The sequence below is a fragment of the Elgaria multicarinata genome, chromosome 1, assembly GCF_023053635.1.
Source record: "Elgaria multicarinata webbii isolate HBS135686 ecotype San Diego chromosome 1, rElgMul1.1.pri, whole genome shotgun sequence".
Lineage (NCBI taxonomy): Eukaryota > Metazoa > Chordata > Lepidosauria > Squamata > Anguidae > Elgaria > Elgaria multicarinata.
Genome location: NC_086171.1, coordinates 132,813,756 through 132,957,934, shown reverse-complemented (window position 1 = coordinate 132,957,934; position 144,179 = coordinate 132,813,756).

The following is a 144,179-nucleotide window of genomic DNA, read 5'->3' as shown; positions in this document are numbered from 1 at the left end:
AATCGGCCTTTACGAAACAGGCCAAGACCCCAGTCGTGCAAGGGGCGTGGACTGCCACGCTTGCCCAACTAGGCACACAGTGAGTCCAGCAAGTGTTTTCATCCGGGGGTTGAACTGGCAGGAGTGCGCTGAATTTGAGCTCCCAAACAGATTCTCACGACATCCGTATTCCTCATGTTTTCGCTCTGTTCAGGGACAGAACACCTGAATAGGGCTTAAGACCTGAATGAGGCCTCATATGAGGCAGGGAGAATTCCAACAGCCCAGTTCCTACTCAGTTTCTACATATCCTCTAAATCAGATGTGGACAACTTGTGGCCCTCTAGCAATTGTTGAAGTGCAACTCCTGTCAGCCATAACCAGAAGAGCTAACTGAGAGGGATGTTGCATTCTATCAACCTCTGGAGGAGTTCAGGTTTCCAACCCCTCTTCTAACTCTTACACATAAAAGGACACTTTGGCATTAGGGTTGCCATTCCTTTTGATGAGCAGAAGTTCTGCACTTTTAATGGTGGCAAGAACAGACAAATGCGAAGCTCTTTCATCACTAAACCAACTTCCTCCGTTGATTTTGGCATAGTATGCCACTTGAAAGGCACCAAAAGGGAAGGCGTGAAATGTGGAAATATGCCGCATTCTTTATGCTCTATGGGACTGAATGTGGTGGAACAGATAAAATAAAGGGCACCTGCTAGTGCTTTCCTTCCCTGCCCGTCTCTTCTAATCAGCAGGAATGGGGCAGGAAAGAAGAGGTTTGATATCCATTGCATTTTTCGTGGCAAATTTGTGTGAGATATGAGAAGGGATAGAAGGAATATGAGCACATTTTTTCTTATAGCACCACACTGTTCTCAAGGATTCCTGTCCTGGGTGTCCTCTTCATAATAGTGATTCAGTAAAAGGATAAAGGGTTGCAACTTGCAACAACTTAGAGGCTGGGTCCTGTATGTTTAAATGCTCCTGGCTGACTGGAAACACTGCACAGCTGAGATTGCATTTGTCCCTTCGTTTAACTGCAACCAGGCCTCTAATTCCATCTCAGGGAAAGCAGAATAAGCGAATGGACGAAAGTAGCTGTGTCATCTTCCACTGCCTCAGAGAATTTAAATCTACCAACACAGCTTCTGGATGAAGATCTGGCAATCTTAGTGGAAAGTGTGTTTCCTCTGCTGTCATTTCATAAATCACAGAATCTTAATTCTTTCCCTAGTTGTTTCTTTGTCACTTAGCCAAAGAAGTAGCTTGGCACCTATTTGTGGAGTCCTAAGGTGGCCACGTGTCCTCTTTTACAGGGGACAATCCTCTATTTGAAGAGCTGTCAGAGAAGTGTACTCTTTTTGAAGGTGCCTGTCCTATTTTGGAAGGTGTCCTCTGTTTGAAGAACCACAGGAACTGTTGCCCATCAACGCCTGAACTGCAGACTGAACAGATAGGCAGACTGATCATCTGGTCACAGCCTTTCATGGAAAGATAGACTGACCCTGTACAGATTGACATGTCATGGTGGTTAAGCATTTTGAACTAAATGTTATGGCTTAGTGTGTTGTGTGAACCATTCATAACCATGGTGGCTACATAGCCATGGTTTGGACATGCTCACTAACCATTTACTGCTAAAGGGTTAGTGGCCTCCTCCTCCTCCTCCTCCTCTATTTATTTCTTACCCGCCTCTCCCTTTGGATTGAGGTTGGGAACAACATTAGTACAACAATACAATATAAATCAAATACATAAAATTAATTAAAAGACCATATAACCATGGCTTAGTGTGTTGTCTGAACAGACCCATTGTAATTCTATTTAAATTATACCAACAGTTTCAAATGTGCATCTATATGCCCTTCCCCCATGTCAGGCTTACCTGGCTTTAGGAGGCTACTGTGTACAGGGTGCGGGGGGGGGAGGAAGAGACATGTCCGATTGCTATTGGAGTGGTCAGGTCACCCCACTGGCCAGCGATGGGGTGGCTGAGGTTATACAAGCCATCTGCACCCCAGCTCATCAGCCTCTTTTTGTCGTGGCTTCCTCCTTGTTTGCAGTGTGGGTTTCTCTGTTCATCCTATTGGGGGCCAAGTATGAATTTTTAGTTCATAGCTGGATTGGCTGGGGCTATGTGTCTTTTTGCCTACTTCACAATGTAAATGGGGAGAGAGTGTCTTTAATATTTTGATTCAGGTTAATTTGGTCACATTTGGCTCAGCCTGGTAGGGGCGGGCATGCTTAGAGGAAAGGGGTGGTGATCATTCTGTGGCACTGTGGCATTCTGTGGATCATTCTGTGAACCGCCCAGAGAGCTTCGGCTATTGGGCGGTATAAAAATGTAATAAATAAATAAATAAATAAACTGTTGTTTGGTGACAAGTGATTCCTGAGGCCTTCCACTGAGGGTTTTGCAGCCCCACTGGGGGGGATAAGGGTCACCTGTGAGGCTGACTCACCTCACCCAACATTTTGTGGTCTGAGTGAGTAACAAAGGAAGGTCTCCCCTCCTCAGAAGGGCTAGGCCTGGGGGTGGCAAACTTACAGACGCCACTCAGCAGGCATAGAAAGTTTTGACCAAAATAACACCTAACTCATTGCTGGCATAGTTTAGGGCCTTTCCCTTTGCAGATCTTCAATAAATGTGGCCCGAATTTGATGCCATACAAACTTGTCTCATCTCATTATTCCCCCCCTCCTTTCACCCACAACTATCTATCATCAGCACATCCGTATTTTATGCAAATTACTGTCCTCTTTAACCCTTTTTTGTGATGCATTTTGTAATACATGCCTTGGCGTGTATTACCTACTTGTAATGCATGCCTTGGCTTATGTCAGGTGCCATGTTAACAGAGCATAGAAAAATGTGCATGAATACTGCCATAATAAAAGGAATATTTACACACAGAGAAGATGTGGGGGCCCATAATACATTTTACCATAGGATGCCATTAAGCAGCAATGAATATATGACTGCTGCTAAGATTTTGCTTAGACTGCTTAGAGGGATGGCTCGTCAGTGGGACAAATTAAAGCCACTGTATAACTGATCAGCTCGATAGGTTCCAGACATGTAACGAACAGCCTCATTTGCTGAAATGGCTGCTGGGGCATGGGTGGAGGCTTAAAAAGTGTTCAGAAGCACAGACAAATGGGGAAAGTAATGATTAACCATGGATAACTGATGCTTGGCTCATGGGAACCATTCTTTCCAAATGCGTATTAACTAGGCTGTTGCAAATGAACTTTTAACACTTCCCAAAAGACACCAGCCCACAACAAGAATGACATTTAATACCTCCCCGCTGCTGAGTCATCCAGTTATAAGGGAGGGGAGAGAAAGCCTTTGCAAACTTAAACTATTATTATTATTTATATAGTGTTGTAACTGCACATTGCAGTGAGATATGCTAAGCATAAACCCAAATCTTTCTCCAGAAGAGCACATGACATAAATTACAAAGGCAGTAGCTGGAAAACCCTACCTTTCTCTCTCTTTCTCCTTCCAGGTTTAGACATTTTTCAACAACAGCAAAAGTTCCTTATATCAACTTTCCCCAGCCATTCACCTTTGGGGAAAGAAACAAGCCTGAGAAATTTTATCTCAAAATGAGATTGCTTCAGAAGGTTACAGAATGTTGTAATCAAACCGTCTTCTGAAAGCCTGACCTAGATGCTTGTTTTTGTTGCTATGGTACAAGTGCTGTTTTGAGCCTTTACAACTAAAATGGTGACATGGTATCCCTCCCTGTTCTTAGCACAAGGCCAGTCCTACCATTAGATAGAGTGAGGAGATCACCTCGGTGGCAGAAGCTAGGGGACAGTGGTAGCAACCTTGTCTCTGCTCCTCCTGAACTTCCTGGCGGTTCTCTTCTGTTAGAAGACAGAGGTGTATATGCCACACATCCTGTCCTGGGGGCCCTAACTAGCTTGCTGCCTCAGCTGTAGAGGATGCTAACCCATCACCAGTGTTGAAGTAAGCTTCAACTGCAAGTCTAGCTGCACATGGAATGGGAAGAAGGCATCATCTTGGCCTTCACATCAGGCAATAAAATGAACCAGTCCTAGCTAGGGATGCATGAGAATTTGCCCTGTTCAAAGTCTTAAATGCAATCGTCAGTGCGCACACGTGTCCACTGAAAATGTTTGCAAATTGCCAGCCGAGTGATCACATTTCATAGAATCATAGAACAGCAGAGTTGGAAGGGGCCTACAAGGCCATCGAGTCCAACCCCCTGCTGAATGCAGGAATCCACCCTAAATAGAATCATAGATTCATGGAAGCTTCCCAGTTAGATTTCGTGCAAATTTCCCTTTGCAGATTGAAAGTTCCCTTTATTCCATGGAGGAAAGTGGCACAAATTAGGAAATGTGTGTAAATTCACACAAATTTGCTGTTCGAATGCTGCTTGATTTACACATTTTTCTCATTCATGCAGAACGGGCAGCGATCCCAAACCAAACAGGAATGGGAACAAGGTGAGCGGTGAGACGATGTTCGCCAAATCACTCATTTGCCCATCCCTACTCCTAGCTTGGCACATGGGACTAAGTTACCTAACGAAACATAGGGCACTTGCTGATATTGAAGTGAGCAAGTTGGTTTCTACTTGCACAGCATACTGGTGTGCTGCAAACTGGAGCCATAACATTCTAGGAGTGTAAATATCCCTTTAAGCTGTGAGTTGGACAACTCTGTCCCTCAGAGAGGACATGAACAGCTAAATGTGACAAAAGAACATAAGATGCAGCCTTCTAGTGAATCAGTTCATTGGTCTGTGTAGCCCAGAATTGGCTCCTCCATCAGGACATAGGGTGAAACAACACATTACACTAATTCTACAGCTTGTAGCTGAAGATATTTATTTTTTACTCTAGAGCAAGTGTGCATGGCCCCAGTTCAGATCATAACTACTATACACCAGGTGGGGAGGATTAAACCTCACCTCCCCAATTTCTCCCCCAATATCCCCCTCCCTGAATGCAGGGAGAATATTTTTTTAACTGCCAGAATAACCCCTCTGGGACAGAGGGGTTAATCTTTCCCTCCCAGTGTGCAGGGATCTCCCAGTCAGAATTAGGGTTGTACGCACTTACTGTACGGGGGAAAAACATATTGGGCATGTTCAGACAACACTTTAGGTTTTGTGGTTAGCGAAACTGTCATTCTCTGGGGTTAGCACTAACCACAAGCCATGGTGTCACACATAACACTTTTAGCCATGGTTCAAGCTGCTAACCCTGCTGCAGACGGTCCAACTGTGGTTAGTATGCATCGCACAAGACACCTAAACCTTGCTGCTTAACCAAAAGCCTTAACCAGCAGGGTTCAAGGTGTCTTCTGAATAGGCCCACAATCCTCAGCTACATAACTATGATATGTAGTTTTTTTAAAAATTAACTCTGTTAGATTAGGTCCTTTTTAACTAGAAATGCTAAGATTAAACTTGGAACTTTATACATGCAAAGTGTTTGTATTACCACGGAAGCTATGGCCCTACCTTGTAAGTGTTTCACACAAGTGACACAATAAGCTCAGGAATGTTTACAACAGCCTGCAATGTAGGTCAAGGGGAGCTGAGCCCCTTGCAAATCTAGTGAATTCAAAAAATATTCAAATCTCATAGCACTTTGAGTGCTGCATACCTACAACCCATGGTGAGGGGGGGATTGGGGTATCCAATTTTAAAAAACTTTTACAATAATGTGAACAACAGGAGAAGAAAAGGGATTTGGAAAAACAAGATTTAGATAATGAAGAGATGACAGTAGTCAGTTTTGCTTTAATTTAGCCTATTCTAAATTATTATAATGCTTTTGCATTATAAGCTCTTGGGCAGGAAAGGGGACAAAAGGTACTGTTGACACATCCTCTTTCCAGGCCTCCAGGTGCTAGTGACATGACAAACAAAATATAACCAGCATTACATGAATACAATCCTTTGCAACTTGCTTCGTACTGAGTCTGTTGATTTGAGCCATTATCTGCAATCTAAGAGACATACAAAACTAAATTCTACTTTATTGTAAATCCCTGATTGTATCTGAAGTTATTTTCAGGAACTTTATGGTGCATGCTCCCAAACCTGTGTGCAGTTTCCCAATTGAAGCGGAGAGTTTGACACCATAATCTCTCCACATTGCAGCTCCAGCTGAAATGAAATTTGATAGAAAACAGTTCTGCGGGGAGGGAATTAAAGAGCTAGCAGAGTATGTGCTGTTACATAAAGTTCACCTGGACTTTGTTGGCTGTAGCACTGAAATATAACAGAGTAGACGTCTTATAAATCCTTCAATGGTATGGCTGGTCATGTCGGCAGAATGTCTCCTGTCGTTACAGAGCCGTTCGCTATGCATTGGGTGTCCCCAATGGCTCACAGGTGGGAAGCAAATTATGTGAATGTGCAATAATAAAGGCGGGTTGTCTTGGTTTTTCTGTTTTAAAGTAGAGGACAACCCAATGTGACATCTGGCATGTCAATTTTATGTTACTTCTCTCAACAGGAGTAAAGAAAAGTGATCAAGGCAACACATTAACACAAAATAGTCAAAACATTGCTTTAGACTTGGCTCTCTCTTAGGCGTGTCATTCACCATCATTCTTTTTTCTTTCTTTCTTTCTTTTTTTGGCATATATGCAACCCAAAAAGCAATGTGAATGACGAAGCGTTAAGGATGTCCCATCATTACTAGATCTCGATGAAAAAGATATGGGTGACGCAGTCCTATGCATGTTTAGATGGGAAAAGTTCTCCAGCTTCCAGCATTCTGCAGCCGGCAGGACTTCAGATTTTGTGTTTGCAAGAAATAAGTTCTCAAAGAAAGACTATTCCATGCGATTTAGAGATCCCCTCTGTGCGCTAGTTAGAGAAACATGAATCAACAAAATGCAAGCTTGTTAAGGTTCTCCAGTTTCCACCTTGAAGCTCATTCCAACGTGTGTCCCTATCAGATTGTGCCCTTTTTTTGTTTCACACCAACATTTGTGGGTATTCCTTTGCACATTTTCCAAAATGTACACATCAGTGGGGCACATTTTTTCGAAAGTGCACATTTTTCTCCCCTTGGCGATAGTGTATTTGTGTGCATTTTTCAAAGGTGATCATTTTATCATGCACCTTTTTCAAGGAGCTGTCTATACATTTTAAGATCTCGGTGGTGGCTGTGTGGTGGTGCTGCATCAGTTATACAAGGCAGCAGCCACCCCGGAGCCAATGTGGGGCTTTTCAGTGCAGCTGCGGATTTACCTTGAGCTTTTACACTGGAGCAAGGTGAACACAGCCCTTCTGCTGTCTGATTTTGCTCTGGCATTGAGGTGAAGGCGTTCCCAGGCAGAACATGATCCCTGATTGTCCCAGTGACGAGCCATCCCTCTAAGCAGTCTAAGTTGGCAGAGCTAATGCTCTCCTCTCACTGTACCAAGTTTTATCTCTTTATCTTTCAAAATGAGGGAGCTGTAAGCATCTCTGTTAATACCAGTTACCCAAATGCTGAACGGTTCTTTGACAGGTAATTCAACGAGGCAGATAGAGGGACCCACCCCAGAAATCGAGGCAGAGAAACTCCTCTATGGAGCTCCAGATCAAATTTAAAGGCAGAGAAGACCCACTTTGCAAACCCCTACTGTAGACACTGATGTCCTACTCAACGTTTGGCTTGCCTGACTGTGGGAAGACCATTGCAGGGGAGAGGGGATTTAGTAGACACTCCTCAAGCCCTAGCATTGGCAGGGCTTTGTGGTGACACTGGTCAGAGGAGGAGCTTACAAGGTGATATTAGCCTTCAGAGCCCTCCTACTGGCCTCTTTGAAGCATGGCTCCAAGCAGAGAGGCTCCCAGCAGAATGATTCCTTTTCACTCCTGCTGCTGGGAGCAATGGCATGATGTCAGGGGCAGCAGCATTGGAGCAGCCGGAGGGCAGCTGGAGGACCATTCCTGCTGCGGCTGGATCCCTGTTCAATGGCCCCCTCAATTTGGCACATATTGCTTGAGTCATTAGGGTGTGCCTGGGCCCACCAAGCACACCCCTTGTGCATGCCTATGGCTGAGGCTCTTTCATGTAATCAGAGATCCCAAATATGTGTGCAGCACCTACAGGCAGGCATTGCAGTATGCATGCAGGCATTGTTCAGAGTATCATATCAACATGCAGATATTGTTGGTGAGGCCATTAGTTGGGATCCTACTTCTGTGTGTTCGTAAGCTACATGAACAGGTTTCTGTCAGAAAGTCCCTGGACACATTGCTGAACTCTGTAAATCTACACTGCATTCCGCCGTCCTCTTCTCAGGCGCTCTGAACAGGAGTGATAAGATGTTGTTGTTATACAGTCCAACAGTGTAACTGTAATGAGACCTCCTGGCTAAAGAGGATGTTGAAGCTTGTTTCCAAAAAGCAATCAATTAATAGCATACTAAGAAAAACATAAAAGTAAAAAGGGTAATAAAAGCCTGCTGTATATATTATAATAAATATAGTCTCAAAATAACACTGTTTAGGAGAATAGTACTGGATGGCTTGGTTATGCTTTTGATGATATAATGCTACACTGGGAAAGCATTTTTGTTTGCTTTTGTAAACCATAAATCATACAGTTGCATCAAACATGGAGCATAAGAGAACTACATAACTCATCTTTTGCAGAAGTGATAACCTAAGTATAACTATGGCTCACTCTTCCCTTCTTTAGTGCACATGGTACCGATAATTAGGGGCAACAAGGAATGGAGGCCCTAATAATACATGGAACTAAGGACTATGTGCTATAGCAGGGAGTCTAGCATCAGTGGGAGATGGTGGATAAGGAGTAAACTGAATCTAGGATTTGGGATGGAGGAGAATTTAATTAAATTCAGATTTTGGCACACTTATCAAATTTGCTACTTTTGAGCCTCGGTGAGCACCTGACAAGTGCCTGACAGCCTTCTGCTCTTGTCTGGAGCCTCTATTCGCCATTCACGCTTTTACTTTTGCATAAATGGGCCCTTTATGGTACCATTTATGCAACAGGGAAAATTAGTAATTTCCGGAACCTCCATTGGTGGTGCATAATGGTAGCTCCAGACAAGGGCAGATGTCTGCTGGTGGCTCGTTGGGCCGTGCAGGTGCTTGAAGCAAAGGCCTGTGAATGCACCATGGGTGCCCAATTTAGTCTAAGGGGCAGACATGGGGGAGTCCATTGGACTCCTGGACCCAGTCAGGTGCTTACACCATCCCTAGTGTAGAATTTTAGTGAGTCTAAAGAGAGGAGAAGCCCAGCACAAAAGCTGTGCATTCACCTAAGGTGCCAGCAACACATAAACGATAACTAAAGGAACTTTCTAACTGTGTTAGTGAAGTCAAAAACTCCTAGTAGACTCATGCATAAATTACAAAATGTTTATTGATATAATTAATTACACTGATATCCCGCCCTTCATGACAACTTTATGAAGGGGTTAACACATTTAAAATATGGATCAAGTTCGGTAACGCAGAATGCATTCATTATGCAATATATGAAAATGAACTAAATTCATATTTTGCTAAGGGGTCTTGGAAAATTATCAGAGGTCTGGAGGTCAGGCAGGTGCCAACTTTGTATTCCTTCTGGTGCCTCCTGAAAACGTCATTATTCCAGGAAGCCCTTCCTTAATGACCAGCCACAGTTCACTGTACGTTTTGCTTCTTTTAAAAAACTATTTTAAAGTGTTTTATTCTGTTTTTATTTTATTTTATCTTGTACACCGCTCCAAAATTTTCAATGAGGAGCAGTATATAAATACTGTAAATAAATAAATAAATTACCGTATTGAATATGCTTGATATATATTATTTAATATCTATCTTATTTTATGCCTTTTTAAAAAAAAAATAAGCAGCTTTTTGGTCAGTTGACCCCAAACCATTTTGCTATCATTTTGTTTTTGTTTCTAGTCAGTTGGCAACCTTAGCAGTAATTCTTCTGATAACCCTACATTATTACCCCCTTCTTACAGATAGGTAGGTCAATGTGGAGTACAGTGATTTGCTTAGGTCTGCTCAGTGAAATGATGACAGAACTGGCATTTTATTTGCAGCCATAATTCACCTTTTTATCACTACATCTGAGTTTTCAAAACCTTCTCCTTGGTGTGGTAAATTCTGTGGAGGGTATTCAGGATGGCAGTGGTGGTGGTGGCGGGTTCTTTATGTGAAACGTTCCACAAAAGATTCCAAGCCACAAGAATTATATGTGGATACCCTACACCGGCAGCACACCAATTTGCATCTCCCAGAACTGATCACAGACCTGAACACAATCTGTGGCCTGAAATCCATACATTTCTGAGCTTGTGACATGATTTGTCCAACAAAAGAAATACATCTGAAAAATGCATACACCTGGAGGCTGCCTTCACGGTGCTGGGTTGCTGCTGCTTTTGACAAAACCCTGTGCTTTCGCTGCTGCAGGGTGGCAGCGGTTAATCCTGACACAGAAGGAGGGGATGGGCTTTCCAGCTGCCATTTGGCTCACTGGGCCACCCGCTGCTCTAGGCCCAGGCTTCTAGGGTTTAGCATTTGGGTAACTGGTATTAACAGAGATGCTTACAGCTCCCTCATTTTGAAAGATAAAGAGATAAAACTTGATACAGTGAGAGGAGAGCATTAGCCCTGCCAAGTTTGAATCAGATCAGTTCGTACTTCGATTTTAAGAAAGTTTTTAAATGAAAATTAACAAAAATGCTTACATCTACATAATTTTTATAGATAAAGGGATGAAATATGGCAAAGTGATAGCTCTTAAGGAGGGTTTTCGCCATGCCAAGTTTGAATTAGATCCATTCATGCCTTGGGGGTTTTTTTAAGGAATTTTATTTAAAAAAAAATCTCCACTCCACCCTACTCCACCCTGATACCCTCCACATCTATTGGACAGGACACATACCCCCTCCACACTGGAAGCCCAGCCACTGAAATAAAGAGCCTGCCTGTGCCTGACTTAGATGTAGAAGCTTTCTCACTTGAGGGGGGAAATATAACAAGCTCTTAAATATTTGTTTTGGTTTCAGTGCAAGTGTAAAAAAAAAAACCCTAAAAAAGAAGGCATGATAGAATTTTATAAAACTGTGAATGGTGTGAAGAAACTAGATAGAGACATCTCCCCCATTCATAATGCTACAATTCATAATATTAATTAGCAGTAAATGCAGGAAAAGTACAAAAGGAAGTGTGTTTTCCACACAATTCATAATTAATGTACCAATGTACTTTCCCTTTTAGATTTTGTAGCAAATTAATCTATAGGATCCATTGCCTTAAGATGTAGTAACATATACATTTTAAAAGGTGGAATAGACAAACTCATGGAGGATAGATCTTCCACTCTCTTGCCCCCAAGACCTGAAATCCATTCCTTTGGGTTTTGTGAGCAAAGAATTGTGTTTTTTGTTTTTAAAGAAATTCAGTTTCAATGATAATTTACCTCTGTATTTATCTCATTCCTTATATGTACTTCAGATGAGTAAATACTGTTCTTCTATAGCACTTATTTGAAGCTGCGTTGAATTTCTATCAGAATAGGAGCTTAGGACACATTAGTTGAATGTCATCAGTCATAGCTAGATATTTCCTTTCTGCAGTTCATATTCATGTGATATTTACTGCTGCCCCCTTTTCTTAAAAAAAAAAAAAATCCTGGGTGGAAAAACTGAATTATACATGCACATATATCTGTAGTAGAGAAAGCTAAAATGTACCATTTGCCTGGAGGGCCTGCAATTAGGCTTTTGCCAAGTCAGCAACTTGCTGTAGGGGAATCAAGGAAATCTCCATTAGAATACCATTAGGACCTGCAGAGATTATCTGCTTTCCTCGTTGTATACACATTCAATTTCAATTGGATTTTTTTAGAAACATTTCTCCACTCTCTTAATATTATCATTGGCCTTTTCAGGTTGGTTTAGATGAGAGTAAATGCCCTTCATATATCCCACTGTATGTGGCCTTAGATAGTCAGGCTTGTAGGCCTCGCAGACTTTCCCTGGCCTGTTGGGCCTCAGCCAATATATCTAATAAGTAGTTTGCACAGAATTGCTGAGGTAACCAACATTCAGCTGAACTTCCGTCTGACCCTAGATAACAAATTCTCAAATATTGGCACTGAATCTTCCTAAGTTGAGAAGGTAACTGTCTGAGGTCCTCCAAGTGCAACTGATCAAGTCTATACTATAAATGTAGATTCTACACCTTCTTTAAATAGTGTAGCCACAGCCAAAAAGGAGGAAATGCATCCCTAAAACAAAGGATGAAAGAAGATACTGGGTTTGCATAATATCTGCATATGCTAGTGTATATGCATAGAAGCACATTTGGGCATAATTACTATAATTTAAATAGAAATACACTAATCTCACCATAGTAGGAAAGACTGTGAGCAGAGCCTCCTGTAGAAAAACGCTGTGACCAGATAAGTACCTTGCTCAGTTGACTCTCCAGCTGATGGGCAACTTCAATGTCTCTGCTGTTCCTTATTGGTCTTTGTCTTTAAACTGGACATGGGCTATACAGAACTTAAAATCAAGGACACTTTCTAGAGGTCTCTTTTCCATAAAGTAAGATCATGGCCACCCTAGCGTTAAGCAGCAGTGGGCAATTTGTGATCTTCCAGATTTTTAGGTTACAACTCCCATCGGCCCCACCTAGCATAACTAACAGTAAGGGATCATGGGAGTTGTAGGCCAAAACATCTGGAGGACCAGTAGCTGCTTATCTTAGCTTTAAAGTGTATAAGCAGAACCTGCAACAGAATGTTTGGACTGATTCTGTTCAGGGCTTTGTGCTTCTTCAAACTCAGGGTTTATACAAGCATCCTGATGCCTCTCTCTTGTATGTGAGTAGTACCATTTTGGCTGCATAATGATTGGCAGTTGGAGAATTATTGCGCTTACAGTGTATGACTGAAGTCTAGCAGAGTAGCTGAATAAGATTTGCAGAGGTGGGCGGGGGTTTCCTTGTCTTGTAATTCTCCATGCCCTCCCTGTAGATGAGCAGGCAGAAGCAGAATAAATTATACAAAAAACATACATCTGATTAAGTAGACTCTAGTCATTGAAAACATATGCCATAATAGATTGTAAGCCTGTGGGCAGAGACTGCCAGGAAATATTTTTGTAAGCTGCCTTGAGAGCCTTTTTTGGCTGAAGGGTGGGATAAAAATGCTTAAATAAATAAAATAAATAAATAATAATAAATCTGTGGGTCATTAAGGTGCCACAATGTTCTTTGTTGTTGTTTTCTGCAACAGACTAATACAGCTGCCCCTTTGCAATGTGTTTTTAATTTGAATAATTTATGCAAGACATAATGCTCCATCCAGGTCATCTCATTCCAGCTTTCCATATTTCAGTATGTGGGTTCCCATCCCATTGTTATTAATGTGGTATAGGAGCATAGCCTTGGCCATCCTCTATGCCATTGCAAAGAATACGAAGGTGTATGTCATAGACTGGGTGCTGTTTCCCTGAATCTTCTAAAACATACCGTGAAGTGCAGCAACCACTTGGGTTGCTTGTCTAGTTAGCTTGGCCCTACTCTCAGGTAGGTTCCCACACGAACAACAATGCTGAGAAAGATCTCCCTTTGGACTAGATAGTTGAATGGTCTGATGGAATAAGACAGCTGTATATTATCATCATCATCATCATCATCATCATCAATTTACTTAATGTCCTCTCATTTCCTCAAATGTTAACAAAAAATTACCCTTTGTTTATGAGTTTTGAGCATCTCTAGGATTTAAATAGCCAAACACCGACAAAACTTTGAAGAATGGTGCAAATTGCATAAGGCATCAAAAGTGCTTTTTATCATGAATGCAGCATCTTTCAGTCGAAACAACTTGTGATAAACTATCGCCCTGGTGTTTGGGGCTGGACTTCACAGCAATTGAGCTGGTTGTCTCCTGAAACCTAAATTTCTTCTCTTGATGTTGTCCTTGTTTAAAAATCAAGTTGTGGCCAATGGTCTTGGTGCACCAGATGCAAAACAGAACATTCAATTAGGACTGAATAATAATTCTCTCTGGGAAAAAAATAGGGCGCATAATAGAAAGCCCGACAGACTCATAACTGTGGAAATGGTACAGGCGCCGCTGTAATGCAGAACATCATCAGCGACATACCTCCCAATTCATGTCTGTTGCTAAGTGTTTAGTTACTGTAAATGCTCTAGATTTTGCATAATTTATGTAAATTATTAAACACCTGTTCTCTTCCCAGGAAACAAGGAGATGGAACTGTCTCCTTGCCTTAATTGATTCTTGGCGTGAGTTAGCATTGTTTTCTCTGCAACTACAGAGAAACTGCAGCTCCCTAACGGTCAGATTTTGTTGAGAAGACACAGATGTTCAGAAACTATCTTTCAAAAAATGGTGTGTGCGTGTGTGTGTTTGAGGAAATGTCCTTAAAGCTCAATTTGTGAATCAGCTTGTATAAGAAAGTCGGGTGAACAGAACAGCTTTTATGTTGGCTGCTGCAAGGATATTGTATGCAAAAATGTGAAGAGGAAGAAATAGCACCTTCTAGGGAGGAGTGGTTGGAGAAAATATGGGATGTTGCTGTTAATGCAAAGCTAACATATTGCATTAAAATTGTAGAAAAAAGACAGATGGATACATTTGCAGACAAAAATTGGACGTTGTTTATTAATTTTGTAAATGTAAAACAATGTATCCAAATATTCAGTTTTGTTTTTCAATAACTTGAATTAGAGAGCAATCCTATGTTCCCATGACAGCATCTAGGGGGACATAGGGTTGTTCAGTTTCCTGGCTCCAAGGTTGTAGAGAGGGTTCCAACCACCCCGTCCCCATCTTCCTCATAGCTGACATGGGAAGAACCGCAGCAGCTACCTCTCCATGCTCTCAAAATGGAGCGCAGAGATGAGGGGAAAGAGACATTCCTGGGGGCAGGGAGGGGAGGAGACTGGGAATATTTTGCTACAAGGCTATCTCAGCTGACCCCAAGCTCCTCTCTCCCCCTCCCCAAACCTCTGCTAGATGAGTGAAATCACCCATCTATCTAAAATGCAAGGCAGTTAGAGAAGATTGCCTCTGCGTTGCAGCCACCCTGCATTGGGTACTTGGCAGCTTTAGTTATTTATGAAATCGACATACCCCCTAGGTGTGCTATAGAGGAATAATCCAGTTACACAAGTAGGAAACTACACTTTCTTTTGCTTTAAGAAAAAATACTCCATTTTTTTCCTGCTCTAAAAACAACAGTGGGAAAGTACTCTTTAAAAATGGAAGTGAAACTGGAGGGACACAATGGCCTTAGCTAGACCTACCTGAAAGTCCAGGGGAGAGGAGGGGAGACCTCGCATTGTGATTAATGCGAGATGTCACCCTCGTTTTCATGTAAGGCACGACGACCTCAGGAAGAGAGGTGTCGCGCCTGCCATTTTTTTTATTTTCTTAAAGGGAGAGGAGTGCACGAACGGTCGTGCGCAAAGGTATTTTTTATTTCTTTTAACTACTTTTCCCTCTCCCCACACCCTAACCCTGATGGACGCAGCTCCTGGCTCCAAACGAGTAATTGCACGGAGCCAGGTAAACCCGCAGAAACGGGCCACACGCTGCACGGTCTTGGGCTCAGCCCAAGAACACGGAAAAAGCGGGCCCAAAGTGTAGGGCTATATCCTGGGGCAAGGGAGGGATGATCCCTCCCTGATCCCGGGATCCCCTGAGTGTCATGTGGACGCACAGGGATGATCCCAGGGTTTGCCCCGGGATATAGCCTGGTCTAGCTAAGGCCAATGTCAGCTGAAGACAATTGTAAGGAATGATGAGCGTACAATAAATGCCTCATATAGAAAAGCTCATAAAGTCCTGTGTGAGCCAGACCTTCCACGTGAATCTCTGATGTAGGGATAGAGGAATCTGTCAGTTTCACTTTCTCCCACATTCGTTTTTTTTTTAATCTATATTGGTGAGGGGTTTTTCTATCTATTTCATTTCATTTATGAACAAATTTGTGCATTTGGGGCAAGTTCTCATCAAAAATGAACCAAAGTTCTCATCTATCTACCATGGCTAAATTCAACAGCTGTTCCCAGAATAGAGAGGACTATGTTATATCTGCCTGCCATGTAGCTGTGAAAGATAAGTAAGTAGCCTTCAAAACAAAAAACAAAAAGAGGTGGGAACCCCAGTTCAGCAACACAAATATGGCTTGAATAAAGAGGGAGCTAAAGCCAGACCTTGGAGAGTTAAGCACTCACACCACTCTGCCTGGATGGAGGCATTCTTTCCTTCCTGTTTATGATGAAATTTGCACATTTTTTCATAAATTCATATTAAAAAAATAAAAAAACCCTCACTATACAATATTTTCACTCATCCCTATATTTTCACTCATGAAGATTCCCACTCTGTTTCTTTATTTCAATTCCTTTTCCATGAGATTTCACGGGACAGCTGCAATTACAGTGGGCCCCCATTCAACCTCAAAACTGAATTCTGGAGGGGAGAACACATGAACCAGGGCAGGAATATTCTGACAGTTCCCATGTTGGCATGAAGATGGCCATACACCACTCTGCATGAGAGGTCCTGGACCATATGAAATAAAATTGTGGAAATGATGATATTGTGAAGAGCCACGATGTAGGATTCTACCCTGTGGTATAAAACTAGTAATGTATATATTTTTAAAATTCCTTTCCACCTCTGTTTCATGCATTGTCAAGTATGTTTAATTCGGTCATCCACTCAATGGCAGAAGCGGGGGTTTCCCTTCAATTTCCCACATTTGCACATAAATTTGCAAATGCAAAAATGTACAAATTGCCCCCAAAGTGTGCAAATCTCCCACTCCCAAATGTGCATTTTTATGCTTTAGCCTATGGGGGAAATGCTTGGTTTTGGCCGGTGTTCTTTATTTATTTTTTCTATGACTGAACTTTAATAAAATTCAGAAAGGATACGTATATATCTAAACCCATTAGATAGAAAGCTGCATTATATTCATATGTATATGTGTGCGCACATCCATACGTGTACATACATATACATGTGTGCACACATGCATGCCTGTGGCTGACAATTGCCAGGCCAAATCTCACAGCCCTCAGGGACAAAAAGTCTATGCACTCCTCCTGCGCCAAAATCCCGGCACCTTGGCTATGGAAAGGATTGGCTGTCAGTGTAAAGTTGTGCAGCTGTATTCTAGGTATGAGGAAGTAAATTATCATTCTGATCTCCTTTGAGGAAGGGTATCAAAGGGATATTTCTAAATTGAGAACACTACAGAATGCAATAAAGAGAAGCTTCAGAGATCCACCATGATAACTTAGTTTCTAATTTCAACTTACTGACCCCCTTGAAGCCTACTACCTGACCTGCTGAAACATGGTGTAGGATCTTTTCTAGTAGCTTCCCTCCTGTTTCTGTAGAATATTGAGCCATCCCCAATCTTCATGGCCATATCTTTTGCCTCTACTATACATATCAGTTCGAAAACTGTTGAAGTAATCCCTAAAAATTCAGTGTTTCTCCTCTGCTTGATTCACAAGTTGGTATAACCTCTTTCCTCAGTTAGTGTGCTTTTCTCCAGATCAGCTAAATCTCTTCAGAATAACCTAGGCCCTTCAGATGTCACATCTATTGACTTCCTGTCGGGAGAATTCCAACCTCTCTATTATGCAAACAAATGCATACCTGTATTCTTGGGACATGCAATGAAGTGGATAGATTGCTGGACTTGAACTGGGGAGCTCTAGATTTAAATCTACAGTCAACTATGACACTGAGTTACTGATGCGCTCTCTCTCTCTCATCCTAACTTACCTCACAATGGCAGAACGGACAGGATCCAATTGCCCTTGCATAAGCAGCCAGGTCCACTGCACCTGGTGCGCATATGGCTGGGCCTGCTGGTGGCTACAATATAGGTTTTTCAGGGGCAAGCCCCAAAATGAACAGAAATGCTCATTTCTGGAAGGGACAGGCTGCACCCATTGGCTACAAGAACTTTGGTGAACATGGGATTTGCACATCACTAGGCAGTGATGAGAGGTACAAAAAAGGGCAGGAGCAACACATGGTCTACAATCTGCATGATGCCCATCCTTGCTTCAGAGATTAGGCAGTAGGGCTGTACACCAGCCCCCCAAACTGCTTCGAGGCCCGATCCAGAACTTTCAGATCAGGCCCAAAGCAGTTCACGCCTCCCCGACCCTCCCCGACCCACTTCGGATCAGATCCCAGAGCGAGATCCGAAGGGTCGGATTGTGATTCACCCACCATTTTGCCCACCCTTCCCCATTTACTTGCCTCCACAGTGGACGGCAGGTAAGTGGGGAGAGGGGACAAAATGGGGGGCAAATAAGTCCCCCTCCCTCCTTACCTGGCTTCACCATCCACCGCTGCATGGACCGTGGCGGCGGCGGGCAGAGGAGCCAGGTAAGGCCCCCCTCCCTACTTACCTGCTTCAATTGCGGTCCAGCACCAGCTTCAACTGAGGGCCAGGCTTCAAAGCAGGAGAGCAGGCCACAGGTGCGGCCTGTTTCCACTTTGAGGCCTGGGCCTCAGTTGAAGCCACCGCCAGACCACGACGGAGGCTGGTAAGCCCCCTCCCCCCCTTCCCCCTAACCTGGCTCTGCCGCCATCGCCGCACAGACTGTGGCGGCGCCCCACACTTACCTTTTTTCAGAGCTCCAGATCAAGGCGAAGAATCTGCTTTGTCTTGATCAGCATCATCTCGATCCACAACTCCCATCTCCACCTTTGGCAGAGGTAAATCAGGCCACTCCGCTATCGCTTCTATGAACCGAAGTGAAGCAGAGCACAGCCCTGTTAGGCAGTCAGTCAGTGGGAAAAGGTCTTTCACAGTTGCGGTGCCCATCTCTGGACAGCTTTTGTAGGGAGGCTCGACAGGTGGCAAACACTGTTTTATTCACCTTGGCTTTAAAATTATCTATCTCTCTGTATTAGTTATTTAAACCCTTATGCCACTTTCATCAAATTCAGATTTCAGGGTTGCCCACAATAAACTAATTACATCAATATCACAATAGCATAGCGAGAGGCAGAAAATAAATCACAGAAACAATTACATACAAATAATATTGCTAGATCCTTTTGTATTCTTTCCCCCTTATTTGCTGTTTTCAGCACACACACAAATCATCATAGATGTGAAATTATTTTAAATCCTAGGTGTAATTCTCAAGGGTGGGCAAGAAAGGTTTTTAATAAATTAATAAATATCAGTGTAGTTTCTGATATTGAGTATGCAGATTTCTTTGTTAAAATTTTTGTGTTTTTAAGCAAATTCCCTTACCTTTAATGGTGTGTGTGTGTGTGTGTTTGTGTGTTTATTGGCTACAAGGGAATCAGAAAATGTTGTTTCGGGACCAGGCTCTAAAGCTACAAGCACAATTGGTGTGCAGAGAATCAACAGCACTTTTGCTCAGATGATTCCATTTGGGTTTTTGTTGCTTGAAAGTTATAAATAGTGTCTGTTTATTGATTTGTAAACAAGGCACCACCAATCTCTGCACATGAGTATGCTCATGTTCCCTAGAAGCCAGGTCCCATTATGAGTGATGATGTGTCAAGAGTTGCGTAGAGAGAGGGGGGAAAAAAGAGAGCGAGAGAGTGTTACAATTCTATATTTGCTGAGAAAATAGTGCATTTGATGGATCTCTGTGCGAAATGTGTTAAATCCTGGCTAGAATGGTATTTCTGTCTCCATTAGCAACAAGCACCCATGAGGATGCACTGGTTGACTCAAAGGAAAAGATTGCTTGTGGTATGAATGACAATTTCTAACAGCGGAGCTAAAATGGAAGTAAAAGGATTCTATGAGAATTAGAAGGATTTCACACACACACACACACACACACACACACACCTATCTCCCAAAGCTCAAAAGTGTTTTAAACAAATGGTAGCAAGGGGTATTGGACAGTCAGTTACACACTTAACTCCTAGAAGTGAGATTTTTCTGTTAATACATTTTGGAACAGGATGGTATCCTTTTATGGGATATCTCTAGAATTTGTTCAGATTTTTCTCACACACTGTGTGTGTGTAAAAGAGAGAGGGGGCATGGCTAGACCAGGGGAGTGGAGAGGGAGGTATCATGATTGAGAGATCCTCCCGCTCCGTCTACATGTGGTGCACAATGTCCAGGGAGGAAGAGGACACCATGGCCACCATTTTGTTTTTTTATCAGAAATGAGTGCAAGAGTACTCCTACTAAAAAGGAGGTTTTTATTTTTTTAAAAAAAGAGGCCCCGCTCCTCCCTCACACCCCCAATGGGCATGGAGCCCTTGAAGAGCTCCATGCCCAGTAGGCATGTGCTTCGCTCCGATTAGAAGCGCAGAAGCAGGAGCGGATTGGCCTGCTTCGCCTTGCCCAGAGGCGGAGTAGAAGCGGACCGCGGACCCCTAGAAGCAAGGCGAAGAGAAGCGCCCATTTTTCGGAGCTCCTCTTTCAGGCGGACCGCTCCGATCGCCATCTTGAAAACATTTCGCCCATAGGATTGCATTGCGGAAAAGAATCGCAGATAACTGAGTTGTTTTTGAAGCTATCGTTCTGAAAATTCTTGTGCTCAGAGAGTCATGGATGGGGGTCATTTTGAGCCTACTCTCAACTTTCTGCATCCTGTGGTTCACGTGCAATATTTTTTTAAAAAATCGGGTACATTTACAATACAAACGGTAGGGTAAACCGGCTGCGGCGCAGCGGGGTTTATTTGAAGCGATGACAGGCACATTCAACTCCTAATCCTGATGAGAATTGATCACCTCATGAAGCATCCTCCAATCCCAGCGTTTGAGGGGGGGACTAAGCCAGAGTCACCCTCACAGTCAGAGCTCTCAGCGTCTTGTGGGTTTTGGCGTTTGTGGGGATAGGAGGTAGTTTTAGCTGCTGCTGTGTTTGGACTTTGGAGATAGGATTTAGCTTGGCGTGTGTTTGCTTCTTTCTGACTTTTTGCTTAGTTTGCTCTGTGTTTTTCCCTTACTTTGATTTAATATAAACTTTATTTTTAAATTTTGGAGTGTGTGTTTGTTTGTTTGGTTGGTTCTCCCCCCTCCCCTCTCTTAAAGCCTGATTGTGTTTGATCTTCCTTGTTCCTTCTATCTATATACAAAAAAACCCAAAAAATACCAAAAAAAAAATATTTTTCTCTATTGCTCTGTGTTACTTGGACTGTGAGTCTGCTGTGCAACACCCACAGATAGAGCATTTAATCAAATCCTGTTTGGGCAAAACATACACACACTTCTTGTCCCATTTCCCTACATATAGTATATTCTTATACATATTATTATTAATATTAATATTATATTCTATACATATTATTATTACTATTAATATATTCTTATACATATTATTATTAGTATTAGTATAATCAAAATGAGAAGACGGAGCAGGCGCATGTCTGTGAAGGGGCATGGTGAAAGCAGTGTTCAAGGCAAGGCTCAGGCTGGCACCAGTAAGCAGGCTGCCTCTCCTGCTGTGAAAATCAAACGGGCAAGTCCTTGGCTGGCTGCTCTGCAACAGAAGCAGGACAAGCAGCAGGCAGAGGCAGTCTCTTCTGCTACTTGTGCCCGGCGTTCTCTTTTTGAGGGTGGGAATGGGAAAAGTGCCCCTTTGCAAGAGGCACGTGGCTGCAGTGCCATTACAGTAGGCGGAGGAGGAGGAGTATCCCCAACTCCTTCATTATCCTTTGAGCCCATGAGCCCGCTGCTGGACCTGTCTCCAGACCTCCTAGACGAGCAGGAAGAGGTGGTGGTCCTCCAGGATGTGGGGGCTGAGGAGGAGCAGCAGCAGGCTGAGGCTCTCTCCCCAGTCTCATCCCACACCTCTTCCGCTGCCACCCCTGTTTCTGTGGCAACACCAGAGAGCTCAGGCGGGCAATTGGTGGTGTCACCATGGAAGCGAAAGACAAGTATAGTGTGGGACCACTTTAAGTTGGGAGCGGATCCCCACTTTGCTGTCTGTCGCCACTGCAAACTCACCCTAAGCAGGGGTTCATCTACAGGGCATTATGGAACCAGCATCATGAAGATGCATCTTCAGAGGCAGCACCAGGCGAACTTGCTGGGGAAAGAGGTGGGCAAGTCGACTGGTTCCAGGGGAAAGCCGAAGGCTGCTGCTGGCACTGCCACTCTAAGCTCTCCATCTCCTATCCCCACAAGGGTTAGGCATGCAACCCTGCAGGACATGGGGTGGGGGAAGTATGGACCCACAAGATGGTGTTTTCCAACACCCACCCAGGGTGCTACTGTGGTGGGGCATCTGCCGGGACTGACTCCTCCCCAATACTAGATCTATGACATGTCACGCTGCCTGCCCCTCTGCTAGCCTGTCCTCCTCGGTGACCGACTCGCTGGGATGGTTTGCGTTTGCAATGCGTGACTAACTGCAGTGCTGGCTTAGAAACCAGCCATCCTTGCCTCACTTCCTTGTGCCCCCAGAAATGCCCGCAGCCTGCCTGCCTGCCTGCCTGCCTGTCTGCCCGCCTCCCCCGGGGTGCTGCTGTGGTGGGGCATCTGCCAGGACTAACTCCTCGCCTGCTCTGCCTGCCTCTCTGCCCACCTGGTGCCTGGGAGATGGGCTTTGCGGTTCGTGCCCAGCACCCTCCGGCACGCTTGCTCCCAGTCGTCCTCCTCTGTGCCCCTCAATGCGTAACTGCTGGCTTAGAAAGAAACAACCAGCCATCTTTGCCTCACTTGCTCCTTGCGCCCGCTTACGGGTTGGTTTGCTATGCGTTAGTGCTCAAGCCATCCTTGCGGCACTACAATGCATGCTGCCTGCCTGCCTGCCTGCCTGCCTTCACTGCCTTCTCCCCTTCCCGCCTCGCAGGGATGGTGTATGTGTCTTGCTTTGACTCAGGGGAGAAGTCCTTCCTGTGCTCACTAAGACTTTATCAAGTTCAAAAATCCATTTTTCAAGTGTGCAAGAAGATTTAGGTTTATCTCATGGCATGTTGGGATTTCCTTTCAACTGGCCCCATTGAGCTGTCTGCATTGCAATTTTAAAATCCCTGACATACTGGAGTGTCCGATTTTCAAAACTTCCCCTAACATCAGGGGATGATGGGATTGGCTTGAAACTTGGCGTCCATGGGGACACATGGGTAAGCTGTCATGGGACCAAAGGATAGGTTTCTGACATGCAAATTGACATAGTTGTAGAATGAGACTTGATTTGGGGTGAGTTAAAAAGTTTAAAGCCGCGCCAAAAATCAGGGGATGATGGGATTGCCTTGAGTCTGGGCATCCATGTGGACACATGGATTAGCTTTCATGGTGCCAAACTTGAGGTTTCTAACGTGCAAATTGACAGAGTTATCGAAAGGGGTGTGAATTAGGGTTATGGGTGGTGCTTTAGAGGTTAGAGCCATGCCAAAAATCAGGGGATGATGGGATTGCCTTGAGTCTGGGCATCCATGTGGACACATGGATTAGCTTTCATGGTGCCGAGTTTGAGATTTCTAACATGCAAATTGACGGAGGTATGGAAAGGGGTGTGAATGGGGTGCCCGATTTTCATAAATTCCCCAAAAATCAGGGGATCATGGGATTGCCTTGAAACTTGGCGTGCGTGTGTATACGTCCATGAGGTGTCATGGTGCCAAACGTGAGGTTTCTAACTTTCACAGAAAAAAAGTTGTTTACTTTTTTAGCTTTCAATGCAACCCTATGGGGGGGGGGAAACGGAGCTCCGATCCGGATCCGGAGCTCAGAGCGGAGTGGACATAGGCGGAGTGGGGGCGGGGCGAAGCGGCCCGATCCGCAAATCACGGATCTGGAAGTGAAGCGGAGCGGGGGGGGCGTGCACACCCCTAATGCCCAGTTCCCAGCTCCTCACAGTTACGAGGAGCTGGGATGAAAATGGGACGCCCAGCCACACATCCCACAGTCTTGGGATGAGCCCGAGACTGCAGGAAAAGTCGGGATTAAAAGGTATGACACTATCCTGGGGAAAGGGAGGGATCATCCCTCCCTGCTCTTGGGATCCCCTGTGCGTCATGTGGATGCACACAGGGATGATCCCAGGGCAATCCCCGGGATATCGGCAGGTCTAGACATGCCCAGAGAGAGAGAGAGAGAGAGAGAAAGGGAGGACCTACTACGCTTTTCTGAGCGCTTCATTTGAGTCATCACAATGTATTTTCTTAGAAAGATCTTGTTTAATAGTTGGGGTTATAAGTAAGTTTAAAAGCCCTGCAAAACTATTGAAATAAAGAATGCTTTTTTCAGGACTATAGACAACTGGGTTTGTTTGATTGTTTATTTTGAAAAATTTCTACTCCACTTTTCCACTATGAAAAGTTCTCAAGGCAACTTATAAGACAATCAACACTAATAAAAAAATAAATATTTAAAATATAAGTGTTCAAAAATAAAACAGCAGTGCCATTTTATGGAGCCCAATACTGCATAATAAAACGATTGACTCCATCAGTAAAACTTTAAAAGGTCATGTGAATAGGCCAAACTTTGCTCGGCATCTAAATAATAATAATGACTATAGGTTGGATTCAATGGTGTTGGTCTACCAGCAGAAGGGAAACCACTGGCAGAACCAATTTCTCCTTCCCCTTCAGCCCCTTGCACATGCCAAAGCTGCTTTGAAGGGAAGTCCCATTGCATGAGCAGAGATCCCATTGTGCAAGTGAACCTCCACTTGCATGAAATTGGATCCCAAAAGTGCACCAGGTGAAAAGCTAGATGATTTCAAACTTGGGTTCCACCACAGAAAATAGTCTCTCTGGTATACCCACCTACCTTAATTCTGAAGGAGGGGTTATCTAAAAAATATGATTATTATCTTATTTCCCAGGTAAGTTCCTGTGAGAGAATATGGTCTTCCAGATCCCAGGGACCGAGATCATTTGTTTATTTAAGCACTTTTATCCTGTCTTTTACCCCTCCCCCCCAAAAAAAAGGTTCTCAAGGTGGCTTAGGACTTAATAGTTTGTGTTTGGAAACAAAATGGAAGCCAATATAGTTATTTTAGTATTGAGGACATGTGATCACTATGGCCAACTGTAGCCTGGAAGCTGTACTGTTGAAACAATTGAATTCTCTTAATACTCTTAATACTTTTTACAGTCAATTGCAGATACAGAACCATCTTCAGATGTAAAGTGTTGGTGTTGATGTGTGTTTTTGTGTGTGTTTTATTGTTTTGCATTTAAGCATTTCCCAACATGAACCTACCCGTACATGCGCTCAACATCTAAGGTGCTCCTCCGAGTGCCTACTCTGAGGGACACTCGGAGGATGGCAACATTTTAGAATGTTTTAAGGATGTTTTAAAGATGTTTTAATCATGTGTGGTATGTTTTTAATCACTTTTTAACGTGTATTTTATATCATGTTTTTATACTGTGTGTTTTATACTTTGAATGGTTTTCGGTTTTGTGAACCACCCAGGGAGCTTCAGCTATTGGGTGGTATAAAAAAATGCAATAAATAATAATAATAATAACAACAACAACAACGGAGAGGGCCTTTTCAGTGGTGGCCCCCCAACTGTGGAATGATCTCCCCAATGAGGCTCGCCTGGTACCAACACTGTTATCTTTCAGGCGCCAGGTCATGACTTTTCTCTTCTCCCAGGCATTTAACAGCTTTTAACAACGCTAAGTTTGTTTTTTAATGGACCCGAGAACTGTTGTTTTTAAATGGATACTGTTGTTTTTATACTGTTGTTTTTATGTTTCTGATGATTTTTAAATTTTGTACTTTTTAATGTTTAGTGTTTTTAACTTTTGTAAACCGCCCAGAGAGCTTCGGCTATGGGGTGGTATATAAATGTAATAAATAAATAAATATAATTTGTGAGCATATGAATGATTTTTGAGGTTGTTTCTGTATATTCTTAAATACTTCATTGTAAATAATATTTAAAACAAATATTCAATTTTAGTGTCTAAATATTATGTTCTCTTTCCAGCTTTTCTAGCTGCTGACAGAACCCTTCAAAATGGAAGGAAATTGAGTCAAGGACACTAAAAACCTTATTAGAGTGTTCAGTTTTGAATAATCTAACACTGAGCATACAGTGCTAGAACCACAGACACATTTACCTGGGAATAAATCTTATTGAGCTCATTGGAATTTATTTCTGAGTAGAACGGCATACGGTTTGCACTGCAAGTGATGTGAAGCAGGCATGCCCAACTTTGGCTGGATTTTGCCTTGTTCTTGAAGTCAGCAGGTCCTTCTATCGGGGCAAGGTTAAATATTTACTCCATCAAGACCACATACTGTATCAGAGGCGTGAGAGTGAGTATATAAATACACAATATAGGATATTAATATCGTCACAAGAAGCCTTAATAACCCACCTTGTCATTTTCTAGTCAGGCATCTAAATCTTTCTCTTTTGAAAAGCCATTGATCGAAATGCGGGCCTTGTAGAGCATCTCGTTGGGAAAATCACACCAAAGCAACTCTTTGGTTTTTTTATGAAGCAATACGGAATGATATTCAACAGGAGAACGGCAACACTTATAATCAAGTTCTTTCAAGAAAGCCTAAAGGGGATTGTCCGTCAGAGTTTAGGCATTTAGTTATTAGTTTGCAGCAGCTAAACTAAAGAAAAAGAAAATAAACGACTAGCATATGTGCCGAGACCAAGTCCCTTCTCTCTAGATGCGATAATAATTATTACTTTTGCTACATTTTCTTCCACAAGGTCAATGAAATTTCGCCACACATACAAAAAGAGGCACCGCCAGATCTTCTGTTGCTTGTAATTATATAAATGGGCAATCTTTCATTTTAAGAAGGCACTGTTGGCCCATTGCTTCTCAGAAACACATATGCATGTGCCATAAAAGAGAAATCCTTTACCACGCAATGCTATTCCATTAAACATTAACACATTTACGTACAGAGAGTGATATCTTGGTCCCATTCACATGAATTTGGAGTGCCTAGTGCAATCTGCAGTGTTCAGGAGGCAAAGGATAATTTCTGTAAACCAGAGGAATAGATCTTATAAATTGTTCATTGGCAAGAGACCTATTCCCCTCGCTTACATAATGACAGCTGCTTACGGCCTGGATATATAACTTCCTATTACCTCCCAACTTGTCCCCTTGTGGGTGAAGGAGGTGGGTAGGTCTGATATCAGAGAACAGCGTGTGAGATCTTTCCCCACTGTATATGAATCAGGGATGTGAAAATCTCTAGAATCAAGCTTGCTGAAGTGCTCTGATTTTCCACCTAGCAGCTCATCCTGACTCATGCCCATATCAGATCGTGAGCTTCCCCCCACCCCTTCATTCATACAAAAAATCATGTGTATTTTAGTGTGGTTTTGTGCACATTTTTTTTTCAGAGGGATGGACTTTTCTCCCATTGATTAAAGCATATTAGTGTGCAGTTTTGAGCAGTACACACTTTTAAATGCATATTTCAAATGTGCACATTATCAAATGTGAATGCAAATCACATTGTAGACTCGGAAATGAGAGGACCCTAGACTGTAGGTCCTGTTTGAGTCCATATTTGAATTCAGAAGATGCAAACTGGGTAGATTCTGGTCTAAAATGAACTGATCCCCCCCCCCATACATCCCAAAAATGAAGACTGCAATGCTGCACTTAGGCTATTTAAATGCTGTGGGAATCCACCTTATGGGATTCACACAGCTGAACTCTATGGATTGAACCCAAATCTATTGCAACAAGAGGTCATACACTGGCTACACTTCGTGCCTGCTAACATAGGATGCAGACTGTTCTACCTCTTTAAACCCTGAAGGGCTCTCTACAGCAACAGTACCTAGAAGCAGGAGAGGCTAGAAAGGACTTAAACAAGGTGCACCCTTTTCTTTTCCCTGTTCAGTCAGATAGGACAAAGCTTCAGCATGTCAAACTCACATCAGGAATTCTTTCCAAATAAAAGGAGTCATGACCATGTTGCTGCTGGCCTGGAGTGTGCATCGGTTGTAAACATGAAGACACCAAATGCCCATCTAGTCTAGCATCTTGGTTCCTATAGCAGTCAGCCAGATTCCTCCAGGAAGCTGCAAGCTGGACATGAAAGCAGTTGGCCTTCACAGCCATTGCTCTCCCATCTACTGATATACTGCACAAAGGCATTCCATTTTGCAAGCATGTCAGATAGTCATTGATAGAGGAAAAAGGAAGCAACACAGTTTCACTGGAAAGTGTGGAGAGAAAACTCTATTTCAGGAATGGGGAACCTATGGTCCTCCTGGTGTTGTTAGATTCCAAATTCCATCATCCCCAGCCAACATGGCCAATGGTCAGGAATGATGGTAAGTGTAGTCTGACAACTTGTGAAAGGTCACAGGTTCCATATCCCTGCTCTAGCTGGTACTACATATTACATATTACTGTGAAGTGTGCCCATCACTGAAAGCAGCAGACCTCTTTCTCCCATAACCCATCATCTCCATTTTGCAGATATTCCCTGCCCATGACCATTAAGTGGTGCAGAGTAGGGAAACATATGGAAAGGATCACAGCTCAGTGTAGAGCACGTGTCTTGTGTGTTAATGGTTTCCAGTTCAGATAATGGCAGTTTGAGCTGGAAAAGACCCTGTTCTAAAAACTTCAAGATGGAAGGAAGCCAAAGGAAGTGAGGCAGGTGGCTACTAGGAGGAGGGCTTTTTCCACTGTGGCACCCCAGTTGTGGAATGAGCTCCCCAGAGAGGTCCGCCTGGTGCCTACATTGTACTCCTTTCGTCGCCTTCTGAAGACCTTTTTATTCTCTCAGTATTTTAACACTTAATTTTAACTTAAATTTAAATTTTACTGTTTTAACTCTGTATTTTAATTTTATATCAATTTTGCTGCATGGTTTTTTATTCTGGTTGTGCTTTTTATATTGTATTTTGTATTTGTGCTTTTAACTTGTTGGTTGTCTTAATATGGTTTTAATTTTTGTGAACCGCCCAGAGAGCTTCGGCTATTGGGCGGTATAGAAATGTAATAAATAAAAGAAAAGAAAAGAAAAGAAAAGAAAGAAAGAAAGAACAGATACACAGCAATAATGTTGCAATTGCTAATAATAGTGTTGCATGCCTGACTTCTCCAGGTAGGGCTGTTGTCTGTCTGAAACCTTGCACAGCTGCTGCAGGTCAATATAGACAATACTGAGCTAGATGGACGAATCTGGTATAAGCCTTCTCCCTAAGTTCCTACTATAACACAGGCATAGCAGTGAGTGAGTATTAACATGTATAAAGCTCACAGTGACACAAGCATCTTTCCCAAATATCCATTGTTGTGAAATACATAGAGTTTTGGGAAAGTTTTTTTCTTCGCTCCACATCTTGAAGCAATGATAAATCCATGAAGGGCAGCAGAAGAGGTTCCAAGCACAATTTCTCACAATGAGAGGTGAAGTGATATGCCAGTTGCATTTCACAGATATCTAGCACTTGAACCTATGGAATGCTTCCTAACAGTCATGCAATGTGTCCTTGCTTCCTTTTACATTCAACGGTGTTGTGCTCCTTGTTTTAATTAAAAAGCACTTACAACCGAGTAAGTGAATGAGTGGTAATAGCTAACACAGCTGCCAGTAGAGCTGCAGCTGTAATGCACATCTAGTTGGGGTGGGGAGTTGGGAGGAAAAACAAAATGTGGAACATCAGAACAGGGACCTTTTTAAAATGAACATGTTGTAAATAATCAACCCCATCCACACTTGTGCATGATATAAAGCAAATTCAATTTCAGTACCTTGGTGGCATTTAATAAACCACTTTACTTTATTCTCTTGCTTTATGGGATCACCAGGATCCTCCACGGAATTGCAAAGCCTTTCAACTGCGAGGTAAAAAAAAATCATTAAGACAGTTTTTCAATATTTTGTTATTGTTTGACCTACAGATTAATATGCCTCTGTAGAATTTGCATCTCCCCTATTGTCTTAGAACAAATTACTGCACAATAAATGTTGTCAAAGAGGAAAAGACTCATCTTTTCTTTCTTTCTCTCCCCCCTCTCCCCCCACTTGCAATATAGATATGACTGACTTGCCTCAACAGAAATGAAAAATAAAATAAAAAAAGTTTGACAAGTTTTAGGATTGTAATAAATGTTAGATGATACCTTCTCATTCTATTGTAGGAGTGTGATGCAGCACTCCTTTTGATAGTTACCTCAGCTGATGAGTGCCAACGGGATTGTAGCCAAATGTGGCCACTGAGAAATGAGTGAGAGAGAGGGGGGCGATTTAACATGCTCATGAAAACCCCAAGGAAAACTTCAAGGTATGGGGGAGGGGGGAACCCAAGATGGACTAAGCATTCTCAGTGGCCAGAGTTCTAAGAGTGGTCTGTTAAAATATCTATTCACTTGCTTTATATAGACTTGAGTTGCCCTATATGAATGACTCCAGCCTTCCCTCACACCTGAAGGAGAAGGAGAAGAGTGACTTCAGAGCTTCTCCCCAAAATCTTGGGTAAATTTGACCAGATGTAGGGTCTGTCTCCATGTGGGGAAAGCCCCACAGCGGCTGTGGATCTGCACCACTTCAGTTAGACAACGTAAGCGCTGCTTTACAGCCACTGTGGGGCTTACGTTTGATGCCGCATTTTGAAAAAGTCAGGGATTTACCCTGACCTTTTCAAAGGGAGTGACGTAAACACAGCACTTCCACCGTGAAATGTCACTTCACCACCAAACTGGGGCCAACTCAGGAGCAGAGCCTGGTGTAAGGTGACCAGCGATTGGTCACTTTCCACCAGGAAGAGGACTGGGGTGGCTCCAGGACCCAGATGACCACCCAGAAGCCCCACACTCCCTCTTTGGCATCAAGACTACTCGACACCATGTTGGGAGAGAGAAAGTGTGGGGTTGAGGAGGGAGGCGGTGCCAACTTGGTGCCATGAAGACAGCCCCCTATATTGCATGCTTATGGGATTGAGACTCTGATAGAGTCAAGCAGCTGGTTAAAGGGGGGATCTCTATTCCAAGTGGCTAGATTTCTTACATTCTCACAGATGTCTTATTCCTGTTGGTGCCCATTATATAAAATGCCAGTGGGTCTGGAGAGCTACTTTATAACTCTTACTGAAGCCCCCTTAAGAAAATCATTCACAACACTATGTTTGATATGTATGCCTTCTGCCTTTTTGGAGGGGAGATGTAATAATACTCCAGTCTATCAAAGACTTTGTATGTGTGGATTTGGGGAGACTGAGGATGTTTCCTACCCTCTATGACTATCCTAGGCATAATTTTTTTGCCATTATTCTCCAGTTTGTGTCAAATAGACCTTTCCTAGACCAGATATGTGTTCTTTCTGGCATTGATGTTTTAAATATGTGCCAAATCCCAAAAGGATTTCAGGAATGATTCTGTTGGATATGTGTGTCTGTATGTATATATAATATGTGGCTATATTGTTTTCTTTTCTTTTTCTGTACATTGTGGCAGCCTATGGCTCCAAATAATAAAATTGCTACTGCTACTACTACACTGACTAGAGAATGCTGAATTTTTGTAAGAGGATAAAACAACAACTGGAAACCCAGGAGAGGAACGGAATGTACGCTTCTGGATGAGGGTAACTGGAACCTAGAAGAGGAACCCTTCCAACATGTATTCACTAATTCCAGCATTCGATAGAGATGAGTGAAATCTTTCCAACTTGATTCAGAATGGACTGGGTACATGAAAAAGCACAAGGTTTATTTTTCTCCATCTTAGACTTCTCCAAGGCTCAAACCCGGCCTAGAAAGGTCCTCCACCATTGCCAGCTATCTTGTATGCCATTTCCCCTTCTCCCCAATTTCCCAAAATTACCAAGATTTGGGGCTTGGGGATGGGAGAAGGGTATAAAATCAAGTCTTCTGAGCTTGCTTGAATCCTCTATTCTCCATGGGAATATGGGAATCGTAGTTGTATATTATTATTATTATTATTATTATTATTATTATTATTATTATTCATTGTTTTTATTGTTTCAACTAAATGAGTCAAGAAAAATAACACATTATACTTCCCAGAGTTCAAATCAGTAGCGCAGGAAGAGTTTAGAAAAGGTGTTAGCACTTGGGACTAACTTTGACTGCCATTTCCCCTCTATTTCCCCAAAATTTCTACATTTGTGAAAAGTGGGGTGGGAAAGAAATTGCCTTTAAACATGTCCCTGCATTTTTGTTTTAAAAATGTATATACACTGTAATTACAACAATGGCAATGCAGTTGTTTATAAAACCTAGAATATCTCATGAAAGCCAAGGCTGCTTATGAACTAAAGTTTCAATCCGGTTCAGTTCCATAGCTTCCTTGTGGCAGGGTCTGAAACCAGGCTGCTTAGTGGTTAAAGTAAAACCCAACTATCAGAAGGAATGATTCCACTAAGGAAATGACTGCTAGAGGAGCCAGGCAGCCATTTTATTTTCAGCATACATCTAGCTGAGGCAGGAGGGAGGGGGAGAGCAATGCTACTGAGCATGTGTCACGCTATGGGTGAAGAAGGCCTCTGTATTCACTCTAATGGGCAAAGAAATATTCATTAAAATCAACCAAAGGGGATTTTAAAAAAAGAAAAGAGAAGAGAAGCCATTTCACCAACTAGAAGGGAGGAGGAGGAAGACCCCACCACTGGATTAATTACTAAGGATTCCCTGACTTCAGAAATCATGAGCACATATCCTCGCCACCCTATGTTATCAGTGTCATTTTGATTCAGAGACATTTATTTTTCTTTTGTACTTTAAACTGCCATCCTTCCCTCAATCTTTCACCAATCATCATGAAATTTTCAGGTTGTGTAAAACCAAAATTTCTTTCTGACACTCCAATTACTGCTTTATAATGGTGGAATGCAGAATCTACTCATCACCCTTAACTACGTGGACACTGCAGTATCCATGTAATAAATGACGTCCCCACCTTCTTAAACATTTGAGTAAGGCTACTGGTCTGAAGAGGAGAGGATACTTCACATGCGACCAGAGATTTGTTCCCGTCTCGGAAAGGCTTCATTGTGTTTTAATGAGACAGCACCATCTAGTGGTGGAGCTACTCTGTTATATTCAGATAATGCCATGCCTTCTGTATTTTTTCAAAAATGTGTGATTTCCAGGGGATAGCATGGGAGATGTCCTGGCTGCTAACAACGTTGCACGACGGACCTGCAAAATTCTGTGAATAGCCAATCACAAGCATGTTATAACTCGCTCATTTAGAGAAGTTCTAACTGCATGAGAAATGACAATGGAGGGCATTTCTGAATCCTGTGTAAAAGATGTTGTTGTTGTTGTTATTTACATTTATATACCGTCCCATAGCCAAAGTTCTCTGGGCAGTTTACAAAGATCGTACTTCCTGAGGTGATCATGTTAGTGCCAGCAGCATTAGGTTCCCAGGTCTGAACATGGTTGAATAGTTTGTATGGAACATCACAGAGGTGCTGCAGACCCCACTAGGAACTCTAAAGGGAGATAAAGCCCTGCACGCCAGCCCAGTATAGGGTCTATTGATGTGAGGCTTATTTTCATGGTGAGGTGATAAGTAAAGCTTAGTTTAATGGACTGTTGCTAAGTTTGTGCAAGAATAGAAAACAGCAGGGTGGGGGTGAAGAAGCCCTCCATTGTGTTCTTTATCTCGCGTTTGTGTTAACCGTTGATATATGGCACTAATAAGCAGAGACACTGAAAAATTAAATGGGGTGGGGGGAAGAACCCAAGGAAATGAAACATGTATGGGTACACAAGTCCTTAACTACATGTGTTTAATGATCATCAGGATTTATTGCAGTCTGCTCACAGCTACAGATATGCTCGTGGGATGAATGATTTTTCGCAAAATAAAAACAGCTGTGGGGAGATTTTCTGAAACTGTAACAGTAACAATAAAAGGAGTAAAATTAAAAGAAGAACCTGGAAAGATTATTCAGGTTGACAGTCCATGTGCAGCTATCTTTTATGCTGGGTATTGCTCAATTAAAATGCAATTACAAGCCCAGTGTTTGCTCCATAATTTCTGAATGTTCACAGAAGCTCACAGCATAGGTTTATTCTTTTTAAACTAGATCTGTGTGTTTTTAGGAATGTAACATTTAGGCATCATGATGAAAATTCTAGGATTTTAAATAGCCTTTTGTTTCAGAGAACACTAGTTTAGACTTAGAAATTCACTTATGCTCTAAACACACACACAGAGAGAGAAAGTGAAAGCTCCTGCCTTAATTTCTTTGTTGTGTAAGCTGTAAAACATTCTACATTCTCACTTATTGGACTTTCATACAATATAGCATCCATATGCCCACACTTCGTTTCAGAGAGTTGCTGCCAAACAATATAGATAGATAACGTTTACATAGGAACGTAAGAGAAGACATGCTGGATCAGACCCAGGTCCATCTAGACCAGCCTTCCTCAACCTGGGGCGCTCCAGATGTGTTGGACTACAACTCCCAGAATGCCCCAGCCACATCTGGAGCGCCCCAGGTTGAGGAAGGCTGATCTAGACCCAAGTTTAATTTGTTTTTAGCTGTGCATATTTATTGTTTTATACTGTATGCTTTTATCTGTACACCACCCTGAGAACTTAATGATATAGGGCGGGATATAAATGTTTTAAAGAAATAAATAATAGTCCAGCATTCTGTTCACATGGCAGCCAACCAGCTGCTGACAGGAAACCCATAAGCAGGACATGAGTGCAACAGCATTCTCCTGCCCATGTTCCCCAGCAACTGGTGTACATAGGCATGCTGCCTCTGATACTGGAGATAGCAAATAGCCATCAGGGCTAGCAGCCATTCACAGCCTTCTCCTCCAGGAATTTGTCCAGTCCCATTTTAAAGCCATTAAACTGGTGGCCTTCACTACATCTTGTGATAGGGAATTCCAGAGTTTAACTATGCACTATGTGAAGCAATACTTTGTCTTTCATCAATTGCCCACTAACCAGGGATGTCCCTGATTTCATGAGCCTGGTATTATTCACTTTCTCCACAGCATGCATAATTTTGTCTCCCCTTACTCACCTGTTTTCTAAGCTAAATAGTTGCTCCAGCCCCTTGATCATTGTAGTTGCCCTTTTCTGTACTTCTTCCAAGTTCCAACTCTATTCTTTTTCAGATGTGTTGACCAGAACTGTACATAGTATTCCAAGTGCGGTCCCACCATAAGTTTGGATAAGGGCCTTTGATATCGATGGTTTTATTTTTTTTAATTCCTTTTCTGATTATACCTACCATGGGCATTGTCTTTTTAACAACAGCTGTACACTGGGTCAACATTTTCAACAAGCTGTCCAGCACAACCCCAAAATCTCTTCCTTGGTCAGTCCGTGACCAAGTCAGATCTCATCAGCATATACAGAAAGTTGGGGGGGGGTGTTTTTTGCCCCAATGTACATCATTTTATGTTTGCTTACACTGAACCAAATTTGCCATTTTGATACCCATTCTCCCAGTCTGGAGAAATCTTTTCAGAGCTCTTCACAATCCATTTTTGTTGTAACCACCCTAAATAATTTGGTTTCATCAGCAAAGTTGGCCACCCCACTGCTCACTCCTAATTCCAGAATGTTTATGAACAAGTTGAAAAGCATTGGTCCCAATACAGATCCCTGTGTGAGCCACTGTATACATCCCTCCAACTCTGTTTTCTGTTCTTTAACCAGAGAGCCAACTAAGTTTGCCCAAGAGTCTTTAGTTAGGGACATTATCAAAGGCCTTTTGGAAATTTAAGCAAACAATGTCTACCAGATTACCCCTGTCCACTTGTTTATTGACTCTCTCAAAGAATTCTGAAAGGTTAGTGAGACATGACTTACAGAAGCCATATTGGCTCTTTTTTCAACAGGGCTTGTCCTTCTCTATGTCTACTAATTCTATTTTTTATAATGCTTTCAACCAATCTACCCAGAACAGATGTTAAGGCAATCAGCCTGTAATTTCCCAGATCCCCCTTATATCCCTTTTTTAAAATAAATAAATAAATAAATAAATGGTGTTACACTGGGTATTCTCTAGTCCTCTGATACAGACACTGATCTTAAGGACACATTACATATTTTTGCTAGAAGGCCAGCAATTTCATATTTGAATTCTTTAAGAACTCTAAGATGGATACTATCTGGGTCTGGTGATTTATTAAATTTCTGTTTGTCAACAAGATTGAGAACTTAATCTTTTCTCACCACTATTTGGCCCTATATTGGGCTGGTTTCCTCCAATCATCTTAGCACTGAACCAACAGTTGTATAATGATCCAAGGTGATGTCAGGGGTTTAGGTGAATTTTACTTCATGGTTTAGGTTTGCTTACCCTGAAGCAGTTCTCTTTTCGTTTTGGCAGCAAAACTGGTGCACCGGTGACCACCCATTTTATTTCCAAGACCTCCCTCAGAACAATGCTTACCGCATAATGTAGCATTGTGCCCTGTGACATTTTGGAAAAAAAATAGCAGCCACTAAGGATGGGGAAACAATTCATTCAATGTGAGCCTATCTAATTTTGCACTTTCAAACTATTGTGCAAACCAAAGCTCAGTTCTCCTTCAAAATTTACCCTCCTCCCAATTTTGCTATGGAGTTCTCCAATCTAAAAAATACATTCAAAAATGGATATCTTCAGAAAAATAATGCGCAAAAATACATTATAGTAGGAAAACTGCTTGTAAAATGTGTGTGTATTAAGCAAATTGCATACAAAAAGGCATGTATTGGGAGGAACATGCACAAAAGTGCTTAGGAATTTTCATGCAAACTTTTAAAATAATCTCAAACCAAATTTAAGACTGGAAAAATGAGAAAGTGAAATTGATAGATTTGCCCTCCCCGAACAACCACCCATCGGTGGTAGCCAGGAGGATGAGGAGAAGGAGAACTGAAACAAGGTCAGCATTCCAGAGCCTTAGTTGAATTCTGTCCCATTCCACCCCTGACATTGCTGAAATGCCTCTTCCCAAATGCAAAGCAGGTGGTGAATTTGGGCAAACAGAATGTTTATTTCAGCACAGAGTCATTTAGAATGAGGCACAAAATCTGCACAGGATCTGCTTCTTCTACAGATATGGATGGGACACCCACCACTCACGGGTGGCAGGTCCCATTTGTGCATGTGTACTCGTGTGACAGGCTATTGTTGGAGCAGAGTGATAAGTGACATGAAAATATGTTATTGTATACAGTATATGCAAAGAACAAATATATGGCAAAAAACGTTGCTCCACTGATGTAAACACTCCCACCCTGTGCCAGTAGAAATGGTTTAGCCCTGGAAAACATGCTTAGCAAGACCTATTCTTAGGGCCTTGCTAGACGGCAGGTTAGCCCAGTGCGAGGCCCAGGCTCGTCCCTGTGCATCCAGATGACGCACAGGGGATCCCAGGCTCAGGAAGGGGTCAAACCTCCCTGGGCCCGGGGTAACCTGCACCACTTTTGGCCTGGTTTTTCCCGCGGTCTCGGGCTGAGCTCAAGACTGTGGGTGTGTAGCCCATTCTGCCACTTTTCCCGGCTACTGCAGTTACTCCCGAATGACCTGGAAAAGCGGTGGATGGGCCACAGTGCTCCACAGGAGCACTGCGGCCATCAGGGCTAGGGTGGAGACATCGGGGCGGAATCGGAGGTCAGGGGACATCAGGGGGTGAGAAACGGAGGCCAGGAGACATTGGGGGCGGGAAATGGAGGCCAGGGGACATCGGCGGGTGGGAAACCGGAGCCAGGGGGATGGGGGGGATCAGAGATCGTGGTGGATCGGAGATTGTGGGTGGGTGGGCAGGGGATCAGAGATCGTGGGCAGGCGGGCAGGAGGTATCGGAGATTGTGGGGGGGAATCGGGGCAGGGGGAGAGAGGAACCCTTTTTAAAAAAAACCTACCTTTGTTGTTGGTGCACTCCTGCACACATGGCCCCTTTAAAAGAAAAATGGCAGACGCAATGGGTCCTTCCAGCAGCCCGTTGCATCTTACGTGTAGACAGGGGCGACAGCCCAAGCTACTTTTAGCACGGGCTGGCCCCTCCTCCGGACTGGATTCAAAGGTAGGTCTAGCAAGGACCTTAGTTGCAGGAGAAAAGGAGTACTTTGGGATTGTGCCTTCAGGACAGGATTTGCTAAAACTGCTGTGGCAGTTCACAGCAGCGTTTGTAACTGTTAGAAGGCCACTGGGTCATGTATTGTCCAGCTCTTAGGTATGCCTGGGAATTGTCATGGCTCAGTGCTTGTGTTGGGACTGGAGAGGGATTGAAATTTCACTTGCTTCAATATAAATCAAATGTAAAACAGTACTCCTTTAAGATGATACGCTTTATGCCAGGGATGTTGGAAGCTTTTTCAGCCCAAGAGGTGAATTCCATTTTGAAGAAGCTCTGAGGGCTACATTTCAGTGGTGGATGAGAGATAAAGGCAAAAGGTGCGTGCCAAGACGTAAACCAGCAGGGCCAAAGTTACCACAATATGAGCATATTATAGCTTAAAGCTCTTACTAGTGAGGGACAGGGGAGGGCTTTCAACCTTTTAGGATGGGGCAGGGGGGAAGCCAGTTTGGGGAAAGGAGCTGGGGCAAAAGTAAGGGATGTGGCCATCTGTGGAACCTCAACAGGACGGATAGGGAACCCAGGTGAGCTGGATTTAGCTCCCAGGGCTGATGCTCTGCACCTCTGGTTTATGGTTATGTTTCTTCATGACTCCCTTTTTTGCTTGAGGTGTCAACCAAACTCAACAGACAAAAACTGAGGAAGGTCCCAGGGGATGTTCTGAAAGCACTAGAGGCCATCACCTTGCTGAAGCTAAGCAGGTCCAGTTCTGTTCAGTACTTGGATAGGAAAACACCTGGGAACGACACTATGCCACTTTGAATTCCATGATGGAAGAAAGGAGGGATATAAAGGTAATAAACAAATAAATAAATAAATAAGATAGCAATGGCACAACTCAGAGAGCCAGTGTGGTGTAGTGGATAGAGTGCCAGACTGGGAGCCAGGAGATCCAAGTTCTAGGCCCCATTCGGCCACGGAAGCTCATTGGGTGACTTTGGGCCAGTCACAGACTCTCGGCCCTACTTACCTCATGGGGTTGTTGTTATGAGGATAAAAATGGAGAGAAGAAAGATTATGTGTGGTGCATTGGGTTCCTTGGAGGAAAAAAGGTGGGATATAAATGTCATAAATAAATAAATAAAATCAGCGATATTGTGATTCAGACCTTATACCCGGATAATTTTCTCAAAGCTATGATTTTGCTTGTTTATTAAAATGCTTATACTGTACCCTTCTGTGTAAAATGACAACTGAGAAAGACAGCTTACAACTATTTTGAAATGCACACATCCCAGCCAATTACACCTCAAATGTTTGCAGGTAAGACAGGAGAGCCTCTCTGGTAGATCTTAATTTTGTGTCAATCACTGTCAACATATGACTGCAAAACAGTATCCAGACATTATACTAAATCCTTTTGGGAGCAGAGAGAGTAAGAGAGAGATTCTCTGGCGACACTGTGTAGTATTATTATTTTTGGCAATAGCTAACCTCTTAAAGGCAATCACTAGTTGCCTCTCATGAATTTTTCAGCATCCTGTCTTTTTCTAACTGTTCTGATCCTTTCTTTGTCTTTGTTTCCATCATTATACCATTTATATAATCCCACTGAGGCCTTCTCAAGTAGAATTAGAACAGCACTTAATTACTGGAATTAGAAATGACAAATATCACAGTTTTTATCCGGTTGATCTTATCTAAACAGTTCAGTGGATGAACTTGAATAATTTGAAACGGTGACTTTTAACATCTTTCAAGGTTTTGAAGAGTTGGGTTTTTAAAAAGTATACACATACTTACTGATTCTTTTCAGAAAACAGACTATTTCTCACTCTCCCTGCCAATGCAGCTAGACAGCTAGAAATGAAAGTGTGAAGTTTTGTAGTGATATTCCCTTTGCTTCAATCGTCTTCCTTCTCCTACATCTTCCAGTTATTTACTTACAGATTAATATTACCAACAGATGCATTCAAATAACAAATGTAAACTTGTATTTCGTACAAACACTTTTCCCCATTAAGTTACTTTTTAAAAGCCATCTGTAAACATTGTCCATATAATGGTTAAGATGCTAAGATAACTGAAGGATCTTCATGGGAAATCCATTACCTGCCCCGCCAGCATGGCTTGGGTGGGAAAAATGGGTGTTGCGGCTGGGAAGGAGGGTAATAAAGACCTCGCGTGTCCTATGCACATGGGCCACATGAAGGAAGGGTGGGGGCAGAACCTATAAAAGGCTGGCCCCACCTTAACACAGCTTCTCTGGTTTCCGGCTCCCACCTTTCATCTAGTGTGGGATTTAGCCAGTTGCTCCCTTTGGGGAGAGGTCTGAGTAGGATTTTTTCCTTCTCAGTAAATGTTGGAGAGGTTTTTGGCTACTCCATGCTGCAGGCTATATTAGGAGGATAGAAAAATAGGTTGACTTGGTGTAGGGATGTGTGGGAATTTGCTATATGAGAATAGGGACAGTGACCACTCTGGCACCTTCTGATGATTGGCATGTCCAGAGGTCCTGCTCCTTGCGAGTTTTACAGCTCCCATGTCAGGATATGGTGTGCCTTTGGAGATCTTCCTGCCTCATTTACTCAGAGTTTTATGGCTCTGAGTGGGGGTGACAAGGGGCAGTCTCCCCACACTGTTGCATAAGAGAGGAGGCAGGTTTACCCAACTCCTGGCTTAGGACAGTGGCTTGCCCATAATGCCAGGCAAGTAGCCTGAGGTATTTATTATTATTTATTTATTTATTTATTTATTTATTTATTTAAAACATTTGTATCCCACCCTATATCACTAGGATCTCAGGGCAGCGTACAGATAAAACTATACAATATAAAACAATATACACAGTTAAAAACAAATTAAACCATTCATAGAATCATAGAACAGTACAGTTGGAAGGGGCCTATAAGCCCATCGAGTCCAACCCCCCCCCCTCGCTCAATGCCGGAATCCACCCTAAAGCATACCTGACAGATGGTTGTCCAGCTGCCTCTTGAATGCCTCTAGTGTGGGAGAGCCCACAACCACCCTAGGTAACTGGTTCCATTGTCGTACTGCTCTAACAGTCAGGAAGTTTTTCCTGATGTCCAGCCAGAATCTGGCTTCCTGTAACTTGTCCTGCACTCTGAGATGATTGAGAAGAGATCCTGGCCCTCCTCTGTGTGACAACCTTTAAAGTATTTGAAGCATTAATCAAGTTAAAACCAGTATTTAATTTAAAAGCAGTAAAAACAATTAAAACAGTTAAAACAATGTGCGAGCTTGATAAATTTAACCATCAAAGGCTTTGTTAAGAAGCCATGTTTTTACTTGGCGCTGGAATAAAGTCAGTGTTGGCGCCAGTCAGGCCTCCAAAGGGAGGGCATTCCACAGTCAGGGTGCCACCATATAGAAAGCCCTCTGCCATGTCCCACCATAGCATATGTGTTGTGTTGGTGGGATGTGGAGGAGGGCTCCTCCAACAGATCTCAAATCTCAGGCAGGCATATATAGGGAGAGGCGCTCCCTCAAGTATCGAGGTCCCAAACCATTTCGGGCTTTAAACATCATTACCAACACCTTGAATTCCGACCGGAAGCATATAGGCAGCCAGTGCAATTCCTTTAAGACCCGTGTTATGTGGTCTCTGTAAGATGTGCCTGCCAGCAGTCTAGCTGCTGCATTTTGCAGTAGCTGCAACTTCCGCATCATCTTCAGCCCCACGTAGAGTGCATTGCAGTAGTCTAATCAGGAAGTTACCAGTGCATGCACTACTGTGGCTAGGTTGTCCCTGTCCAGGAAAGGCCGTAGCTGGCGGATCAGCCGAAGCTGACCCCCAGTACTCCATGCCACAGAGTCCACCTGGGCATCCAGTGACAATGATGGGTCTAGGAGTACTCCCAAGCTACGTACCTGCTCCTTCAGAGGGAGCGCCACCTCATCCAAAACAGGTCACTTACCCAATTCCCGGACTCGGGAACCACCAATCCACAGAGCTTCCATCTTATCAGGATTCAGTTTCAGTTTATTGGCCCTCATCCAGCCCATTACAGCCTCCAGGCACTGGTCCAGTACCTTCACTGTGCCAGCTGACTCCAACGACAAGGAGAAGTAGAGCTGAGTATCATCATCATACTGATGAAACCATACTGGAGGTTATATGAGGAGGGTGGATAAGGACATTGACTCCCTCACTTACACATGCAGATCCAGGGATGGGTTGAATCTCCCTTATTGTTTAAATAAAGAAGCTCTAGTTTATTTCCAAGCTCTGGTGTCTGTCTTTATTCCATGTTTCCTTCTCCATCCCTACCTCTCTCTGTAGCCACCACTAATCTTGCCCCAAGCATTTCTGGAAGGTAAAGGCCAACTTTGTATTCCTTCTGGCGCCTCCTGAAAATTTTGCTGTTCCAGGAAGCCTTCCCTTAATGATCAGCCAGTTTTATTTGCACTTTGCTTCTTTTAAAAATGTAATTTTATTGTGTTTTCTGTTCTTATTCTTTTATTCTATTTGTGCACCACCCTGAAATTCTTGAATGGGGAGTGGTAAATAAATATTGAAAATAAAAAAAATAAAAAATAAAGGCACCTCCTCAACAACGCAGAGTGAGGTGCAGAGAATTGTGAAAGTGAGAATTGCTCCAAGCTGGGCAGGGGTATAGAATTTCAGGCCGGGAGGGCAAATCTGGCCCTCCGGGTTTTCCCAGAAAGCCCCACCACCGCTTTCCCACAAACACTGATCATTTGGTGGTTTCCTGGCTTCTGTACAGATTCTTTCCCAATTCTAAAGCTCTGAAATGCCTCTCCTAAAGCTTAGTTACTGGCAGTAAAAGCTTTAATTTAAACTATGTTAATATTTTTGGCATTTTGGTCCCACTTCTTTTTTCCTTTGGCTTTGCCCTTTTTGCCTTTAGCTCCATGCACTACTAGAATGAGGACCTGAGAGCTTCTCCAGAACATAATTTGGCCCTGAGGCTGAAAGAGGTTCAATCCCCCCCACCGCTCTAGAGATTTCACAGAAGAACGTTTTCTGTCTCTTCCTCTTCAGCACATTATTCAAGGGGGACCCCTTAGACCCTAGAGAGGTTTTGGGGGGCATGTGGTTGCCTGGAGAGATGGGAATGAGAAGCTTTTTTTCCTCTCTTAAGTTAGCTTATATTCGAATCCAAACCATCATATTTAGGGACCATTAAATAAGCAGCATATAGTATATATGGATGCATGCTCTTCTGGTATTGCCATAGACTTTTCTTCAGAATGATTGGAAATCTGGCGTGATACTTCCATTTAACCGTGTCAAAAGATGCTACTGTTTGGGATAACATTTAGAAGAAAGGTTAAGGACATACACATTAAGTCTTCCGAATTGAGTTATGTTCTTTCTTTTTTGTTTTGCTCATCCTATTGAACATTTCTTGTCCCCCATGAAATAAGGCTCACCAAAAAAAAATGTTGCTGAATGTCAAATAGGTAAATATGGGCCCATCAAAAGAAACCAGCCTCCCTCAATATTCATTTCACCATTCATACAGAACTAGTAAAGCACCTGAATTTGAATATTTGTTTGGATTTAACCTTTTAGCTTTGAAATGTTGAGTGTTCACCCTTTTCCATAAATAACTCTTGGGTAATACATGATGTTAATAAAGTAGTCTAATCTAAATAAGAATTAGAATTTTCACTTATGCAACCCAGTGCTTCAGAGGGTAAAGCATTAACAGTATAAAAACCACCAATTTGGCAGTTTAATTGAAACAAATCAATTAGTTTATTGACATGCAAAGCCTAAAAATAATACTATATTTGTATAGAAAATCATATCATTAACTCAAAAACAGGCACAGCAACATTAGTATTTAAAAATATTATAAAAGCTCACAGAAGGTCATAAAAAAGCAATCAACAAACCAATAAAACAATAGAAATGGTTAAGAACAGTATAAGAATGGTATGGAACTGTAATTAACAAAACATGAAAGCAATTGGAATAGTAGTCCTAGGCCAATATTTTCCTTGACTATTATTAGATTATTCCACTGAATTCATATCTACCAATCCAGTTCAGTGGACCATAGATCATTCCCACTCCATCAGAGCCACTCAGTGAAGTGAGACAAAGGTTTCAATTGTCTCCATACAAGGAAGAGAGGAAATGGAAAATATTCAAAAGTAGCCCAGAAAAGATGGGTGAAGTAGTAGAAGTAAGCATTGCATGTACCCAGATCATTTTTTTAAATATTGAACAGAGATAGGATCAGATTTCTCTGCCTCATATCTTTTACATCAATTTCCTCACTTGCATAATCATACACAAGCATAGCTAGGGGGAAGCATCACTACGACCCTGCTTTTCTGCAGATTTTTCCACAGGTCAGTTGGACATATGACACATATTCTTCCAAACACTCCATAATATTTTTAGGATCTTGCATTTTCTGTCACGATGCCTGTAACTATCACTATTTGAAGTGAATTATCAGGCACTCACTATAAACACTAGGGATGTGCTCCACTTCTCCTCGAACCGGAGAAGCAGGAGCGGAGCGGAGGGCTTCGCCTACCCTTAAGGCGGAGGCGAAGAGAGTCAGGGGGCTGCGGATCGAGTCGAAGAGGATCGCCTCAATCCGGAGCTTCGCCTGAAGGTAAGTGGGGGGGAGGGAGACTAATCTGGCGCTGCCGGCGCCGCCATCCATGCGGTGGCGGCAGCACCAGGTAAAGGAGCAGGGAGGAGGGACGCTTACCTTCCTCAGTCAACGGCTTCAATTGAGGCCCCGGTTGAAGCTGGAAGTGAAGGCCGAGGCCTCTTCCGGCTTCAACCGGGGCCTCAATTGAATCCCGAGATGGAGGAAGGTAAGGGGGTGGGGGCTGGGACGGGGGACGGGGCGGGGGTCTGGCCTACCTGGCGCCACCGATGCCACCATCCATGCAGCGGCAGCGGCGGCAGCGCCAGGTAAGGCAGCAGGGAGGAGGGACGCTTACCTTCCTCCGTCGCCAGCTTCAATTGAGGCCCCGGTTGAAGCCGGAAGTGAAGGCCAAGGCCTCTTCCAGCTTCAACCAGGGCCTCAATTGAATCCCGCGACAGAGGAAGGTAAGGGGCGGGGTGGGTGGGTGGTTTCTCTTGCGCCGCCGCCGCCCATATAGTGACGGCGGCGAAGCCGGATCTCGCTCCGCGGAGTGGAGCGGGAGACAGGTGGAGCGGCGTGAAGAGGATCGTGCCCGATCCGGATTTTCCGGATCGGGCCATGAAGCGGATTGGGGAGGTCCGTGCACACCCCTAATAAACACAATGCCAAGGTCTAACAGACCTCAGAACTGCTGGTTTTAAATGGATACTGATGTTTTTATATTGTTGTTTTTATGTTTCTGATTATTCTTATTTATTTTATTTATTTATTATTTATTGCATTTTTATACCACCCAATAGCCGAAGCTTACATTTTGTGTACTTTTTTTTAATGTTTACTGTTTTAACTTTTGTAAACCGCCAAGAGAGCTTCGGCTATGGGGCGGTATAGAAATGTAATAAATAAATAAATAAAATACCTTCAGCTGACATTCAAGATTTTAGCAAAACTCCAAGCAGTTTACACAGAGATAGATGATGATGATGATGATGATGATGATGATGATGATGATGATGATGATGATTCCTATAGTGGACGTTCATCATAATCCATCATGATGCTCTAGAACCTGCAGAATCCAATGGTCTTTTGGGCCTAGCAGAGCCAAACCGACACAGGACTCCAGTCAAGCTCAGGCTTCTAAAGTAATCAAGTTTATTAAAGAAAAATATAAAATGGCAGGAGAAGAAAGGCAGAGACTAGGTGCAGTAAAAGAAAAGAGCATAGCTTACTAGTTGACCTAAATCAGAGGTGGGCAACTTGTGGTCCTCCAGATGTTTCAGCCTAAAACTGCCATGATGTGACTTGGTGACCCTGCAACTCCCTCACAGATGCTTTCAACATCAGAGGGAGGATTGTCCGGATATACTCCTTTGCAATACCATCCATGAAAATTTTGGTGCCGTACAAGAAACATTAGTCTTTAAAAAAAAATTCCAGATTATTTCTGGTTACTTATTATAAACAAATTTTAAAAATGAAGAAGAAAGGTAATAGTATCTACTGTTTAAAGAAAGAAACCCATTGTTTGAAAATTCATGCACTGCTACAGTAACTCTATATAACCAACTGGCCGGATCTACACTAATGCTTTAAAGCGCTTTATAACAGTTTTATAGCACTTTAAAGCAGTTAAAGCGCTTTATAACTGTTATAAAACGCTTTAAAGCAGTAGTGTAAATCCAGCCTAAGTCTTTCAGAGGACAATGTGAGCAAGTCCTTGCTGTTACCAACTCTAAGGCCAGATCTACACCTCATGAAATAATTACAAATGTGGAAGAAAAAGCAGGAAATAGCACTATGAAAGTGGTATATGGGATGTGGGTTGTGCCCCCAACAGTTAGCAGTTCACTTCAATAATGCTATAAAGCAGTAGTGTAGATCAAGTCTCTTTTGCTCTTGCAATCATTCAAAGCAATAGATATACCAAGATCTGAAATTAGAATCCCTTTGGGTTACATGTGTATTAAACTTTGTTATTTGCAAGTTATTCTGTGAAATCAGCTTCATTTCCCCCTCTACCCCTCTCTTGTACTTTATGTTGCAGTTCGCCTAGAACATGGTTGGTGATGGTCATTATCACAGCCATCACTTATTATGACAATTGACAAGGCTCCACAGAAGATGAAGAGAAGCGTTCACTTGAACAGAGCAAAGGGAGATCGTCATGAAACAGTTCAAAGCACTTTGGTGAATTTCCTGGAGTCGAGGGAAGTAATTTGCATTTGTAGCACGTCACCCCTAAAGCCCTGCCATAGCACTGTTTTGGCTGTTAAAATAACTATTTCCAGAGCCAATTTGTGAATCGAGGCAATTCACAAAGCGGCAGCGCTTCATACCATAAAAATAGATGCCAGAGATAATTGGGCAAGGTGGTGTCATGTCACTTGTGTGCAGTTCATTAATTAACTGCTTGAAACTGCTATAAAATAATAGCCATGTCATCAAGAAGAAAGTACAGAAGTGGAAACTAAAACTGCTGTAAGGAAGAAAACAGAAGCAGCTGTTATTAAAATACCCTCAAGTTACCATTCATTTTTAATGGCTACCCTCTGGCCTTCCCATTGCCAAAACTGAACCTAGACATGTACCCAGCAGGCCTTTTGCTTTTACTATTTCTGGCAAGGCTAGACTCTTTAGGGTTGAAATCAATTTAGTTTCCTCATTTTTAATACGTACCGGACCACATCCCCAACTTAGCCAAGTTTACATTCAGCCAAACACAGGAAGGATGGAAGATGAGGATGTCAGTGTTTGTTTGTTTGTTTGTTTTTAAATGAGCAGCTGAGAACTGGAAGCATCCTTGGATATAACCCATGGCTCCTAATGCACTAATCCTAAACTCATTGGCCTGGGAGCAAGTCCAACTGAATAGTGGGACGTACTTCCAAGTAAAGATGTATTTAGGATACAGAGCATCTCTCATATGGAATTATGCTTTAATTTAAGTTTTAAGTCAGTAGATCTGCTATAGTGTGTTGAAGTTGGGGGGGGGAGATAACATCCCTAATTCACTGGCCCTCTAAAATCTTTGGTAAAAGATAATTTAGTAAAAGATATACTTTGCTTGTAATGTGATGCTATGTACTATAAATGTAAAATTAATGACTCAGAAATCAAGTTTACACAAGCAAATGAGGTTGGTTTTCTTCATGTAGTTAGGTGCTCAAGCACATGGACAAAATAAAGGTTGCATGTTCTTGTGAAGCTGTGGAAGGGTTAGTGCACACAATCAGAAGGTCTCTAGGCGATCACTCTCCAGTTGTTGCGTGGTAAAGTCTGGTGTTCCAAGCATATAATCCTGCAATTTCCATCCATGAAGCATCACTGTGTTTATGAAAAGGTAGCACAGGGTTCCCCAACCTGGTACCCTCCAGATGTTTTAGTCTACAACTCCCGGCATTACTGATTATTGGCCATGCTGGCTGCAGATGATGGAAGCTGAAATCCAAAAAATCTGGAAGCCACCTATTGTATGGCTGAACTGCTGGTCCATATTGTGCTGGTTCATAAAGTATTAAAATATGAAAAGCGCAGCAAGGGATTAAATTGAACAAATGCCTTGTACTGACTGGATAACATGTCCAGATAGAATAAAACAAAACTAAAACATAATGCAAGATATAACATAAGCATATGTTTATTTTCAAGTTATAGCTAATGTTTTCATGGGAATAATGGAAACAATAGGATCTCCACTCAATGAAGAATTGAATGAAACTGTGCCACACACTTCCCTTTTGTCACGTTGATCACCTTTAAGTTGAACATTTTGTTAAGGAGGGTGATGCTAAAAGAAGCCACTCATCACACTTATCTTTGTAAAAAGTGTCTAACCTTAATGGAATCTAAGACAATGTCCAGGACTCTTCAAGAATTTAAACAGATGAAATATTTCTTAGCGCTTATTCCACTTTTGACATTGCTCATATTTGATCAGTTGATGGTGTTTCTCACTTCGCCACTTCCAAGGTTAAATGACAAAAATTATCAGCACAAAGTTATGCATGTTTACACAGAAGTAAGTCCCACTGTCCCATGGTGGGGTTTCTTCCCAGGTTAATGTGCATAGGATTGCTGCTTAAGGATCTGCCGTATACACATTGAATGCAAAGTAAAATGACTGCAACATGGTCTGTGTTGTTTCAGGGATGCATTATCCTACTGATGGCTGAAATTCAGAAAGTCTTTTAATATACTGGTAATATACTAGCATAGTTGTCAATGAGAATGTTTCTATCCTTATATGAATTCCCACACAACCTCACAGTTGTAACATCAGATAGAATAATGAAACTCATGGTACAATTAGCCACATCTGACTACATTGCTCTATTAGTATCTTAGAGGACCAGAACTACTGCCAGATTCCTGTTGTCTAACCAAAATCTAATACCTACATTCTTAGTGAGCATGTCCTTAGGACCAAAAGAGACATTGCATTAAATCTGTATCTAGTGACTATGACTTTTTTCATTTTTATTCTAGAGTTGGTGCTGGAACCCAATCCAGATCAGAACCCTATGTTATGGGATAGCATGGATCTGGTTAAACTTTCGCAAGCAATATACTTTCCAAAGAAACATGCTAAACTTAAATGTATATATTTCCCATAAAACATAAACACTTTTTGTTCTGAGTTTAATCCTTAATCCATATCCATCTTTTGCTACACAATAAAATGTGTTTAGGCATACAGCCTGGGGGAAAATGGTCTTTATAGACTTGTGATTTTTCAGAATGTGACTTCTGTGGCGAGTACCATATTTGTGGTTTTTCTACATTGTCATGGAAATGTGAAATACAAACAGCCCTGTTTCAAGCTGAATGGTGTGAGAAGTGTGCTCCAAAATTAACAGAGTTCAGTAAGAACATTTATTATGACTCATGAGGCACTTGGAATTTGATTATATATTTGATTTTCTTATCTTGTGCAATGAACAAAAAGAAAGATATGAACTTAATGATAGATTTTAGGTTGCAGGGGAGACTATTAAGTACTCTAGAGTCCTTGGTGACTTATGACTGTTATCTTCTAACAAAACTCATAGCATTGCCACAGATGAATTCAACTTATGGAGCAACTAATTGCAGCCTTCCCTAGAAGCTCAAAAGGCCAACCGCTATTCTGCAAAGCTGGCCAGTATTAATGAGAGAACCAATAAGCTAATTGGTTGCTCTAAATTTGAAACCCAAACCTCCTGTTCTAGCCAACCTCATACTAGTGGTAAACTGTTTGGCATGCAGCCAGATTTAGAGCTATTTCTTGGGCCTTCGCTTCATAAAGCAAAGTTTATAATCACCAAAACGCATTAAACAGAAATATAAGGCAGAAATTGCAATTAATTAAATAAGCTCAGATACAAAGCAAAAGTTCATTAGCAAAAGTAAATAAATAATTGTATTGCTTAACATCTAAATAAACAGTTCATATCTCAACAGGAGATTTCACCTTCTTTCTGCAAACATCCGGGACTCCCTTCCTCCCTCTGCAGGGCTTCAACATAGTAAATAACTAAAACAATTACTATTACTATTATTTTCAGAGGAGGAGCTATATTCATCTGAGCTCCAACAAAAACAAGGATTATTCTGGAACCTAAAATACTAATGCTTGTTTATTGGCCTCCTTTATTTGTGGGTTAAGACTGAGGTCACCCCTCTGATTTTTTCAGCTCACCCATCCCAAAATGTGTGGATACTCTCAAGACCAATCACCAAACAACAATAGCTACTACCACAGCAGTGATATTAGTTCCTGCCCCTTGTTCTGTGTCAGATATATGACATATGCTTTCCCTTTGGGAATGATGTGGAGGTGAGCCTGATACATTTAGGCAAACCGTTTTGAGGTGAAAATCCTCTGCTGTTCCTAAGAACTTGCTATAAAAGTTCATAAAGCTAGGCAATCATTTTCTCTACAATTTGATGTTTTATCTCCATATTTGCAACCACATGAATTCATTGAAACGGTGACAATTTTCAAAAGGTGTCCTATGTTTTGCATCACTGAAATCATGATATCACATCAGTGTACAACACACACTTGGCCTGAATGTCATTGGCAAACACCACATCCTAACTGCGTTAGAAGAAATAGAAGGGAAAGAGCCATCATAAACAAAAACAGCCAGTCTAATAGTTCTTGCAGAAGCTGTAGCAGTGGAAAGCTATCAGGAGAGGCACAAAATTAAATAGCCCAAGGTACCACTGTGCAACATGACAACAATGGTGAAGAGTAGGGATATGAAAGTAGAGTAAGAAAAGTTTCATGTCTTGCATGCTGGGGGTTTTTCCACCAAAAGTTTTTCCAATAAAATGTTGTTTGACTCATGTTATTTATTCTTTGGGCCCATCACTGGAAAAAGCCACAAACAAACCTCTATGTCAAATGAGATCAGAAGATTATATTTATATGCATGCTTAAACTTTGAGAAATATACAATCACGTCACTGAAGAGGATTAGAGGCTACTCCCTACATCAAAGTCATCTATCCTATGAGAGCACCCTGGTGTTCTATAAGGCTATTACTAGTTTCAGTTGTTGTAGCTCTCCCTGCCCCCTTTGACAATGAAAACAGAAATGTAACAGGGTTTAAAAGCAAACAAGCAATATAAGCTTCAAAACTCAAAAGAACCCTCTTTGGCCTATTTACATGAACCAACCTAATTGGCTTACAGTCTCTTTTTTCTGGACAAAGCCTTCTCCCATGGTGGTTCTACATAGTCATTCCAGACCATCCTGGCTGTCCTGGAAGTAGTGTTGGCATCTCCTGCAATATGGCAGAGGACCACCATGATGAGAGCCCGGTGTGAGGCCCGGGCTCCCTGCTGTGTGTGCAGACGACACACAGGGAATCCCGGGGTCAGGCCAGGCTAAGTCCTCCCTTGACCTGGGATAACCGGATCCGCTTATGGCCCGACTTTTCAGCAGCCCCGGGCTGAGCAAGGTCTAGCTACTTCTGTGGCTTTTCCCGGCTGCTCGCTTACTCGCGAGTAGCCGGGAGAAGCCACGCACTGGGCACAGCATTCCATAGGAGCGCTGTGCCCATTGGGCCGGGGGGGGAATCACAGGGGGGGGAGACGGGGGCCGGGGGAAAGAGCGGACCCAGCAGGAGAGATGGGGGGGAAGAGCGGAGCCAGGGTGGGGAGATCACGGATGGGGGGGCGCAGAGGGGGCATCGGACATGGCAGGCGAGTGATTGGGTGGGTATTGCGAGTGGGCTGGTGAGCGGGCAGGGGCGGCATCAGACATGGCGGAAGAGGGGAAGAAGAACGGGGCCAGGGCATGGCGAGCGGGGACGGGCATGGTGAGCGGGGACGGGCATGGTGAGTGGGGGGAGGACGGGCGGGCGAGCGGGCAGGGGGGGCATCAGACATTGTGGGGGGGAAATCGGGCAGGGGAAGCAGGGAACCCTTTATTTTTTTAAAAAAATGACTTACTTTTCTGTTCGTGCACTCCTGCGCACATGGCCCCTTTAAGATAAAAAAAATGGAGGATGCGATGGGGCTTTCCCTTACCCCATCGTGTGTTATGTCTAGCTAGGGGCAACGGCCCACGCTAGCTGCAGCGCGGCCTCACCCCGACTCCCGACCAGATTATCAGGTAGGTCTAGCAAGGCCAACAATCATAGAATTGTAGAATAGTAGAGTTGGAAGGGGCCTATAAGGCCATCGAGTCCAAGCCCCCTCTCAATGCAGGAATCCACCCTAAAGCATACCCAGCAGATGGTTGTCCAGCAGCCTCTTGAATGCCTCTAGTGTGGGAGAGCCCACAACCTCCCTAGGTAACTGGTTCCATTGTCATACTGCTCTAACAGTCAGGAAGTTTTTCCTGATGTCCAGCCAGAATCTGGCTTCCTGTAACTTGAGCCCATTATTCCAATCCTTCTGCTAGGACATGTTTCTTGCTACATCCTACTGACCCCATCCTAATTCTGGTGCCCACCCCCTCCTCCTTACTGCAGGAAGAAGTGCCCCTTATCTGAACATCCTCCCTCCAATGATTTCACTCTACCATCTTATCTGGGCTCTCATTTTCTCCACCACAAGGAACTGCATTTGTGTGGCTGCCATCCTAGCCTGCTATCAAATCTGCCCCTGCCCCCTGAGGAACAGATAAGCAATCCCATCCTCTATCTCCATTTGGGCAGGAACAGGAAACATCTAGTGACATGCATATCACATTTATGCTCTTTCTGGTGTATATTAAATTTGGAATTAAATTGTAATTCACAATAGTAATTCACATATCTAGAATGGCATAAATAAACCTATCCCGCTGGCCTACTGGGCCTTTGCCTCTTCGTTTTACTCTCCTGCTTTCTTGTTCCCATCCTGACTGTTTCCACATGAATTCACCATTGGTCTCTCACTGCTCAGTGATCATGTATCCATGGGAGCCACCACATTTGTTTTCATGTGGTGGCCTCTTAAAACATTGTGCCTCTAAGCACCATAAAGTCACATTGAGTCATGTCAGAATTCCCTGGGAACAGCAACCATGCAAGACGGGTGATGGGTCTCTGGGGGCAGTCTCAGGATGGAGGTGGCTCCCTCCTCTTATGCTTTATTATTTATTTATTTATTTATTTATTACATTTCTATACCGCCCAATAGCCGGAGCTCTCTGGGCGGTTCACAAAAATTAAAACCATTCAAAGTATAAAACAACAGTATAAAACCATAATATAAAATACAATATAAAAGCTCAACCAGATAAAAACAGCAGCAATGCAAAATTACAAATGTAAAACCATGTTATTTAAAATTTATAGATTGTTAAAATGTTGGGAGAATAAAAAGGTCTTCACCTGGCGTCTAAAAGCATATAATGTAGGTGCCAAGTGAACCTCCTTAGGGAGCTCATTCCACAGCCGGGGTGCCACAGCAGAGAAGGCCCTCCTCCTGGTAGCCACCTGCCTCACTTCCTTTGGCAGGGGCTCACGGAGAAGGACCCCTGAAGATGACCTTAGGGTCCGGGCAGGTACATATGGGAGGAGGCGTTCCTTCAGATAACTTGGCCCCAAGCCATTTAGGGCTTTAAATGTTAATACCAGCACTTTGAATTGGGCCCGGACCTGGACTGGCAGCCAATGAAGCTGGAAAAGAACTGGCGTAATGTGGTCTCATCAGCCAGTCCCTGTTAGTAAGCGTGCTGCCCTGTTTTGCACCAGTTGAAGTTTCCGGACCATTTTCAAAGGCAGCCCCACGTATAACGCATTGTAGTAATCCAAATGAGAGGTTATCAGAGCATGGATAACTGTAGCTAAGCTATCTCTGTCCAGATAAGGGCGCAGCTGGTATATCAGCCTGAGCTGATAAAAGGTGCTCTTTTTATTATCATACATATTGTTAAGACATTTGTTGCATTACAATGGCATCCCTTAGAAAGCAGATTTTAAAACCTGGGTATTAGCAGCTTTTAGTATTTTATTTATTTATTTATTTATTACATTTCTATACCACCCAATAGCCGAAGCTCTATTATACAAAAGTATGTGTAGGATTTACCCACCAGAATGTACCTGATCATTTCCAGTTAGATCATTGAGCACATCTGGGCCAGATCTACATCTTGTGTCAAATCATTACGATTGTGGAATAAAAAGCAGGAAATAACACTATGGAAGTGGTGTATAGAATGTGGACTGTGCCCCAACAGTTATCAGTGCACTTCAGTACCACTATAAAGCAGTAGTGTAGATCTAGCCTTGGAGAAGAAATACCATGTAAGTGGAAGCACAGCAAATTGCCTTAGAGTATACAGAGTCAGACCATTAGTCCATCGAGGTCAGTATAGACCATACAGTCTGGCAACAACTTTCTAGGTTTCCACACAGTGGACTTTCCAGCCCTACCTGGAGATGCTATGGATTGTACCTGAAGTCACTGAACTACACCAATAGAAAGCAAGGGTAAAAAATAGCAGATTGGTAAATAAACATATTTAGCTACTTTCCAATGAGTGCTCGACCAACCTCCTACATACTATTACCTCTTAGTATGTATGTTTAGTTTAGTCTAATGTTCACTTCACATGCAATATCTTAGAAAACCTTAAAACTCTGTAACGGTGCTATTATTATCACTTTATTACTGATGGAAGATGGAGAGAGAGAGAGAGAGAGAGAGAGAGAGAGGCAGGCATTCTTAAGGCTACCCAGCAAGACTGAGATCCAAACCAGGGGACCATCCAGGAGCTTATCACTCATTCTCTTAACCATTATTGCACATTCCATAAAGGGTAGGCAGTGACTAATAAAACTACCTGTCAATGCTGCTCTCTTCAGATTGGTGATAACTTTCTTATTCCATCCCTGCAAGCAATTGTCATATTTTCATCTGTGACCTAGCGTAATCCTCCCTCCCTCTTTCTTTCCTTCTCCTTCAGTCTAATAGCTCCAGTCCGGACTAGAGGTCATTTCTCACTTTAGCTGAAGTGTGTTGCATTGATTACTGTAGCCCTACTTAAACTTTGCTTGAAAAGAAGGCCAGATTTAATCACATCTTGCTTTACTAGGCCGTTTGACATTAATTAGATGCTCATATGGAGTCCAATTTGGCATAAAGGCAAAATGTACAGTTTTCCAACTGCAAGATTTGGAACCTATGCACAGTGGATGCAAACAGCCTAATTAGCAGCTTCTGCATTTCCACCTCCAAGACAAACGTTATTAGGTGCCCAGCCTTGTGTCTGAGAATCTCATTTGGCAGGCACAGTTACAGGCAATGTAATAATAAATTTTAAAAGATACAATAAACTTCCAAGGATCTGTACGTACCTGGTATCCAGAGCTCAGCAAAACTGCCAGTTCTGACTACAGGGAATCTTTATCCATAAGCCTTCATCACTTTAGTTTTCAGGATTCACTTTAAATTAAAAGAAAGAATGGTGAGTATGAACTAAAGCTTAACTAGCCAGTTTCTGTTTAAATTGCACATGATAACGACTATGCAAAGGACAAAATTGCTGCAAAGCAATTTCAGATAATTACTCTTTACATTAAAAACAAACCAGAAAGAACACAGCTAATTAGTTCACAAAGAAAAAGGTGAGGTTGGCAGCTCAGTAAGTGTTGCTTAGAAATAACATTCACATATATTGTTATAGGCTCAAACCACCACTCATTCCAGCTATCTTCCATTAACTTGACTCCTGCACTTTTAAAAGAGAAAGGGAGAGGGGGGGGGGAATGTAAAGAAAACCAAAAGGTTTATACACAGGCCAGCAAAAACTGCAACAAAAGTTTCATTGCACATAAACAGACACACATGTGCATGCAGTAGCACCACTATATTATATTTAGAGCTAGACTTTAGAAGGATTTTGGAAACAGGAGCAGATGCAGAAAGAAACCCCTCTCTCAGTTTGGAACTCCCCAAGGCATTTCAAGCTAAAATCCAAAGGTCTCAAATTGTATATACAATGGTGATGCCCTAGCTCACTGGGGACTCATTTTGTGCTGCTGTGCATACCAGGGAAGAGGATGGCACCCCAGTTCTCTCCTTCTAGCACAGCATTGATTTAAGACTGGAGCATATACAACACAAAAATCATTCTACATATGCACTGGTCCCAAGTGGTTTTATCACTTGGGGATTTTGGTTAACCACTGATGCTGGAAATGCTTCAGAAATAAAGCAAACCAATTTCACATATGATGATCCTGTCTGATAAACCAACGTTTTGGGGTTGACATAATGAAACATATTAAGTTGGATCCAGACTTAGATATGCTTGGACCGGCAGGAGAGGGGGAGGGTGCAGGGCAACACAGGATGACGAGGGAGGGTGCAGGGAGACACAGGACAATGAGGTATGGCAAAGGGTGGCACGGGACAATGAGGGAGGGTGAGGCAGGATGGGGAGGTATGGTGAAGGGTGGCACGGGACGACGAGGGAGGGCGAGACGGGACAGGGAGGTATGGCAAAGGGTGGCACGGGACGACGAGGGAGGGCGAGACGGGATGGGGAGGGAGGGCAGGGAAAGAGGGGGCAGGGGGCAGGGGGCTTACTTTAAAAAAGGGTGGGGGCTAAAAAAAAATTAAAAACCCTTACCTTCTCTGGAGTCTTCGGGCCGCACGTGGCCCCTTTAAAAAAAAAAATAGCCGACGCTGCAGGGCTTCCGGAGTCCCTGCGCATCGGCCGTCTAGGAGGCGGGGCGGCGCACGCTAAAACTCCAGGCCTGGTCTAGCAAGGCCCTAAGTCTGGATCCAACCCATAAACTTTGTATCAGATTCTGCTGTCAACTTCTGCTGTCAATTTAATCCTGGGATATCTACCTCTGCTAATGGGCAAAGCTGGGTTTGGGTGGAAGCTGTGATAACCAAATGAATTCTCTTCAGGACTGGAAGGCCACCTCATGTTAAAAAAAACTAGACATAATAACTCCTAGGCCTAGCAATAAAAGAAGAGATTGGATTTATAAGAGAAATGCTTCTGAGAAATGTCTAGGAATGTGAGCTTTGTTTCTTGTGCTGTTTGAGTCATAATACCGTACCACTATATACGTTACATCCTGTTATCACATGCAATGTTGAATCTCATCTTGACCCCATGACCTTTACGTGCCAAGAAGAACACCTTTTTCTTTTCTGTCTTTCTCATGTACTGTGTTTCTATGGGGTTGTTATATGTGAGTTAGTGAGTTAATTACCATGACTGCATATGTGGTAAGGGAGTAGTTGGGATTGTTGGTGATGGGGGAGCGGTTGTTATTGTTAAACAGGAAATCAAATAAAATTTAACTTAAAATAAAAAAAATCTAGCTACAGTTCTTTGTTGATTCTGAAACTAAAGTTTCATTGCAATGCACATGCTTTAGAGGATAGGTTTTGTTGAACTCGCTAGAACATATTTATGATATCATAGGATCAGCTTGTAAGGGTGCTATGCACATTCTGCAGAGAACAAGCACCAGCAGAAAGCAGTCTAAAAAAATCTGGTTTATATGCAGCTGGTTTATTACAGGTCCAGGTAGAACAACCCGGGACAACAGGACTTGATCTGACAAAGCTCAAAGTTAAACTGATAAGAACCTATCACTGCATATAGGGAAAGTGTTCTGAAAAGCCATCAGGACAGCTGAAAGTTAATAGAGGCAGGATCTACACTACTGCTTTAAAACAGTTTATAACAGTAGTAACAACTGTTGGGGCCCAGGTCATACTGGATATTCAAGTAGGAAATAATTAGGTAGAACCAGGAAAGATGGAATGACTACTTGACATTTCCTGGAAAAGTCTAACAAAAATTAGGAAATTTCTCAAGAGCATTTATGGGACAAGAAAGAAAGAAAGAAAGAAAGAAAGAAAGAAAGAAAGAAAGAAAGAAAGAAAGAAAGAAAATAGATGCTGGGAAATCTTAAAATTGTCGCAAATGCAGTCCTCGTTCATGACAGCCACCATCAGGCATTTTTTTCTGGCAAAAGTACTAATGTATTCAATAAAATATACGCTATTAGAACTGAGCTGAAATTCTGTCTAGAATCAGGATTTCAATTAAACTCGAGAAGTCAGATGCTAGCCCTATGCTTATATTTGCATTTGGAGGCAGAGGGTGTGTGGATACCTTCTTATTTCAATTTAATTGCACACACACACTCACGCACACACACTCCATTTCAATATTATTCATTGAATGTACTGTTTAGCAAACAATGGCAAAATTAATTTGAATAATTCATATTTTTATAAAGTATTCAGCTTGGTTTTATTCATACATATGTTTATATAAAATGGTTGAGCACTTTATAAACGGCACATGAATTATTCAATTGATTTTCCTGTTTTCTATATATAACTGTATACATATAAAAAAGACTAGCTAAGCTGGGTCTAAAAATAGCCCCAAATGCTGCATCGCCCATTCAGTGGGAAATTCAGAAACTCACTGAATGTCTTTTCTGGAAGCTTATCATTTGAGATAGTAGCAGACTATTAATGGCATCACCTTTGAACCCAGCTTTGCTAATAACCATTTCCATATTCACCATTCTTAAAATTGCTTAGGATTTGCAGACTGCATGGCCTGAACAATTGTGTGAAGACTCCAGCTTGGGGTTGGTGAGGACAGCTCTATTATCAAATAGTTCATGGAGTCATTAAATAGTAGTCTGTAATACAGGCTCACACAAAATGAAAGGCAGCCCATCATGTCTTGAGTCTGTTGTCCATTGAATCCAGTTGGTCTCGGATATTTTACTGACTGTTATGACATTTTTACTTAGGTAGATAAAAGTCCCACTTCACACAACGATTCATGAGGTTTTGGTCTGCCCCCGGGTTTTCATACGGTAAATGCTCTTGTGTGGTTATAACCACACATTGTTGTTTTCTAAATCCTAGAAAATAGGCCACAACTCTTTCTGTGAATAGGGCCTTACACCTGATATATCTATGATTGTAAACTGTTAGTAAGCAAAAGAGAGAGAAAGGAAAGATAGCTATAAAACTTCAAATATCTGTAGTCATCAAAAAATACTCTTTCAATAGTTACTCATCCATGCTGGATCTGGTGACAGAATTGACCATGTTGATCAATTATATTTGGTGACATTGGGTTTAATTAAAATCTAATACCAGATTATTTAGGCATAACCGTGTCCAGATGCATATGTACTGTATCTGCCATAAGAAAAAAGATTGGTTAAATTGGTGTTGATCCATGAATCATGGTGCCTAACTACATGAAGCACTAGGGCCAGCCCTACCATTAGACAGAGTGAAGTGCTTACCTCAGGCAGCAGAATCTGAGGAGCAGGAAATGACAAGGTTCGATGTCAGGGCTGTGTATGCTAGCCTACCTTGTGTCCCCTAAGCTAGCCTGCTTCCCTCAGGAGCAATGAAGAATGTTATAGATTGCCAGTGCCGAAAGTACAATTCTACTGCAAGTCCAGTCCAGTTAGGTTCTATACATGGGGTGCCACTTCTCCTTGGCTTCAGGCAGCAAAATATTTTGGGCCAGCCTTGTGGAGGATACAAATGCATTTTAACCAAAAGCTCAACAACTGTTTTTCCTAGAAGCAATAATGGCATGTTCAACCCTTTGTCTGTACTAATTTACCTCCAACTGTTCAGAGAAGAGCTACATGATTTGCATGCAGAAAGTCCCATGTTTCGTCCCTCTCCAGGTAGGACTCAGACAGACTCCTGTCTAAAATCCTAAAGAGCTGTGGCCAACCAGTACAGAGCAGCCTACTTCAACTCCAGTCAGGCCCAACTATGGAGGGTTAGCCTGCCATCATCCCCTATTACACTGCCTAAAGCTCTTTCAGCTTGAGGGCTGATTCCATTGCAGAGGCCACATGCAAAGAAAGAAAGAAAGAAAGTCTGTGGGCATGTCTACACCTGCCAGATATCCCGGGGGAGTCTCCAGGTCATCCCTGTGCATCCATATAATGCACAGGGGATCCTGGGGGCAACCCAGGACGACAAGGGACTTTCCCTGGGATATCTGGGACCGTGGATTTCCAGATATTTCCATGGTCCCGGGTCCATTTAAAGGAGCATGGGTGGTGTGGCCGCCACTCCCAGGTCATCCTTTCTTCCCCGCGAGTAGCAGGACCAGGCACGGAACTGTGTGGGGAGGCTCCATGCCCATGGGGGTGAGGGCAGCAATTTTACCATCCCTGGGATGGCATGGGGGTTAGGCGCAGGTTGTTTTTTTCTTACCTTTTTCTGGCTCCTCTTTAAAAAAAAATTAAAATGGCAGGTGCAACGTCCCTCTTCCCTTCCGGGATATCGCATGGCCGTCAAGATGCTGGGGGAGGGTTACGGAAGCAGGTAAGTCCATGATCCTCCCCCTTCCTTCCCTCACACCTAAGGGTGTAGACATGCCCTGTGAATAGAAACCTGTAGAAATAAAGGCAGCCAGAGCCTTCTGTGACTTTCTAAGTGATTGTGAGCAACAAGGAAGTGAAACCCTCTGCCTTCTCCTTCCTCTAAAACAGATAAATATATCCTCTCTGACCCTATTTTTCTTCCTTTTTCCTTATATCATTCTGTTATAGTTGTCCTCTATTTCACTGGCCTGGCCAATCCTGTGCCAATGAAACCTCAGTTTTCCCCACTGTGTGCAGGGCTCCAAATACTGCTCCACCAGGGCTAAATTTACACTAGTGCTTTTCATCAGTACTGAAATGCACTGATACCTGTTGGGGCGGATTACACACTCCACATACCACTTTATTGGCATTATTTCCTACTTTTTATTCCATATTATCTAGGGTGACCATATGAAAAGGAGGACAGGGCTCCTGTATCTTCAACAGTTGCATAGAAAAGGGAATTTCAGCAGGTGTCATTTGTATATATGGTGAAATTCCCTCTTCATCACAACAGTTAAAGCTGCAGGAGCTGTACTAGAGTGACCAGATTTAAAAGAGGGAAGGGAACCTGCAGCTTTAACTGCTGTGATGAAGAGGAAATTTTACCAGGTTCCCCATATATACAAATGACACCTGCTGAAATTCCTTTTTCAATACAACTGTTAAAGATACAGGAGCCCTGGCCTACTTTTCATATGGTCACCCTAATATTATCTCAAACAGCAGAAGGGATATTTATACCTTGTGTGCTACAAGGTATAAATGTGTAAGAGAGATATGACACAAGTTGCATATCTGGCCCATTGCCCTACAACCCTCCCTGGTACTTATTTGGCAAACCATAAGTCATCTTTTTTGCTTTTGTTTTTGCTTTATCACTTCTTTTAGAAATTATAAAGGAATAGCATGCCAATCCAGTGCAAGAGGTCTTGTGCTTTAAAAACCAAACAACTTTTCTTTCTGTCAATATTTCTGGTAAAATAAAAACATGTATTCTTTATCCTTAAGCTTTGCCAGTATTCTTGAGCTAATTTCCTGACAGTGTACACTATACCTTTGCACAAGATCTTTGCATTTCCTTGTTGGCCATGCACACATGTACATTGATGGTGCTCTATAAATAAATAATAATAATAAGATGCATGTTTGGGTACCTGTGAAATTGAGACACCGTTCTGGAAACAATACCTTTTCTAGAAGAGTGGGATATACAATTATTATTAGGGGTGTGCACGGACCCCCCGCTCCGCTTCACTTGCAGATCCACGATTTTCGGAGCGGGCCGCTTCGCCCCGCCCCCGCTCCGCCCACTTCCGCTCCGCTCCGCTCGGAGCTCCATTTTTCCCCCACATAGGCTTGCATTGAAAGCTAAAAAATTATACAACTTTTTTTCTGTGAAAGTTAGAAACCTCACATTTGGCACCATGACACCTCATGGGGGTATACACACGCACGCCAAGTTTCAAAGCAATCCCATCATCCCCTGATTTTTGGGGAATTTTTGAAAATCGGACACCCCATTCACACCCCTTTCCATAGCTCCGTCAATTTGCATGTTAGAAACCTCAAACTCGGCACCATGATAGCTTATCCATGTGTCCACATGGACGCCAAGTTTCAAGGCAATCCCATCATCCCCTGATTTTTGGGGAATTTTTGAAAATCGGGCACCCCATTCACACCCCTTTCCATAGCTCCGTCAATTTGCATGTTAGAAACCTCAAACTCGCCACCATGAAAGCTTATCCAGGGATACATACGCATGCCGAGACTCAAGGCAGTCCCATCATCCCCTGATTTTTGGGGAATTTATGAAAATCCAACACCCCTTTCCATAGCTCCATCAATTTTGCACGTTAAAAAAAAACCTCAAACTCACCACCATGACAGCTTATACAGGGATACATATGCCGCACGCCAAGACTCAAGGCAGTCCCATCATCCCCTGTTTTTTGGCGGGACTTAAACCTGCAAAATTTGGAACTTCCAAAACTCCAAGTGAGCGCAGGAAGGACTTCTCCCCTGAGTCAAAGCCACACACACACAACATCCCTGCGAGGTGGGCAGGGGAGGAGGGAGGGAAGGCAGGCAGGCATGCAGCTGGCATTTCTGGGGGCATAAGGAAGTGAGCCAAGGATAAGCCAGTAATGCATATAAATGGAATAAATAAACAAATAAACGAAGGAGGGGTGGAATTAAAAGCAGCAGTGTTGCTGAATAAACAACAAGAAGAACTTTTTAAAAAAGGCTATATCTGTCTTTTACCAGTAATAGGGGGATGTGCCCGGGGGAGAGGGAAGCAGCTGCCAGTTCAACTCAAGACAGCCATTGCTTCACCAAGAGCTCTGAGAAGTAAACGCTCACTTCAACTCATAATAGGCATCGCTCCACCACTAAGAAGTAAACGCTCACTTCGACTCATGATAGGCATTGCTCCACCGTTTTACTCTCTTTGGAAGGCTCTAATGGCCTTCCAGTGCAGGAGAGAGTGGGGGCACGTCCGCGATGAGATGCCCTAGGGGAGCTCATCCCCTTGCACCACATCTTTTCAGTTGTTCCCCAAAGTTAGGGTGGGTAGCAGTGCTGTGTTTCTATCTCTTATTATTGGCTTAGTATAAGATTTCAGGTTGTGTTTGTGCATTTGGTGGGGCTACTGTGTTAAAAAACACTGGGAAAAGTCCGTTCAGATGAAGAAAGAGAAGTTTCCCAGAATCCCAAGTTACCCGTTTTGCCTATGCCCTCCTCTAACTTTGGGATCATGTGATCATGACTGGGAGCTGACTCTGCCCCTCAGCCCTTTGAAAAAGGTATTTTTCCCGCCGATTTTTTCAAAAATTCTAGCATGCGACCCGCACCACGCAGAGAGGTGAGAGTAGTCTCAAAATGACCCCCATCCACAACTGTCTAAGCACAAGAATTTTCAGAACAATAGCTTAAAAATCAACCCAGTTATCCCCGATTGTTTTCCGCAATGCAATCCTATGGGCGAAAACCTCCGTTTGACCCGCGCTGTCCCTGTTTGTAATGTTTGTTGACCCGATTTTTTAAAAAATATAGCACGCGACCCGCACAACGCAGAGAGGTGAGAGTAGTCTCAAAATGACCCCCATCCACGACTCTCTGTGCACAAGAATTTCCAGAACAATAGCTTCAAAAACAACCTAGTTATGCGCGATTATTTCCCGCAATGCAATCCTATGGCGAAATGTTTTCAAGATGGCGACCGGAGTGCTCCGCCTGAACTAGGAGCTCCGAAAAATGGTTGCTTCTCTTCGCCTTGCTTCTAGGGGTCCGCGGTCCACTTCTACTCCGCCTCTGGGTAAGGCGGAGCAGGCCAATCCGCTACTGCTTCTCCGCTCCTAATCGGAGCGGAGCACATGCCTAATTATTATTATTATTGTTATTATGTCAGTAGAAGAGACAACCCTGTGGACGTGGTACTTTGCTTACATGGCACGGCACTTCCATTGAGGTCAATGTAGAAGAGTCTAAAGAACTCCCTGGATAAATATATCAGAAAGAACATTTGCAGATGTAGTCTATACTGGTGTGCTGAAATGTCCCTATCTCTGCATATTGCATTTCCTAGGAAATATACTGTGTTAAATAATCTGAGGAAATGTCCTAGAAAATGAAGCTAGCCTATTACATTTTTCTAGTAAAAATAACCCTTCTTTTGTTTTACGCACAATGATTAATCTCTTGTGATTTGTAACGTTCTTATTGAACAAGTTTAATGATCTGCTGAGGACCTCATCTAGCAGCATTACCAAGCAACATGAGATTAGAAATATATGGTGATGTAGGTACTCTTGAAATGAATGGAAATATTCAGCTACCACGAAAGGTCTCCAGAGATCAAATTAGGAGCTAGCTGTGAAGGGAGATGTTTAGGCATGTGCTAGAATTATTTATCAGCATTTTCTGCTTATATGGGAAATAAACAGACATTAGGTTTAAATTAAACAAAGAGGAAAGAAGCAAGTATTTTTTTAAGTGATTTGGCTGCTAATGATATTTCTGAATTATTTTCAGTTTAATAGTTTCAGTAATTTGCAAAGATAATATCTGTTCCTGCCCAGGATCTAATGTTCAATCTTCTTTCCACGGTATAATCAACTCTCTTTTAAACTACAAATGGACATGCAATTGTATATTTATGATAGGCTTTGTTCATTTAAAAAATCATTTTCCTCTTGAAATCCATGCATTCTACTGTTGTTTAATGACTTTCATCCACAATTTATCAATTCCCACTAGAAGAAAGCCTCCGATCTTGAAGGCTGCCACTTATCCAATGCCCCGCCAGGCTGCTGCCAACAGGGTGGAACGAGCAGCAGTAGGGATTTTCACATCTCCATCCTCCTTTAAAATGCTTTTTCCCCTCTAGATGGGCTTTTGAATCCATCTAGAGAAGGTGCACTTACAGGGGTTCAGCTAGGGCTGGAAAGGCCATAGGATTTCTTGTATCCTGGCCTCTCCTCTCCCCTAGCCTCCCTGTCCACCACCCCTTTTCCCTTTCTCCAAGGCAGGATCTACACTACTGCTTATAATGCTTTATAAGGGTTATGACAACTGTTCAGGCCCAGGACACATTACATATACTGTTTTCATACTGTTTTAAAAGTGTTATATCCTGCTTGGTGGAGATCGGGCCCTGGTCTGCATTTGGGACCTCGGGAATCAGCCGGTGTCGTTCCTTCCATAGTGGCTGCAAGGCATCAAGGTTGGGGGACTGGAATTCAAAGTCTGACTCCCGAAGTTGCAGCATTGTCTACAGCCTCAGAAGGTGAACTCTGAACAATCCTGTGGACCCTTCTAAAAGTCAATTTAAAAAGAATAAATGTGACGGTATGTTCCACTTATTTGTCTTTGTTTTATATAATGAGCTTCTGCAGATGATGAAGGCACTTTAATTATTAGTTTTGAACATGAATGTGTTTCTCTCACACGCATTCAAGATAAATGTGTTTAAAATACTTCCACCCCAGCGTGAAATTATTATCTTAATTTTATTGCTTCGGTGCTGGAAACCTTATTTTAAAATACGCAGAAATAGAAAAGGGTTTTGTATTTTGTGTCCCTCAAGCAGTCGTTATTCAAGTGCTGGCTTAAAAGCAATATTATACTGTATATCAACTGCACCCTTATCTGGACAGAGATAGCCTAGCTACAGTTATCCATGCTCTGATAACCTCTTGTTTGGATTACTGCAATGCGTTATACGTGGGGCTGCCTTTGAAAATGGTCTGGAAACTTCAACTGGTACAAAACAGGGCAGCACGGTTACTAACAGGGACTGGCTGACGAGACCACATTACGCCAGTCCTTTTCCAGCTTCATTGGCTGCCAGTCCAGGTCCGGGCCCGATTCAAAGTGCTGGTATTAACATTTAAAACCCTAAACGGCTTGCGGCCAGGCTATCTGAAGGAACGCCTCCTTCCGTATGTACCTGCCCAGACCCTAAGGTCATCCTCAGGGGTCCTTCTCCGTGAGCCCCTGCTAAAGAAAGTGAGGCAGGTGGCTACCAGGAGGAGGGCCTTCTCTGCTGTGGCACCCAGGCTGTGGAATGAGCTCCCTAAGGAGGTTCGCTTGGCACCTACAATATATGCTTTTAGATGCCAGGTGAAGACCTTTTTATTCTCCCAGCATTTTAACAGTCTATAAAAATATTTTAACTTGGTGTTTTAAATTTGTAATTTTGCATTGCTGCTGTTTTTATCTGGTTGAGCTTTTATATTGTATTTTATAGTATGGTTTTATACTGTTGTTTTATACTTTGAATGGTTTTAATTTTTGTGAACCGCCCAGAGAGCTCTGGCTATTGGGCGGTATAGAAATGTAATAAATAAATAAATAAATAAACACACACACACACACACACACACACACACACACACACACATATATATATATATATATATATATATATATATATGTTAGAGATTTTACCTATTGCTGAATTTGTGGGCGCACACAAAATCTCACTATATTATGTAGCAATCTATGATCCTACATAGAACCATCCATGGTCCGTTCCTCTGTATGTGTGAGCTGGATTTTGTCTTCCAACTGCTCAGATTTTGATACAAACAAGTAAAGAAAGTTCAGGGCTTGTAAGACTCATCACCTATTTTGAGGTGGCTCTTCTAAACCATAAGGGTTTGTTTCCAAGCCAGGTTCAGATGAACTCCCATGATATTTCTAACAATTTCCTATACTTGATGCTGGTAAAGTTTTAAAGAGCTAATACATACAGGTTCAAGCTGGATCTCTTTCAAATGCAAATAAAGCTCAAATGCAGATGTATTTTGTTTCCAGTAACATAAAGGCATTTCTACAGAGCAAGACAATTTTAAGCTTGCTATTCTTGTACAGGGACTAATATTCTAGGACACCAAATGCCATCTGCTTATAGCTCTTTATATATTTTTGTGTAAAATGGCTTTTTAGAAAGGCCATTATCATAATAAATTCATCCTGTGGTGATGAAGAAACCACCTAGATTGGCAATCTGTTCTGTGATTTACCTAAACAGGAGTAAAATTAGAACAGAAAAATTGAACTGGATGACCAAGATCCAGTTTGAATCACAGCAATTAGTCATCCATAACAACTGGAGGTTCTACAGATGCATCAAAAAGACACAACTGACCCAGCCAGTTCCATGCGACCCAGATCAGCATGGTGGTGGGGGACATATATATTTGGCAGGAAACTGCCATGCAGGGATGGGGAATATATGTGCATTACAACCTGTATGACTGGAACACTAACAATACAATGCTATGCGTATTTTCTTGGAAGCAAGTTTCCCTGATTTAATTGGGGTTCATTTATAAGCAATGTTCAGAGGCTGATGGTCATCCTATGCAGAGTAGAAGAAGGGCAGAGGCAATCTTCGCCTCCGCTGTCCTCCCACTCTGCAATTTTGTTAGATGGGCTTTTTCACCCATCTAGCTGGGGCTCTGCAGAGCAGAAGGGAAGGAGCCTGGAGAAGCTGGAAGATTCTTTATCATCCAGCCTCCCAGTCCTCTTCCCTCTCTGGCCAAGGAACCACTCCCTTTCCCTCCTCTCCAAAGTTGCTTTTGCGACCTCAGAGAGGCAACTGACATGGTACTCTCTGTGCTGGGTGGGAAGCTTGGACTCCTGGGTCCAAGACCAGAGCACTATTTCTGACTTCACATCTAGGTATCCAAATATATATCCCTCCCTCCCCAATGCTGTCCAGGGGACACAGGATTGCTCCCTCCTAGTGACTAACTAAAAACATAAGAAGAGCCCTGCTTGGTCAGACCAAAGGGCTATCTAGTCCAACATCTTGTGTCTTGCAGACACTAATTAAATGCTCATGGAAATCCACAAGCTGTATGTGAAGGCAATAACTTTCTCTTGCTGTTGTTCCCCAGCAACTGGTATTGAGAGGCACACTGCCTCTGCTACTGGGGCTGAGATATAATCATTAATAGCCATTGATAGCCTTTATCTAAGCACCTTTTTAAGCCATCCAAATTGGTGGCTGTTGCCACCACATTTTGTGGTGCAAATTCCATAGTTTATCTACATTTAATTACAATGCGAAGCCAATATCCCACTGCTAAACTGATATTACTGTACAAAAATTAGCAATGGAAAATGCTGCCATCCCTTTATAAAAGTGCAAGAAGAAAAATAAGAACCTGCATAAATTATGTGCCTTTGTTTTCCTGTTACTTACCCTGTTTCCCCGAAAGTAAGACATCCCCCGAAAATAAGACCTACTTCCAGTTTTGCCTCTCGCTGTAATATAAGGCATCCCCCCGAAAATAAGACCTTTTTTTTGTTCAACAATAAATGTGTACCGTATTCTTCTTCATGGAAAAATAAGACATCCCCTGAAAATAAGACCTAGCGCATCTTTGGGAGCAAAAATTAATATAAGACACTGTCTTATTTTCGGGGAAACAGGGTATATCATGTGGCAAAACATTTTCTAAGGCCTTAGCTAGACCTACTGGTCTAGCGGGATGGAGGGGTGAAGATCTCGCTAGATTTTTATCATGAGATTTCCCCCTCTGTTCACACAAGGTGCACGACAACCTCAGAGAGAGCGGAGTCAAACCCGCCATTTTGTGTGTTTTTTTCTTAAAGGAGAAGATGTCCCCAAGCGCTCGTGTGCAAAAAGTAAGTTTTTAAATATATATATATATATATATATATATATATATATATATATATTCCCTGCTCACCCCACCTCACCCCACCCGATGGGTGCAGTGCTCCTGAGGAGCTCTGCACCCCGTGCATGGGTCCCAACTCCTCGCGAGAAACCATGAGGAACTGGGACAAACTGCGACACCTGGTATACTGCGACACAAGGTAAAAAAATCAATGCCCAACCCCAACCCCCACCATTCCTGGGATGGAGAAATTGCTGCGCCCCCACCCCCATGGGCATGGAGCCACCCTGAGCAGATCCATGCCTGTTTCAGGCCCTGGGAGTGTGCAGCACACCAGCCGCAGTACTCGGGATGGTCCCGGGACCATGGCAAAACTCAGGATAACTGAGCAAGCAGTTATCCCAGGAAAATGTAGGGGTCGGCCCTGCCTGCCCCTGAGATCCCTTGGGACGATCCAGGGACTACCCCGGAAAAAAAGGGCTGGTGTAGACACGCCCTCAGACTCCAATTCAGTGCTTTGAGAAAGGTCCTGATTTGGCCTGAACCAATTGTTCAATATTAATATCTTCAATGTTAATTAATATTGTTTTTATAGTTTGCATTATGCTCATGCTCTTTTGCACTACTGTACAATATAGCTATTGCTTAGAATACACAAGGGGGGAAATAAAATTAAAAATTATCAGTGTTACATTCACTGATGGACAACTAGGTAGTTTGTAATACATTGGTGAGAAAAGTCCCTGACGTGGACCTTTCTGCCTTAACATTAGCAAAATGGCAGCTTTCTTGATCTCATTTTTAAAGCAATGGTTAATATGTATTATTTTAAAACAGGCAAACATGGACATAATTTTTCTTCGGCTCCGAATGATAAAAAGCACTTTTTTTTCTGAACATGGCACAACTCTTGTGAGTCGAAATGAGAATATTTCCCACGAGTGATCCTTCCTTGCTCAGCGTTGATAGTTGATAATAAAAGGAATGGGTTAGTGAGTTGACTTATTGCTGTTGTCCATGACCCTTTGTGTTGAATGGGTCTTCACTTTTAATAAAGATGTTGTCACCATCCTTTGCAAAACAGATATTACATTCCAGTTCAAGTAAGAGCTGGACATGTTAAATAGCCAGTTGTTATTCTTGGCTGGTACTATGCTTCGCCAAAACGAAGATGAAAAATTACACTGCAGAACTGCAGAATATTTCTCATGTACATACAAGGAGAGAGAGAGAGAGAAAACCCTGCAATTAACTAAGAGCCTAGGCTGACAGAATCATAGAAATGTAAAGCCAACAATAAAATGTTTCTTGCTTTATCTCTTCTTGTTGAGTCGCAGCATTGCAAAGTTGCCTTGCAGTGTAATACATGTACCAGAGCGCTGTGAAATGTCTACAAATGTCTTGGCATGAGGAGATGATTTAACACAAGCCAACTGGGCTAGGTTTCAGGTTTATTCTTTGAATTAGCTGTGTTAGAATCCCCAGAAAATGAGAATACGTTGGAAACACTGAGAGGTTTCTAATGTAGCACTTTATGGGATAAATTATTGTTTCACAAGAGATAATGTAATGAGTTTGAAGCACACCATCTTTAAATGCAAAATTACCTCCAACTTACAGAAAGGGTGGGGTGGTGCCTAGTTTTAACAGCAAACGTGAGAACTTGAAGAGTACGGGGGCCCTCCTCACACAACTTACGAGTAGCCAAGGTAATTCCCAAGACCCCAACTGAATAAAGAAGCTCTCGAAGAGAGAACCTGTGGGGAGGTAAAGTGCCCCTTCTGCTGTTAAATTTGGTTCCTGCCTTACACTTGTTAATTGCCACAGTTTTATTTTTAGACACAGTGAGCTGACACTGTGTTGTGTTCTTAGGCCGCCTTGACCATATACACAAAAAATTGAAACACTACTTGCTGGGAGATCCATAAACCAAATGGATCACTATTTTGCAATAGTCCTTACATATGTGCCCCCGCCATCAGATTGGTTCCGTAGCTGGGGAAAAGGTTTAAAGCCCCCCTACTCCCCACACTAGAGTCCTGATCATGATCAAGGGGCCTGCACCTACTCTAGAGTAAAAATGAAAACAGATGTAGCTGCGAGCTACATCTGTAAAGTAATGTCTGTTTTGACCAATAGTCAAGCAGCATAGAAACAAGAAGTAAGGGCTTTTCTACTTGAGATTGTTAATCCATTGTAATTACTTTTGATTTCGTCACAGAATTGAGATCCAAGCACTACATAAGGAATGTTTCCTTTCCTGCTTTTCCGTTACATAACCTCTGGGTGGCACTGCGGTATAGTCAATTTGTGCAGTTACACAAGTGTAAATAGCGTTTTCTTTCATTGTGGCACGTAGGTCGAGAAGTAATGAGACAGACAACAATAGCTGGGTTTAAACAGGGCCACATTTATTTAACCATCTGCAAAGGGGTGGAAATCCTATCGGGCATCCAGTATGGCCTGCTTGCAGGCCCTTCAGGTCAGGCAAGCCATTTGTAGCCTGTGGGCAGGCGCTGGACCATTCACCTTCCCACGGGCCTGCCCCTTGTGGGGTAGAGAGACCTTCCTTTGTCACGCCCTAACTCAGGCCACAAGGCTCAGAGTGGGTGAGTAGGGTTGGCCCCAAAGGTAAGCCTTATCTCCCAGGCAGGCTGCGGGGCTCAAAGCTGGGAGCCTCAGATCTTACCAGTCACCTTGAACAGCACCTGTGAATGCTCACCAATTTGCATTCCCTCTGGATGCCCATAACTGACACACCGCCATTTCTACTCTGACCCTCAGTTTAGGCAAAGTGGATGTAACACATAATGCTCTCTCACCTATGCATGCAGTTTGAACTTTGTGTCTGAACTTTTAGTCTAAAAGTCAAAAAGACTGGTGTCAGATTTATGAGGGAAATTGTGTGATAGATTTCCTTGCTGGTTTCATCAGCTTCTGTACCTTTTCTGAATTTATCCTGTCTCCTCCTCCTCCTCCCCTTCTTGTAAAACTTAATTATTTTCTCTAGCTTTCTCAGTTCTTGTTACACAGAAATGGTAGATGGGTAGGGTTTTTTCTTTCCTTTTCCTTTCCTCCTCAGCTCCTCTAAAGAGTGTTGAAAGAGATAGAAATGTTTGTGATTTCTTTTAGAATAAAATGAGTAGGATCATGCCACTTTGTGTAATTACAGGATGGGAGGTGGGAGGAACCAGACCCATGATCATTAGTGCTGGCGCTGAAAAATCTAGACTAGGCATGAGGCACAAAGCAGGAAACTCGATGCTCCCATTTGAAGTTTTTCCTAAATATTTGATTAAGATTGTGGACAAACATATGAAAGACGAGTAAGGAAGAAAGCATCCTTATTTATCAACTGCTGCTCTTCCTGCACAGACTTGGTTCCTGCCTGATTCAATAGAAACTGTTAACTGCTGTTTGTGGATGGAAAAAGATTAATCAGAACAATCCGTCTGTAGAATATGCATCTCTTGGAATGAGCTGAAGCTCTATATCATCCATACACTCCAGATTGGAGACTGATGATTAAACAGTTTTCTAGAGTGCTCTAGCGGATTTACAGACGGGCAAATGTCAGTTTGTGGATGATAATGTGCAATGTGCCGGAGACGTGTCTGCATCAATAAGGCATCATAATTTGTGCCCAAACAAGCAACTGTTTCAAAAGAACATCAGAGCCATTGCTTGGCATCACCTCCACGTTGGTGGATGAACCATGCGGTAATTAATCAATAAGCATTTGATTGAATTAATTTACCCAAACATGGAAGCTATTAAGAGAGGATATAAAAAAATATTTAGAAGATAATTTGGAAATAATGAATATAAAATGTGCTGCTTTTTAAAAAATAAAAGTTTTTCCCTTCCAATAATAAAGTGCAAGATTTAAATGGATTTTGAGGCATTTTGTTCAGCAGTTAATGGGCAACCCTGTGATCTGCTGTGCTGTAACAGTGCCTCCTATTATTTCCTTATTAATTGCATTTTCATCCCATCTTTCCACCAAGTTACTCAGGGTGGCATTCATTCTGCCAGTTTATCCTTGGGAGAATCCTATGAGGTATGGTAGGCTGAAAGTTAGTGACTGACCCAAGGTTACCCACTGAGCTATATGATAAGTGGAAATTTGAATGAATCTAGAGTGTCCAGGTCCTATTCCAACATCCTAATCGTTACATGGCCACACCTGCTCTCTCAGGGTCAATGTACATATTACTATAATTACATAGCATATACTGAGCCTTATCTTCATTTTTTTTTTAATCTGAGAATAGGTGTGAGTGGCCTCAATTCAGATCAGGACCATACACAGTAAAAAGTGAAGTAAATCTCCCAAGCTATATGTTTCTCAAAATTACACACACAGACCACCACCAAAACATATGGGGTTTAAACAAAATAAAACCCCTCTATTGGTGTCAATAGATATCTCTCTCTCTTTCTCTCTCTGGCCATAGCTAGATGGGGCAAAATCTCAGGGCGATCCCTGGGATCGTCCCTGTGCATTCACATGACACAAGACCGCTGAACCTGTGGCCTGTTGTGACAGTTTGTCCCAGCTCCTCGCAGTTCCTCGCAAGGAGCTGGGACCCGCGCACGGGGCACAGAGCTCCTCAGGAGCATTGCGCCCATGGGGAGTGGGGTGGGGGGAGCAGGGGAAATATTTTTTTTTAAAAAAAATAACCTTTTGCGCATGAGTGCTTGTGCACTGCTGGCTCTTAAAGAAAAAAATTTAAATGGTGGACACGACACCTCTCCCTCTGAGGTCATTGCACAATGCGTGTAAACAGAGTGGGGATCTCACAATAAAACCATCACGAGATCTTCACCCCTCTGTCACGGATTAACAGGTAGGTCTAGCTAATGCCTCTCTCTCTTTTAACCCCCACATGAGGAGGGGATTTTGAGATATAAACAACTGTGTGTAGGGGTGGGAAGGTTCAATGTGTGCAGCAGTCCCCATCTAAATCACAGACATGCATATTTACTCTAGAGTAAAAAAGGAAGATGAGGGTCAGCTACATGCTACATTATTCACATAACATGTCATTTGACCCTAGTAGTATGAGCAGGTACCGTCTTTGATAATAAAGTCTCAGATGTCTGCAAACATGCATCTGTTCTGTCCATCTGTGGCTCTGTAAACCTACTTCACTGATGCAGACATACTGTCAGAAAGCTGAGAAGGAAAATAACAGACTGTGTTTTAGGGAATATCTGACATCGTAGCTTAGGATCATGCTTGAAGTGATGTAGGACAGTTGTAAACTTTAATTTTTTAAGATAAAAGCAGCCATGAGGGTCCAAAACTGAGCAGGCCTGCCATGCTGGGCTCAGTGCTGGCTTTAGGTTTTTGAGGGCCCTTGTGTGAGACACCCTCAATGGGCCTCCTCCTTCAATGAGTCTTCTTTTTCACCACCACTGTTGCCAGCTGCTCTTGCTACTCTTTGTCATTATTACTACTGCTTGCTGGACAGGTAGGGAGAGAAAGTGAACAAGTAGACAGTGGCATCTCATGCTCCTCCCTCTCACCCTCACCCGGACCAGAGTGAGAGGCAGGTGAAGAAGCAAGTTGCAATGGTGAAGAGGAGAAGCAACTCCAAGGGGCTGACCATGACTACTCTTCATACTGACCCTGGCTGGGAATTGAAGCATTACCTCACATGCCATTTCATTGATTTAAATCCCTAACCCACCCAACCCAAAAGCTGCTATGTGTTCCATGGAGAAAAATAGACAGATATCACACAGTAATTCCTATAGAATGGGATAGAATATACATCCCTTCAAAAACGGTATTATACAAACCCTACTATATCAAACTGCTTCTCAATAATGTAATAATTTTGGATAATCCAGAGGTCCAGAAACCATTGGGAAGAAACAAACATCGGGGGTTAAACTTGTTCATATTCAGATGATGGTTATCCATCAGTTCTACCAGAACAGCTGTGTGGTTTTATCCTGGTTGCGCTTTTTATACTGTATTTCGTAATTGTGTTTTAAACTGTTGGGTGTTTTACTGTGGCTATTGGGTGGTATAAAAATGTAATAAATAAATAAATAAATAAATAAATAAACAGGGGTGCCAAGGATCCCACTCTGGGTTCACTAGACAGCCACCCCCTCTTCCCCTCTCCTCCATCCACCAATCATGTGGTGGTTTCTGACATTTGGGCAGTTTTTCTCCTATTCTAAATTGTTGAAATTCCTCTCCTAAGGCTTAGGCCTTAACTAGACCGGGTGAAATCCTGGGACGAACCCCGGGATCGTCTCTGTGCATCCACATGACACACAGGGGATCCCGGGATCAGAGAGGGATGATCCCTCCCTTGCCCTGGGATCTCGCCCTCCCCTTTGGGCCCACTTTTTCCATGGTCCTGGGCTGAGCCCGAGATTGTGGAACATATGGCCCATTGCCGTGGTTTGACCTGGCTCTGCGCGATTCCTCATGTGTTGCCAGGAGCCATGCACAGTGCGCAGCACTCCTTAGGAGTACTGCACCCATAGGGTGGGGGGAGCAGGAAAAGTAATTATTTTTTTAAAAAAGCACCTACCTTTGCACACGAGCATTCATGCGCTCCTGTTGCTTTAAAAATAAAAATGGCAGGCGCGACGCCTCTCCTCCTGAGGTCATTGTGCCTCATGTGTAAACGGAGGAGGGATCTCGCAATAATCAAATTGCGGGATCTTCCCTCCTCTGTCGTGGATTAAAAGATAGGTCTAGCTAAGGCCTTAGTCACCGGCAGTAAAAGCTTTGAACTTAAATATGCTGGGATTTTAGGTGTTTTTGCCTTTGGCTCTGCCCGTATCTGGAATATGACTCACACACCCCAGAGCATCTCTGAAATTGAATTCAGTCCTTGGCTGAAAAAGGTGCACTAGAATGATCTCAATCCATATCCAAGCCCAAATCAAGATGGCTTGAGTTGAGGTGGGATGTTTCACCAAGGAAAGTACAGTCTTGGGCCTGATCTACAGCTTGTGTCAAATCAGTATGATCCCATCATGGTAATGCTTGTGGATTTATAACTTGTAGGACACACAATGGCATTTGTTGTGGTATTTGGATTAATGTGGAATAAAACACAGGAAATAACTCTATGAAGGTGGTTTATGGAATATGTAATGTGTCCCAACAGTTATTGGTGCTCTTCAATACCACTATAAAGCAGTAGTGTAGATCTAGCCCTGGTCTTCTACCACCGGCTCAAAATTGACTTTCCTAAAAATAAAAAATGAAAATAGAAAAAAGGCTAGGCACCAGACTAGAATTGCCTCCTTCAAGGATTTCAGCTGATCTGAAAATCATGGAGCTTGTTAAGAGCTACTGTTGAAATGCCCGAAAATACTTCTCTCCAGAAAGTACTCGTCAGCAAAGTAAGCTATTGCCACAAGTGGATAGTTTTCAAAAATGTAGCCATACATTGTGATCTAAGTCGTAGTGATATGACTGTAGTAAAAACCTGACACTCTGGAGTACTCTCCCATCTCCTCAATTTGGAACCTGACCCTGATCAATAACATTGTAAAGGAAAGAGCATATTACTAGTTTCCCTTCAGTTTAAAGTCATATAGGTAGTTTTCAGGCAAGTGTCTTAATTCCTTACACTTTCCTTGAAACACAATCTTTTTGGGAACAGTTTGCCCTTGAGTGAGTAATTCAAGGGAAGAGACGTCTGATGGAATAATAGCCAATTCTACAATATTAGCCCGTTGCTTGTGATACTTATGTGGCTAAAATAATCCCTTTCCCTGCATATTGTTACATTAGAATATTAAAGTGTATGTCATGCCAGACCTCTGTACAGTAACAGAAGATGCGAGCACCAATATAAATTCAATGCATAATTAGCACAATGGAGCATCTGTCATTCTGAATTTTTAGATAAATGGATGGTTAAAAGATTTGTCACACATACTACTTTTGCTTTGTATCCATAACATATTCCCATTCAACATAAATTGCTGTGTGGCATTGATGTCAGCAATAAATGGTGCAAAAATGTACGGTGCATTGAAATAAGAAATCCAACAATAAACAATCTGAAATAATTTTGCTATTTATCTCCAACATTAGGGGCATTAAAAATTGAAGAGGTGCTGTGATTTAATTTCCCTTTTCTCAGAAATATTGATCCTCATTTTCCACTAAGTAGAGCTTTTGGACTGTAGCTCTACATGGAAAATTAATTTGCATAATATTATACACACACACACACACACACACACACACACACACACACACACACACACAGAACATATAGTGCTGTTCCAAATATCTCAATTCTTCACTTTTCAGCAATTTGTGTAGCACGGAAGAGGCTAGGGATGTGAGAATTTCAAATAATTTTCTCTTTGGGGAGAAGGACAGGATTTCAGCTAACCTTTTTAAGTGCAGGTGGTGGTTGAGGGGTTTTCTTTCTATTTTTTGCTTATAAATTACTTTTAAAATGCAGCAGTCTGGGACTCTGTATAGAGAGGCTTCTCCAGCCCAGCAATTCTTCCTGATCTTCCATGAGACACTTAGGCCTTAGCTAGACCTAAGGTTTATCCCGGGGTCGTCCCTGGCTGCTCCCGGAATCCCCATTTACATGACCAGGGATGTCCCCGGGACGATCCCAGGATAAACCTTAGGTCTAGCTAAGGCCTTACAGCAGCATGAGACTCCTTATAAAGAGGCTTCTCCAAACCATTTCTTGGACTTCCATGAGGCCACGGGCCATTGCCCTCTCTCATAAGCAGGCTGCAGAAGCCTCTTTGCAAAGAATCCTGGGCTGCTATAAGCAAGAAGGAACAAAGTTTTTAGAGCTTTAGAAAAACTCTGATCCGACTTGCAGCTTTATGCAAAGAGGCATTCAGGACTGCAAAGTTGGAGAAGTAATGTAAAGAGTGTTATGCTGCTGCGAGTGCATAGGACATTTTTTAAAAAAATTAACAATAACAACAGAAAGATCCCTCAACCAAACTGTTCAATTTTTTTAAAAAAAAACCTGCATAAAAGGCAAAAAACAAAAACAAAAATCCCAATGCATCTTTCACACAGAAAGAAAAAGATCCTGAAAACAGGGGGGGCAGGGTTTGGCACAGCACTAATATATCTATCTATATCTATATGCTTACTTGCTGAAGAGTGAATCTCTGCATGGTAACATTATGGTCTTCTTCATGTCAGTTGCTAAGGTATTATGTATGTTAAAATTGGAACATGATGGCACGAAGTGTGCAACCTCCATCACTTCACAAGATAAATTAATATTAGCAATGATCCAAGAAAACATTTAAAACTGAGCCTCATCTGCAGGTGCAAATGTAAATAGTAAAATGAAGTTCACAGAGTTCAAATATGGAATGAAAGAATATGAAAGCACTTTCTGTACCATGTTACAATAATTCTAATGTATTTTGCTAGCCAGTCAAAATGGATACTTGAGTTATTAAAGATATAATCATTCTTCTGTGGTGCTCAGCCAAAAGGAGACACTTGTTGTAAAACAATTTGGGATTATTAAAGTGTCTTTTGTTTAGTTATTTTTCAATTATTGCTTTGAAAGGGGTTGGAAGTATTTTCCATAGCCCTCACTCTGGATTTGTTCTGCTTGCACTAACAGTTGTCAAGATTTAACAACATCTGATTAGCTATAATATCTTCCCATTCAGTAGACTGGAAGTGGGAACCTCTTTCAGCCTTAGGGTGAAGTTCAATTTTGGAGAAGCACTCAGGGTGACTAGATGGCTCCCAAATTGGCTAGTATTGCCCATGTGACATCACTCTCAGCTGATTCAGGGCCAAGCTAAATGTTCCTCTTTACTTCAGAATAAGCATGCATAGACTTGATTCAGATTGGGACAATGGTAGCTTTCCTCCCACTTATTTTTATCCTGAAATTCCACTTCCCAGTGGAGTGGGAGGGTTAAAAGAAAAGAACAGAAATGCTTCAACTGGTTCCAGTGGAGCTGCAATGTGTGATTAAAAGAATGTTTAGTTTAACCCTCATTCTGTATCCAAATCTGATTGGCTATGTACTGTAACATCACCCTGTCCTCTATACAATCCCTGATTTGGTGAACTCTTACTCTTAGATCCCCATTAGGATGGCATACCAGTTAAGAAAACCCTTTCCCAAAACTCATAGAAGCAACTGGATAAGAGAAATCTCCATGGGATATGTCCACTGATAAATTTTCTTACAGTTATTGAACAGTGTAACATCACATTGACCCCAGCCATAGGCAAGGGGGCTTTCAAACGCCTCCCTACCACCACCATTGCATTGGAAAACTATCCACTTCTCTTAGCAAATTTTCTTAGGAAAACCAATTTCAGATCCTAAGCTAGTTCCTCTGCTTTAAACTCCTCAACACAAGATAGACCCATGTCTGCAACTTTATTGGGGTAATATTAGGGATGTATGAAAAATTCAGTTCTGTTCATAAATCATGCGCATGCATCCCATTCACATTTCCTAACATGAACGTGAGCAGGAGCACATGTTCTCTGAAAATATTTGCAAATTCCCAAATTTCATGTTAGTAAAATATGCATTTTTTTTAAAAAAAAAAAAGCCAATTATTTCATGCTTTACTCTATGGGGGGAGTGCACATTTGGGCGTCCTTTTTTTTTTTAAAAAAAATGCATTTTCCACATTTGAAATGTGCACGCTTTCCCTTTGAATTAAACATCAACAACAACAAAAGCACTATCAAACATGGGAAATGAGGCAAAGCAAGCTTCAAGGTGGTGTTTGGACAATCGTAGCAATTTCAAAAATCTCTTTTTCACCTCATATCCAAGTGTGTCCACCAATATAGACATTGCTTCCTAGCAACTATTTGCACATAGGAGGTAGTTATAAAGTGGTTGTATGAATCACTGTCAGGAAGTGATGTCTGCATTAATGAACATGGCTAGGTCAAACATTACTTTGACCAGATCTACACCAAGCAAGATATGACACTTTGAAAACATTTTGAAAACAGTGTATATAGTGTGTCCCGGGCCCCAACAGTTGTCACTTCCATTATAAACCATTTTAAAACCATAATGTAAATCCTGCCTTTGTCTATGGGCTTACTCTACATGGAAGAGCTTCAACGGTCTGAACAGGTCATTGGAAACTTTGGATCTTAAAAAGTACTGGAATATTTCCTCTATTTGGAAGAGAAAAAATATCTAGTTAGGCTCATAAGAGACAACCACAGTAAATAAGTATACCATTTAGTTGTGTGCAATACTTTCTGTCCAGTCTGCCCTGCTTCTAAAGCATATGGCTTTAGAATATCATGAGCATACAATTGTATTGATGCTTACAATGTCTGGAGTTGTTTTTCTCTGTGCCAGGAAGCAGTATCTTCCACTTGAATCTTCTGTGTAATTTTCAGTAGCCATGGCAATAAGGCCAAAAGAAAGGTGGCAATCCTGTTTAGTTCCCTGATGTAATTAAATTGGTTTCAAAATGTCCCACTTCCTGCAAATTCTAGCTACTAATCTGGTGTATAACTGCACACACTCAAGCTCTTGAGGGCTAAATTTAATTTGAGAGAAGCTCCTATAGAATCTAATACTGAGAAGGAAGGAAATAACACTTCTTGCTGACACTATTACTTGGAAAATCTGCTACCATTATTACTTGTAAATGTGGTATGTATTTAGAATCGAATCCTACACAATCAAATCATGTCTTGTATACACATACAATTCTTTTATTGTCTAATTTATTATTTATTATTTTACATGTATTTTGTCACGGCTTTGGGATTTGTACAATAAAATAAACCCATATAATCATATAATTTCCCCCCAGGAATCGATTCCTCCCTCCAAGTCTACAAAATGTCTTCCCATCCATTATTAAGCTCAGTTATGTTCCTTTCCCATTTTTTTATATTTAGGTGGTTTTAAAACCTAGCCATAACTATATACAGTGTACCATTAAAATAGCCCTTACATCTGAGGAGACACATCTGTGATGATAAGTAGACTGTTTAGAATGACTGCCCAGTTTCATTGTCTACTTGGTATTCCTCATGTACTTCCAGTGGCCATAGGGTTATCTGATAATATAATCTGCAGTATACATTTCATCATGCTCTCAAGGAAAACTGAATTAGATAGGGTCACGTCTTCCCAGACTTCTTCCAAATAATCTTATGTCATTTTCCCTGAAGAACTGTTTTAAATCTTCTTAATGTTCACAGCATCCTGGATAACATGCATTTTAAGCCATACATTTGCAGGAGAAAGGATTTGAAATTCATCTCTGAAATATATACATCTTCATCTTTTCATTTCTTAGACTCTAACTCAGGTTTTGATTATATTCCCTCTTTTAATACCCTTGTTTCTTCAGAGAAACTCATTTATTTATACCATATTTTTCATTACCTTTACGAGCAGCTGACTCCAAATAATTAAACTTATTTCTATACAATTCAGTACTATCATTTGGTGGGACAGGCCTACTGATAGACCCTCCTGGATTCAGTGAGGCTAAAACAGTTTTAATATTCATCAAAGAAATTTCAAAGAAAAGCCATCCTACTTTTCAGATGTGCCATTGGCAAATGCAGTTCTAGGTTCAGAATTCATATGCAACCTGAAGACAAAGAACTTGTCTACACTGCAACATTATTAAAGCTAAAATTGGGAAGAGTGTTGATTTGGCTTGCGGATTGGAATTCTGATGGAGACGTTGCTGATAAACCATAAAAATAAGGTCAGCCAACTGTGTAGATAGATACCACTAGCTTGTATCCATATATCTGAACAAAAAACATGAATTGTGTTTATTTGGTTGGTGTACAGGGGAGGAGGCAGGAGCCCCTTCTTCCCCTTTAACCCACTTTGGCAACTTACCTGCTCTATTGGGGGAAATGACACTCCTGGGATCTAAGGTAGAAGGCAGACAGCTGAATTCATTAGCCAGCAAATGCCAAATGGTAGGAAACCACCCACAGCTCGGTGCTGAAAAGATAAGAAGACTTCATGCCACCAACCCAGGATGGTATTAGAGAGACTGTGGCCCTTTCTACACCTACGGGTGTAGAGGGAGGGAGAGGGGGCGATCCCAGATTTACCTTTTTCCGGGATTGTTGCCCTGTGTTCACATGGCCGTGTGACGTCGCAGGTGTTGCGGCCGCCTCAGCTACCATTTTTTTAAAAGAAGAGCTGGAGCGCACTTGTGCCCCAGAGAAAATTAAAGTAAAAAAACAAAGACCCAACCCACTCCCCCCCCCATGTCCCTTCATTCCTCCTGGTCTGGCTCCTTCCCTCTGCTAAGCCCCGCTGCTCGCAGGGAGGAGGGAAAATGCCAGGATGGGCACCCAAATCTTCCTTGGTCTAGGGATGATCTCAAGATCGTGGGAAGAATCGGTTTTTCCCAGGGATTATTTTTTCCCTGGGAAAACCCATGCTCATCCCCCCCCCTTGGCCTTGGGAGTCCCTATGCGTCATTTGGACATACAGGGACTCAGCTGTAACCACTCCGGATTTTCCGGCTGGTGTAGAAATGGCCAGAGAGGAAGGATCAGAGTGAAGTTGTATCAAGACAAAGCCTTAACAATCCACCTTGCAGGCCCAAAATTGGCATCCGGAAGTGGCTCCCATCCAGAAACTCTAAGCTTAGGGAAAACCAGAGTATTCTTTTCCTGTACCAAAGGCTCCCACTGGGTGGGTGTAGAGATCCAAAGTGCTGGATTGAAAAGATAGCTATCTTCTATATTTTGGCTCTGTTTTCATTTAGGCTGCTGATAAGTCCCATGTGTTATCTGCATTGCTTTGTGGAACTGTTTTAGAGGCATGTGTCAGTAAATGTTGCTCTGGACTATCTTCTTGATAGTTTTGATGTTGTGCTTGGCACCTCAGCTCCATTGGTTAAAGGACTAATTGGAAGGAACTAAAGTTGTGGGTCCTTCCCTCTTTACACAAAATAAAGAGGAAAGTATAGCATTTTGTTATTGTCTGAGTCTCTTTGTGAATGGAGTTTTCACCATTGCTAGTACAGTCCCTGTAATAGTTGGGGTGTTAGGAACCACCAGGACTAAAACAGGGGGCTTACAATGCACAGTTTTGCCTTGTGGCAAATCACCCACCTACAGATTTTGATAAGTGGATTCCCAGGTATTGGAGTGATTCCAGACAGCCAGGCTGTCCATAGACCCTTGGATTTATTTCTGGTTCTTATCCTCAGCTCTGATTCCTGTCTTAAGTCCTGGTTCATGGCTCCTGCTAGGTAGGCAGTTTATGGCTTAGCTCTGATGTTGAAGCTGCTTCTTGACTGTGCCTTTCAGGACTAACTGTGGAAATTTTTCTAACAGTTGCCTGCTGTATCAGATGTGTGGAAAGGACAAAGAGGATAGTAACTATATACAGTATTACATAATCCAAGTTCATAAAATGAGAAGTAATGGTGGGGCAGCTGTGTATGAAATTGTTTCTTCCCCCACAATAAAATGAACAAGGAACCACTTCTTGTATGCGCCAGAATGCACAATATACTTTAGCATCTGATGCATAGTCTTTTGTTTTATTTTCCTTTCCTTTAAGCAGGGAGGCAACCTCTTCTGGTCCAGGGAACAGATTTAGGGTGACCATATGAAAAAGAGGACAGGGCTCCTGTATCTTTAACAGTTCTATAGAAAAGGGAATTTCAGCAGGTGTCATTTGTATACAGGCAGCAACTGGTGAAATCCCCTCTTCATCACAACAGTTAAAGCTGCAGGAGCCCTGCCCTCTTGACCAGATACAGAAGATCTTCATCTTCTTTTTGATTATTATTTTTAAAAAATAACAACAAAAGATGGTTCAAAACTTACAGAAGAATATAAAGCTGAAGTCAAGAAATTCTAAACCTGGTTAGAAGTGTCATTTATTCTCATTCTCTCTCTCTCTCTCTGGCCCCATCTACACCAACCAGGATATAACACTTTAAAAACGGTATGAAAACGTTATATGTAATGTGTCCTGGGCCTGAACAGTTGTCATAACCATTATAAACCGTTATAAGCAGTAGTGTAGATCCTGCCTCCCCCTCCCTCCCTCTCTGGCCCCATTCAGAAGACACCATATACCACGGCTTTAACCACATTGAATAAGGCTTTCTGGCTTAACTAGGGTAACCATATTTTGGAAACCAAAAAGGAGGACAACATGATCGGCCCCCAAGGGGGTGTGCCCACCCGAACATAGCCTTGGTCACATGTCTGATTTTACAGCACACATTTAAGACAAATCTGTTCTACATAGCATCTTAATGTTAAAATCACTGAAATAAAGAACAAGTGAGAGATTCAATGTATCTGAAATTAACTTCAATCACTCCTACTTTTGTAGGTTTTGCTGTACTTTGAAGTTTTTGCTATGCTTTGTGTGATACAGTTTCCTCTTCCCTCAAATATCTTTTCTGACTGTATCTTCACTCATTGCAAGCTGCTGTTGTTGTTAACAGGGTTTGCTACTGGCCTTTTTTTAATTTCAATTTTTTTAAAAAAGCTTGTGTATAATTGTCACAAGTTTCTCTACTCTAACATTAGGGTGGGTGTTGTGGCACTTTACCTAAAGACTGGAGATCCTCTCAATGCCAAGGGCTGAAACTGCTCAATATGCAAAACCCCAAAGAGGAGGTTTGACATTTGAGTTTGAAGAATATGGCTCCAGCAGTTTTAAAACACAGTAATTTTAAAACTTTGAACTTTAAAAAAAAATCCTTAAAAAAATGGATGAACAGATCTGATTCAAACCTGGCATGGCTAAATCTCTCCTTAAGAGCTATCATGGTGCCAACTATCAGCCCTTTATCTTTTAAAAATGTCATTTTTAAAAAATAATTTTAAAACCTCAAACTTTTTAAAAAATCCTAAAACTCAATGGATGGACAGATCTGTTTCAAACTTGGCATAGCTAAAGTCCTTGTTAAGAGCAATCATGGTGCCAAGTTTCATCTCTTTATGAGTTACCATCATGCCAAGTTTCATGTCTTTATCTTAAAAAATGACAGAGTTATAAGCATTTTTGTTAATTCCCATTAGAGCTGCTCTTTGGAAAAATCCGTATTTCCCTCCCCCTCCCGGATTTGTCATTTTAAAAACCTGGACAAATCCGGGCAAATCCGGTCATATGGTCACCCTAGCATGGTTAAAGCTGTGGTTTTAGGTCTTCTGAATGATGCCTCTCTCTCTCTCTCTCTCTCTCTCTCTCTCTCTCTCTCTCTCTCTCTCTCTCTCTCTCTCTCTGTGTGTGTGTGTGTGTGTGTGTGTGTGTGTATTTTTACCCTGCTCTTCAGAGAAAAGGTCTCTATAGCAGTTTATATATGATCAGTAACAATAAGCCAGGCCCTTCCCACAGGCTTAGACCCTAAGGCCATGGGTAGACCAGGCCTATATCCTGGGATTATCCCAGGTTCATCCCTGTGCATCCAAATGACACACAGGGGATCCCAGGAGCAGGCAGGGACGACCCCTCCATTTGCCTGGGATAATCCTTAGGTCTAGCTAAGGCCTAAATGACAAGACACAAAAGGTAAGAGGGATGGGAAGGGAAGAGAAGAGGATGGGGGAAGAAACAATCTCAGGCACCAGTTCTTCGAAATAAATAGTAGTTCTTACAATGGCCAGTGGGATGAAAACAATTCAAGGAGTGGAGGAGCTAGCTGGTCCCTCACCAGAGCCAATGGAATGGCCTAGTTTCCCATCACTCCTTCTGCTTCAGTCTAATAGAATGGCTGCTGCCAGGTGACAATTGAGAGAGGGAGGAACCCAATGGAGCTGATCTCTCAGCGCAGCTGATAGAGTAGTCCTGCTTCTCTGTCTGTTGCAGTCTGTTGAAATGGCTGAATTCCCAGTGACAACTGAGAGAGGGAGATTTCCATTATTGTTAGTGTGTTTTCTGAGTTCAAGACAATATAAAACTTTTCTTCAGTCATAACATATGAACTCTTTTGTACGCCAATGCTTTTGGTAAGCAATTAAAAAATCTTGAAATAGATTTGCCTCCTGGAGAAGGGATGGGGATGGATATCCCCAAATGCCATAAACTTTTTAATGGAGCAATGAGTTTGGGCTGAAGAATTAATTATTTCATCTTCAAAAGTAAACATGGAAAATATGTGTATTTTAATGGCCATGATTTCCATTAGACTTCAAAGAGACCAGCTAGCTCGTATCACCTTTCTAGGCTCACATTTGCAAGGCTTGTTCTATTTTAATATTTGAAATAATTTTACTTAGTTGATTTCAGTCTTCGTATAAGCAGGTGCAATTCTATTAACTTGAAAAGAATTAATCAGGTGTGAATTCAGTTTGTTAAATTGAATTAAAATCCAATATATATGAATGTTATGGGACCAAAAAGTTGCCCTAAAAAGAAGGTGGCTGCCAAAATGGCTGCCAAGGTTAACTCTGAAAAGTTACAATCTTGTGTGAAGTTTCATAGAGCTCTAGCCAGCCCAGATATGCAGTCATTTCTCAGTAATGAAATGCATTATGAAGAACATGAATCGTTTCAGTTTACTTTTTTTAATTCAAGGAGTTGAGTTGAGTAAACAAAATTAAGAATTTATAAAGCCTGAAATAAATTTAAAACATTTCCTCTGGATCCTTAAGGACTTGGATATATTTCCCAATAGAAACGTTTCAGGTGGTGTGAGAAGTTTCCAAGTGAGGTGCATTCCCCCCACCCTCTTTTCTGTTTCTCAACCAAGTCATATCTTGACTGAATCAGACTACAGAGTTCCAGGCCATCTTCCCACAATTCCATGCAATATAGTGCAACTTGTGAAGATTGACTAAGATTTGGATAATTGTCAAAACCTGGTATTACTTTTGGAGGGGATATAGGGGTACTCTCCTCTTGGTGGAAATTCTTACAGCTCCTTTCATGTATTTGTTGCTACACAGAGGAGACAAGTTACCTTATCCTCATGACAGCCTGGTCCACATGGTGACTTTCCTCATGCTACTACAACTTCTGGCATGGCATGTGGTTTTTTTATGCTTCCTGACCAGTGCCAGAAGAAAATTATTCACATTATAAGAAGGATCCACATATCAAGCTGTTCTACATATTGTTGCAGGAAGTCTAACTGTGGTATGTGGACTGAGAATTCACTTTAATAAATTCTGATTCAGCAAGAGGAACAAAGAGAAATTGGGAACTTTATTTCTTAAATGCAACGTGGTCATAGAGCGAAAAGAAGATTTCATGTGTTGGATCAGTGAAATCTTGATGTGATACGGAACAAAAGCATGGATGTGAAATAGCAGTATTTATTTTACATTCGCTTTCTTAAGTCATTGGATCCCAACTGTTGATTTGCTGTTTCACCGGTGGTTTGAAGGAATCTTGTGGGGGGAGGGGTTGCCATGTTGCTGTCAAAGGGTGTTAAGGCTTGTCAAGATTGCTTCGGTCAGCAATAATAGAAGGTAACTCCTGGTTTGCATGACTTGCAGAACTGAATCCTCATTAAAGAGAATTGGTGGGTCTGTAGAATAAAATGTTTGGAAGCTGTAGCTGCTTAATTGTCATCAGTGGATATTATACTTGAAAACATTTTCCACTGAGATAGGCATGAAGGAATAAGTACTGTTAGCAATACCATCAGCCCATTATAGTACAACTATATTGTATAACTATAGTCATAGCTATACAGTTAGTGATTGTTGTTCACAATAGCCTCTTGAATCTCCAGCTTAATGTGAACAAGCCATTTCTACACTTATAGTGCAGTTTCTGGAGATTTCAAGAATCATAAAAGAACGATTCAATGAATCATGATATAACATTGACTTGATGGACTGTGAAAGTTTCTTCACAACATGTATGCATACACTGCTTCTGATCATGGAGTACATATCAATATTTATTTATTTCTTAAATTTATATACCGCCCCATAGCCGATGCTATGTAATTACAATTACATTGTAATTACCATGTAATTACAATTACATGGTAAATGTAACTGTTGCCATTGTTAGTCTTGTCTTCCACATATTTATCTTATCCTTGTTTGAACTAGCACTGTATTGACTATTTTGATCTATTCATTTTCAACCATCCATTGGAGAGAAGGGGTGAAAAGAAATTGCTCCCAAAAATTGTACAGATCCAAAAAATCTCAACATCCCTGAGAAAGAGGCAGAAAAACAACTACCTCTTTTGCAAGATAATGAAGACATTGAGAAAGAGCCGGTGGGATTCCAGCACAGGACTAGTTTAAGTGAAGTATGCCAAAGGAAGTAAGGCAGGTGGCTACCAGGAGGAGGGCCTTCTCTGCTGTGGCAACTCTGGCTGTGGAATTAGCTCCCTAAGGAGGTTTGAGGGATGCTTTAAACCTCCAAATGTGATGCAGGAGCTATAGGGAGAATAGGAAATTGCCTCCCTCCCCATATTATTCATTTATTTAAAGTACTTATATGTTGTGGCCTTTCAAGATAACTCACTCTCTCTCTCTCTCTCTCTCTCTCTCTCTCCCTCCCTCCCTCTGTGCAATTTACAAAAGATAATTAGATTCAGGACAATTTAGCTTTAGATATGTAGCAGGAACATTATGCTTCCAAATGTTTTACAGTACAGTTCTCTTGCAATGCTTCCAGCCCAAGGCTCCAGTGATCTTCCCTTTATCCATCCACCTTTGTCCATTGTGCCATACTTATCCACCGCTTGCTCCTCATCTGCTAGTGGGAGCCCCATTGGATCAAAGATCCTTCCACAAATGGAGAGGCAAATCAGAATCCAGGTCTATGTATTTTTCCCACACCTTGGGGGATCTTCCCCACAAAATGAAAAGTGCTGTGATATCGAAGGGCACTCTCTAATGAGGAAGGAGCCACTACAATGTCTGTTAGGGCTAGGGTCTTCATGTTAGGGTTAGTCTTCATGTTAGGGCTAGGGTCTTCACCACCACCCACCATATGTGAAAAAGCAGATGTCTCTCAGGAAAAGGTAGAGTGGCAACGTATGAATTGACAGAAAAGAGGACCAAAGTGGACAGTGATTTGTGTAAAATTTGAATATACTAATTTATAAATCATTATCATAATAGAAATAAAGTACATCTCACCTTATGGATGTGCGAATCAGCAAAACCTGTGCTCACAAAAGTTCTTCCAGTTCCATCTTAAAGCTTATTCTGACTAGAGTCCATATCAAGATTGAGAGCTTTGCTTTTTTTTTCCACACGAAAATCCACCCGTATTTTAGTGCGTATTTTCCCCAAATGTATGCATCATTGGGCACAGTTTTGAACTGTATTTATTCTTCTCCCATTGATTAAAATGTATTGGTGCTCATTTTCCAAAAGTATGCATTTTTATGTGCTTTTTTCAGATGGACGCATGCTGTCAAACACAAGTTTTTGGGTCCGCAAATCACATTGCAAGCTCAGAAACATATTGGCTTCATTGCATCTGAGTGCATGTTCGGTCTGAAAGGTATGAACTGGTTAAAATCCCGATTAAAAAAAATTCAAACAGATTTCTTACAAATCTCTACTGGAAGACTACAACTAAGAACCTGCCTTGATGGTGCTGTGATGCCGCTGCTTTTCTGCTAAACCCTGCTGCAGGGCGGTGGCAGGTGATCCCAATGACTGGAGGCAGCACGGGCCTTCTGGCTCCCATTCAGCTCACTGAGCCTGCCCCCTTCCCTCTACCCAGCTTCTGGCAACCAATCAGGAGTCACTATCCACCAAGGATCTGCCGAGGAACACCCACAGATCAACCCCAGAATGAGGTCACATGGTGGAAGGCTCATGGTGACCTTGCTTCTTTGAGAAAAGTCAGGGTAAGTTCTTGCCCTTTCAATGTGCAACTTCAGGGGAAAAGCCCAGGGATGCGAATCGGCGGTGGCATCATATATCCAATGCAGTGCCAATTGAAAGACACTATGGGACTTAGAAGACATTTAGACAGCCCCTAAGTCACCTATGTGCCTGCCTGTTCCATCTGCTGTTCAGGTGCTACCTTTTGATGGCCAACAGTTCTTATGGTTCCTTATCTTTAAAGTGGACATGGACTGGACAGCCCTTCAGAAAGAAGTTTCCTTCCAATAGAAGACAATCCTCTGGCAGCCCTTCAAGAAGACAGGAGGTCTGTCTTCAGTAGGGAAAGGGTAAAGCACTACCTCCTCCTGTCATTCTGATAGAGTCCCCAGAGCTTCATTAAAGTAAAGACAAAAACCATCAAGCAACATACTGCCATCATGTCTTGTTTGACTCTTAGTGCCTAGATGTATACAGCAATACCAAATGAGCTGGATGAGAACAAACTGGGCCTGAATCCAGATAAGATAGCATGTTGATGATTTCTAGCCCAACAAATAGCCTATACAAGTTGGGGACAGATTTGGGGTATTATTCAGAAGAAAAGTCTTCAGTAAACACATGACACAGGAGTGGGAGTCTTCTGCCTGTCCAGTAAATTAGGGTACCTTTAATTGATCAAAAGATTTTAACTGAGTAGGTAAATTAATCAATCACCTAATCATTGCATCCCTATTTCCTGAAAGAGGGAAAGATAAAAATACCTTACTTCCACGCCTGGCACAGCCTAGGCATGGGGAGGTTATTGTGGGTGGGGTGGGAGATGAGGCGAGGAGGCATGCCATAGGCAGCCTCCCCATGTTGCCACCAAAGGGGGAGGGGAATCAAAGGCCATTTATTGGCATTCACCCCTCCCTTCCTCCTCTCGAAACACGTCTCTCTCTCTCTCTCCCTGTAGGCAGTGTGGGATTGCTGGTCATCCTTTTGGGAGCTGAGTAGGAATTTTTTGCTCATAATCTTTCATTGGTTATGTTTTCCCCCCCGCCTACTTCACACTATAAGACAGACAGGGAGAAATAATTAGGTTGATGTGGCATTGTTAACAATTTCATCACATTTGCTGATAAGTAGGTATTTGTGGGCATCTGGAGTGGGTTAGGGTCGGTGAGCATTCAGAGGCACTGTTGCATTGATGGGTAATGCCTGAGGTTTTACAGCCCAGTTGGCAGAGATAAGGGTTACCTTTCAGGCCAACCTTCCTCAACCACTCGCAGCTTTACAGCACAAGGGGGGTGACACAGAAGGCCTCCCTACCCCAAAAGGGGGAAGCCTGGGAAATCGAGGCACCACTGTCAGGCCATGAATGTCTCGCCCAACAAAACATCGGCATGAGGCTGGACTAGAGGAGATGCCTGCTTAGGATTTACTTTTCTGCAGATTTATTAATAAATATGGCCCCATTTAAATCCCAATTTTGTGTCTGCCTTGTTATTTCCTACACTACACATTCCCACAATCGAAAATGAGTGATGAATAGTACCTGGCCAAAATCTAAATCAGACTGTAAACACTGGGAGGGGGGATTTTTTTCCCCACATAAAAAGAAAAGTTATTTTTAAAAACAACAACAAAATCTTAGCCCTGTCTACATGTCTACATTCAGTGTCAGTAAGCTAACTGTTGTAATTGAAATACAATGCACCCTGAGAGCTTCAAAGAAGATCTCTGGCGCTGACACTTGCGTCAGACTGCAGCATAGTCATTGGTGTGCAGCTGCCATTCAGAAGTAACCTCGGCTCCTTTTTCAGCTAACACGCTTAGTCTTCATGTCTGTTGACTGTATGTGTGCATTCATTTTTGATGCCACAAATAACTTCCCTTACATGACCTAGTTTTAAAGCCAGCCAGGTGGATAAGCAAAGGGCAAATGAAAGTTTATTGCACACGCCTTGCCACCATAAATTGTGTACCTGTGATGTAAAGACTTGGGTTCCAATTTACAAGCAAACAGAGGCTTGATCTTGGTGCTCTGCTGGGCACAGAGCCAGTTGCACAATTTACCGCCGCCTTACAGTAATGATTTGTGAGGTAATAAAAATGCACAGGTTCAAGATTTCATGAGTATTATGAGGACCTTGCTGGGACCAAACGTTTCTGTAATTTTTAATCATCATTCTTTCATGATTACATCCAAAATCAATATTATTTTTCTCATTATTAAGAGGAGCAAAAAACTAAAATAACAAATTAATACTCAGTTACGTACTCTAGTGCCAAGTTTTCATTGGCAAGATATCAGTGTGGATATGGTTTTGAAAACTCAACATAACTTTTAAAGAGCACTGCTGCAGATGAAAAGAAGTTATACAGTTGCATTGCAGAGTAAACCAATACTACATTATTATGGCACTAGCTATTCCAGCTTGAACTGGGAGTCCTGAGGATCAAGTACTGACTCCCAGCACCACTGGTGGTCAGAAGAGAGAACTGCAGGAACTTAAATGGAAGTCACTTGCAAAACAATCTGGAAAGTTTCTGTCCTGATAACATCAAAGACGCATTCCTGTGCCATTGTGTGATAGAAAGTCATAAATATGACTACTGTAATGTGTTATACGAAGGGGCCATCCTTCGACATTATTCAGAAACCACACATAAATAGAACACAAAATGCATATTAATAAACAACGAACAACAGTCAACAAACTACTAATGCATAAATCCAGAAACCAACAATAGTACTCAGAAAACACAAAATAATTAATTAATAGACATGTAATTATTTTTATAAGTTAAATTTTATTTATTTTTATTTGTAACCAAAAAGTGATCAGTCCCCTAACAATTGATGTCTAAACAGCTTTTATATAAAATTAATTAATACAAATTTAGGGGGGTAAACAATACAAAGAAGGAAAGAAAAGGGGGGAAGGGAGGAAAAAAATAAAAATAACTAAATAAAGAAATATACTAATTAATAAGTATTCTGTATGATCTTCATTTGTTGTTATAATGTCCAAACACTCAAAACTTAAGCATAATTAAATATGTTAAACATAATCATTTTTTTTATTTTTTAAAAAAGCATACATTCTCATCATAAATATCTTTAAGAAGGAAAGTTTAAAAGGGGAAGGAAAAAATCCCCCGATAACCAAATCCCCCTATAGCCAAAACTCTTGTAACTTTCATCCTCCACCTACAAAAGTCCCCCAAATTGTCAATCTTCCTGGAGAAGGCATTTCTGGCTCTGAGTCCCTTCCAAGGTGCTAGACCTTATTGCCTACAAAGTCCAAAACACCTTGAGACCAAGGAATCTGATGGAATTCAATAGCAACCTTCTTATGCTGGGGAGGTGGCCATTTGCCAGGCAAAAACCAAAGGAATAGTAGTGGATATGCTGTATCCCTGACTGAAACCCATTGGATAACTATTTCCAAACCTGGCTCAGGACTGGATCCTGGTACTGAGAATCATTTGGTACTTCGATGAAAGATGCATAAAGTTGATTTGACCTATATACTGCTGAGCATTAAACCGTTACCATATTCTAAACACCATAAAAAGATATGACATAATCTAGTGTCTTTATTTATGACTTGAACTGATGCCCCTTTATGAGCTCTTCATGTTGGCCTTCAAAGCACCATGAAGAGAGAGGCTTCCTGAGGGGAGCAGCAAATTACCAGTGCTTAAATTTGTGTAAAACCTTATACAAACAATTATACATCAAAGGTGGGGAAGGAGCAGGCTATCAAGCATACACAAAAGGCCTGTTCAGTTGTCTAAATTTGTGGCCAAGGAATCCTTGGTGTGGGGAAGAGATCAGGTCATGTTCCTGGCCCCCGCTCAACCTCTGCATGTTTATCTAGGCCTCAGCTAGACCTATGGGTCTAGCGCAGTGGTTCCCAAAGTGACCGGTACTACCCACTTGGGGGTGGGTGGGATTGCATAGGGGGGCGTTAAGAGGCAAGGGGGCAGCAGGGGGGTGCTAAGAGGCAAAGGGGCAGCAGGGAGTGCTCAAGGTGGTCTTTTCCAAGAAGCGCCTCTCCAGAAGGTCTTAAAACCCAGGGACATTTTTGTGGGAGAAGGTAGTTTGGTTCCAAGCCATAGAGGGGAAGAATCCACACATGTATTGATACCATTTAAGAAGAGTCCTTTTAACAGTGAATTGAAATGTTTCAAAAGCACTAAAATGCTAATGAAGAGACATACCCTGTTTGGTGTGCCCCGCCACACCGGCTGCAAAACAGAAGCGTTCACTCCCTTTTCCCTCCCTTCCTCAGCAAGCTTGCAGCGGGTGCTTCCCATTTAAAAGGGCCGATTGAGCTACAAATGACATTGAGCTGAAGCCAAAGTTTAAGAAATCGTACCAGGAGTCTTGGTTACAGAAGGAAATTTCTGGTTGCTATCCTGCACTATGGAGAGTGGTTCAGAATCTCCTGGCTGCATTTTCAACATCATATTTGGTGGAATGTGGTTTTAGTGTGGTCTGCCTACTTCTCTCCAAGCAAAGAAATTGACTCCAGATTACTAAATGTGGTGATTTAAGACTCATGTTAAGTGACTTTCAACCAGACATTGGGAAACTGGTATCGCTTCATCAAGCCCATCCATCACATTAAGAATTTACAGAATAGTGAGGTACTCTACCCTAGTTACTAAATGTGATATCTAATATTCTTGCTAAATGACTATCAGACTTTGAAAAGATGATATCACAGGATCAAGTTCATCAATTATGTTTAATTGAATAAACTAAAAATATGTAATTGGTTTTTGAATAAATATTCAATTAATTGTTACTGTTTTGAATTTTATTGTTATTCTCTTCCTTAGTGGGTCGTTGAAAACCGCTATTTTGAATAATGATTTTTATAGTGTAGGGTAGGGGGCACTGGGCATGAGTTTGTGGAACCAAGGGGGCGGTTACCTGAAAAAGTTTGGGAACCACTGGTCTAGCGCGATGGAGGGGTGATGATCCCACGATATTGTTATCGCGAAATCTCCCCCTCTGTTTACACGTGGAGCGCGACGACCTTGGAAGAACAGGACCGTGCCTGCCATTTTGTTTGTTTGCACTCATATGCACATTGTAAGGTTTTTTTTAATTTAAACAATTTTCCCCACTCCACCCCACTCCCGATGGGCGCAGAGCTCCTGAGGAGCTCTGTGCCCTGTGCATGGTTCCCAGCTCCTCGCAAGTAACCGCAGGAGCCGGAACAAACCGTGATGCCCGCCCACATGTTCCACAGTCTCCGGATCATCCCAAGTCTGCGGAAAAAGTGGGCTACAATTGTAGGGCCATATCCCGGGGAAAGGGAGGGATCATCCCTCCCTGCTCCTGGGATCCCCTGTGCGTCATGTGGATGCACAGGGATGATCCCAAGGCGATCGCCTGGGACATCACCCTGTCTAGCTGTGGCCCTAGTTTTCTACACAGCTTATTTGTTCTTAAGCTTTACATGTGTAGACTGACCCTGTGGATATGCTGCATCCCTGTCTAACATCCATTGTGGTGTTAAAAAATAAAACAATGTGAATTGTGCCCATCTGTGATGCTTTGAGCGGATCACTGGAGAGGGTAGTATGCTGAGGTGCTTAATCTGTCTTGTTCAAACTGCAAGACGCTGGTAACCCTGGATTCTTCCACAGATATATAGTGCATTCATGTTTGCAAAACTTAATTCTATGCACAGCATTACTCTGAATGCTTCCATCCATGTGCCTTACATTCCCTTGGTTTTTACCATTCATGTCGTCCTTATCTTATGCTCTACCTTCTTGCTACCAATTATTTTACAGAATCCTGTGACATACACATGTGTCTCTGTGTGCCTTATACCCGTTAGCAGCTCTTCCTAACCACACTGTAACTGTATCACGTATGGTTTATAACCAAAATATCCCATGTGTAAGTATTAATCTGCTGCGGTTCTATTAAAGCCATTTTTCATTTCTTACCCATAATATTTTTCTTCTCACAGGCATTCTTTATATGCCTCTAGAGACAAGTGTTTCATTTGTGATATGACGGTATGTAATTTATTAACAAAAACAAATTAATACATATGTCTGTATGTATCCCTTTCCCATATACGTGGGCTTGTCTTCCCACAGCACCATAACTGCTTAATAGCTATGTGGCACTTAAAGCAAAGCCTACTTTAAAATAAAAGAAAAAGTTAAATACAAGACACGTCTGGTGCCCTAACCTCAGAATGGAACTCATGTAATAGAACTGCTCGCTGGGTTTAATATCAGCTCTGTTTCTAAGGCCTCCAGTAGAGTATTTGCCAAGTGTGAGAGATGGTGCGTGGGTGGAAACTCTGTTAGGCTTCTTGCACCACCTGAAGACAATTACAGTTTTTCAGAAGGAGGTGGGGCAGGAGGCCTCATACAGGCTGCAGAGGATGAGATATAAAGGGAGAGCTGAGCAAGAGAAAGATGGACAAGAGAAATGCAGGAAGCAAGCATTGTTTTTTTAGAAGATTGCTGGTGATGATTGGACTAAGGGAAGGAGGGAGGGCTTGACTGAGCCAGGGAGATGGTATAGTAAAAGCTTCAGCTACTATGGTGAGGTAGAACCTCAGACCTAGGGTCTCAGTTGGCCCTCTGAGATTTCAAAGAGCAGCGTGTCCCTCCCCCGGCCTCCCCCATTTCTCACAACCACTGAACATTTGGTTGTTTCTTTGCCAGGTTTTGTCCAGTTTTCTTCCCATTCTAAGAGAGTGGAATGCCTCTCCTAAAGCTTAGGGCTCATCTACACCAAGCAGAATATTCCACTATGAAATCGGTATATAAAAGGCAGGAGCCACACTATTGCTTTATAAAGGCATTGAAGTACACTGACAACTGTTGGGGCCCATTGACACATCTATACCAAGCAGGATATAACACTATGAAAGCGGTACAAAAGTGGTAAATGGTATCGGTCAATGGGCCCCAACAGTTCTCAGTGCACTTCAATACAGCTCTAAAGCAATAATGTGGCTCCTGCCTTTTATATACTGCTTTCATAGTGGAATATCCTGCTTGGTGTAGATGAGCCCTTAGTTACTGGTACTCATACAATATACCAGTATTTTTTGAAATTTTCCCCCCACCCCCTTTTTTCCTTAGCCCCACCCTCTTTGACTTTGGACCTGCCCACCACTGGAATGCAGTCCATGGGAGTTCCTTTGACATGGAATTTGATCCATGGGCTGGAAGAGGTCAAGGCCAGGATGTCTTTGGCTCTCAAGGAATGCACAGAAGCAATGTTAGCTGTGAGAGGGATCATCAGTGGGGGAGTTTAATCACACTAATGAACAAAGTTTTGTTCATTTTCATAACAGAGGGGTTCCCAATCAAGGCGCTTTAAGCATGCTTCCAAGCCACTTTTCAGATTGTTGTGCTCAGTGTGCAAAGTTCTTTCTTGCAGCCAGGCACATGGAGATGTATAGAGGCAGGGAGTGTATGCTCACCTGCATCCTGTCCTCAGTTAGCCCTATTTTTATTGCAGGCAAATGACTGCATACGGCTTTGCTTGGGCTAATGTGTATTTTCTGTTCCAAGATCCACAAAAAAGTACAAATTATGAAGTGAGAATCGGCTTTTGCAATCTCCTTTAGGCTACTGTCTGATCAAGAACATTACAAAGCCATCATCTATCACTCACTACATTTGCTGAGAGAGGAGTCCATACAACAAAAGAGATTTGCCTCTGGAGGATCAGTTTCTATGTAGCTAATACACAGCATACATCATTTTCTCACCAATGAGTTTCCTGGAACACAACAAAGCACTCTAGAGACAGGCATATCCATCAATGGCACACCCAATAGATCTCAATTACATTAATTACAATAGACTTTCTAATGAGTGAAATGTCAAGCACTGGATCTATGCCCAATGCTAATAATTCACTCTCTCCCAGCTGGCACTCATTCACATCCAGGCAGAGATGTTTCGTGCACTCTGACACCCAAAACATAGAGAGTGAAGTGGTTATACTTCAGAAGCAGACGTTAAAATACAAGTGGGCTATATTAATCAAGCACTCCAAATTCCTCAAGTGCCCAGCTAAATGCCTTATTGTGCCTTAGAAATACCGGCATTCCTTACAACATGGAGGGAAAGGTTTATTTATTCATTTGTTCATTCAGTTTGAAGCTTGTTCTACACTGCCATGTGTGTGTGATACTGAGACATGTATCTATTGCTTTTTGAAGGCATTTCTGTATGTGAGTGCCCATGGCAAATATAGACCCACCAATGTGACAGTCAATTTCTTTTTACCATCTAGAATCACAACAGAACACAACTTTGAAAGTGAAGTTATTTTTCAAAGTAACTCTTCATCCACATACAAAATTGAGGGGAGACATGATAGCACTCTTCAAATACTTAAAAGGTTGTCACACAGAGGAGGGCCAGGATCTCTTCTCGATCATCCCAGAGTGCAGGACATGGAATAACAGGCTGAAGTTACAGGAAGCCAGATTCCGGCTGGATATCAGGAAAAAACTTCCTGACTGTTAGAGCGGTATGACAATGGAACCAGTTACCTAGGGAGGTTGTGGGCTCTCTCACACTAGAGGCATTCAAGAGGCAGCTGGACAACCATCTGTCAGGTATGCTTTAGGGTGGATTCCTGCAATGAGCAGGGGGTTGGACTTGATGGCCTTATAGGCCCCTTCCAACACTACTATTCTATGATTCTATGTTAGACCAAAAAGGTTAGATTCAGATTAGAATTTAGTGGAGTTACACTCGCTGTGGAGGAAGGGGGCAGGGAGGCAATCTTCGCTGATTTCTCCTTTTCCTTACAGACCCTGGGCTTCCTGTTCTGGAGAGCTGTGGGACCCTCTAGAGCAGTATGGTAGGCAATCCAGGGCCTGCAAGAGGAAGGCGGAATCAGAAAATATTACTTCACTGCTCTTTTCCTCTGCGGCTTCCTTGCTGGATCCCCATGCCTTAAGGAACACTTTCATTCATGGAGTGGCCAATCTGGATCCAACCAAAAGTTGCATAGAACGTTGATGAACAAATCTAAGATCTGTTATTAGCTTTAGGATCCTATGCCCAGCCTTATGTTCAATGGAATGAATAGCACCAACACTTCCCAAATCTTCAAAGTAGCTGCTTAAATGCAAATTAGTAACAAAAACAAAATTCCCATTTCAGATATCCAGTGCCACAATTCATTTGGCCCTATCAGACAAATGTGGAGGACAAGAGTTATTGTTCTTGATTCTTCAGTGGGTCTAAATTAGTGCTAGGCTGAATGTAGCCTCCTATTTGGGGGGACTTTCTCTCTCCCTGTGAAAGAGGAATTGCTGCTGCTGCTATTATTATTATTATTATTATTATTATTATTATTATTATTATTAGAAAATTTTCTCCTTGGAGAGGGGGCCAGGGTTTCCACATACCTTTTTAAAGTGTAGCTGGTTGTTGAGGGGCCTTCTTCATATATATTTTGTTTTTTAAAAAAACAAAACCTCCCACCCTATTTGGAGTATTTGGAGGAGCCCAGCAGTTCTTAGTGAATGCCTATTGGACACCATATGACTTTGCCCTCTCCAATAAGCATCCCGTAAGCACTCCTGGGCTCCTGACAATGCCAGGGATTGTTTTAAAAATAAAAGAAAGAAAGAAAGAAAGAAAGAAAGAAAGAAAGAAAGAAAGAAAGAAAGAAAGAAGACCCCCTCAACAACTGGCTGCATTTAAAAAGGTATATGGAAAACCTGTCCCCCTCCCCAAGGAGAAAATTCTCCAAAATTCTCACCTCTCCCAGCCATTTTCACCTGAGTTTTCATTTCCCCCCTGACAAAATGCCAAAAATAGAATGGTCTAAATTTTTAGCCCAGCACTAGTCTAAATGTTTGGAGCTAGTAGCTGCTTCAGATCAGGGAGTGTTTGTTAGCAAGGAAAGAGTTTCCATTCAAAATTATCTTCCAGTAGCCTCTCCCCAAGGAAACCTTATCCCATATGTCTCAAGATTTTTTGCTGGTTTTTCTGCAACAGACGTCCATGGATACGTTTTAGAATGAAAAAGTTATATACCTTTTTTAAGCAGGGGTAAGATAACTTCAGGCTTGTTTTGCTATTTTATTTTTTACTAAGAAACCCAAGGTCCACCACCCAATGGCGTGGTTAACAAAATCTTGTTAACCATGCAGTGTGGCTTCTTTTTTCTTGAACAACCCACCTTGAGAATCCATGGTTTCTTGTTGGGTTGTTCAGGGTGGTTAACAAACCACCCTGCAGAAAATGCCCTGGGTTCAGACAGCCTATGAACCATGATTTAACAAACAACCCATGGTTCAACAACAGCCCACACTCAACCACTGAGTTTGAGTTAGTGTGCTTTGTGAACAGCTCCATTGGGATAGCCTACGTATGTAGGTATTAATCTTCATTCAGGATACAGATCAGAAATTCTAACACAATTTTACAGTTGTCCAAAAAAATTGCACAAATTAATACTCATGTCTTACAGGACACAAACACAAAAAAATAACATAAGCGTAGCCATGGTAGATATGGTTGTTGTTGTTGTAAAAAATGCAATTAAATGTGCTTTTGTCATACTATGGGGAGTCAGAAATCATTCCCAACCTGCTGCAAATCATGCAAATACCTACCAGTACAAACAGATCTAACTTCTGTCTGCTCTTACTTTAAAGTGTTCAAAGGATTTCCTTAATCCTTTAAATAACCTTGCAGGGGTGGTGAGTAGTAATACCTCACATTGCAAAATGACAGATGAAGTGTAAGAGTCAAATAAAGAGTAATAACATCCTGACCACTCAAATTCAGGCTATGATATAAAAAGGACAAATCCAAACTACAAATGTTGTTAGAAAAAATATAAAAGTTTATACGCCAAATAATACATTGAAATCATAACAGAATATACCGAGGTAATACATGTGATCAAACATTGCATGAAAATGACTTAATTCTACTTTCACAACCTATGTTTGATGAAGAACAGAGAAGACTACTTATTGTAAAGAACACACAATCTATTACAGATGTGTGCATGAATGAATGCCAAAATGTGTTCTATACTACAGCCTTCTTCAGTGGCGCATTTAAGAATTAGGCAGACCTCTTCAGGATAAATCTAGAAGGCACAGCCTCTGATTAGCAGGACACAGGCCTTAGCTAGACCTAAGGTTTATCCTGGGATCATCCCGGGGTCATCCCTGCCTGCTCCCAGGATCACCTGTGTGTCATTTACATGAACAGGAATGACCCCAGGATGATCCCGGGATAAACCTTAGGTCTTGCTAAGGCCACAGTCTCAGATACTCCTCTGGTAAAACAGTTACGTCTCAGTAGAACCTCTTCCAATAGAAAAAAAATCCAGTTGTATCACACTAGTATCCATCCATTTAATAGGAAATAATATCAACTGTCTTTCTTACTATCTTTCTGCCTATGAGTTTATGTCTTGAGATGAAATTTGAGCAGAGACTTCCTCATTGGCAGATGTGAGTCACTGGACTTGTTCTCTTTCAACAAATGGAATAGAACAGGAAGTCATGTTGAGGTTTGGTCACCATACGTTTGGTGTATCTCACTCTGCAAGGACATGGGCACATGAGATCTTCCGAAGAGGAAGTGTTTGGCAGTTTGCCCAGGCATATTAGAGATTGGTCCACATTCCCAAATGGAACCATTAGTTTACATAAGAACTAATATATCTTATGTAAACTACTGGAAATTATTTTCCTTTGTTTTCCTTCTAATTTCCTTCGAAACCAAAGCTGAGTTTCCAGACTCTGGCTTATAGGGATTCAAAGCATGTTTTGCAGTGATTATGGAGCTTGTGTCCTAATTAATGGAACTATTCTCTGGACAGATTTTTTTTGTACGTCTCTAAGGCACCATCCTCTCCAGTGCTGATATTAACAGCACCAAAGAAGATGGCAAACGAGCCCCTCTCTCTCCATGATGCCATATCCCATGACAACATCATTGTAAGTGATATTTAACTATCTCTCTGACAACAGCATTAACAGGCTAAGTTCCAAATGCCATTTGAATACATTTCCTTTTGTTTAGATAGGCTTCTTTGAAAATGTTTTTACAGTTTCCTAATCTGTTTGTTCATCTCTTGATCATCAAAGAACGATGAAGGAATGGTGATGGACATAGTTGAATAGGCTATCACAGAGCGAGCAAGAGAGGTAGAATGTTCATGTCACCTTATGTCATCCCAGGCAGAAAGCATTTCATGGAAGCCAGGGGCTGTGGCAGCTGTGGTCACTGAGAAATCATGCCTGAACTAGTCAAGGAAAATCAGTCCATCCAGTCAAGGAAAATTTGAAGGAAGTTGTACATGGGTTTGAGCAGAAGATTTACTGAGCTGAGGTGAGATGGGCCCTACTGCCAGCATGTATGCTGTAACAGGCAGAAATGCAACAAGCAGGTAGGCATGTTCTGTTGACTACAAGCTAAGTTTCTTATAGTTGTACATGACTGGGACAATTCAAAGTCCTCTTGCTGATGATCTATTGAGTCAAAGGGACAGTGTTAAACATAACTAGTTCCTGGCATGCCTAGTGCTCTCAGTACATGTGATTCTAGATAGATCAAACAGTTAGGTCCTAGCTTGTTATACGAAGCCTGAGGTCCATGACAGATAATTTACAATGGCCATAAATGCAAAGGTGGATTATTCATAAACAAATTTCTGGTCTAAACTACTTTCTGCTCTTTCCTTCTCTATTATTTGTGCTCCAAAGTCCTTTACCCTTTTTCTTTCTCATCTTCTGCTTTTTAGGTTGGAAGAATACATTTTGAAGCATACTCGTCTTTTCCTGGTAATGCTAATGCAGGGATGGGATGTGGATTTGCAAGGGAGAATGGGAAGGCAGGAGGAGGGGCTTAGCCCTTCCCTCGTGTTCTCATTTTTCGGCCATTCTCACCCATACACCCATGGCTCCAAGAAATAAGTCTTTCTAGAAGGCACATTGCTCAGGAAAGCAGTGGTTGTAAAGGAAAAGCAGTGATTGAGAGAAGGGTTAAGCACTCCATCTCTTCCTCGCCAGTCCTCCCATATAAATAGTCTTCCACCATCATATTATCCTTACCCAGGTAACAGTGGTTTTGGAATGCCTGCTTGCTAAAGTGATCGAAGCATAAAAGTCATAAAGAGCTATTTAGCCCATGAAGTCCAACCCTATGCACAATGCAGGAACCCAGTTTAAAGCATCCCTGACAGGTGATGGTCCACTCGTTGCTTGACTCCCTCCAGTGATGGAGAGTCCATCACTTCTCTAGGCAGTGGGTTCCATTTTCTGACTGCTCTAAACATTATGACATTTTTTCCTCTGATGTTCACCAATAATAATAATAATAATAATAATAATAATAATAATATATTTATTTATTTATTTCTTACCCGCCTCTCCCTTTGGATCAAAATGTGCCCTCCTGTAATATAAGCCCATTATTTTGTATCCTACAGTCTCAAATGATACAGAAGAAGTTGTGGCCCTCTTCTGTGTGACAACCCTTTAGGTACTTAAAAAGTGCTATCATATCTCCCCTAGTCTTCTCTTCCCAAGACTAGACATAGCCATTCCTTCAATCTGCCTTATAGAACTTAGCTCTATCTACACCTCCCAGTGTTCTGGGACAGAGGGGGGAGGGTCTCAAGATATCCTGATCATGAGAGCCTCACCCAGCATACACACATGGAGCATGACATCCCAGGAGGAAGCAGCGATGTCATGGGTGCTATTTTTGTTTGTTTTTGTTTTTTTAAGCAGTGGCGCCACTCACACAAGAGAGAGGCCCCACTCCATCAAAAAGGTAGGTTGTTTTTTTAAAAAAAAAACACCTGAAATCGCAGCCCTTACCCCCACCACCACCATCCCATGGATGGTGAAAATGCAGCCCACCTCTCCCCTGATGGGCACAGAGCCACACAACACAGCTCTGTGCCCATTTCTGGTGCTGTGCTTACTTGCGCGTAAGCGGGTAGCAGGCAAGACAGGCACTCACACCTCCCATGGTCTCAGGAATGTCCCGGGACCACTGGAAGAATCGAGTTTTCCCAGGGTTTCTTTAGCCCTGGGAAAACCCATGCCCATTCCCCCTGCCCCCGGGAGTCCCTTTTCATCAGTGTAGAAATGGCCTTAGTTTCTAGACCCCAGATTATCTTTGTTTCCCTTAATGAGGTAATGAGTTCTTCTACCCTTAACTACATAAGATCTGTTATTCAGAAGTATTGGTAGGAAAACACAAGAGGGTTATGAGCGGAAGGCAACGTCTTCTGAACCCCCGGTAAAACTCAGTGAATGAGGTAAGGTGATGGTGTGATAGAATCCTCCCCTGGAAGCACCCAAAGTCGTGAAAAAAACATAAATGTCTTTATGGCTCACTTAAGGGTTACGATATATATGTTTTCCTTTCAGACATTATACTATAAGTGGGGAAAGTGAATGTGTGAGTCATTCTACTTTCTCACTTGCCCCATGCCAGCGTAAGCCCTGAGGGTGAAGCTGTTTGCTAGTTAGCTAGCTAGCTGGGATACTTTATCGCAACTTCTTATTTCTAGTTCAAGCACTAGCACTTCATAATGCCACGTAGCAGCATTTTAAATTTCTAAATGATTATCCATCATGGTTTAAGGTTTTGTGTTATTAGTGCGATAAGATTATTCTTCTTAATATGCTCTCCCCAGCAAAATAACATTAGAATGCTATAATTCTGGATCGGTTGCCATTATCGTCTTCACATTGTTGCTCTTTTAATTTCTAACAAGGGTTTTTCAAGGCTTTAAAGGTGCCACATGAGTGAAAGAAACAAGCCTCAGGTAGTTTTGTTAATGGATAATTATCAGCTCCTTTCCTTTAGATTTAAATGCAGTCAATTTTGAAGCTCCAACACACTTCATAAATACTTCCCCTTTTCATTACATGCACAAATGGAAAGGTGGGGTGGAGGGAGGGAGAAATAAGGAATATATCTAGCATGGAGAATAAATATTCCCACTCAGAAATGAAAATCTTATGGCCTCCCAAAACTCAATGGTGGTCATTTCAGTGATGCAATGGGATTTTCTGCATTCAGTACTTACAATTTTACTGGTGGGGAGAGATGAGAAGGTGGAAGGACTGCTTTATCTAAAGTCCTGCTAATCTGACACCAGTAGAGCAGAAAGGAAAGAAGAGTTTTTTTAAAAAAAAATTTTTTTAAAAAAACCTAACCTTTTGTGCACGAGCGCTCGTGTACTCTTCTCCGATTGAAAAAAATGGCGGGCGCAGGCGCAACATCCTCTTCCTATTGGGACGTCGCGCGCCGCATATAGACGAGGGCGACAATCTCGCAATCATGACATCGCAAGATCGTTGCCCTCCAACCCTCTCCTCTAGCCATGGCCAGAATTTGCAACCAGCTCAAGAACATAAGAAGAGCCATGCTGGATCAGACCATGGGTCCATCTAGTCCAGCATTCTGTTCACACAGTAACCAACCAGCTGTCGATCAGGGACCCACAATCAGGACATGGTGCAACTGCACCCTCCCACCCATATTCCCCAGCAAGTGGTGTATATAGGCTGACAAACTTTTTCCCCAATTCCAGGGGTGGGTCAGGATAATGGAAAGACTATGGTTTCTGTGAATCCAGGCCTTCCCTGATCTCCCCCCACCCCCCAAACTCCCAAGTAACACCCCGTTTTTGCATCTACTGTTTTTGGGTTCATTATGGAATTATTTTCTGTTTTTGCTCTGCCCCCTTCTACATTCTGTTCATCCGATTTTATAGTGAAAATGTCTTTCTTTAATTCATTTTTGAAATGGCACATGTATAGTTTATACTTGCCACTTTCCATTCCTTTCATGCACATGATTTTCCTGACTTGTAATCATATTTTCAAGAGCGTTGTCTCTAATCTCACATCTCACTCAAAAACTAAATCAATATATCTTTTGTAAGCTGTTGCTAATAGTTCTCAGCTGCAGGTAGCAACTAGATGTCACCAACACAAGTGAACCCAGACATAAACGGGGGGGGGGGATATAAATCTTATTCAGTCTTTAAAAAGAAAAAAGAAAAAGAAAGAAAGTACTGTGAATACCATTCAAGAGAAAATATGGAAAATAATAATGCCAGTAAATCCATGAAAACCTTTTGAAGAAGTCCCATCTTGTTATCCTACGCATGGAATTTATGCTAGGAGGAAAATATGTGACATGGAATCTATGGAATTTATGCTGAGAGGAAATCCCCAATGACCAGAGGTCTGTGCACATGTGATCAAAATGGAAATGGAAATTGCTTTTTAGCTCTGTCCCCTCCCCTATGTGTGTTTAGCATGTTTGAAAAAGTCTACACTCTAAACACACATAGGGATTGTTCACACAGTCTAGTTTTAATGTATACTGGATCAGGGCAAGGATGAACGCTTTGATTCTCCACCTCTACATTCTAATGTTCTGATGCTTTCTTTGAAAAGAGTAATATGAACATGACTATTGCTTTTAATTTGTATCCCTATAATCTAACCCAGCTTTCCCCAACCTGGGCTAGGTCTACACCTCATATCAAATCAATATGATCATGGTGGCACTATAGTCCTCTTGCACATTCATACTTCGCAGCACACACAATGAGCTTCTTCTTCTGAGATTTCTTCTTCCAGAGTCTTTCCAGGTTTCGATCGGCTCCTTTAAATGGCGAACATGTGATTTGGAATTGAAAACTCCCCTTCTTAGCAGTGCTCTGTATGTTCAATAAAACAGAACCATCTGGTGGCTGAATTATAGTGCTTCACCAGCATTACACACTTCCAATATAACACTATTAAATGTTATTACAACTTATCTCCAATCCTCTTGAAAGTGGGATACAAGGGGGAAAGCACGGGAGCTGTTCTGGAGGTTGACGACCTGGGTCACCTAGGTTACATTCTCTACAGACTATCCTTCTGATGTTCCATAGAGAGGTGTGTTAGCAGGTTTGTTTGTTGAATTCATAGCTTGTAGCATCCTTGTTACTTTGGCCATAGTGGACAATGACAACAGACATTGCAATTAAAAGTTTTAGGACTGGAATGCAAATCTGCCAGGTCATCCTACTATTATCATTGATCCTATTTACTTGGAACTGTGAAATTTTTTTCTGAAAGTGTTATTCAGAAAATGTCGAATATTCAATAAACCGCAACATTGTTTTCAGTTTAGTGGATGTTAAATAGGGAGCATGTATGGAACAAATCCAATTATGTTTTGCTGTTGGCCAAGCTAGAGAAGCAGTATAAATGGCAATTTACAATTTTCTTTTTGTCTTCTTTCCTCTCATTATCTCTTCATATCATGCTTAGTCTGACACAATTTTAACTTCTCCTTCAAACAAACTAAACATCTTGACCATTTTTCTTTTCTTTTTTGCTTTATTAGCACTGGTCACATTGCTTAAGCCCTGAATCTTGTTACAACAATCAGTTTGTGTTGTTGTTGGCGTCCAACCTGGTCTATTAGATGTTTAGCCCAGAACTTTTTCCAAAGCCAGGTATCAGTCCTGGAACATATCATGTAAAAGATGGTGCCTCAAACCAGGTGCAGATTTCACCCCACTCCTGAGCAACCACAACCAGCCTCTTGTTTTGTGACAAAAAGATATGACCTCTGGACAGGCTTCAGCTGTAAAGGCTCTCATTTTAAAAGCCTTGACCATTGTGCAAAGGAAATGTTATTTCTCGATGCTGAAGATGTACACAATGTACTTTGCAACCACTTACCGCTAGTAAGCTTATATACCAGACCTCATGCTATGCTAACATTGTAGCCAAGAAATAAGGTGAGAAGATGGCAGATGGCAGGTAACTGAATTAAATTGGTTACAAGTAGTGAAAGGTGAAGAAACTGAATCACTCTGAAGGGGAAGTGTTGCACTTTTTCTCCACAATTGAGGTGTTTAAGGGTCTATCATCAGCAGAGTGAGAAGGAGCAAAAAAACCCAAAAAAAACCCACACACACACAAGATGTGTGTTTTAATGTTGAAGCAATTTTCATACGGCATTACATGAACTGCTAAATGCACTTAAAAGAAAAGAAAGCTTTCTTATAAATTCAACTGGGGAGATATCCAAGCCTGCAAGCACCCCAGCAGGACCCAGCACTAGCCCAACAGGTAACTAGCAGCTTAAAAAGCAACCAACAAAATGCTCGTTTCCAGAACAGGAAAGCAGAGTTTTCAGAAGGAAGCTCCAGTGACCTCTCTTGATCCAGAAACAAGCATTCCCAGATGCTTCTGGGGGTGATATTTGAACCTCTCACTTTCTGTCACATGAAGGGTGGGTCCCACAGCTGTTGCGTGAGCAGCCTGTCCCATAACAGATTGAGAGAAAGCATAGCAGCAGATCTGGATGCTGCCCATTAACTGGACACAGATCAGCTAACACTGGATGTATTTAAGTAAAATGAAAAAAGATCTGTCCTTAAATACACATTTATTTGTTTGAGCCTACATCATGCAGCTGCACTGTTATCTCATGACTTTTATCCCCCTCGGCCGGCATGGCTAGGGTGACCATATGAAAAGGAGGACAGGGCTCCTGTATCTTTAACAGTAATGTAGAAAAGGGAATTGCGGCAGGTGTCAATTGAAGTGGGTGAAATTCCCTCTTCATCACAGCAGTTAAAGCTACACTAGCTATAGTAGAGTGGCCAGATACAAAAGAGGGCAGGGCTTCTGCAGCTTTAACTGTTGTGATGAAGAGGGAATTTCACCCTCTTCCATTGACACCTGCTGAAATTCCCTTTTCTACATTACTGTTAAAGATACAGGAGGCCTGTCCTCCTTTTCATATGGTCACCCTAGGCATGGCATGAGGGGGAGAAACAGTAGTTGCGGTGGAGAGGAGGGGAATAAAGGCCTCACATGTTACACACATGGGTCACGTGAGGCAGGGGCGGGGCCAACCCTATAAAAACTTGTCCCGCCCCTTTCTCAGCCTCTCTGGCAAATGTGCAGGTACAGGTACAGCCATTCCTGAAACTCTATCCCAGTCTTCTGCTTGGCCTTCACTTAGCCCTTCAACTGTGGCCCCAGCTCATGTTACTCCACTTGCTTCTCTAACATTGATGAGCTTTGTGACCAATTCTTCAAACCAGTCATCCATGGTGGAGTCCACCGTACCGGAGTCTCAGTCATCCATAGCCGCTTCGGAATTGCCTTCTAGAAATGCCACTTTACCTATGACATCTCATAGTCCAAAAGCAGAGTTTTCAGTTGATGTGGCTAGTAACAATATTATCCAATTGGCCTTAGAAACTACTACCCATATTCCTCATTTTTTCATTGCTGCTCTTTCTATCTGGTTAAACTTTTATATTGTATTTTATATTACGGTTTTATACTGTTGTTTTATACTTTGAATGGTTTTAATTTTTGTGAACCACCCAGAAAGCTCCGACTATTGGGTGGTATAGAAATGTAATAAATAAATAAATGTGCGGGAATTTGCTATCCCAGAATAGGGACGGTGATCACAATAATCTTTTAGGTTATTGGCATAGCCAGAGCTCCTGCTTCTCGCGAGTTTCATGGCTCACGTGTCTGGATATGGTATGCCTTTGGAGATCCTCCTGCCTCATCTACTCAGGGCTTTACAGCTCTGTGTGGGGATGACATGGGGTGGTCTCCCCACGCTCTTAAAGTGTCATATAAGAAAGGGGCCAGGTTACCCGACTCCTGACTTAAGAGAGTGGCTCGCCCTTAAACCAGGCAAGTAGCTTGAGATTAGTACATATTGATTCCTGCACTTTTCACATGCAGTTCCAGGGAGGGGTTGAATCTCCCTTGTTGTTAAATAAAGAGGTCCTAGTTTATCCCAAGCTCTGGTGTCTGTGTCTTTATTCTGTACTTCCTTCTCCACTCGCAATAAGAAATTGGGAGGGAATGAACATAAAGATCCTAAAAGCTGTGCTGAATCAGATCAATGACCAATCCAATTTAACATAATGGTGTCCATTGATGCCAACCAATTGCCCATGTGAAGGCAATATCACAACTGGTCCCAACAACTGGTATTCAAAGACATTCTGCCTCTGATACTGGAGGCAATATATGACCATCATGGCTAGTAGCCACTGATGGCCTTATCCTCCGTGAATTTGTCTAACTGCCTTTTAAAGAGGATTGATAGCAAGATATTTCTAAAGATGATAAAATTGTTCCTTTCCTCTTGCCTGAGAAATGGCAATCAATATTTCTTTTCAATTAATTCTACTAACTAATAATGATCTGTGTAAACTGCTGTTAACTTCTATTTAACTGCTGTGGCTTGTAATATAGATGTGTTTGTGGAGGAGGGGAATATGTCCTTTCTTCCGAGGGGAAAAAAAAGATGCAGCTTCTTTAAATTTGCAAAAACCCTGCAAAAGCATTCATTTTTATGCTTTGCGTTTCATCAGGCAGTGGTCTCATGTGATACAGTGTAACCTGAAGCACATGTCATGTTGCATCTCCTTAAAGGAAATTCTTGCTGTGCCCTAGCATGTAGCAGCTGCTGTTGACAGCAAAACATCTGGGCTACACCCAAGAGCCACTGGGTACGCCACTGTCGGAAGAATGGAACAAAGACCGTTCAAGGTATCCTTTCTTATCTGAGGGGGTTTAGGGGTTCTGACAGTCTGGCACCTATATATGGAAGTGCAACAGTGCACACAATGATTTTGGCTGATGTTGCTATGGAAGCATTCAGTATGAGGCAAGTCTTTCTGTCACACTGCTTGTAGGTTGTAAACTCATTGTAAGAGCTTAGCACCATATATCAGATGGGCAGAGTTGAACTGATGTGTCTTACTGTCTTGCTTGCAAAATATGTATTACCTACCCTAGCTAGCTACCCTCACTCCCAACCATTCAATTCATTCTATCTGCAGGAAAACACAGTTACACAAGCACAGACTACTGGGTCTCATCACTACCATGTCGAGGTGTGTTAGCTTACACCAGATGCCAGGAGAAAGCAACAATCGGTATCAATCTTCACCATGTCCTGCTTATGAACTTCTCAGCAACTTCCGACTGTCCATTGTTAGGGATGCCAGACTAGATGTAGGAATGTGTACAGGGCCGGGCAAAACTGGTAATAGGCTCGGGCCAGATGGGAAATGTAGGCCCCATTTCAAACTGCACATTATTTTCAATCAGTTCTAAATACATATGAACTAGAACAATTTATAAAAATAGCTTGATCTAGCCTTTTGCGATTGCTCTCAGCCCCATTCATGTGCTTTTGTCTCATCTCTGCTGGAGATGGGGGGGTGAAGTCACCTTGGCTTTTTGATTGTCTCAAAATGGAGTCAGTACTGCTCACTCAAAGGAGAGCTACTTTGTAACAAATCTTTACCAAACGGTCCCCCTTTGCCTCTACCAGGGGGACTCGGAGTAGTCCCCCTCAAAATCGTAAGCCCATGCCAACTGCCCCACTGCCCACCCTCTGCCCAGCCGTTAATGTGTAAGGAAATCATCTGACCCACACCTTAGTTATTCACCAGCTCCATTAGAAACTGGCTTTCATACTTCCTGACTGTTCTAACACACTTCTTGGCTCAAAAACGTTTCTTTTCTTTTTAAAAAAGTGATTTTTTAATATTCTAGAATTGCATGCTTTTGAACAGATTCGGAACCACCCAGAGATTTTTGACTTTTGGGCAGTATAGAAATGTAATACATACTTACATACATACATACTACATACATACAAGCAAACATAATACAGACAGTTTAGAAAGTTTAACTGGTGTTTAACTTGGTTGCCATGGAACACCAGTATTGTACCACTTGCTCTGGTTGCTGGTGCAATGCATCTCAAAGTGCTTGTTCTGATCTTTGGAGCCCTAAACGTTTTTGGACCAGACACCTGCTCATGTATTATGATCGTCTCTGGAGGCCTACTGTGTGCCCTTCAGTGTGGAAGGCCCAGGGGCAAAGTCTTCACAGCAGTGGCCCCACATTTATGGAACTCTATTCCAAGAAAGGTTGGTGTGGTCCCATCACTGCAAATCCTCAGATGTGCTTTACAGATGTATTTATTCTGAATTGCTCTCTTGACAACTTTGTTGCTGTTAATTGATCTTGTTCTGAATATTTTATTTGTTTATGTGTGCTGACTCAGAGATTGTCACTTGTTGCTATTGCTGTTTTGCTGCTATTTTTTATTATTAACTCTTACTACTGTCATTTTTATATTGACTTCTGATATTTTATGGTGGTTTTCTTTTCATTGCCAGTTGAGCCCTAGACAGGACTCAACACGTGCAGGGTGGTGGGGCTGTGCAAGCTGACCCTGACCCCTTTGTCTTCATGCCAACTAGCTCTGTCCTTTCCCCAACCTTGCCACACTGAAGGACAAGGGCATGTAGAACTCTTAGTATTATACCGAACCTTGTTGTAACAGGATTTCTGATTGCGCTGAGAGTTCAACTCCCCTGTAGATGTTGCCATTCACCAGTGTGTATAACCCCAGGCCCAGGTTAAGCCCTCACACATTCAGAATAACATGAGAAGATGGATTCTATATTTACATGATGGAAGCTGCCTTATGAAGGCTCAGCCTTAAAAGGCAGCTTAAAAAAAGGACCGGGTGCAACTTTTTTGGTTTGTTTAAGAGAATGTATATGGCAGAAGCATTTTCAAGATTTAGATCACAATAACAGCACTAGTACATAGTAAGTCATTTGTAGGTGGTTGTTTTCCTCCCTACGCTATCTTCAAGACACTTGAGACAGCGTGCATACATCTAAAGTGGCATTGTACCATTGAAACGAACTAGACAATGCCAGTTTAAGTACATTGTAAGTGTCAGTCTGAATTGCTGTTGCGCTGAGACACCCTGATCCTCAAGTTCTGATGATATCAGGAGACTTGAAGAAATGTAACATTTCTATGGTGTATGTGTAGGCATGCACACACATGCACAAAGCATTCTGTGATGCTTCTTTCCTTGTTGGTGAGTAAAGTTGGGCTGAAAGGAAGAGCCTTGTCCAAAATACCTCAGTAAACTGTACTTGCCCCTTAGCCTTTCAGCGCTAGGTCCAACAGCGACCTATGTGCTGGACTTCAGTGTGTCGTCCCACAGTTGTCCATAAACGTTTCCCATTTGCTTGAAATCATTCTTTTCTCAACAGATGTTTCCAGCAAATGCAGCGAATCCTAGAGAATGTTTAACATTGAAGAACTGAGGAAAGGTGCTGGAATAAGGGCCATGGCACATCCATTAACAGAGACGAGGTGGGCTCTCTTTTTGTTTCCTTTGAGTTCTAAATCTCAGTATTTAATCTAAATATATGCCATAATTGAGACCTGCACATCTTCTGGCAGTTCCGTTCAGAAGCAGTATTTTAATTAGGGTCGCGCACATGAAACCCTTCTCGAGGGAGTGTCTTACAAAGGCAGGAATGAATAATTTGACAGCTCTTCTGAAGAGAAAAAAAGCCTGTAAGGTGTTGCCAGCAATATTACAACACCCCGTCTTGTGGGTGTTCCAGCATGGATGATGATAGTAAATCGCATCCCAGAGATGAGGCGCCAACTTCAGCTGTAGCATTCCTTTGCAACTAATTAGCATTTTGCATGGGACTCACTGATGTTCATTATAAAGGAACTGAGTGGGAAGGGAGAAAAATCTGAGACTCAAGGAACCATTTTATGTTCAGTCCCTTCACAACAAAACTAGCAGCCGTCTGCTAGAGATCTTTCATTATTCACTCGTGGATAGTGACTAGAGAGGGATACTTCACTCTCTTTTGATCTGGAGAGCGAAATGTACTCGACTGCAGGCCAATTATGAAATTCAAGTATTTTTGAGATGGCTGAATGGGAAACGTTGAACTGTGCTTGTGTGATTAGCTTCATTAGCTTCAATCAATTGCTGGGGAGGGGTTGGCTAGCCAAAGAAGTGTATTGTATTGCTGGATTTACATGCAGAATATGCCTTGCTAGCTGGAAAAAGGGTCACTTTGGTTGACCTGACAGAAGTTGCTGGCACTCTAGTTGGGGGAAAATAGCCCCAGACTCCGGCAGATGAGGCCACCCAAAGTCAGAAGAGCTTCAATGTTTTCAGTCTCACCTCGCTCTCATGTTACAATTTCAATTCCTTGCAAATAACTATTGATTTTGTTAAAAATAAATAGGGATCTATTACAGGGAAGTATCATTTGGGTCTAGTGCTCAGAGATGCTTTACTGCCTTCCATCAAAACAGCAGGAAGATGAGGAAGGTGCTGTATGGCTCTTCTTTTTGGAAACGTACCATGTGCCACCGAATAAGTCGCTTTGCAAAATGAATCATAGTACATTTAGCACTTTTCGAATGGAAAATAAACCATCACTATCATACCATGATTTTCAAAGTGGGTAACGGCATGCAGAAGAATCAGAATAAAATAAAGATAAATGCTTCAGCAAGAACTTAACATTTATTTTGTGGGTGGGTTTCAGATGCTCTGTAGACTTTGGCAAACTATAAAACAGAGATGGGTGACCAGTTCTACGCTGTTCTTGGATTAACTTGAAAATTATTTCTGCTTTCCTGGTAAAAATGTTTGGGCAGCTCTGATTATTTTTCAAAACCAATCTGAGAGCTTGGGATAATGCCATAAGATTTCCCGATCATCCCACCAAGCACTACACAGCCATGCCTGCCCTGCGACTCCAGAAAGCTCATAGCAACAGCATAGAGAAACGTATTTATTTATTACATTTATATCCTGCCTTTTTTCCTCCAAGGAACCCAAGGTGGCGTACATAATCCTCCTCCTCTCCATTTCATCCTCACAACAACAGTCCTGTGAGGTAGGTTGGGCTGAGAGTCTGTGACTGGCCCAAAGTCACCCAGTGGGTTTCCATGGCCGAGTGGGGACTAGAACCCAGATCTCCCAACTCCCAGTCCAACACCTTAGCCACTACACCACACTGGCTCATATGCTCTATATAGGAAGACACACTTCATAGGAAGACAACAAGGCAGTAGAGGTACAAGTATAAAGACATTACTGCCATAGTGAGACAGAGAGTGTAGAGACAATTAATAACAATTTGCTCTACAGTTGGACTGCTTTGTCCTTATAAGATTGCTTACAGTGCAATCCTATACATGTCTATTTAAGGTAAGTTCCGTTGTGTTCAATGGGGATAACTCCCAGGTAAGTGGGTAGAGGGCTGCAGCCTTAGGATTCCTTTTCCCCTTTATCTGTACATGGAATCCAACACTCTGCCCAATTACAACCTTCTTTAATTTGGTGTCCTTAGCACTGGCTGGGCATGATGGGAACTGTAGTCCCACATATCTGAAGGGTACCAGGTTGGGGAAAGCTGAATTAGAACAAAACCTTTATGCTACTAGTGATGAGATTATTTTGTTGTCCAATATTAAAACTTGTCTTTCAGCTACTGAGCTACATACACCCATGCATTAGGGGCTTCTAGTAAACAGGGATTTCTATAGTGCATGGATGTCCTTACATGGTTAATTACTAAAAAAAGTTGCCAGGTGCTTTGGGATCTAGTAGGATGAAACATATCACATGGCACCAAGTCATTATTAATTCATTATTAATCCCTTCCAATAATGATTCGAATTATTTATTATTATTATTATTATTATTATTATTATTATTATTATTATTATTAGTGTAAAATTATTTTGATGTTATTCTGAAAGTAAAGATCACATGGGTTTAACTTCGGGAGAGACCTGGGGACTTTGGTGTCCTGTGATATAGATAGAGAGATGGAGTAAAGACATGGGGTAATTAGTCTCTAGGAAAGATGAATGTGAGCTCACTGTTTCTTATCACTGCCTCTAGGAGAGGCCTCAAATAAAGCTTGATTTCCCAATCCCCCATTCAGAGCAATATGAATAATAAGTTACTGGGTCTTCTTTCTTTGTCCTACTTTTTTTTTTAAAATGAATGAGTGTATGAAATCTCAGAGTATAAAATTATAAAGCATTAAAGCATTTTTTAAGCGTGTGTGTGTGTGTGTGTGTGTGTGTGTGTGTGTGTGTGTGTGTAGCTCCATGCCATTGGAAGAAACGGAATAGTTAGCAAGTTAAATATTTTTGTTAAATCCTAATTTTCAACAAGGATGTTAGTTTGGTTTGTTTAGCTTGGAAAAAATGAGGCTAAGGGGAGACATGATAGAAGTGTACAAAATTATGTATGGTGTGGAGAATGTGGATAGGGAGACGTTTTTCTCCCTCTCTCATAATACTAGAAGCCAGGGTCATCCCATGAAGCTGATTGGTGGGAGATTCAGGATAGATAAAGGGAAGCACATAGCTAAACTATGGAATTCACTACCACAAGAAGGAGTGATGGCCACTAATTTGGATGGCTTAAAAAAAGAGTTAGATAAAACCTGGAAGAGAAGATCATCAATGGCTACTCATCCTGACGGCTATGTGCTACCTCCAGTATCAGAGGCAATAAGCCTGTATGCCCCAGTTGCTGGGAGAATGCTGTTGCACCCATGTCCTGGTCGTGGGTACCTGTTTGACTGTTGGTTGGCCACTGTGTGGAGTGCAGGACTAGATGGATCCTTGGTCTGATCCAGCATGGCTCTTCTCATGTTCTTATAGTTGTTTTATATAAGTGGCAAGGGAAACAAAAAATGGAATGGGAATGTTTGGAGCCATGGCCAGAGTAGCATATTCCTTACTTATTCACATAGGGTTGGATCCAAACCTAGTCATACTTAGAGCAGACCCAATGAAATCAATGGGACTTGAGTTAGTCCCTTAATGGGTCTGCCCCAAATATGACTACATTTGGAATATGCCCATTATAGCTGAGCAGTAGTTAGAGGTGGCATTAAAAGAAACAAAGGTCCTGTTTGCATAACACGAGGGTGGTTGATTACTTACACACACACACACACACACACACACACACACACACGCTCCATGCCACTGGAAACCCAGGCTTATCAGGGCTCCCAATCGCATGGGGGTCTGTAATTGCCTCAATTGAATGCAGTTATAGCACCCTTTGCAGACCATCCCTGTCAAAACGGGGAGGTCGGAGTGGAGCAGTGGTGTGATGGACCCCAAGCTTGCAGGGATGCAGCACCAGCACTTTTTTATGAGCAGGGGTGCTGATGTCACCTGCCCCACATGCAAGCCCTCAGAATTCCCTGTTCCCTCTAAGTGCAGCTGCAGTTCTCACAGTACTTGGGGGGGGGGGCGGGTTTCCCAACAACAATACAGTGTTCCCTGCTGTGATGCAAAGTATTTTGTGGTGGCTTGATCTTGAATGGGCAGTTAAGACTCTTCAGCTTTACAAAAGGCTTGTTCCTGGAAGAGGTGAAAACTGCTAGAACTGGTTTGTTGATATGGATGGCCACAGCTGCCTGGATTTTTGGACTCTACTCAGCAATGTGGCTATGGAGACTGTCATGAAGGGTGCCTGAGCTTCCAAATTTACTGCTACACCACTGGAGCAGAAGGAGTGGCGCTGGAGTGTGTGTCCCTGGCTTCCTCTGCACTTTCAGTTAACCCATCATCAGCAAATGCCTGAAGGGGGTTGTGGCAGTGAGGGCTGGTGACTCTAGTTTTGGTGGGGCTGTGATTGCCTTCTGGGTTTTAGTCAAAACCAGCCAGAACTCTAAAGGTGCTATCCAAGGTCCTGAACCCTATCCCCAAAGTACATAAGAAGAACTATGCTGAATAGGGCCCATCTAGTTCATCACTCTGTTCACACAGTGGTCCACCAGCTGTTGACCAGGAACCAACAAGCAGGACATGGGTGCAACAGCATCCTCCCACCCACATTCCCGAGCAACTGGTGTATATAGGCTTATATGCCTCTGATTCTGGTTAAGCACCTTGGATAGCTCCTTTGGAGTTCTAGCTAGTTCTGAATGAAACCTGGATATATAGACCATAAACGAATAACTAGACCATAGCCTCCACTGGGCTATGGCATATTCATTGTTGTTTCTCCATGATTTCATAGTCCCTTATTTCAAAACCATAGATTGCTCAAACTGACACTGTATGTATCAAGCACGTCATTGTCAGCAAAACATCCAAGTTTAGTTAGTGCTGTCGGCATAGAAAATGCCAGCAGAAGCCCTCATCACCCATCATGCTGGAATGGCTTTTGATTCATTCATGCCTGGCAATGCTGTGTGGTTTACTGTGGCAATGTTTGCATCCACAGAGGAAAGCTGCCATCAAGACAGAGATGAAAATAAAGATATTAGCCATATCAGTTACTGGGAAATGCCAAGAATATTAATATATTTCAGAAACGCATCTGTGTAGCTGACAGAATATATATATATATATATATATATATATATATATATATGTTTTGATGTATTTAAAAGCTTTGACTAAACCAAGAGTGTGGTTTTGGATTTTTCTATAAAAGAAGAAAAAGAGAGAAAATTGGCATAGCTACTGGTTTAAGCCCCCCATTAAACAAAATTCCAAAAGTGCCATCAAATCATATGAAATAAGTGTCACCACCTTGTTCTTCCAAAAGCGGGGACCTGAAAAGGATTGTGGGAAGGGAGGGAGGGGCAAAGACAGCCACTGTGGTGTAGTTATTAGAGGTTTGGACTATGACTTGGGAGACCTCACATGTAGCTCACTGGGCTAGTCAATGACTCTCAGACTTACCTACCTCATAGGGTTGTTGTGAAGATAAAATAAAAAGCAGCAGGAGGTTCATGTATGCCGTCTTTGGTCTTTGGAGAAAAGTCAGGAGATAAATATAACAAATCAATCAATCTATCTTTCAATCAATCAATATTGCTTTGCCTATACTTGCTTTCCCCTACAACTAATCAATTGTGGAGGAGGAGATTAGGTATGGAGAAAGCTTCCTCTGATCCCCAATACCTTTCCCTCAAGGATCACATTTAGGGATGAAGTGAGAGCTGAACAATAGCACTGTCCATATGCGGCAACTGTGAGACGTCTTGCTCTCACCCAGGAGCTCCAGAAATCTGAAAGGTAGAAGAAAACTGAAAGGTAGAGTTTTCCCAGACTTTCGGACTCAGTCCAGTCCTTCCTTGCCCAGCACTTTCTTATGTTTTCTAATAGGGAAAACTCAAGGCAGTTATAGCTTCAGTTTCAAGAGTTCACACATTGCATGTGTGAAGGCTGAGCAGGTTCAATGGAAACAAACCTGTGGGAGGTGTAGAACCATAGAAGATGTAGAAGTAAATGTGTCATTTACTATAAACATTGTAGAAGGTGTAGATGATTAAACTAAATGCATCATTTACCTTAATCGCCATTTACATTAATGTATCATTATTTTGCAATATATATTGTAGGCAAGGGATTGGGACCTCAGTGGATGGGAAAGGGTTAAAGCCCCCCAACCCCATGCTAGGATCCTGATCAGGTCCCTGCACTTACACTAGAATATATATCTATATAAATAAAAATGAAAAAGACCGTTCATTACTGTCGTTATATCTCCGAAAGTTCTTCACCGATTGCTTTGAAATTTTGACACAGCGTTGCGTTCGAATACGCAAGCGTTGTTATGTAACTATGTTCTCTATGGGGTCAAAGGTTTGTCTTAAAATCGAAGAAATAGGCCTCCTCAAAACCAGTCCTGCTGATCATTGTGACATCACCAACCAGTAGGCCAATCTGCTGCCTCTGCCTCCTCTCCTATTTGCATGTACTCTCGCAATTGGCTGAGTGAATATAGATGTCACACCTGTGACAGTTACACGTTCTGAAGAAAGGTAACTGCCAGGAGTTTCCACTAACCTCCTCAACGTAAAAAAAAAACTTTTTTAAAAACCAAACAAACTGCTTTACTTCATCCAAATAATGCCTCGCAGAAGATCACACTTAGGTCGTCGTACTCACGGAGCGGAAGCACTGTGACGAGAAATTGCAAATCAGACTCAGGAAGAACGGACTTCAGCAAATGAGAAAAAAAGAAAAAAAAATGCCTCAAATACGTGCCAAGGAACCAGCCAAGCAACGTTCAGCCAGACTTGAGGATGCACGGTTGCGAGCACGGCAATCGCGTACTACAGCTACAGATCTGCTTTGTTCTCAACATAATGAACGCGAAAGGCTGAGAGGGGCTGAAAGACGTCAACAAGAAACAGCACATCAGCGTCAAACACGACTCCGTGGTAAACAATCACACGATTACAATCGCCTTGCATTCCGGTACAACCCAGCTGATGATTATAGTTTGAGGCGGCATGTTCTCATTGGCACTATGACTGAAGTGTGTCCTTATTGCAAGGCTTTTAAATTTAATGGAGAAACAAAAGGAATGTGTTGTGCTGCTGGAAAAATTAAACTGCCTCAACTTGGAGAACCACCAGAGCCATTACAAACTTTGCTTGCCGGATATACCACTGAATCAAAGCATTTCCTATCTAACATCAGGAAATACAACTCATGCTTCCAAATGACGTCGTTCGGCGCAGAAATCATCACAACTCCATTTATGCCAACTTTCAAAGTCAAAGGACAAATTGATCATAAAGCCGGCTCCTTCCTTCCATTTCAAGATAGTCAACATAAATTCCTACAAATGTATTTCATTGGTGATGGCAATGATGAATTGAATGCACGCTGCGGAATTTATACCGGCATAAAAAGGTCCATTGTTTCAAAACTGCAACAGCTACTTCACGAAAAAAACAATTTAGTACATTTGTTCAAAACAGCAATTGACATGATGCCATCTGATACACACAAGATTGTTATTCATGCTGACAAAACGCCTGCTGGAGAACATGTGCGAAGATTCAATGCTCCAACTATAGACGAAGTGGCAATTGTTATAGTGGGAGATCAATCTTGACAGGACCTTTCAAAGGTGAAGATGTCCTCATTCCTCGCATTCCTATGATTCCAACAGATATGCCATTTCAATTTAAGAGATTGCAATTCCCCATTCGATTGGCGTTTGCAATCACCATCAACAAAGCTCAGGGCCAATCTTCAGAATTGTGCGGTTTACATCTAGACACAGATTGCTTCTCACATGGACAATTATATGTTGTGTGTTCTAGAGTCGGCAAACCAGACAATCTCTATATCTACACAGACAATGGAACAACTAAAAATATTGTATAACCACAAGCATTGTGAAATTAAACATATTAGAAACATCCGCTTTGTCTTTTCTTTCTTTTCAATTTAACCAGACTGAGCCACAGCAACGCGTGGCAGGGTACAGCTAGTATATGAATAAAATATCGAGCAAGCAGTTAGATCTTTCATGTAAGGTCCATTTTGCCCCTGAGGTGTTAGCAGAGCTGGTGCCAGGGTAAAACACTCTTGGGCACCTGCTGAAGTCCATGCTTCAGCAGGAGGTGCACTAGCAATGCCTGGTTCTGGTCCTCTTTCTTCTTGCTGTTGCTGCCTGTTCACCTGTCATCTACAAGCAAAGGACCACTAGCCTCTGGCATTCCTTGACTGCTCCCCCTGGAGGTGATGCAGAGTTTGTGCAGGAATCTACACTAAGCAGGATGTAACACTTTGAAAATAGTTCGAAAACTGTATATGTAATGTGTCCTGGCCCTGAACAGTTGTCAACACCGTTATAAACCGTTATAAAGCAATAGTGTAGATCCTGCCAGGGAAAGAAGTTGAGACTGGCAAAGAGGAAGAGGAAGTGGGGGGTGGGGCCTGCTGGGATCATCTTTCCGAAGAACCTTCTGAGACCTGGAAATGGGACTTGATAACTGGGACAGGATCTATGCTACTGCTTTAAAATGCAGTAGTGACAAGTTTGTTCTGACTCTTCACCCTACCTGGTGCCTGTTTACCCTACCCTGTGTCTGTTTGCATTCTCTTTCCCGCCTTATTGTTTACTACAACTTTATTAGATTGTAAGCCTATGCAGCAGGGTCTTGCTATTTACTGTGTAATCTGTACAGCACCATGTACATTGATGGTGCTATATAAATAAATAAATAAATAAATAATAACTGTTGGGGCCCAGGAGTTTTCCTATACATGGAGTACAGGAAAACTGTACTCTATGTACAGTTTTCAAACCGTTTTCAAAGTGTCATACTTTGCTTGGTGTAGATTTGGCCCAGATGCGACAAACAGAGTGGTGGGGAGTTGGAAAACATATTTTCCCTCCAATAGCCAATGAAAATAAGGATTCAAGCATTAATTCCAGAATTAGCTTGCAACTTATGCAGTGTGAAAGAACATTGAATTAACTTTCACGTCAGTCTGTGTTGTTCTGTTTTCTTCAGTGACTTGTCCCATGTGCCAAATCCACTTGAATTAATTATATTAAGCATTATGCTCATTTGCAAACATTTTTCACAGTCCAGATAACCTAATTGCCAGTTTTTGTCCAATAGGCAGACTTAGACCTAGGATAAAGCAATTTACATCTTTTTATCGTAACTAACCCTCTCACACGCCCGCACACACACACACAGTTTATTTACAAACTAAATAAACTGTGGTAGACCAGGGAGAGAGGTAGTGACTTGACCAAGTCAACTAATGAACTGAACAATAATTTGGAATCCAGATTTCCCTCACTTACACCAATATTCTATCCACTGTACCATAGCAGGGTCAAAACTTGTTAGAGGCACCCAAGATCTTACTGGAAAAGCCCCCTTTGCAACTATTATTTAATCTTGCATTTATAATATGCAAGAATGCTGTAAATTGCAGCCTGTCAGCAAAAGCTGATCAGGTTTTTCCATAGACCAAGGCTGCAACCCAGGGCCTTGCTAGACCTACCTTTAAATTCAGGCGTGTGGAGGGGCCAGCTCGCGCTAGAAGTAGCGCGGACTGTCGCTCCTGTCTACACGTAACACGCAACAGGATAAAGGAAAGCCCTGTCACGTCAGCCATTTTTTTCCATTTAAAGTGGCCATGTGCGCAGGAGCACACCAACGATAAGGTAGGCTTTTTTAAAAAAAGGGGGGGTCCCTGCTCCCCCCTGCCCCCAATTTCCCCCACCCGCAATGTCTGATGCCCCCCCCGCCTGCCTGCCATGTCCGATGCACCGCCCGCCATGTTCGATGCACCGCACGCCTGCACGCCATGTCCGATGCTCCCTCCCCCCCGGCTGCGATTTCCAATACCCCGGCTGTGATCTCCCTCCCCCCAGCCACGATCTCCCCACCCTGGCTCCGGTCTTCCCCCCATCTCTCCCGCCGGGTTTGCTCTTCCCCCCTGGCCCCCGTCTCTCCCCCCCCCCCCGCAATTCCCTCCCCCGGCCCGATGGGCACAGCGCTCCTATGGAGCGCTGTGCCCAGTGCGTGGCTTCTCCCGTCTACTCGTGAGTAAGCCGCATAGCCAGGAAAAGCCGCAGAATGGGCTAGACTTTCTGCAGCCCCAGGCTCAGCCCGGGGCTGCGGAAATACCAGGCCACAACTGGTGCCGGTTATCCCAGGCCAAGGGAGGGTTTAGCCCGGGCTTACCCCAGGATCCCCTGTGCATCATCTGGACACACAGGGGTGAGCCTGGGTATCAGCCCGGGCTAAACCCTCGTCTAGCAACAGCCCCAGTGTAGAGTTAAAGAGTCCTTAAGCCCACTGGTTCCAATGGCCTTAAGCATGATTACAGTTGTGTTGCATTGCGATCCTACTCTGACCACCTGTTAGTCTAGGCCCAAAATGTTTCTGTATCAGCAAAACAACAGCAATATTCCCATTCAATTTTCCCTTTAGAAAATTCATAGGCCATGGCTAGACAGGGCGATATCCCGGGGATCGCCCCAGGATCATCCCTGTGCTCTTATCCTGACAATATTTGTTGTTGTCCTAATTACATAATGTAAACGAAGCAGAAATGACTCATCTGCTAGTAATATTCCATTTGAAAGGCACTGGGGCTCTTACCAGACTAGAGAAAGGATATATCAATACAGACTGACAGCTTAAAATTAGTACTGCCATACCATTGTTTGCAAGGTGGATTGCTAAATTGGGCTATTCAGACCATAGTGGCTACCATTAACACCTTCATTTTCTACAAGCAAGTAATTAACCTCACTGTGATGCTCACAGTATGCTTTATGATAACTTTAAGTACAAATGTAGCAGCTGTATTAATAATGCACAAGGAAGAGGGATGGAGGGAGGGAGAGAGAGATTGAGATTTGATTGGCAAGCATTATAGGATCACAAACAGTGCCAACTATTGATATGTTATATGACATAGTTGCAAGCCTCCATTATCTTCTATGCCAATTTCCTCTGTGTGTGTGTGTGTGTGTGTGTGTGTGTGTGTGTGTGTGTGTGTAGCAGTAGTAGTAGTAGCAGAACATTGATTGTCAACATAGTCCTGTAAATCAAGGCAGGGCAGAAGGTGTTTTGAACTTCAGCTCCCAGAAGACCCTGCCAGCATGGCCAATGATCAGTAATTCTGGGACTTAAAGTTCACATCTGGAAATCTACCTCTCCCCCCCCTCCCCTGCTGTAAATAATAGGACTACATCACCTTCCACAGGCTTTTGGTGGGGGGAGGGGGTGGCATAGCTATTAAGTCGAATGAACCTAGACCTAAAGGCATGTTTTTCAAAGATTGGTGGTTTGTTGGTGACATCATTTTGCTATCTTCTACTACAGGTCAGTTAGTTCTGACCTGTAGTAACTAATCCTTCGTTTGCAGTACTATAGCCTTGAAACCTTACCACTTGCTTTGCAAAGTGCATTACTATTCCATGCACAACCCCGAAGAGTGGGGAGAGCTTGGTTTTTCTAGCAGGACTATGTTAGTAAGCTACAGCTATGAATTTTATTAAGTTATTTTTGTGTGTTGTCGTTGCTGGAAACTGCATTAAATGGCAATACTAATGCGAGGATGAGCTCTGCAATGCTCCCATTCCAAAGCTGAGCAGATGGCAGTTTTGCTGTGTCGCCTGCTTTTCAAGTTCTTCATTTCATGCGGCATCCCTTCCTTCTCCTACAGAAGAGCCTTAAGCTTCCTGGAAAGCTATTAAATCAGGACAGGATATGGTGGAAGACAGATAGGGGAAAAGCTCCGATAATATGCCACCTGTGCTTGGCCCTCCTCCTTATTACCACAAGTTGTTTCTAGGTTGTTCTCATTGTTTTCACAATGTCGGGAGCTGTGGTCCCTGAGGCCTCTTTCTGGGATAGATGAAAAACCTGAACCTTATTTCAAAACTTGAATAAATTCTCATGTCCTGAATAGTTTGGATTTCTGCTCTCTAGTTACCTGGCTTTCCATATTTATGGCTGTCTTTATTTTCCTCTCCTTTTCAGGGAGGACTTCCAGTTGGTTTTACAGAGCTGTCATTTACTGTTCAGAATTGTTGTTTGAAAATCACATTGAAGGACCGTAGAATCAAATTGCTGGAAGAAACCAAAAGTCAAGCTAGTCTAACCCCTTTCCATGATTCAGAATCATCCTGTCCTCCCCCCCAACAAATAAATAGGTGCCAAGTGCAATGGAAGATGGTGAGCCCTGAGTACAGGATGTCTGTGATAGTCTGAAAAGTCCTTGGCCATCTTTGGTCCATTGAATGGTGTGGTTATGGTCACATATTTCAATATAAATTGCCTATAATAGTCAACTAAATCCAGGATCTTGCTAATAATCTAGAAACTGTTAAAGAATCCTGAAAGTGTCATCTTTCATCTAAAAGTAACAACATGATGTGCCTGCACTTCCAAGTTTCTAGAATTGCAGTATGCTAGTTCTGAGCATGCATTCTACTTTCAAGTACATGAAAGGAGCAGTTTTAGATATAACAAAGACATCCCAATTAAGTGTGTGTTTTCCTAACTCAGTGCTGCTGTGGACCAACTCTGTGATGTTTTGACATATGTTTTGCTTGATAAACATGGAGCAGCCCGCAGTTGTTCTTAGAAAATTACAATGCCTTCTGGAATCAATCAAACAGTTGTTTTGTGTTTACTGAGTACCTCCAGGACATCACGAGAAGAATGGATCAGCTCCATATTTAACTAGGAGGTAACTAACTTGACACTTAAAATAAACTCAAATGATTATCTCTAGATTACTGGATTTGTTTATGGCATAGGCAGAACCAAATGAAACACAGCCCCAAATCAACTCAGGCCATTCACTGTGAGTAAACAAAACCCTTGTATCATATAGGGAAGAAGAAGGCAATCTCTAAGATGTATTGTTACTGTTATCTCTGTCGCAACAAATTCTCAGTGGTGCCCCCAGTGAATATTTTGTCAAGGGATAAAAGAGAGAGAGAGAGAGAGAGAGAGAGAGAGAGAGAGAGAGAGAGAGAGAGAGAGAGAGAGAGAAAGGGAAAGTGTGGCAGTCATTATGCCATCACAGGTTGTCCTTCTCAATGTTTTTTTGAGAGGCGTCCACAGCAGGACAAGGAGGAAAAGGGCAAGAAGCTGTACTTGTACATATCAAGGAGATAGTACTGCTGGAGCTCCATAGGAGTTACTGTCATGATCCCAGTGAATATTCAAAGTAAGACTTAGGAAGGGGTGAGGATCCTTTCATAAGCTATTCTTCTTCAACTGTGATAAAAAAAAAGTTACAGAAATGGGAGTCACCTCTTACTTGGGTGTTCTATTGTCACTACCTAAAGCCTTCCTACCCAATCTGATGCCCCCTCCAGATGTGTTTGACTACATGTCCCATCATTTCCAGCCAGTATGTCCAATGGTTATGTAGGCTGTGGATGATGGGAGTTCTTATCTGACACATCTGGAAGACATCAGGTTTTGGAAGACTGACCTAGTGCCCTGCTCGCTTGCTCGCCCCCTCTCTCTTTCCTTTTAACTTTGTTTTATCCAAGCTATAAAAATTGTATCATCCAACACACAGCAGGATGCACTATTATATATGAAATAAGCTTTACCCGTATTACTGAAATGACAAGTTCATTCTTGACTCTTCACGTACAAAGCATAATGTGTCCCTGTCGAGCTTATTGCATTCAGAGAACCCAATCACATGTGTGAGCCTTATATTATTTTTTCCCTTTCACAACATTTACCAACTGATACATATCTCTCCAAGAGGATAAATGGGTTTTTTTCCTAAGTCAAAAGAAAAAAATGTCTGCAGAGAATCAGATCGCATTAGCTCTGTTGAGTTATTCAAATACATACCAAGTTAATGAAGGCTAAACCACGGTGGGCTATGTTTTCGATAAATATTGCAGTGGCTTTTTGATCCTGATAACCCCCAAATGTTCAGCATGAGGGAGCTTTCATGGTCAGCTTTCAATGATTTTGATATTTGACTTAATCTGTAGCCCGGGGTTGTTTGTTTTACTTATCTTGATGGTATGCTTCATACTGAAAGGGTAGGAGAAATTAGAAACAGTGCAGCAGGTATTGGAAATTTTATATGCTCAAATAGTACTGCATTCTCTCCCCCCATTTTGTTCAAGATTCACTACAGTTGACCAGTTCCCTCAAGTGTCTTGATCCATAAATCTATCTGATGTTAGAGTTGTTAGGGTTTGATTGGATGTTTTAGGTGTGTGTTTTTTAATCTTCTTATGGACAAAGAAGTAATTACTTTATGGATCACTATTTTGCGATAGAAATTTCAGGCATGCAGGGGGAACATATATAAGTCCAAAAAAATTAAAACTCGGAATTGCTGCTCTCTCCTGCTGTGTGCAGGAGAAACAGCGCCATTAGAACAGTGGACTCAATGGGCCTCGTGCTCATGTGTTCTTTCTCTTTTGAAAAGAGGAAGTAACTGATGAATGAAAACACGAAGGTAGGGAGCATGTTAACCCCCGGTGTGTGGGTTAAAGCCCTCCCGCACATCACACTAGGGTCCCAATCTGGATCACCCTCCCTTGCACATACACTAAAGCATGGTTCCCCAGGGGGGAATTTTAGGGTTCCAGGGGGAATTGGGACCACTATTCAGCAAAGTACGATGTCCTGTAGATTATGTCTTCCTACACATGTTATTAAAAATGTCCCACGGAAGCATCATGTTGTCTGCAAAAGCCAGGCCTTTGCTCTCTTTTCCCTCCCTCCCTCACAATCCTAGAAGTTTCAAGCTTCCCATTTAAAGGGGCAATGCAAAGCATGGGAGCTGAGAATGTAAAAGGGGCCATGCTTTGCGTTGCCCCTTTAAATGGGACTAATATAGAAAAAAATAAAAGATTTTCAATATTATATGCATATTATTTGGAATGCAACTTTTGAGTTAGACTATTTTGGGAAGGGGGGAATTATATTCTGAACAATGGTGAAAAGGGGGAATGGAGCAAAAAATGGTTGAGAACCACTGTGCGTGACTAAAGTAAAAATGAAATACATATGTTGCTAGCTATATCTTTAAGATATTGCCTGTTTTGGCCTATAGGATCTCAAACAGATAGCTTACATCTCAATGCAAAAGTCCAGAAGCCATGGAGTAAGGGTGTTTTCCCTATCCCAATTTTCTCTCCCATTCTAATATTTAGATACCCCCCTTTTTAAATTTATTTATTTATTTATTTATTACATTTTTATACCACCCATAGTCAACTCAACGCTGATCCTAATCCAAATCACAGTTGGTTATTATCATGTTATGTGGGGACTATCCCCTAGATAAACAACTGTTGGGTTGATTATTACCCCACCGTTGACTATCATGTTGCCGGAACACAGTGTCTGTGGCAGCACAACTGGCAGCAGTGACTAGGAATACCTTTTACAAGCTTAGGGTGGTATGCAAGATGTGACCCTGTCTAGACAAGTCAAACATTACCTCAATTACCTATATACTCGTTACATGCCAGATAGATTACAGAAATGCACTCTAAGTGGGGCTGCCCTTGGAGACAACTCAGAAACTTTTAATATTGTATTTTGTATTTGTGTTTTTAGATGGTTGTTTTATTATGCTTTTCATCGTTTTAATTTTTGTGAACCATCCAGAGAGCTTCGGCTATTGGGCGGTATAAAAATGTAATAAATAAATAATTAAAAAATAAACATCAGGTGGAGAAGGATGTGGGTAGCCAGATGCTTATGGGTGTTAGGTAGTCAGAGCATATTACACTGATACTCTACCATTTGCACTGTTTGTTGGTGTGTTCCTGTGCCCAATTCAAACTGCTAGTTTCAAACTTTAAAGCTATAACAGTTTGAGCTTGGGTTATTTGAAGAACCACTGGTGCTCATATGAATTTGCTGATGCCCTAAGATTGACATTAGAGGCCTGCTTGTTGGCCTGCCACTGAGATCACTTAGAGTGACTGATGGGCACTAGAGGTGGCCATTTTAATGATAACCCATAGTTTTACAAAACTCCCAAGGGATGTGCAGTTAACCCCAGCAATTATGGTCTTCAAGAGGGCTTTGAAGACCCATTTTGTTCAGATAGCTTTTAACTGCGCTGCTTATAGTAAGAATACTGCTGTTTTTTAGATTATTGCTTTTCATGTGTAACTTTTAGATCTTTGGTTTTGGACTGTTGTCTTGGATTTTTGACCATTATTTTTATGCAAGTCTGAAGATATTTTAAGGATATGCTAAGGGAGATATTATTTGCTGTTTTTTCAGTCTTTTGCGATATGCTTTACACCCTGTGAAATAATTGACCTGCATTTTCCTATTAGTTGTGGTTACGTTATTATGTATGTAGAAGACTTGAGAAGGTTATAAGAACTATAAGGTGGGATAAAACTCTTAAATAAATAAGGGCAGTATCCAATTGCCCTAGCAGGAATGACTGCAAGTGCAAGGGGAAAGTAATGCTTTCTATCACAACAGGAAACTGTCTGAAACTACCGCTTCTAGAATTGGATAAGTCTGCAGGGCTCATGGAAGAGAGTTCTGCTGACTTGCCTCATTCCAGAAGTGGAGTTTCAGGTATTACTGGGGTTGTGCTAGGCTGCTATCTCAACGTTGCACTAGTGGTCATTCCTGCTAGTGCAACATACTTAGAGCTGGCAGATGACCAGCATTGGATACTGCCCCCCAAATTCCTGGGCACGAGATACATTGCTAAAATAGTTGCACACGTTGTTAAGGCTGATTTGGATGTTGGAAATTTTAAACATCTGTGAAAAGTTTTTAGCTTGACTGATTAAATATGTATTAATTGTTGGAGTGTTTTAATGGTATCATTTGAAGTACATTTTTATCATGTATATTACTCACTGGTTGTTGTTTTTAAATGTGTCTTCAGTGTTGTTCTAATTTGTATATTGTAAGCTACCTTGAACACTTTTTTGAGGGGGAAAGGTAGCCTATAAATAAAGGTGTAATATGATCTGTTTTACAGAAACATAGTATTAATTATATGTGTTCCATTTTTGTTCACAAAATAAAATTAGTTAGGTTTCACATCTTGAGAGACAATATTCTCTGTGAATGTTGCCCAGAAAAGAAACAAACTTCTAGGGCCTTAGCTAGACCTAAGGTTTATTCTGGGATCATCCTGGGGTCATCCCTGTTCATGTAAATGTCACACAAGATATCCCGGTAGCAGGCAGGGACGACCCCGGGACAATCCTGGGATAAACCTTAGGTCTAGCTAAGGCCTAAGTTAGCTATTTTACTAACTACAGTTCTTTTCATGGTGCATGGCAGACTTGCAAGGTTGATGCTAAATAAAGAAAAACAAAACTCTCCATTACCCAGTGCCTGTTTGCATTCTCTTCCCCTCCTTATCGCTCTACTATGATTTTAATAGAATGTAAGCCTATGCAGCAGGGTCTTGCTATTTACTGTTTTACGCTGTACAGCACCATGTACATAGATGGTGCTATATAAATAAATAAATAAATAAATAATAATAATAATAATAATAAACAAAAGGTCTACGAAATGTTTATTTGGACCAGCAAGGAAGCCCGTAACAGTTTTATATGGAATTCTTGAGGAAACCTTTTCATTCCATTGATACTCTTGTAATAAACTGGAAACCAATAATAACAGTGTGTTTATGCTTCTGTGGGTCGTCCCCCCCTTTTCTTTTCGCCCAAGCTCTCAAAAGCACTTTGCAAACATTAATTAATTCTCACAACAGCCCTGTGAGGCGGGGAGCTATTAGGTGAAATAATCCCTTTCAGTGTGTTGCCTTTGCCATTGGGGAAAAAAAAGAGATTGGACTAAAAAGCTCATTTCATGCCAAAAAACATAGCCTAGGAATAATGTTGGCAAGATGGGAGCCTTGTCGCTGCAGGAAACAACTGCTCCAAATGTGAATGCATTAGGAGAACAATGAATGCAGCCATAAATACAAGAACTGACAGAGATCAAGGAAGAGGTTACCCTTACAAGCCAGGCTTGATAGATCTGAAACATACAACATAGTTGTGAGGGGGGGAGAGACTTCCCCCTCTTCCGTTTCCTCTTTCTCTTCTTCTTTGTGAAATAAGAAGAAAATGAGAAGCAGAGCTTGCCTTTTAGGTAAGATTTCTAGTGCTCTCACAGCTCTTTAATAAAAAATGACTTCACAAATGGCACTTAAGGCTGACTGGTAAGTAATTGAAAGAAGGCCAAAATTACCACCTCTCTGGGCGTGAAAAAACAAAAACAAAATACAAGCTCAGATTCTCTTGTTGCAACTGATAAAAGGAACCGTAACCAGGTTATTCCGTAGTCAAGGCAAACATGAAGAAATGCGTGATCAAGGAGGAATGGTAAACATTCCAGCAAAGAGGCTTTTATTTTATTTTAATGAATCCTAATATTTCAGGCAGGCAGCAAATTTACAGAGTAGAACGTGAAAACTGGAAATTATACTCTGATGGATCCTGTGTGGGCAGGATGGAACCGGGGTGGTGGTGGGGGTGGCCAGGAAAAAAATAGAGGGCAAAAATAGACTGAATGGTTTGGAAGAAAAGGAAAGGAAAACATTGTGTTCAGTTAGCACTGTTTATTTATTTATTCATTTATTTATTTAATTTATATATCGCCCCATAGCCGAAGCTCTCTGGGCAGTTTAAAAAAGTTAAAAACAGTGGACATTAAAAAAAAAAGTATACAAAATTTACTACCATCAAAAAATATAAAAACAACAGTATAAAACTGTTTGGGGTTCATTCTGTACACTAGAAATATAAATGGTTCCTTCTTTTCCCCCCTTGAAGTCAGATCTTGAACACTAACTTGGGGCTCTTCTGCACGTGGTTCTCAGGGCACTTCCATCCGCCCCCAGTGCACCCCGAAAATGATTGTGTAGCTTGCTTGTAACTCACCTGTAAAAGAGACGAGGAAGAAGCGTCCTTGCCGGTGCCGGCGCCGCCACCCAACTCCCTCCTCGCCGGCCGACGGAGAGCTCATCCTTCACGCTTGGTCTGGATTTGGGCGTGTGCGTGCGAGAGGGGGAAGGAAAGCCCAGCCAGCCAGCCAGCCAGCCAGCGGCGAGGCCTGGGGGTGGAGTGAGAAGCCACGAGAGCAGCAGCTGCTGGGGAAGCGGGAGAAGTGCCGTCATGCAGAGCAAAGCCAGAGGGAGCCACCGGCCTGCTGGAGCAGCCTCTTTTTCCCGGACCCCAGCCAGGAAGGAAACTGCCGAGGGAGATCCTTGCGCAGAACTTCTGCGTTTCCCGGCGCTGCCGAGCCGGCTTCTGGCTTTGGACGCTCTGCAAAGGAGCCAAGTCCTCAACGACCTGCCTTCGCCTGGCTGGGCTCTTTGCCTTTGGGGGTTCGCAGCAGCTTCTGCGCGTGTTGCTCGGTTTGGTTTTTTTTTGCAGGAGGAGCAGGCGGGAGAGCCAGAACGCGCCTCTCTTGGGGCTCGGCGGCGGCAAGGACACCTCTTCCTCGTCTCTTTTACAGGCAACTACACGATTGTTTTCGGGGTGCCCTGGGGGTGGATGGAAGCGCCCTGAGAACGACGTGTGGAAGTGCCCTAGATCTGGGCCCGAAGGCGAATACAGCATGTATGATGATGAGCTGCTTAATTAGCAGAATCAGATGCCTTGCAGTCAGAAGCCATGTGCACGAAACAGAGCACTATTGTCATAAAGGTGATCAATATTTACATAAATATATGGCCAGGCAAAAGCACAACTGGGATTAGGTCTCACTGCAGCCTGGAAGAAAAAAGGATTCAAAGATGATCCTTAAGGATGATCCTTACATTTCGACAAATGTGATCTTTGCTCATTAATGTGAGTAGTTGGCCTGTGACATTTAGGCCGGATCTACACTACTGCTTTAAAGCGCTATAAAACTGTTATAAAGCGCTTTAAAGCAATAGTGTAGATCCAGCCTTGAAGTAACCAAACACTCTTATTTTAATCTCAGGAGCTTGTTTCATTATCAGTGCAATTGTTTACAGGTATGCCTGGGGCTAGTTACAGGGAGCATACAACTCCCCGGTTAAAACAGCTTCACTGGCTTCCGGTCTGTTTCCAGGCACAATTCAAAGTGCTGGTTATCACCTATAAAGCCCTATAAGGCTCAGGTCCAGGTTATCTGAAAGACCGCATTATCCCATATGAGCCTGCCCATGCTCTGAGATCTTCTGGGGAGGCCTTTCTCTCAGTCCCACCAACATCCCAGGCACGCGGGAGAGGGCCTCCTCAGTAGTTGTTCCAAGGCTCTGGAACTCCCTTCCCAGGGAGGCTAGGCTGGCTCCCTCTGTGCTACACTTTCAGAGGCAGGCAAAAGCTTTTTAGTTTCAGCAGGCTTTTAGAACTATTCTGGAAAGATGCTTCCCGCCCAACCAACGGTTTGGGCGGAAGGCTGAGGTTTGTAGCCAGGGCGGCGCCAGGGGAAGATGCTCACGAGGCTCAGACTGGGAGCCTCGTGTAGCCTGGGCAGGGACGTGCCTATAAAAGGCAGCCCTGCACGAGTCCTCGGCCTCTTTCGTTTTTGGCTCCCACCGTCCCACCCATTCCTAGTATGGAATTAGCCAGTTGCTCCTTTTGGAAGGAGAGCTAAGTAGGAATTTTTCCCACTGTGTTTTTGCCTACTTCATACTAGGGGCGTTAGGATGGTTTTGGGTTTGTAAATAGGTTAATTTGTGGCAGGCAATGTGCGGGAATGAAAGGTATGATAGGGACGGTGAGCCCTCTGGCACCCTTGGCGGTGATCGGCATATCCGGAGGACCTGCTCCTCAGGGGCTATGCAGCTCACGTGTCAGGATATGGTGTGCCTTTGGAGACCATTCCGGCTGCATTCACTCGCTGTCCCTTATGGCAGTGAGCGGGGGTGTAGTGGTGTGGTCTCCCCGCACTTTCAGAGTGTCACATGAGCAAGAAGCTGGGGTACCGGCTTCTTGCTTTTGAGAGAGGCTCGCCCTTTACAGGCAACAGGCCTGAGCGATAGGAGTATTCCCGCACTTTCACGAGCAGATCCTAGGAGGGATGTGGTTACATGATATTAATAAAGAGGCCCTAGTTTACCCAAGCTCTGGTGTCTGTGTCTTCTTTCTTGCGTCCGCCCCTCGCTCACAAACTGTGTTAATGTATTGGATTCCCCCCTCCCTTTTTAATCTGTTGCTGGGTGTGTGTGTGTGTTTTTTAAAAAACTTGTTTTTAATTTTACTGCAAGTTTAATTCTATTTTAACTTTTGTAAATTTATATTTATGTTTTAATTGTACATGTTTTAATCTTGTAAACTGCCGTGAGTCCAGGTACTGGGGGAAAGGCGGGATATAAATAATAATAATAATAATAATAATAATAATAATAATAATAATGTGGTCAATGGTACTCACTCCTAGGTAAGCGTGGTGTAGGTTGCAGCTCAAGGACCATCTCTTCTTCTCTGAAAGAGTACCAGGGCAGGTGACTTCGCATCTGCTCACAGAGAGGCAGGCTATATGTGCAGGGTCAGTGGTCAGATAGGTGTGCTACATGCAGTGCCAGCCAATTAGAAAAGGAGACAGACACAGACTATATAAGCATTGTGTCTTCTCCTTCCCTTGGCAGTGACAACTGTTGGGGCCCAGGACACACTCTATATACAGTTGTCAAAAAAAATTCAAAGTGTCATATCCTGCTTGGTGTAGATCTGGCCCAAGTCACCCTGTACAATGAGCAAGATTAGCTTCTCACGTATGGCCCAACCAAGTTTTTTCCCCTCCATCTGAGTGCATTTTTGGTCCTTTTGCCTTTCCTGCACTGCCAGGAAAGGAATGCAGTTGTGAGGCTGTATTGCTGTTAGGTAAGGCATACAATGGGAAAGATAAAACAGTACATTAAAAATAAATTGATGATGAGCATGTAGAAGCACCAAGAAGGTTAAAGGAGTTGCCATAGACAAGACTTCCCCAACCTGATAATCGCCAGGTGTTTTGGACTACAACTCCCATCATCACCAACCATTGGGCCTGCTGGCTGGGGCTGATTAGAGGTGGGGTTCAAAACATATGGAGCACCAGGTTGGGGAAGCCTGCTACCCGGGGAGTGAAGACCAAACCTCCTTTGTTTCTTATTAACATCTGTCACTCAAGAGCTTTGGGATTGCGTGGGACGGGATGTCAACAAGCCTCCATCAGCACAGTGTGGCAGGAAGTGTTGGAAGCACACTTGGAACTGCTTCCCAAAGCTTGAGTTGGGGTGAGCTCATAACCCATAACTAAATGGGTAGCAGGGGATTCTTAGGTGGTCATATTTCCACCCACTGATTTCCCCACTCTTAAGACGCAAACCTATACCCTTGATAAAAGTTAATAAACTTGTGGCCCTGGTTCAATCTTATTCCAGTCGTAAGCACAATTTCTTCTGAGTAGATAATATTTATAGGATTGCATTTTTAGGCTACCTTTCTTCTCTGCCCCGTACACTTTCTTAGTGATTCATAATTAAAGGTTAGGATATGTCTTCTTTCAATATTTGTATGCATAAATATAATCTTTTCAGCCTGACTCTTAGGAAGAGCTCATTTAAACTGAAGTGCCTACATACCAGAAAGACATAAATGAAAGCAGAATCATATTAAGTATTAGGAAAGCTCTATTGGCAGGTTGGAGAACCTTGGAAGCTGTTGCTAATAACAAGATAATTAGAAATAGAGCAAAATGAGTTTTGTTCATTTCCCTTACCTCAATAACACCCACACTAGAGTTTATGTCCCTAAGGGAAGTAGAAATTACTTTCTCAGTTACAGAACTCTCTAAAACCATAAATTCATCTGGGATTTCAAGCATACTATTTGAACTAGTGCTCTTACACTAAACTAATTCTTCTATACCAGGAGTGGGCAACTTTTGGCCCTCCAGATATTTTGACCTAAAACTCCCATGATCCTTCACCATTGGCAGTAGCAATTAAGGCTGATGGGACTTGAAGGCCAAAACATCCGGAGGGCCACAAGTTGTCCAACTGTGAAATTTATCAATGGCAATTTCTGAAAAAAATTAAGGGCACCATTTCCAGTGATCAAGGTGTAATCTGCTACATTTCCATAGAACCTTTTCAGGAATGCCCTGGAGTAAGGTATATCCTAAGACTAATTGGCTCCTTTCTGTGGTGTCATTATTTGAGACCCCTCATTTATGGGAAGTGTGAGCCTTCTCTTCTTGTTCAAAATTTCTTGAAAATTCTCATCAAAACTTTAAGTGTTTCTTTTTTATATAAAGCGAAAGTTTAGTAGTGAGCTACCCATGATAAAGAGAAACATTATCAGGACCATAATCTTTATGGTGTGGAAAGTGTAGAAGAATTTTTTTTCTGTGGTAGGGAAGGACAGTTCTATCATTCTTGCTTTCTCTCACATTTGAATTTTGTAATGTCCCAAGTTCTTTCTGTACCTTTTACAAAGAAATTTGCAAATTCAGATAAATTCTTATTAAATGCAAACTGAGCAAACATTTCACCTATTTGCAATGGCCACATTGAAAAGGTACATCTATTTCCAGCATAATGAGGACCTTGTACCTACCTGTCATGTAGCTGTTAAAGATTCAGAGCCTGACAAAAGAGAGAAAAGGAGGAGAGACAGAAAGAGAGACGGGGGAAACCTATTTCAACTCCACATGCAGGGTTGAATAGAGCAGGATTCAAACCCAAACTTTTCAGAGGTAAGCGCTCGAAGCCTCTGCCTGAATGGACACCTGTCAGTTTCATTTTCCCCTACATTTTTTTTTAAAAAAATAAGGGTCTTTTTGTCCCATTTATGAACACATTTGAGAATTTGGGGAAGTTCTTGTTTTAAAAAACCCCAACCCAACCTAACAGAATTCTCACCCAGCTCTACTTTGAAGGTTCATTATTATCTTGGGATAACAGTCATTATCTATGTTCAACTTCAGATTAGTTTGCATATTCAAGGATTTTATTTGAAGAGAAGGAGAGGGAAGGAGGTCATAGGAAATCATGGGTAACACAACTGGCTATGGGCTCCTCTACACGAAGCAGATATTCCACTTTGAAAGTGGTATGAAAGTGGTATATAAAAGGCAGGAGCCACACTACTGCAGTTGTCAGTGCACAGACAACTGTTGCGGCCCATTGACACATACCATATACTGCTTTCATACCACTTTCATAGTGTTATGTCCTGCTTGGTGTAGATGTGTCTTATGGGACCCAACAGTTGCCAGCAAACTTCAGTACCACTCTAAAACTGTAGTGTAGATCCTGCAGTGCACTTCAATATCACTATAAAGCAGTAGTGTGGCTCCTGCCTTTTATATACCGCTTTCATAGTGGAATATCCTGCTTGGTGTAGATAAGCCCTATGTTTTATAGCAGCCCCCCTTAGCTTTTTCTTTCTTTCTTTCTTTCATAGAATGCTACAAGATGTCACGATCTTTCTAAAACTGAAGGGAATCAGGAGCAGGGCTTGTGGGCATCATTATGCCCTCCCCTACCTCCCCCCCCCCCCACAGTTCACCTACTGGCTATAGAGAGAACTAATTTCATCACTATCACTATCTAGCATTTCCTGGCTTTCTTTCGTAGTATAGGATTAGTGAATACAAACTCCATGGGTAAATTCAGAGCCACCACAGTGGCATATGGATAAAGCTATAATTCTAGGAATCCTGGCCCTATTAAAATCAGTGGTGATTCTCCCAGTGATTCCCATAGATCAGCATTACATCCTTAGTCAAAGACACTGATAGAAGCTCTTGGGCATTTTGGGAACGACATTTTAATTTGCAAACGCTGCACTGCCAGCCCATTCAAATGAATTCCAGACACATTTCTCTTTCTGCATTATTGTTTCTGTCTTCTTCTTCTTCTTCTTCTTCTTCTTCTTCTTCTTCTTCTTCTTCTTCTTCCTCCTCCTCCTCCTCCTCCTTTTGAACTTTATACTAGTCATAATAAGGCCCCATTTCCAGATTAATGGAAGCTCAGGCTGGTATGGGTGTTTCTGCATGGTTACGCTCAATCTTCCAAAGCAGTAAAGACTTTCAAAACAGTGGAAATGTTTAAACCAAGACCGCAGTGGTGTGGCTAACAAAAGTAGCAAAAGATCAAAGCATTGCGCTGTAGACTGTGATAAGAAAGGTATTCTATTTACTGATAATGCAGATATGCATCACGTTAGGCTATTTTCCTAACTGGGAGCTATAGGCTATGTCATTGTCTGCACCTGAACTCATTTAAAAAGCAAAGTACTTCCTCCACCAACACGCCCGCCCCCCCCCCCAATCATTCCTGCAAGGTCTTTCTTCCCGTCCAAACTCTAAGAGATAATACTTCAGAGTGATATTTTAAAAAAAAATTCTCCAAACCCAGCCTTTTATCTTTCTTGTAACACTTTTGCATTGCAAACATTTGACTCTAATTCCAGCACCTGATCATTACAGATATCCTACTCACTTGATATTTCAACTCTATGCTCTTTAATGCATCTGATAAATTTGTGTTTGAGCGGATGAATGTGAAAATAAAGGGTTTTGTTTCCTCCATTCCTGGGCTCCCTTGAGTACACCAATACTCCACTTTGTAAACAAGGCTGTCTCACCCATAAGACCTTCCCCATTGATTTCAATGGAGAATCCCAGGAAGCTGCCATTAGTGTTGATGAGAATGATAGAGCCTCCATTGAAACTTAGGCTTGTGTGAATCAGAAAAACTTAAGCTTGTCGGAGTTCTCTGAATTCTAGCTCAAGCCTTGTTCTGAGTCAGGTCTGTGTCAGATTTTGATTTCTCTCTCTCTCTCTCTCTGCATTGATATTCATGTATATTTTCGTATGTATTTCCCCAAATGTATGCACCATTTGTGCACATTTTTCAAATATACACACTTTTCTCCCTTGATGACTGCATGTTTGTTCCCATTTTTCAAATGCAATTTTGGGTTGCAACACATTGGAAGATCATAAATGTATGGACTTCAACTACAGATTGTCCATTGGTCCAGTTTTCATTCCAAGAACTGCAAACTGGGTAAATTCTGGTCAGTAGTGAACTGGAACAAATTTCTCATGCATCCTTAGTGCAAATCATAATCAAGGCATACCCAAAGTTCTAGTCAGGGTATTATTCACTCGACTCTGCTATTGTAATGTTAAGAATATCAGCCATCATGCATCTGATGGTGAGCTCTAGGTCACACAGGCTTATTCCACAATAATAATGTATTTAAGATGCCTCAGGATGGTTTGTTGATCTTATTACAATGGACTAACGGAGCAATCCTTCTGGAATTTATCGTACTGATGGTTCTTGTATGTATCTTCATCACCAGCCAACTACAACATCAGGTGATGTTTCACAGGGGTAAATGAACCATCACATAATGATCAACACAGATAAGAACTTTAATATCACCAGAAGACACCACAAACACAATGTTTTTCAGTGAAGAAAGTTTACATATTCCATTCACCAAAGCTCTGTTAGCACGATTAATGATCATGCTTTGTGTTATTTAACTTTATTTATTAAGAAAACTTATAGCCTTCCCTTCCAATGCATTTGCAGCTTACATCAATTAAAAACAAAATAATTCCCTACAAGAAATAAAACAACATAATTAAAATGGAAATAGGCCTGAGAGATAGAAACATTCTAAAATGAGGGTCTACCACTTAAATCACCAGCCTGGGGAAACAAATGCTTGCCAAAACAAAAAATGTGTTGCCAATTAGAGATGAGACCAAACAGAATGGTTGAGTAAAATATTCCACAATCTGGGTGCAGCCATCAGATGGCCCTGTCTTTCTTCCAGACTACCTCAGCCATGGATAGGACATGAAGAAAGATCTTAGTGAGTGGGCAGACTGGTTCATCCACCCATGCCTTCATTCACTCAGTTTTTGTAGCTCAGGCATCAAATAGTCAAGTGATGAAAAATCAAGTGCCATACGTGCAGGTATGAATCAGCCCTGTGTTGGAAACAGATGTAGTGAGTAAGAAAATTAATATTTATCTTATCCAAATATACATTTTGAAGCAACTTTTAGAAACAGTTATTTTTTTCACATTCACAAAATAATTTGCAGTCTTATTGTTTCATTTTAAATAATTACCCATTTTGTTTCTTTGTTACCAAAGGAGCTGTACATGTTCTGCATCACTACAGAAGAGCTAATGTTGGAATGGGTTATGTTGGAATTTGACTTAGCCTATGAATTGCATTTAACGCGTGGGCTGTTTTAGCCCAAATATTTTCTCCCTCAACAGTCTTGGCTCTGAACATCAACTCCACTCATGCATTTGGGCAAGTAGCCTGTTTCCTGAAGAGCTGCTTGGATCTCAATGCTCTTTCAGCTGTTACTGCTTCTGTAAGGGTGTTGCTAGACCTGCCGTGATAAGCCGGCAGGGAGGCAGGGCGACGGCGCGCTAACTTTAACGTGTGCCGCCCAGCCTCCTAGACAGCCGAGGCGCAGGGACAACGGAAGCCCTGCAGCATCGGCCATTTTTTGTTTGTTTGTTTTGTTAAAGGGGCCATGTGCGGCCCGAAGACTCCGGAGAAGGTAAGCCGTTTTTTTTTACTTAAACCCCCCCATCCGGTCCTGATCCCTTCCCATGCCTTCTCCCTCCGTGTGTCCCGTGTTGTCTGTGCTCCCTTCTCCCTCCGTGTGTCCCGTGTTGTCTGTGCTCCCTTCTCCCTCCGTGTGTCCCGTGTCGTCTGTGCTCCCTTCTCCCTCCGTGTGTCCCATGTCGTCTGTGCTCCCTTCTCCCTCCGTGTGTCCCCCCCGGCCGATGGGCACAGCTCTGAGCGCTGTGCCCAGTCCATGGCTTTTTGTGGCTACTCGTAAGCGAGTAGCCGCAAAAAGCCACGGAAGTCTCTAGATGTTCTGCAGCCCCGGCCTCAGGCTGGAGCTGCAGAAGAGGCGTGCCATAAGCGACTTCGCTTATGGCGCATTAGAGGAGGCTTCAGTGCGGCCTGGGGCCGGATTCCCCTGTGCGTCATGTGGACGCACAGCAGGGAAACCGGCTCTCAAGGCGCGCTAAGGCCTTGTCTAGCAAGGCCCTAAGTCTTTTCAACAACAATGGAGGTACACTACCATTGTGCTAGGTTAAAGAAAATGATTTGCTGTTTGAAAACTATGTGCGAAGGTATACTTTGCTTTCATTCTGCAAAATTATTTATTTATTTATTTATTTATTTACACTTATATACCGCCCCCATAGCCAGAGCTCTCTGGGCGGTTTACAGAAATTCTAAAATTGGGATAAAAACAAGTATACAAAATTTAAAATTTTAAAACACAGAACATACACACATAAAGCATTAAAAACTGTTAAAAAAATAAACATGTGGGTGATTAAGATATGCCAGTTGTTAAATGAGAGCCAGTGTTAGGTAATACATCGCACGCGTCACTCACTTTTTTTGCGGGTCCTTTTATTTTATTATTTATTTATTTATTTAAGTATTTTTATGCCGCCATTCAGCCAAAAAAGGCTCTCATGGCGGCTTACAAAAGTATTTCTTGACAGTCCCTGCCCACAGGCTTACAATCTAAAAGACATGACACAAAAGGAAAGGGGATTGGGAGGGAGGAGGAGGAGGGGGAAAAGGAAAGCAAATTCAGGCACTACAATCTTAGTTGCAAAGTTCAGCAGTTACAGGAGACAGCAGGAGGGAGGGGGCTCTCAGCTGGAGCTGGACCCAGGCACGGTGGAGAGATGCCTGGCTGCTGCTTCCTCCCTCACTGGTGGCCTCTCCAGAGACAGTTGGTAGGAGGAGGGAGGGGGCTCTCAGCTGGAGCTGGACCCAGGCACGGTGGAGAGATGCCTGGCTGCTGCTTCCTCCCTCACTGGTGGCCTCTGCAGAGACAGTTGACAATGCCATCTTCCTCCTGCGCGTCTCCCACTCCTTCTGTTCTTCCTTCTGCCACAAATAAGACCTCAGTAAGTCTGATTTTTAAGGGGGTGGGAAGCAAAAGGTGACGCCATTTCCTGCTGTGTTCAGGAAAAGCTGTGAAATAAAAATGCCCACTGAATGGGCCACGTGGTCATTGTTTACTTCCACTCTCTTCCCCTGTGTGAAGAAAGAGGAAGTATCATGGGACAAGCGGAGGGGGAAGTGACGGTAAGGAAATGCGATTTCCACTCCATCTGATGATGCTCATCTAGCCAAGTCCATCTAGCCAAGTATTATCAAAGCTGACTAGCAGTGGCTCTCCAGGGTTTCAGGCAGGGTTCTTTTCTTGCCCAACCTGTAGAAGCTGTGGATTGAACCTGGAGACTTTTGCATATAAAGCATGTGTTCTGTCACTAAGCTACAAGAATTTGTATTTATTTATTTATTATTTATTTATTACATTTTTATACCGCCCAATAGCCAAAGCTCTCTGGGCGGTTCACAAAAATTAAAACCATCATAAAACAACCAACAGGTTAAAAACACAAATACAAAATGCAATATAAAAAGCACAACCAGGATAAAACCACGCAGCAAAATTGATATAAGGTTAAAATACAGAGTTAAAACAGTATAATTTAAATTTAAGTTAAAATTAAATGTTAAAATACTGAGTGAATAAAAAGGTCTTCAGCTGGCGACGAAAGGAGTACAGTGTAGGTGCCAGGCGGACCTCTCTGGGGAGCTCATTCCACAACCGGGGTGCCACAGCGGAGAAAGCCCTCCTCCTAGTAGCCACCTGCCTCACTTCCTTTGGCAGGGGCACACGGAGAAGGGCCCCTGTAGATGATCTTAAGGTCCGGGTAGGTACATATGGGAGGAGGCGTTCCTTCAAATAACCTGGCCCCAAACCGTTTAGGGCTTTAAATGTCAATACCAGCACTTTGAATCGGGCCCGGACCTGGACTGGCAGCCAATGAAGTTGTAAAAGGACTGGCGTAATGTGATCTCGCCAGCCAGTCCCTGTTAGTAAACGGGCTGCCCTGTTTTGTACCAGCTGAAGCTTCCGGACCATTTTCAAAGGCAGCCCCACGTATAACGCATTGCAGTAATCCAAACGAGAGGTTATCAGAGCATGGATAACTGTAGCTAGGCTATCACTGTCCAGATAAGGGCGTAGTTGGTATATCAGCCTAAGCTGATAAAAGGTGCTCTTTGCCACTGAGTTCACCTGTGCCTCAAGTGACAGTTCTGGATCGAAGAGCACCCCCAAACTACGGACCCGATCCTTTAGGGAGAGTGCAACCCCGTCCAGGACAGGGCAAACATCACCTCACCAGACAGATGAACCACCCGCTAACAGTACCTCCGTCTTGTCTGGATTGAGTCTCAGTTTGTTAGCCCTCATCCAGTCCATTACCGTGCCCAGGCACTGGTTCAGAACAGTCACTGCCTCACCTGGGTTTGATGAAAAGGAAAGGTAGAGCTGGGTATCATCCGCATATTGATGACACCTCAGTCCACATCTCTGGATAACCTCCCCCAGCAGCTTCATGTATATGTGTTTTCACATATGTGAAATGTGTGTTTTCAATTTGTAATGGATAGACCAAGGTCCAAATGTTTAGTCATGAAGTTCACTGGGCAGTGTTTGAGGGAACCCTGGGCCAGCTGCCCTCTAGTGGGACCCTTTCTCCACAAGTGGGCCTTGGTGGCCTTACAAGAGGGTGACCACAGTCTGCTACAGCAGACAGAAGCAGCACTTCAAGTAGGACTGGGTGGCTGGGCCTAGCTGCTATTTAAATTTCTCACAGTTGCCCTTGAGTGGAGCTAAATTAAAATACATTGTAGGAAATTAAAATACCAGCTAGACACACCCAGTCAGGACTCTTCAGAGTGTTTGGCCAGATAAGTTTTGAAAAAGGGATGGACAAGGGCAAGCATTGGTAGTGGTCTCTGCCAGGACATTTGGGCCTCAGCAGCTGCCCAGTGACAAGGCTAGCTTGGCACCAGGAATTGAACAAGACACTCGTTGACCAAGACACTTCCCTACATATAGCTTACTACACAGGATCTACGTGAGAATACAGTGGAATAAACCTGTGCTTGATTCCCAGAGTTCCCTGGAAAAACAAATGAGATAGATGGGCTGTTAATCAGTTCTCTGAATTCAGCACCTTGACATGTTTGTTAAATGCCATGTGCTAATATTCTCTTATTTAAAAAGTAAAGCCCTTCTTTAGCATTAGGGCTGCAATCCTAACTACTCTTACTAAGAGGTAAGCTCCATTGAATACAGTGGTAATTGCTTGTTTTATTTCATCTATTTTATTACATACATTTATAGACCACTATAACAGTGAAGTCTCAAAGAAGAAGAATAAAAACATAATTAATACGTAACAATTAAATAGTAACTGAGTCACTGGTCATTTATAACTGTACTGACTGGATTACACCTCAGGGAAACCCTGCAGGAGATAGTAGGAGTTGAACAGATGTCGTAAGATCAACACTAAAAATGCCTGCATAATGTCAATAGGCAGTATGGTCCAGAGGGTGAGTACCACAACACTAAATGCTCATTATAGAAACTCTTGAGGTGAACCTCAAGAGCACGTAGCGCCATCAAAAGTGTTCCTCCTAAAGACCAGGCAAGAACATAAGGGCTAAGGTGATCCCTAAGGCAACCTGGTTCCAAGCTGTTTAGGGCATTATATATTAACAATGTTTCCTTGTTAACATACATGTTTATGCATAAGTATGTTTACTAATGAGTAAACATGCAT